Source organism: Tachysurus fulvidraco, chromosome 4 (assembly GCF_022655615.1).
Source record: "Tachysurus fulvidraco isolate hzauxx_2018 chromosome 4, HZAU_PFXX_2.0, whole genome shotgun sequence".
NCBI lineage: Eukaryota > Metazoa > Chordata > Actinopteri > Siluriformes > Bagridae > Tachysurus > Tachysurus fulvidraco.
Genome location: NC_062521.1, coordinates 24,621,563 through 24,763,773, shown reverse-complemented (window position 1 = coordinate 24,763,773; position 142,211 = coordinate 24,621,563). Strand labels below are relative to the sequence as shown.

Here is a 142,211-nt window from a genome sequence, read left to right as displayed (position 1 = left end):
AAACCTTCATATTAAGACGGGGGCCACAAACTATCGTCATGCGGGCCGCAATTGGCCAGCGAGTTTGAGACCCCTGATATACTGTAGGTTTGTGGCCACATCACCTTCAAACCCAGAACAATATCTGGTACTTCCCCAAACTGTTTAGGATGTCTTACGGTGATGTATGCTGCTCCCTTCACTGGAACTAACAGTGGCAAAGATCAAACCCTGATGATACTACAGCATGGTTGGGAGACCAAGACAACTAAATTGGTCATGCTCTCAGGGAAGGACGGGTGGAATACAGTACTCTCTTCCCACCTATCACTAGACACCGTCCTATCGTGGCCATTAATGATCTCATGCATGCGTAAGGTGGTGGATAGCCGCTTCATGTGCCTCAAAGTAAGCCTCCCTGCTTGCTAATTGTAATTTGAACTTCCTGATCCATTCTGATGCTCTACTTCTGGTGAGAGTCTCATCTTTTAAGGACAATATCACTTAGAAACCATGAAGCTGGCTTTGGACTGCAATTGCCACCATCAGTTTTACACTCCACTCTCTTATCAGTGAACAGCTAATAACAAGGCAACCTTTAGGTTACGCAAATGCACTTTTCCACCATGTAGTACACAGTTAGAAGAGGAATAAATAAAGAACCCTTTATCATCATCATCATCATCATCACCACCACCACATATACATATCAGCCTTCTTCACATATCCCAACTTTGGAAGTCGGCTAGTCAGAATCACCTATAATACAATACAGCACCCCTGGTGCAGGGAGATTTAAGGGCCTTGCTCAAGGGCCCGACAGTGGCAGCGCTGGTGCCTTGACCTCAATCAAAAAACCCGAGCCGTAACCACTTGCGCCACCACTGCCCCGTTGCTACACCACTGCTGCCTCTGGGTTTCTCATTACGGATAAATATTCATTCGTATATTCCTGTAAAGATGCTTAGTTGCGGTGCCCATTATTAACAGCACAATACATACTGTATGAACTCAAGTTGAATTTATTGGGAGAGACAGAGAGCTGGGTGGGAATTGGCCATGCGTGACTGAATTAAAGAAAATAGACAGGAAAAGGGAAAAAAAACGAATGAATGATGTTAACCTCTTCAAGATCTTTACTAACTTAATAAATGCAAAATCTTACAGCAAAGTTGAGACAGAAGGCATCCTCTAAGTCATCCTCCTCATAGTCCAACAGCTGCTGGAGACTCCTGGAATCAAATAAATATGTAATGTAACACGTTCTCGGGATTCATGGAAACGACGACTCGTTTAAGGGGTCTGGATGTTCTTTCATGCACAATAAACTCTGCGTCCGTCTGTATTAATCTCAGACAAAATGAGCCCCACCAGCTGAGGCTTCCAGTCCCACAGCACCTGGATTAAGAGTGCTGACAGGCTGCGGCTTTCCGTGGCGCGTCTCTAGTCGCTGTTTTAACATCTTCTGCCAGTATGAAATGCGCTCTCTATTTAAAGCTTTGATGAGCAAAGAATGATGCATGTTAAGCCTTTATAATATCGCGCAACAGCTGGGACCCTTCGTCAGATAACGGCATAGAGAGACACTTGTGCTGTCGATCAGCAGCTAAAGAGCTCTCCTTGGATCTTTCTAGAAACGTCTTAACCTTGAGTTAAACGATAAGCGATTAAAAGGTATCTTGGTGGCATCTTATCTAAAGAACGCCTGCCAAACAGCACACAATAAAAGAAATACCTCTGACATGAGCCATGTGCTTAAATGCCAATAAACAGCCCAAAAAAAAATAATTAAATAAATAAAACAGCTTAATTCAACTTTATAAACAAACACCACCTTGTGTGTTTCCTGGTTTGGGCTCCTGAGTGGCAATGAAGAGATCCTTCACTACATTTTTCTGACATTTATAAATAACTTGTGGCTAACGGTCCATGTCCTCTATGTGATCCCGGGTTTCTGTTGCGCACCGATTACAACGTTCAAAACGACTGCCGGTTATGTAAGAACATGAAAAGCGTGCGGGCTAGAAAACAAGGCAAATGTGTTTAAAATCGATGCCTCTTTTCACGCAAGTGTAAGCAAAAGAAGTTAATGGTTTGTAAGCTTTTGTGTAGCCTGCATTTTGCAGATTTTTTTTTTTTTTGGTGGTCATGTTGCGGTTTTAATGAAAGAAATGTGCGAGAAAAGACCAAAAAAAAGTGTGAATTCTAGCATTGTAAGGACTGTAAATGTAAAGAGGACTCGATCGAAACCAAGAGGGCAATTTTTTTTTTCCTCTTGCAGGATATGAGTTGCGTACCTGCCCTCGGTAGGGGACAGCTCCTTCAGGTCATCCAGCACAGGAGGAACGTCTAGAAGCTTCTTGTAGAGCACAAGAGGGAAGTGCAAGTCCACCACGGTGGAGTTGTAGATAGCCAGGCCACAGACGATCCCGATCAAGTGGAACCAGTTGTGTTCAACAAAACACTGCAACACAAAACAGGTTTAGAACAAAATCAATATCCACCACGGGTTTGTTTTTTTCCCCCCTCGGGTTTCTCTGCTATTCTGACCATGTAATGAGTTTTCAATTCTTTCATTCTTCGTCAGTAAGCGCTTTTCAGGGTTCCAGTGGACCTGGAGTTTATTCCAAGAACAGATACAGCAAGGTGAAACACACAATGTGCACACATTTGTATGGTACGTGTACTGTACTCTTATTTGTACAGTATGTACTTATTCACATTCAGGGACAATTCTGCCTAGCCTCTCCTCCTACCAGTAAAAAAAAAACAAAACACAAAGATGTGGAGAAAACACAAACTCCACAAAGGCAATCATTTCAGAAGAAACCCGATATCAAGGATACTCCCTGTCGTGCCTCCATGGTGCCTGCCAGAGCAAATAACGCCTTGTTAAATCCACCAAACTTATAACTTATAAACTTATAAAAATTCTAGCAACATCATATCAATCAACTCACTGGCACAGGTTGCATTGCTGTCTCACGTCTCCAAAGTTCCAAAATTCTCCAGTTTCCTTCTACCTCCCAGAAACATGACTGGATTGTCTACACACTAAATCGCCTCTAGGTGTAAACGTGCATGGTTCATGCTTCCTTATGACCTGGTTAACTGCTATACTTCCACCTTGAGTAAAGTGCTCCTGGAACAGGCTTTGGATCTGCTGAACTCTGATAAAGAGCCTACTGAAAATGATGGAGATTAGCAGACTGTAATATCGAATCAACTCTGCTGGGAATGTGGCAGAGGTCTGAAATTTTTTTCCAGTTAAAGCTTTGATACTTTCTGAAAAGTGAAACAAAAAGAAATATCCTTCAACTTTTGCCCTGTGTGCAAGACAATCCATAAAATAGCTACAAGACTGTACATTAGTGGCTAACGGCTGGTTTCAGGTAACCCGATAATGGCTTGAGAGGCCCAACAGTCTCAGCTTGTTGGACATGGGATTTAAGCTCACAACTATCTGGTCAGTAGTCCAACACCTTAAAGGTAGGGTCTCCGATATTTGAGGAAGGCTTCTGAAACCTGCATTGGGCCACCAAACAAAACAAAAATCAAAACAAACGTGTAGCCAATGAGCAGAAAGGGCACAAAGTCTTGTCAATATGGGCGGAGAGAGTGTACAGTGCGCACGTGGGCATATTCACAGATTGAAATTTCCCTGAGTCAATAACTCCTGAGCTAAACGCAGTTACTACACAAAACACAGCTGTAGCTGCGTCTCTACATTACTACGATAGAAAAGGGGTGTTATTTGTGTAGTAACAGCGTTTAGCTCAGGAGTTATTGACTCGGAAAACTCCAACCTGTGAATATGTGGCCAACTTCCTGCTCCTTCAGTTCTCTCCAGCACTGGAAAGCTGATCCTATATTAACACGTCCTACTTCTTTGCCTTATCGTAAGCCTTTCTTCGCTTTCTGTCTTTGTTTTTTATCCTCCATGTCAATGTTAAAACCGCTTTCTGCTAATGTCACACATGCGCACTGAACACTCTCTCCGCCCATATTGACAAGCCCCGCCCCTTTCTGCTCATTGGCTACACATTTGTTTTGATTTTTGTTTAGCTTGTCGACCCGACTCAGTTTTCTGAAACATTTCTCAAATATCGGAGACCCTACCTTTAACCGCTGAGCTATCACTGCCCCACATTTTTTTTCTAACACTATACCTGGGAAACGCTACACACATTGTGTTGAGGAAAGATAAACTTCTTGCTACATTTAAAATACAGACATGTACAAAGAATTGACTTTAAATACAACTATATAAAACTTGATAAATTAACAATAAAATGACTATAACGTACATGTGTATTCTATACGACTTGGTACTTGACCATTTTCTTCAACAAATAAAGATGTTATTTTATTTTTTGGAAAAAAGAAAAAAAAAATCAATAAACATCAGAAAATTGTCATTACACTTTATACCAGCACTGTTAGTTTATCTTTAGATTTTTTTTATCTCTAACTTGATCTTTATATATAGAAGATCTATATATCTTCACTCTGAACTCTATTTTATTTCTATGGTCTACATATTTACCCTCCATGTGCACCAGCCTTTAATAAACTACTGATATAGAGTGCATTAGAGTCTATAAACATTCAGTTAATAAGTCATTAACCATAAGAGAAACGTTTGTTGAACAGGTTTGATTATTTAACTTTCAGTTTTGGCCTTGAGACACTCAAGCGATCAGAACATGAACCTCGGCCAATTTGATATGCGGTGTACAAAGAGTTCTATCGGGACCATAAAATAAAGACTCTTAAGATAAAGCGTTAATACGGCCGTATCGCGTGGTATCGGCACGAAACGACCTAGCCTGCTTGTGCAGATCAGTAGCTTTATGCTGAGTTACTCTGTAGAGAGAAATCTGCGGCGAGAGAAAGTGGACTTTCGTGTTCGTGTTCGACTCACTTTATCAGAGAACCAGAGCAGGTTGGATTCTGGGTAATGGGTGAACATGCCATAGACTGGATCCATCAGCTCTTTCAGCAGCAGCAAGAAGAACTCTTTAGTGACTCCTCCTGCATCGACTGCCTCCTCCCCGTCAAATATCACCTGTCATTAGTAGTCGTGGAGGGAAAAATAAAATAAAGAAATAAATAACAGGTAGGTTCAGCTCAGATATTCTGATGTCTTTGTTTACACATCACACACTGTGTGTAAACGTGGTTATCTAATCAGCCAATCGTGTGGCTGCACCACAACACAAAATCATGTCGTTACAGGTCAAGAGCTTCAGTTAATGTTCACATCAAAGTCAACGAATGTGGACAGATTAGGGAAGATAAAGGAAATAGTTTTGTCGTGTTCATCATTTTTCTAGAGTCTGTGCCCATGAAATCCTCAGATTCCCAATCTTGGCTAACAGAAGAGGAACCTGATATGGTCTTCTACTCTTCCTTAAGGAGCGCGTCGACCTTAAGGTTTGATGTTTTGTGTGTTACGAGATGTTTTCCTGCTCATTATGGTTGTAAAAATCCCAACAACAACAATGGCAAGTCACAGAGATCGTGCTTTTTCCATAATCTGGTGTTTGATGGTGTTGGATGTGAAGAATAACTTTAGCTCTTGACAAGTATCTGCAAGACTTTATGCCTTGTTCTGCTACCACATGATTGTCTGAAAGAATAACTGAGCAGGTCTTTTTATTACAACGGGCAATAAATTAATCCAGAATGCTGGCACACCACACGTCACTGAGCGAAAACGAAGACTCTAATAACACGAAGGTCTGTCACGGCTCATAGACAAAATGTTAGCCTTTCTGTCTATGTTGAGGCTTCTAACATGTTGCATCACCAGGCAGAACATTATGAGGTACAATTAGACAACACCATGACACGTAAAGTCAACTCATCACTCACTTTACTAACACTCAAACACACGTAATTAGGTTCTTAGCCTTTAGAGTTAAACTACATTAGTATAACATGGGACTGGGTGAACATTCTGAAGCTTTCACTTGCCCAAGCTTGGAATTTGTCCACTCCTCCTGTGCATCTGTTCCTATAATAATAAATTCCCCAAAAATCTCAATTCTACAGTAATATTTGTTCGTTTGTCAGGTACCAAGTTTAACCTGATACAGAATATGGCAAAATTTATAAAGTTCATTCTGCCACTCAAAAACTTTCCTCAACATAACCACATAACAACTTAGCTTCTCTTTAGCAGTTTATAATATAATAAGGAGGACTTGGTGAGCTCTGACCTTTAGGGGCTTCTTTAAGTCCACATCATTATAGATGGTGAGCTCACGCAGCGCGTCACTGACCAGGTGATCCCTCCGCACGTGCAGGACGAGAAACGGGTTTTGTGCCAGCAGGGGTTCCAGGGTCAACAGCATAAAAACGTTGTGCAGGTTGGCTCCGCTTACTGCCATCTTAAGGATTAAACAAAATAACAAAGATATCCGTTAACGATCAGGCTGAATGACTTCTACTTCAGATGCACCGAATGCAACATAATAATAAAAATTCTTTGCGATTTTAGCTGCACAAATGTAACGAGACAAAAAGAAGCATGCGGCGTGACGAGGTCTGTTACCTGCATCTGCAGCTCAGCGTCTGTCTGCAACATGGTTGTCTTAGCTTGAGCGTTCAATATGAACGGATAGGCACATAACGTAACTGAACTCTGAAAAGAAAACCTCTTTCAGTCGTCATTGTTTTTAACATTTACGTACGCTGCTACGTAAAGGCTGAGCGTAAGCATACCTGTACTGGAGGAGACCGCATTTTCTGTAAAATAAATGAAAAAAAAAAAACAAAACAGAATGAACACGATTTAGTCATGCCGCCTCATTACCTTTATTACCTTTCGCAGCATCCTGTCGTGCTGATTCCTGAGCGAGAACAATATATCAGTTTAATGACGCTCTGTACGAAGGTTCGGGCAACAGGAGGACACATTTTACTAGAGGACGAGGAATAAAAGAAGACTAACCCTAACCTTCAATCTGTTCTAATAACTAGTCTGGTGTAACATTACTCTGCAGCACCAGCAGGAGCTGCAGAGATAACAGAAAAATGAAGGATGTGTGGGAGGATGAAGGACGAGAAGACTCACAATCTCAGCTTTGCTTAGGAACCATTTGAGGTAGTCTTCCTGGATGTCCACTATGCTGGTGATGTCGGGGATGTAGAAGCAGTTGTACTCCACATGATGGGCTTTCTGGTTCACCTACATCAACAATGGGCATTTTACACACACAAAAGCAATTACTTATGAATTAAATAGTAAAGAAGCCTTTATTTTGTCACTTATACATTACAGCACAGTCAAATTCTTTCTTCATGTATCCCAGCTTTGGTCGTTGGGGTCAGTACACAAAATATTGAGCTCCACTGCCCCAAATCTGATCTTAAATATCTTACAGAGCAGCAAGATGGTGTTTTTTTGCTCACCTTTGCACTTTATATACATTGGGGAATCTGATATTTGTTCGATCAGTGATTAAAATGTCAAAAAATATATATATATATATATATATATATATATATATATATAGGTGTGAAAAAATATTGGCACCCTCAAGCATTCAGAACTCTGCTGGTGAACAAATGTTTCCTTCCAAGAGCGACACTTTTTGTGGAGAAACTCTTGGAACAGCTTGTGATCAGTCACCAGGTCTGAAAAGTCCCAGCTTCATGAAGTGCTAAAAATACACAACGTTCCCTGCAGGAAACCGCACCTGGGCTTCACATCCGAAAGGCTGAGTGAGGCAAAATTTCCACCTAAGTAAATGTGTCAGAATAATAAAAAGAAAGGCCAAGCTCGGGAGATTACCTTGTGTAGTTTCTCTAGCAGTTTCAGTGTAGCACTAATGTAGCTTTCTACAAACACAGGAATAAGAAGAGCCTTGCCACCAGTAAGCAGGAACACCACGATGCTCTTATACATCTCCACCAACCTGGAGAAGACCTCACCGTCCAGCAGTGACCACCAGTTATCTAGAGATAAAGTAAAAACATTCACATCTTTAGCAGCATTCGCTTAATCGGTATCCCTGTTCTGTGATTTATTACTGGGAAAGCTTCACGCCAAAACGACGACTGATTTTTAAACTCCGGGGTGGTCTGATAATTTTAGTCTTGTCCAGACAGACATCTCGGAGACATCAAATGTTTCCTCGTACGTTTTTTGCCATATTTAGCCGTCGTTGTGCCAAAGAATTTTTTAACGACTTCCTGCAATCACAAAATGATGAATGTTTCGCGAGAACTATTTATAAGATTTGGGTCGTCTGCAGCTCGTCTACACTGGGAAAGAGGATTTATTTCTTTAAAGAGAGCAAAATCGTACACGTGGGAATGTTTAGAATTCAAATGTCACACAGGTATCATGTGAATAAACATATACGGTTTGTCACACGTTTAAATAAACTATCGAGGCTGAGGATGCATTTTAGGAATCATGAATCCAAACTCGAGTGCTTCCGTGACGAATCGTTCCTTATGTGGTTCATCAAATTCTATAAATAATAAATTATAAAATATAAATATATCTTTCTAACCACATTGCCTTGATTTAAACAGAACTGCGCTGTTATAAGGTAATGTACGGAAAGCAGAAAACCCTAGTCTTCTTTTTTTTGTACATTCGTTCTTCTTAAATCTTAGCTTAGTCTTTGTACTAATTCCAACATGAAAACAGAACAAAGCCCAAATTTTATAAAACAGTGAAAAAGGAATCATGGTTGTAAGATTTTTTTTCTGCACTTAGTCATATTCAGTATTGTGCTAGTTAATAAGAAAAAGTAACTAGTTACAGTTACTAGTTACTTCATTCAAAAAGTAACTCAAAAAGTAACTTTGCTGATTCCTTACACCAAAAAGTATTACTGTTAAAAGTAAGAGTATTTTAGTTACTTTTTTAAAGAACGTTCTTTAAATGTTCCCATTAATGGACAGGACCTTCGAACCAGAAAGACACGGCTTACATTTGACTAAAAGGTTTGTCTTTATGCTCAACTAAAGAGAAATAATGAGCATATTTCCACTTTGAGAAACTCGTCTTGCTCTCGCCTCGACTCGCCGTTACTGCCGCACGTACAGTACTTGAATAAACGGAAACACGCCCACGATGCGGCGTCTTCGTGTTTACAGGTTGGCATCCACCAGTCCTACAATGCGTTGCTGCTGTAAGCAGGTTAGTCTGTAGGCTACGCTTCAGCTAAAATGAATTAATTTAAAAAAGTAATGGACAAACGCACCATATGGTAACGGTAACGGAGTTACTTTATTTAAAAAGTAATGCGTTAGAGTATTAGTTACTAGTAACTCGTTATTGCCCAACACTGGTCATATAGTTGTAGTGTGAGTTGATCTGGCCCTTGCGGGTTTTTTTTAAGATTAAGCTGTTAAATTGTTTAACTGATCTCTTTCATGATTTTCTGTAAAATTCATCTTGGAAATGAACTCAAATTCAAGCAAACCCTGTAGTTCAGAAGAACGTGTATTTTTAAAAAAATTAGGAAAGGAGTTTGATAGATTTGGGCCAAAACGCGTCATTTGACGCCATCATAATATGCAATAAGCCATTTGAAAGTACCACAGAAAGTAACCGTCTTCACAGGTGGGAGTTTAAAAAGACGAATCCTGTGCTTGCAATTTAGCAAATTTAGTAAAAATTTTCTGATACAAAATGCAAAACTCTCTGCAAGTTGTACTTTAAATAAAAAAATAAAAAAAAAGTTACTGTGGTTTGATTTTTTTCAGCAATTACGCCAAATCCCGGAGGGACTGATTTATGTCGTTACAGACAACCATCAGTGATCAGACCCCCGGCTCGAACTTGTTCGTTCTGATCTGCTGCACTCTGCTTGGCCTGTTGATCAGCTCTCTGTGCTCAGACACGACTACTTAAAGGAGTCTACGATAACAAGAGGTTGAAATATCCAGGTCAGACATTCGGTGTGTGGCTCGTGAGACTTGTGGTATCATACCGAGCACTTTGCTGGGGTTGGCGTCCAGCCGTAGGATGGCCATGGCGAGCGGGATGGTGAGAGAGATGTAGTTTTTGGAGTCGTGCAGAGCCGGACACTCGGAGAGGATCAGGTAAATGCGCATGGCCTCAACGTCAGGAGGAGAACATGGCAGCTGAGGGATCAGCAAACTCTCAAAGCTCTTCGTGGTCTATAAACACACACATCCTGCGGTCAACTGCCCACTCAGTGGACTTGTGAGGCAGTAACAAAAATATGATTAGATATAAAAATAGGTGATAATTAACATACAGGTACGACATTTCTTTTTGTCTGTTTGTTTTTTCGGATATATTAACGATATTCTCAAAATTTTAAAAACTTTTTGGCCAGCAAATCGGAGTAAACCTGGGGGACGAAACCAGTATGTAAAGGCTAAATCAGGAAACGGTGTGCTGTTACAAGGAAATAAAATCAACCACCGCACGGTGTGGTGCAGGACGATGTGAAAAGGTACAACTGATTACTTTCCCATATCTGCAAAGCCCAAAGTGCTTTATTCCTCTTATAGCACAGCAAACGACAAACAATTCCATTTTTAAATGTATTCAAGTTGTGTTTTTTTTTTTCTTGTACGGCAAACATCCATTTGACAAGCTCCTGTCATCATCTATGTTCCAGCAGCAGCCTCTTTTTTTCAGTCTCTCTCGACACTGGAGACTCCTTCCATTAAATGTTTTAAATTGAAATGATGTAACATTTTTATTTGCTAAAGGCAACGTTTGATCATTTTTTTTATCAGTCCCTTGAAGATTCAAGAAATTTCTGATCGAAGGCAAAAACTCGATATTCAAAGAAGGAGCCTGTAAGTTTTCAAAAAGTGACTTTTATAGAAAAATAAACCACACCGGTGTCTTCAGTGGTACGAGTTTAAAAGACGAATCAAGTTCCCGGAATTATTTTTAAAAAAAACAAATAAATAAATAAATAAAAACAAAGTAACTACAAATTGCATCACAAAAAGTCTTCAAAAATTCCTGATGAGAGACTGATGTATTAAATCAGGCATACGAGTCCCTTTAACCAATAAATGATTACAAAAACATTAAAATCAGCACATTGGTGTAAAATGATGCGCGATGAGAACTACAGTGTGGCTTTTAAAAATAAATAAATAAATAAATCGGCAACATGAGAGCTGAGAATTCAACAACTCTGTAGAATAAAATTGGTTAGATTACAAATGCGTAAGATTCACGATAGAAAAAAAAAACATTCATCTCGAGTGACAACAAAGTACAAGAATCTAAGCCTGATATTTTCGTGTGCACTAAAAAAAGCTTCGGAAAACTTTCCGGCATAGAAATTCTCTCATATAATCATTGTGCTCGAATTAAGTTTAACTTACAATCTCAGACAAATAGTGAATCTACAGTTCGCTTAGAGTTTACGTGGAAGGAAAAAAAAATTAAATCCGGCAAAGACCAGCAGCGCTTATGATCCGATTTATTTAGTACTGCTTTTAAAATGACAAAAATGTGCTCCATTGCCCGTTACTGTGTGAACACGCTCTCGGTCACGTTTGGTTGACAGGTACGAACTCCCGAGCGCTTTCAGCAATAATGACTCATCTGTTCAAACCGTGAAGAAAAAAAATATATAAATAAATATCCAAAAATTGTGCTTACAGTCAAATATTTTACCAAAAAAAAAAATCATCAAGCTGTATCATGTTCTGTTCATGGCAGCAGTGTGTGTAATGTAACACGGACTGCGTATGGTGATCTATGTGCTTATGTACCGTACCTGCTCCAGCAGACGTGAGTAGGCCGGCTTCATCAGGATCTCAAACAGCAGCCTGACAGAGCTGAGGTCGATTCCAGGGACTTTGGGGTTGGTTTTAAAATGTCCGTCGTCACTGCGAAGGAAGCCAAATCGAATCGAAATGCGAAACTAACACAATAACTCATTGTTCTCACTAAGGTGTGTGTGAAAGCTCTTGCGTATGTATTGTACAGGTGGAGGAATGAACTTCCCCCTAGACGTCCCGACAGCTGAGTCACTGGCTATCTTTAACTGACGGGTGAAGACCTACTTCTTCCTGAAACTAGCTCTTGTATTAAAACAAACAAACAAACAAAAAAAAAAAAACTGAACGGCGTTTGGCGTTGATGGTATCACGAGACTGTAACCTAAAGAATGAGTGTTAGACTTGGAAACACTTTTGTACATCGCTCTGGATAAGGGATTCTGCCGAATGCCGAGAACGTACGTGTACTGATTGTATATATAATGATGCTACTGAATTCTCTACTCTGATTGGTCAGAGGTTCACCAACAGTGTAAGTGTGCTGTAAATCTTAGGGCCCTAAACGTACAGGATAGAAGTGTCCAAACAGGAAACAGTAGAAATCTGTACTGTATGTGCAATCAAAGAATGAAAAGACCCAGTATCACAAACAAGCAAAACTGATTTGTCCTGAACAGCATAACGATGTACTAAATTCTACATCGGGCCGATAACCAGGCCTAGCTAGCTAGCGAACATTTCTGCCAGCTACTGAATTTCTGATCATTCTGGGTTTCTGTTTCTGAACTTTGGTTCTTTCTGCATTTCTGCTTATACATAATCTCTGATCCTGAATGTCTGGTTCTGTATTTCTAATAAGTTTGGGTTTGTAGTTCTGAATTAGCTTCTTCTGAATTTCCAATTAGTCCGAACTTCCTCCTTCTGAGATTCTGAACATTTTCCAGTTTCTTTCCAATTCATTCAGACATTTTTCAGTACCAAATTTCTGTTTGTTCTGAATTCTGAATGTCTGATTTGGAATTTCTGGCTGTTCTAAATTTCCAGTTATTCCACCAATCTGGTATCATTGTCTGTCCTTTAACAGCCAGCCAACACCAGTTGAGCAGAAGCTGAAACATGAGCCGGTGTGCATGTGTCTGTTTCTCTTCTCCTCGGTTCGACTAAGCCTGAGACTGTCACTGACAGCCAGTCACAACTAGTGTTAACCAGAACTCAAAGGAGCGGGTGGTGACGACAGCGCAGGGCACACAGGCGACAGTCAGCTTAGAGCCTGAATCTATCCATCTGTGTCCATCTGTGCTGAGGGGATGATGTAGGATCATGTTTTCAGTACAAACAAGAGTTCATCCATTACGCACATACACCACGATGGCATCGAGGTCAGACCGCTATTTACAAAGTGCACTCAGATGTGAAGAAATACATAAAAGCATAATAAATAAGGCTGATATTTTGGACTGCCTGTGACATGACGTTTCGGGTGTTTATGAAGTCTAACCCCCTGTTGTGTTATCAAATCTAGCCAATTAACCAGAACACACACACACACGTCTTTAAAATCCTGCGCTGTGCAAAGCTGTCTGCTTTAACCACATATTTAAAATAAACATGTTCAGAGGAGACTCGTTTCTCCCAGGCATAACAATATACCCGATGTGTAAATGACACCAGCTGTGTGTTATATAATCAAATAATCCCTATATCAAATGTCTACTTTTTATTTCAATAAATCAGCAGAGATTATAATGAAACACAAGCTACTAAGCAGTTCAGCTTTATACAGATAAAAAAAACTGATAATGCTAATGAGTCCAAGGATGAATTCTGCCAAATGATGTCCTGGGGTGTGTGTGTGTGTGTGTGTGTGTGTGTGTGTGTGTGTGTGTGCGCACGTGAGTGTGTGCGAGTGTGTGCGTGTGTGTGCGTGTGAGTGTGTGTGTGAGTGCACGTGCGTGCGTGCGTGTGAGTGCGTGTGTGAGTTAGAGAGAGAGAGCAAGAGAAAGAGAGCGAGAAAGAGAGTGAGAGAGAAAGAGAAAGTGAGAGAGAGAGCAAGAGAGAGAGAGTGAGAGAGAGCGAGAGAGCAAGAGAAAGACAGAGCGAGAAAGAGAGTGAGACAGAATGAGAGAGAGAGCGAGAGAGAGAGAGAGAACGAGCAAGAGAAAGAGTGTGTGAGAGAGAGAGAGAAATTGTGCACATCAGCATATTTAGGGAGTGATTCAAAATGATAGAGGGGGGGAAAAAAAACCCTTTTTTCATTTTTTACTTGATGTCCTTGGCTGCCAGTGTGAATATTTGCTAAAGATCCAACATTGCTAGCGATAAATAAAATAATGAGCGAGTTCACGATCAGGTCAGAGTAATAAAACAACAGCGTGCTAACAGGTCGTCTATCAAAATGAGCGTTTTTGAAAGAAGTATCGTTTTTAAAAAGGGGAATAAAACCATGTGGATTAACCTTCACCTCTTACCTCTGGTCCAGGAAGCTGGCGTTCCAACATGCGGTCGAGGACAACAGCAGAATGATGTCACTGAGGACATCAGAAGAGAAGCAAAATGAGTCGTTAATGTACAATAGAGAAACCCTGTGAGGAAGAAAACAACCATTTTGATCTAGTGCTGGTTATTATTATGAATAGCAGCCACGCTAATCCTGAGGCATATTATTCGTAATAACACTCTCTGGTGTTTATAACAGTTTATAAAATCACACCCTCTTAGTAAATGAAAGCTCTTACAAAAGAAAAAAATAAATGTCACATTTTCAGCTGTAGTATTTAGAAGTGAAGTCTTAAAGAAAAACCTCTCAGCTCCAGATTAACAAATGGAGAGGAGTAAAGTTGTCAAGTGTATCTTATGTATCAGCAAACAAGCCTACCACAAACACTACACACGGTTTTACAGCAACACAAAACGCTGTAATCAGATTAGATCAAATGAACACGGTGGGTTAATACTAGTGTCCGTAAAGTCATAAAAAGTTGATTTCTCTACTGCACCCTAAAAATGCCTCTGTTGTCGGGAGCATGAGAGACTGAGACACGTGTTAAAGCCGTGTCTGCCATGAAGGTCACGTCGGACCTGATAACTTAACTCACTTTGTGATGCTGGAGTCAGTGCTGTCCAGGAGCTTCAGCCTCCAACTGTTTAGACTATCCCTATTAATCAGGGAGATGCTTTTCGATGTGTTGATAATGCGGAAGTCTTCCGGGCAACTCTGTGCGTGAACACACACACACACACACACACACACACACACACACATGATAACAATAACCAAACAATTTCCTTCTGTGTACACTGCAAGGCCATCTCACATCTGAGTTTAGACTAAATGCATTTCCAAGCAAAGAATAAACAGGAAGTCCTAAATCAGGCTTAATTTTTGATGGGAAAATCTTTCACCTGATTAAGAGCACCCCCTAGTGGACAATAGTAACTATTCAGCGTCATTTAAACAGAAAGGAGATGCTCATCACCCAGGAAGGAAGGAAGGAAGGAAGGAAGGAAGGAAGGAAGGAAGGAAGGAAAGAAAGAAAGAAAGAAAGAAAGAAAGAAAGAAAGAAAGAAAGAAAAGTCCTAAATCCATGTTGATTACAGGTTTCTTTAATATCCAAGAAGGCAAGGAACTGAAGTGTGTTTGACGTAAGTTGTCCAAATTTACGTTCAAATGTCGTAAGTGTGGATTAATACAAATGCCGAAAGGTTTGATGGATCTTGGTTTGCTCTCATACAACTGATCAAACTGAGGGTTAAAAACTGCAGAGTATGCTGGGTTATTTTCATTCGCTTTCAGTTTAATAGCATATTGAAGTGACATTTTTAACCGTCTGTTTTGGAGCGAAGGTTCATTGGCTTCAATATATAAGCTCTGCACTGGAGAGGTTCTAAACGCACCTAAAGCTAGTCGTAACCCTTGATGATGCACTGTATCAATTATTTGTTTATATGACTTCCTGGCAGAGTCATAAATTATACTGCCATAGTCCAAACGAGATCGAATGAGAACTCTATACAGTCTCAGAAGAACGAAGTAATCTGCACCCCATTTTGTTTTCCCATTATCGTAGACAACCACCCTGACGATAGTGGTGAACAGGGTGAAGTAGATAACGTTATACACACGTGGCCGTATTTCCAAGAAATGTTTCTGTACATTGGAATAAAAGATTTTTCCTACCGGATGAAGCGCCTCTTATGCCTACCCGAAAATCACTGAAATTTTACTTTTTACTTTTACTTCAAATACTTAAGTACATTAAATATCAGAAAATGACTCTTGATACTTAAGTACAGTAAATATCAGATTCTTTAAGACTTTTACTTGAGTAATAATCTAAAAGGTGACTTTCACTTCTACCAAAGTCTTTTTCTAGTACGATACTTGTACTTTTACTAAAGTATTGCTTTCTGCCACTTTATACAACACTGCTTCTGACATACTACCACGTTGCTGAACGGTGTGTCGTGATGTCGGACGCCTCACCTTGCCGTGTGACAGCAGCAGAAAGCTGTGGTCGCCTCCGCAGTGAATCCTACCGATGCTGCACTGATCTGGAGTCAGGAAGAAAATAAGCACAGTGAGTTTTCTTAACGTCATATAGATTTTTTTTAGCTCGATGTCACAAAGATGAAAGAGCCGGTGTTGGATTTTAGAAAGCAGAAGACTTTCACAAACCCGGTCAGCATCAAGGGCACTGAGGTGGACATTGTGGACAATAAGTACTGGGATGTCCACATAGACAACAAGCTGAAATGGACCAAAAACACTGATGTGGGAAAGTGGGCTTTGTCATGGAAGTGGAGATGATGAAAGAATCTCAGGCTGAAATGCTGAGGAGACTTCTCAGTATCCTTAACAGCTCGTCACACCCCCTGCATGCGTCGCTGGAGTCTTACCGGTGACTGAGACCACTTACATTCAGAGATCACCCCAGACAAGCCCAGAAGGTCTTTTCTACCGGTGACAATCAAACTTTGTAAATCCTCATATTTTATTTCTATTTATTTCTCATGTGTATTCTTAATCGATCGCTAGCATAAAGAATTTCCATCAGGATCAATAAACTTGTCTTGTCTTATCTAAGGGCCTTTTTACACCCGGTCACTTCATGAGTTTTCTCTGATCCGATAGCTATCTAATTTGTTAAAACTGTTACATTTACATTAAGCCACATAAATGCGTCTCGGCGAATAGGATATCGATACGATCTTTCTGCTCCCGCCGAAAATGCAAATATATTTTATCGCATTTCTGGGGTAATTGAAATGGAACATGCTTTGGTGTATGCGGTTTTCAGAATGTGATCAAGAAGAAGACGAAAAAACTTGTTACGACGTTATGCTACAAAAAACAGCAGTGCATTTTAAGACGAGACGCCTGGGTGAAAGATCACCTGCGAGTGACGTACTTCCGTTTGGGAGGAGTATGGCGCTGATGTACGTGGCTTGAACAACCACATTCATTTACACCTGTCCAGTTACATCTGAAATGCGTCCCAGACCACCTCCTGAACTATCAGATTTATATCCGTCTCGAAAACCTTTCTGAGGACATTTAGACCTGGTCTTTTTACCATCGGATAGCTATCTGATCACAGAAAACGCGTCAAGTGACCGGGTGTAAAAAACCCCTAAGACCTGTTTTTCCATGTACAACTCATGTGACCGATGTAAAAGTGAAAGCACCTGCATATCTGCAGACTTGGTAAATAAAATGTTCCCACTGTGGTTTAAATGGCGTCTGAAGTCTGCTGATTGGTCAGATTTTGTGGTGAGTCACATGTACCAGCATTGTAACCAGCAAAACAGGAAAATGCCTCATGAAAAATAATAAAGCATCTCATGTTCTGCTTCTGCAGTGTTGTGTTTAACCACCTGATTGTGTGTTGTTGAGAAAAGGCAGCTGGATGTTTCGGACCGGCAGAGGGGTGGCAGCGTTTCCTTTAATCCCTAAACCGAGTTGGCCCTGAGCGTTACAGCCAAAGGCGTACACCAACCCGGTGGAGGGAACAAACGCCAGCGTGTGGTGTCTGAAAGAGAAATAAAGGATTCGTGTTCATGTTTTTTTCTTATTATTCAAGCATTTTTGTGTTCTCCCGCATTGACCATAGCAATGCACTTCTGGCTATGGTTCCTAAATCCACACTTAATAAACTGCAATGTGTGCAAAATTCAGCTGCTACAGTAGGATCCTGACTGGAGTCAGGCAAAATGAGCACATTACACCAATGCACTGGCTTCCGGTCAGGTTCCGAGTAGATTTTAAAGTCCTCATGCTTACATACAAGGCACTGCATGGTTTTGCACCCTAGTATATGTTTGCACTTTTAACTTTCTACACACCCGAGCGTTACTTACGCTCCTCACAAGCAGGACTATTGGTAGTCCCACAGACACGGCTGCGTTCTGAAGCGGATAGGGCTTTTTGGTCGTAGGCGCCTAGACTTTGGAATGCGCCCCCTCCTCACATCAGAAACACACAGAACTTTACTACTTTAAAAAAAAACGTATTTTTGGGGTAGCTTTTTCTTGACTATTTTTGTGTGTGTGGGTATTTATATGCATGTCTTACTTGTTTTACTTTGTGCGTGTTGTATTCTAATTTGCTTTTTTGTAAAGTCCCTTGAGCAGCTACTTTAAAGGTGCTACATAAAAATAAAATTATTATTATTAATTATTAGTAAAATGTCAAAAATCTAACAAACAGGTTTTTAATGAATGCATTACAAATGTCATTGTAGATGTTTTTTCTTCTAAAAATGTCTTTGATTTGCTCTATAAAATATCATGAATCTTGGTTGTACCAAGGACACGATCTCCTACGCTGAAACGCTCTCCCCTATTTACCGAACACACACGTGATAACTCCATAGCTACCACATGTTCCCGGATGTCTGCTGTTGGGAATGTTTCACCGACACCGTTACTCTGAATGCAGCAATTTCAACTAAAATCAACAACCCAACGCCATCATTAATCGTAGTCGTTAGCTCCTGAGTACCTTCCACATGCGATTTGAGACACCTCAGTGCCCATGAGCTCCAACACCCTGCGTGGCAGAGTCTCGTTGCTGGTGGAGTCGTGTCCTAGCTGTCCTCGCGACCCGTTTCCAAAAGTAAACAGTCCTCCATCCTGTACAAACAGAATGAAATAATAAACCACTATTTGTGATTTGTCTATTACAGATGGTACATGTGTGCATGTGTATTTTCCATGCTCTAGCCCACCTAACAACATATCTTATTACACTTATCAAGCTATGTTTTGTTTTTTTTTTTACTGTACTGATCCAGACATTATTTATTTCTGAACAGATCAAAATCCTACACAGCGCCAGTATAAGCGAATCTGGATGCTTTGTTTGGATTTCATTCAAATCCAATAAATTGACCCTAAGGACACCGAGGGGAGCTGTACCTTGGTCAGAGCGGCCGTGTGTTCCTCCCCGCAACTGATGTACACCACTTTCTGTGAGCGCAAGAATTTTATATGACACGGAACCTCTCGATCTGTTTGAATGAGAGAAATCACAGAAACGTTTTTCCCCCCATCCATGCACATTGCTAAAGGAAGCTTACAGCCAAATCTCTAAAGGAGACCGTATTAAAAAAAACAAAAACAAATGTGCAAGTCAAACAAAATGATCATCCAAGTCAAAGATAATTATGCCTTAACATCCTTATGAGTCTTTTGCGTGAGGTGGGAAGTATTTCTGACTTTCTGGCTGCTATGGATTTTTAGATCAATGCAACGTTTGTTGTTTATCTGAATTAGGGACAAAATTCAGACTTAAGCACAATACAAATAAAGCTGTTCCGATGTGTGACTCTACCACTCATAAAAAAAAGTGACCCCTGCGACAAAATAAAGCCTGCGATAAGATGTATTAGTGCACTGAAGCATATATGTGGTGTTAGTGGAAGCCTTATGAGAAAGACTAGCTACGTATGGTTTGTCAAGGGAAGAAGGGAGGCTCAAAAGTATCTTTAGCTGCGTAATAAATGATGTACAGTACTATACACTATGCACTCCATTGTCAAGTGTAGGAATTTTAGCAGAGTCGTATAATCTCAAACGGGAACGATGAGATTATATATAACGGGTATACAGTATAAGCTGTGTTCTAATTGATGGGAAAAGATGTCAAATGCATGTAATACCAGGCTTTTGGCTTAAGAAGAATTTTTATTTTTTTTTTGAAAAATTATAATTATAACATTATCATTTAAAAGACATTTGTTAGATGTCTTGTACACCAGTGTGTCATCAATTTGTTTTTTCTCAGCCAGTGTTAGCACCTGGTAGCCACACGACTCCACTACATCCACAACACCATGTGTAAAGCTACACACATATGTATGTATATATATGAACCTTGTTCTCTGCATGTTGCTACTGGATGCTTAGACACAGGGAGAGAGAGAGAGAGAGAGAGAGAGAGAGAGAGAGAGAGAGAGAGAGAGAGAGAGACAGATACAGAGCGAGAGAGAGACAGATGCAGAGCGAGAGAGAGAGACGGATACAGAGAGAGAGAGGGAAAGAGACAGACAGACAGACAGAGAGAGACACACACAAAGAGAGAGAGAGAGAGATACAGAGAGAGAGTAAGACACAGACAGAGAGAGGCAGACAGAGTGAGTAAGAGAGACAGATAGATACAGAGATAGATACAGAGAGAGAGAGAGAGAGAGAGAGAGAGAGAGAGAGTGAGCCTGTCTGTCTGTCTGTTTGTCCACATTTCCATTTGCCATCGTTCACCTTTCCCCTTGAAATGGCGGCATGATTTGGCATCTGGAACATGTTACAGTCTGCATTTTTCTGTTCTGTATTTGTGAGATCAAACCAAAAGCGAAAGGACTTAAACTGGCAGACTGGCACAGATTGGCAGTCATGCGGTAACTGAAAGGAGGAGAAAGTGCAACTGTGAATTTTACTTCCTACAAATAACTTCTAGAATACCACAGAATTATTTATGTATGCATTATGTAACTAACGTTGCAGCGAATCATTTGTACAGGTCACTAGAACACTGTAGAACAGCTGACCTCTGTGCAGCAGTGTGTACAACGATCACACCGAGATCAATCACCTGCACAAGCTGTACATGCAGTACGTCATTCAAATATTATCCACTATCGTGTTCGCACACCGGGTTATTGTGACTTTTTCCTTTATTTTATTATTATTTATGCCTCTGAATGTTTTAAGTAACTTTGTTTAATGCAGTGTTTTTTTTTTGTACCTGTATTTGTGTTTCATTTTTGCGCTTTGCTGCTGTAACATAATTTCACACACAGTATCAACAAAGTTTGTCTATCCATCCATTTATCCATCTACCTACCCATTCATCTATTTCACACATCTACATCTCTTTCCATCTTCCCGTCCATGCATCATCCATCCACCTAGCGTAACAGTACTCCTGCTGACCACTGCATCTCTCACCTTGCTCATCATTGAGCCCAAGCTGCCCAGCGCTGTTCCTTCCCCAGCCAAACACAGCTCCAGAGAGAGACAGGGCGAAGCTGTGGTCTCCCCCAGCGCTGATCTGAGCCAGTGGGATCCCACACAGAGACTTGAGGGGCTGAGGAAACAGAGAACTCGGCTCACCTTTCCCCAGTCCCAGCTGACCGCTCGAGTTCTGACCCCACGTGAACAGCTGACCGTCTGAGAGGATTAGAAAGAAGCAGATCACAAATGTCTGTCATATCTGTCAGTATATACAGTACATCAGTGGGTTGTTTCTAGCCCAGTTCATGACACAAAGGATTGTGTGGAAATGTGTGATAAGCGTCCGAGTTCTCACCTTTAGAAAGTGCGATACAGTGCTGGTTGCCACACATGACCTGTGAGATCCGGTACTCGCACAACTTCTTAATCAATCTGTATTAGGGCCACCGGAGAAATACAGAAATTACTTTTCAGACTTTCAGTTAGGGTCTCTCCGTCGTTTGAAAGTAAATGCTGACGTTTGAAATCACCAAAACGCACAATGAACATTCTCTCCACAGATATTGACAAGACACGCCCCTTTCTGCTCATTGGCTACACGTTAGTCTTGTATTTGTTTTGTTTGTCGGCCCAACTCAGTTTTCTGAAGCATTCCTCAAACAACGGAGACCCCACCTTTAAGATTAATTTAATAAAAAAAATACCCTTTTAATTGTTGTGAACTCTATTATGTAAATAATAAGGCGAAGGAAAAAAAATCATATACCATCAATGAGATTTATGGTATTAAAATAAAACATAACAGGACACGGAGACACACATTCTCCCACAGCTTCGGTCTACACTGAGTGGATGGAAAGTGAGAATTTGCACCATTTGAGGTTTAACTCGTTTATCCAGAGGCTAAAAAATTTAATCTGCACCTTATTTTTATTGTGTCCTTTTTCATCATTGAACGTCTTTGATACATTAATCACTACGATCCATTAAACACACCTCTGGAGTGTTACATGACAAAGTCGTATTTAAGGAGCTGTAGGTTATTGTGAGTATTTGTTTTTATCTGGCTTACTAGGGTCAATATTTTACAGAAAATCTCCAAGAAATAAATGTTTCCATCTTCATATATTGTTCTCAGACCCATTTCTGCTCTCTGAGATGCCCCAAGTGCTTGTTCATAACCACCTAACATTTGAAGGTGTTATCTTCAACCAGTAAAATTCTGTCTATGGTTATCATACAGAGGGAAAAAGTCAACTGAGTCTTGACTCGTTTTATCTCAGACTTAAACAATTAATTTGTATATACTGATTAAAAGTGGAAGCCAATGTACTGGAACACTGGTAAAAAGGGTTAAGAAGAGTAAAGGCCGATGTAAAATGATTAGCAACTGTGTAGAACTACAATACAAATAATGTAATGCTTTTCTACCACACATGAAATGCCCACTACATCCCATGACACAAGCTTAGTATGGGATACGTCTCAGGTCTACAACCTCTTACCGTGGAACTCGGACAGCTTCCTCTGCAGTGCCGAGCCCGAGCTGCCCGCGCTCGCCTGCGCCCCACGCAAACACCTGCCCTTGCTCATTCAGGGCCAGAGAGTGGGCCTGCCCACACGCCACGCCTGCAATCTTCTGGGCATCCAGCGCACCGACCAGCTCTGTGGACACGGACACACATTATGAACACGTAAGGTAATATAATAAATGCTGGTTGTATCTCACTGGTTAAGACACTGGACGACCGATCAGATAGTTATGAGTTCAAATCCCAGGATCACCGAGCTGCTATTGCTGGGCTCTGGAGTAAGACCTATAAACCCTCAGCTGCTCAGTTGAGATAAATGTAAGTCTGACTGGATCAGGGCATTTGATTTAAATCGATGGTGATATCAGTTAGTAAATATGTATCTGCAGTGTGACCAGCAGGACTCGAACCTGATACACCTCTTTGTAGTTGCATTGTAACTTTCATTTACTGATATATATGCAACAACCTCTGTGGAGCCGGAGTGTATCCAATGATTTGGTTATAATTCGGGAATACATCCTGTTCCATGCACACACTTTCACACACTCCTTCATACCTAGTTAAGCAAAGCCGGTCCACCGACTGGCCCTTTTTGGCAGGACGCAGAAACTTTTTAACTCACTTCCGCTTAGCCAGCCACAGCTGGGCAGTTACAAAACACTGAGTAAATTCCAGCTTCCACTTTTACAGTTTTGATGTTTGACAGAAAGTAAAACCTAGTTGTAATTCCACTGAGCAGCACTATGCTTTGCTTAATAATCTTCACACGTCTGTGTCTCAGTTACAAATAGTGACTCACCGAGGTGAAATATTCTAGCACATTCACTAAATAAACTTCAGAGTGAATATGAGCAGGTGGTGCTGGGAGCCGTGGTGTGTAGGATGTTCTATACTTATTCTGTAAATAACATCTCTGTCAAATCTCTGTGGGATATGAGAAATAAAACATGCTGCCATTGGAAAATTATCAACTTCACAGTAGTAGCAGTAACTCCTTGAATCAGGACACATCATTAACTTTTATCCAATACCTTTAGATCACCATGATTTTTTTATGAAGGGGAAACATAGGGATGTTAATAGGTTATTAAAGTACACAGAGGCACACCCACAAACACACAGTGTATCTCTGGGTACCTCTATGCATAGACAGAGATACCCAGATAGAGAGAGAGCGAGAGCGACAAGAGGCGCGCGCAGACAGAGCGACAAGAGGCGCGCGCAGACAGAGCGACAAGAGGCGCGCGCAGACAGAGCGACAAGAGGCGCGCGCAGACAGAGCGACAAGAGGCGCGCGCAGACAGAGCGACAAGAGGCGCGCGCAGACAGAGCGACAAGAGGCGCGCGCAGACAGAGCGACAAGAGGCGCGCGCAGACAGAGCGAGAGAGTTTCTGTGCTCTAGAAATCTTACAAAACACCTTTTTGCATTTCTCTTTCTTTGTCTATTAGCAGATTTTAAACAGACCATATTTAACTGTCAATACATATGGTTTCATTAAATATCTAAATTACTTTTTTTACTAATTAATTAACAAGTCTGAACTGTACAAGCTACAGTTGCTCAAGCTCCTTACCAGGCTTTACACCAGGCTTCTCATGGCCCAGCTGTCCGTGACTGTTGGACCCGCACGTGTAAACACTCCCATCGTGCATTAGGAACAGCGAGTGCTGCCCGCCGCATGCAACCTCTTTCAGCCCTCTGCCATCGAACATGCAGCAGCTCCGTGGTTCAAACACAGCAGCCTCGGACACTGTGAGACCCAGCTGACCGCAAGCCGCACTGCCCCAGCACAGCATCACCGCTCACACACTGAGAGATGGGTATACAGTAGAAAACGGAGACACACAGGGTGTTGGAGCCTTAGGCTTTGTGGCCCAGCCTTCTCCCCTTTAAGTGGATGACGAGCCTGGAAGGAGAAGTTTTGAATAAAACGTTTGCCATATAAACAGTCAGAGTTCTCACATTCAGGGTTCTTCTGCATGCTGACAGGTTTGAGTCATTCGTTAAAAAATGTAATAATAATAATAATAATAATAATAATAATAATAATAATAATTAATTAATTAGTAATAATAATAATACTAATAATACATCATTATTATTATTATTATTATTATCATTATTAATAATAGTAATACTGATAATAATAATAATAATAATAATAATAATAATAATAATAATAATAATAAATTGTGTACTGTACATATGCACATGTGCAGTATCTATAGAAGGGAAATTAAATGTTAGAATATATTTTTGCTTACTCAGTTTTTGTCTCATTTTGAAAGAAATCTCTTTTTTATGGTTTGTAATCGTATAGATTTAGGAGCAATTCAATAATACTGTAAAGATTGTTAATTATTAATATAATAAATATGATCATAAAAGGAGCAATCAAACTTGCTCCCAGTGAACCAGTCACCATAATACACACTGGTATTACTGCTTCACTGCAATAATAAACAATAATAAACAATAACAAAGCATTTTAAACATGTGCAATAACAGAATTTTTAAAAAATGTGCAATATTACCCATGTGCTCTTTTTATATATTTTTGTTTTTGTATATACTGTATATTATATTATGTCTTTATTCTTTATATATATTTTTGCTGTTGTAATAGAGAAATTTCCCCATTGTGGGACGAATAAAGGAATATCTTATCTTAAAAATATAGAAGAAAAAACCAGGGTCCAGGGTTCAAGCCTGAGACTGTCTTACAGTCTCAATGGAGTCTCATTGTGTTCTCATGGGTTTCCTCCACGTCCTCTGGTTTTCTTTCAACTCTCAAAAAACATGCCAGTTTGCAGCTGAACCAGATTAAACCACCCTTAGGTGTGAAGGAGTGTCTGAATGTGTCTATCATGTGGATTTCTGCACTAATCTGGTATCAGATTGTGGGTGTAAACCTGTTTACCTTCCTGGGATTGGCTGAAGAAGACGAATGATGATTGTTGTTGTTATAAATTGTAACTATATCATTGCTTTGACATGTAATCAGGATAAAGCGATTGCTAGATGATGATGATGATGAAGAAGATGATGATAGTTAACGAGCTAAGCTGCTAAACTGATGAAACTAGCTAACTAACCCTCATTATCTCTGCCTGGACGGAGAGCAGCAGCTAGTTAGATGTTTTCAACCCACATTTAACAAATAAATAAACAAAATAAAACAAAACAAGACTCGATATCACTCATTAAGTCAATAACAGCTAGGCTAAGCACCTAGCATAACTAGCAAACACTAGCCGCTAGCCAAATCGCGAGCTAGTTACCATAACAACCTAAAAACCAACTATTACGAATACGATTTTTTTTTTAAAAACGACTTACCTTGAAAGGTACATCGCCGTTTCACTTACGGCAGGTTGTTTTCTGCTTCTCCGTATGTTATGGTAATAACAAGGAAGTTAAAGCTAAGGTTTAATCGCAAATACAGCTATACGCACTACTTATGTGCACTATAACAATCCCTTTATAACGCCTTCTTGCTCTCTATGTAGTGCACTACATATAGACCGGACGCGTATCCTTAGTGTTATAACGGTGCGTCACAGGTCACGTGATCGTGCTCACCGTGACAGAGGAGATAAAAGGGCCAAATGCATAATGTATGCACGCTTTATTCCACTTTATTAATATATCAGTATATAAATAAACTATGTCTGAAAGCCTATGGGGACTATTAAAGTTGCATTAGTCTGTTTATTTTTAAAACTAGGTTTGTATTTATGTTTAAATAAAAGTTTCATAAAAGTTTAAGGAAATTTAGGTATATTGGGGCATCGGGCAAATTAGACCAGATACAGTATGTTCTGAGATTATATTTGTAGACCTTTTATTGGATCGGTTTGTAGAAATAACATGGAGTGGGGCAATGGAGTGGTTAGAGAGTCTGACTCGTAATCCGAAGGTTGTGTGGTCGAGTCTCGGGCCGGCCACAACTGAGGTGCCCTTGAGCAAGGCACCGAACCCCCCAACTGCTCCCCGGGCGCCGCAGCATAAATGGCTGCCCACTGCTCCGGGTGTGTGTTCACGGTGTGTGTGTGTGTGTTCACTGCTGTGTGTGTGCACTTTGGATGGGTCAAAAATGCATAGAACGAATTCTGAGTATGGGTCACCGTACTTAGCCGTATGTCACTTCACTTATATGGAGTGTGGACAACGTTACGCATGAAGTTTGGGGTTAATAAAAAAAGGGCACAGGTTTATAAACCTGCCATGACTAATATTTTTACACATGAGATCTATACAGGGGTGTCCAAACCTATCCAAACAGTTCTGGTGTTGATGCACGTGCACATTCCTAAGTCCATTCGAGCCAAGAACACCTGATTAAACGAGTTATTTGTGGATAAGTTCTGTGCAGTACACTCTAGTTCAGCGGTGTCCAATCTTATCCAGAAAGGGCCGGTGTGGGTGCAAGTTTTCATTCCAACCAAACAGAAGCCACACCAGAGTTTACTAAAAGCCAAGAACAACTGATTAAACAGGTGGAATCAGGTGTGGCTTCTGCTTGGTTGGAATGAAAACCTGCACCCGCACCGGCCCTTTGGGGAACAGATTGGACACCGCTGCTCTAGTTCTTCTAGTCCAACCTTGAACATGTCTTCATGGACCTCAGTTTGAGCACAGGAACATTGTCATGCTGGATCCGGTTCGAATCACTTAGTTCTAGTGAAAGGAAATTTCATACATACAATTGTATGCTTCCGGCTTTGTGGTAACAGTTCAGGGAAGCGTTACATATGGGTGTGATGCTCAGATGCTCATATACTGATTTACATATATCTTCATATAATATTAAAATCAATATTGATTTATTTATACTCCTGTTATGCAGCTACAATTTTTTTAAAATGTTATGATTCTTTACTGTAATTTTTACAGACGAGATAATCTGAGGCTGTTTGGCTCCCTGGTTAGATGTATAGGTCACTATTCTGGGGAATTAAGACTTTTTTTCATTTGTATCTTATCACTAAACACTTAATCCACTATATTGGCAAAGGTTTTCGGTGTTCCAATCATTTTCGTGGCCACAATTGAATACTGTAAAACCAAGCACCTAAGCATGCAGACAGCTTCTGTAAACATTTGTGAAAGAATAGGTCGCTCTCAGGAGCTCACCAAATTCCAGAAAAAGTTCCGAATTTGTGAAAAGTCCATTCGTGAAATTTCATCATTATTAAATATTCCACGGTAAACTGTTAGTTCTCTAACAAAGAGAAGCATTTGTGAACAATAGCACCTCAGTCACGAAGTGTAAGGCCACGTAAAATCACAGAGTAGGGTCAGCGCATCCTGAGGCACACAGTACGCAGAAGTCACCAACTTTCTTGGAGTCAATAGCTACAGACCTACAAACTTCATGTAGCCTTCAGATTAGCTCAAGAACAGTGCATAGACAGCTTCACGGAATGGGTTTCCATGGCCAAGCAGCTGCATACAAGCCTTACTTCACTAATGTAAGCAATTCAAAGAGTAAGATGCAGTGGTTTACGAGCTACCACTGGACTCTAGACGTGTTCTCTGGAGTGACGAATCACGCTTCTCTGTCTGGCGATCTGATGGACGAGTATGGGTTTGGTTATTTCCAGGAGAACGGTACTTGCCTGACTGCATTGTTTAAAGTGTAGAGTTTAGTAAAGGGGGATTATGGTGAGGGGTTGATTTTAAGGGGTTGGGCTTGGCCACTTAGTTACAGTAAAAGAAACTCTTAATGCTTCAATATACCAATAATGTTTTTTAAATTTAATGCTCATAACTTTGTGGGAAGGGGAGCACGATGGCTTAGTGATTAGCACGTTTGCCTCACACCTCCAGGGTTGGGGGTTCGATTACCAACTCTGCCTTGTGTGTGGAGTTTGCATGTTCTCCCCGTGCCTCGGGGGTTTCCTCCGGGTACTCCGGTTTCCTCCCCCGGTCCAAAGACATGCATGGTAGGTTGATTGGCATCTCAGGAAAATTGTCCGTAGTGTGTGATTGCGTGAGTGAATGAGAGTGTGTGTGTGCCCTGTGATGGGTTGGCACTCCGTCCAGGGTGTATCCTGCCTTGATGCCAGATGACGCCTGAGATGGACACAGGCTCCCCATGACCCGAGAAGTTTGGATAAAGCGGTAGAAAATGAATAAATGAACTTTGTGGGCATGGTTTTGGGAAGGCCGCTTCCTGTTCCAACATGACTGTACATCAGTGCACGAAGCAAGGACATAGATGAGAGAGTTTGGTGTGGAGGATCTTGAATGGCCTGCAAAGAGTCTTTCGCTTCTAGTAGAAGGGTCAAAAATACCCATAAAACACACTCCTAAAGCTTGTGGAAAGCCTTCGCAGAATAGTTCAAGCTGTTATAGCTGCAAAGGGTTGGCCAATTCCATATTAAATCATACAGATCAACAATGGGATGTCATCAAATTTCATGTGCATGGAGAGGCAGACGTTCCAAAACTTTGGCATCAAAGTGTATGTACAATAAGAGGTAAAATGTAGTAAATTCTTCATAACACTCCAAGAATATACTGTAGAAGGTTTATGTCTGGTGGATGCCAGCCAGGATCCTGACAATTTCACCCTGTAGCAAGGACTCCATGATGGTGTATCTTTCCTCTTGGATTCAACAGCAGTGTAAGCAGTGTAGGAAAGAGTAGGAACTTTATTTTTCCCCCTTCATGTTTTAGAATGTAATTATAGCTACAGCTCTTTATGATCAAATTTCCCTCACTGACTCCCGTTCTTCTCTCTTTTATCCCTGCAACAGCGAACAGTCATTATATAATACAGGTGTAATATCCTTACCACTCGCTCCCTTTGGCTCCGCCCTCCATTAACAAACTGTCGCTCAACCACACCTCCTCTTCCACATATACAAGGTCAGCATCATATATACACACAACATTTTATACCAGTTTTGTATCCTTCTGTAAAAATTTGTCATTGTAAAAATGATTGACTCAATGAACACATGAAGCAAGTCATCTTTTTTATTTAAGCTTTTCCTGAGATTCCTGGATCTATAACCCAAGTCATTAAAGGCAAATCTATAAAATCTTGTATAAAGGATTTAAATAAATAAACTTCTAAATAAATCACTTAAATACAGTTACAAAAATCTTTAGAGCTTTTAAATATCACAAAACATCTGTAATTTTCAATCACTTTCCAAAAACAAGACATTATTCAAATAAAATAGTAAAGCTCTAATAATATTCCAAAAAGCAAAAAACCTACAGAAAAAAACAAAATTCTAAACCAAATGTTTTTTATTACAAGAAATTTAACATTTTAGAGACCAGAAAATAACAGAAATACTATTTATATTTTATTTACACTTTCACATACATACATTTTGAAGAACTACAAAACTTGGGCCCATAAGCAAAAGCCAAACAAAAGCATGTCACAAAATGGAGGCCAAGGCCACAAGTGTAGATTTTTTTTGTTAAAGGTAGGGTCTCCGTTGTTTGAGAAATGCTTCAGAAAACTGAGTCTGGACGACAAACAAAACAAAAACAAAACTAACGTGTAGCCAATGAGCAGAAAGGGGCGTGTCTTGTCAATATGCGGCGGAGAGAGTGTTCAGTGCGCATGTGTGACATTAGCAGAAAGCGGTTTTAACACTGACATGGAGGAAAAAACAAAGAAAGAAAGCGAAGAAAGGCTTACGATAAGGCAAGAAGTAGGACTTGTTAATATAGGATCAGCATATTCACAGATTCGAGTTTCCCGAGTCAATAACTCCTGAGCTAAACACTGAATATGCGGCCGACTTTACTTAAGACACCGAGGTTGCTTTTTTCCTTCTCGGTAGGTGAGTAACGTTGGTTTTGCTTTGTTTCACAGAACTTATGCTTGTGTGTCATTTTTGCTTGTTTGTTTATCTGCAATCGTATTGTTCTTTCCTTCAGCTATGATAAAGACACATTTCTTTCCATTAGTTACCTGGGTTACGTATCGTCGCTGTCGGGCGGAAACCTCCTATGTCCAAATTTTGTCAATTTCATATTTTTCACTCCGCGGGAGAGCTTCACGGCATATTTCTCCTCAAGATTAAGAGTGTAAAACACTGTTTTTTGGACACTAACAAGTGAAAATAGTTAGGTTAGATACATTTGAGTAGGACTGTTTTGTTAAAAATCGATAGCTGTAATGCTTCTGTGCAGAAAGAAACCCATGAACCACGAAGGTTAGGTTAGGGGCGTTTTTTTAATTTACTGAAAAATAATGGTTTTGGAGACACGAGGATTCCGCCCGACAGCGACGGTATGTATGTGTGGGTAGAGCTATAAAACCAAGGGAGGGACACATTTGGGTTAGGGGCATGTTTGTTTTGATGATTTCAAATGTCAACATTGGCTTTCAAACAACAGAGACCCCACCTTTAAACAAGTACCTGGATGCAACTATGGATATACATAGCACACATATGACAAACATAACATGGCAGGAGAAGCAACACAAAAACAATAAAATGCAACAAAAATACAACAACAGAAAGATGCACAGAAACCAGAGCTTAAATAGTGGAGCTTATTAGTAACACAGAGTAAGTGTGAGTGAATAAAACATTAGTAGTAACATTAGTAGCACAGTAAATGTGAGTGACATGGATATGTGATATGCTTGGGCTGATGGGTTCATGTAGCCATGAAAAAAAATATGAAAAACTTCCTTACAAACGCATATATATCACAACAAACAACACAGTGGGGCTTAAAACAAGAAGTAAACTTGAACTGTGAAGGAAGTAAACACAGGTTTACTGAAGACACAGTTCTCATTGCACACAAGCAGTCACCTAAGCTTAAAGGCTGTGACTTGGGTTAGGGTTAGCGTTAACTTTGACTTTTTATATCTGACCTACACATCCCACTTTTATGCTTGTCCAAAAACTTCACAATAAGTGATGGCGTGAATGAGTTTTTCTTGAAGTATTTGGATGTTGCTGTAGTTTGGAAGATACAAAATTCTGTAACAGGTCTGAGCCCGAGGGAAACGGTCGTCTGCATCATCATAGTTCTGTCTCACTATTTTCAACTGCAGTTTAGAGAGTCCTTCTAAAGGCAAGCGATCTGTCCCATAGATGAAAGCTGAAAAAATGGTTAAAGGGCTTGAAAAAGCATCACAGAAACCAAAACACGGGCACATTCTCAATACAGACTATAAGTGTATAATGCTTCATGTAAACACCTTAATCGATCTGATGAAGCACAAGTACTGTATAAACAAATCTGAGTGAATTCATTTGACTTAAATGTGCACATAGATAAGAGATACTTCATTTTTGTCACTGAATTGTCATTGAACAATGAATTTTTAGTTGTATGCTTCATTACCAATTATTTTCTTCTTCTTATACTTTGTTTTTCCCGTTATGGGTCGCCACAGGGAATCATCTGATTCCATATACCTCTATCCTCGGCATCCTCTACTCTCACACCAATTACCTTCATGTCCTCTTTCAACACATCCATATATCTCCTCTTTGTCCTTCCTCTTGACCTTTTATCTGTCAGCTCCATCTCCAACATCCTTCTACTAATATAACCATCTCCCTCTTCTACACATGTCCAAACCATCTCAATCTAGCCTCTCTGACCTTGTCCCCAAAACAGCCAACCTGAGCTGTCCCTCTGATGTGCTCGTCCCTCATCCTGTCCATTCTCGTCACTCCTAAATAGAACCTCAACATCCTCATCTCTGCTACCTCCATCTCTGCCTCATGTCTTTTCCTCACTGCTACTGTCTCTACCCCTTACAGCTTAGCTGCTCTCACTACTGTCTTGTACACCTTTCCTTTAATTCTTGCTGATACAGTACTCCTTTGTCACACAACACTCCTGACAATTTTCTCCACTCACTCCAACCTGCCCGCACTCGACTCTTCACCTCTTTTCCACACTCCCTGTCGTACTGCACGGATGATCCAAAGTACTTAAACTCCTGCACCTTCTTGACCTCAGCCCCCTTTAACCTCACTGTTCTACTTCCCTCCCTATCGTTCAAACACATGTATTCTGTCTTACTTATCAACATTTCCAGGTGTTCCTCCACCTGCTCCACTCTCACTACAGATCACAATGTCACCAGCAAACATCATTGTCCATGGAGATTCCTGTCTGACTTCATCTGTCACCCTGTCCATCACCATAGCAAACGAGAAGGGACTCAAAGCCGATCCTTGATGTAGCCCCACCTCCACCTTGAACTCCTCTGTCTGACCTGCAGCACATCTCACTGCTGTCATTCTCCTCAAATTCATATCCCGGTCTACTCTGATGTTCCGTACAGTACCATAGCTCCTCTCTTGGCACCCTGTCATACGCTTTCTCTAAATCCACAAAGATACATTGCAGCTCCTTCCCACCATCTCTGTACACGTTCATTAACTTTCTTGTAGCAAAAATTGCATCAGTAGCAAAAATTGCTTGATGCTTTTATCATAATAAAAAAGTTCTAGAGAGTAATGAGATTGAATGACAGCACTATTATGTGTTAAACTTACTCAGAAACATCTTCTTGTGTTTTTCTACCAGCTCGAAGAAGACTGACCAGAAGTTCTGGATGAGTTCATCTGAATCTTCACAAAGTTCATATGTGACACCCTTATATTAAGAAAATAAAGAACATATATAAATCATTTCTGCTGTGAATTGCAAAACAATATAAACTGTGTGAAGTATTTAAATGCTTTGTACTTTTTGGAGCTCTTTCCACTCGTATTTGGCCGTGCCGTAGAGTAAGTCTCTGAGCTCTACAGGCTTGAAAATCTTCCAAAACTGAAAGGGGTTTCCATGGGAAAAACCCCTTTTAAATGCTCTAAACTGATTCTTCACAGACTTGTTGAAAACAAAGTCAACGTACAAGTCTACGTATTTATGCCTGTAGAAGAAGAGAGTATGTTAATATGTGATGTAAACAAGCACAGAAACAGCTATATTCAATGGATTCTATATTTAGCTACTGTGGTGTGAAAAAGTGTTGACCCCCTTACTGATTTTTTTAGTTTTTTGCATGTTTGTCACACTTTAAGACACAAGTAAGCAAAACATGCCATTTTTAAATAAAAGTTTTTATTATTAAGTGAAAACAAAACCCAAACCCACATGGCCCTGTGTTTGCCCCCCTCCTGTTAAAACATAACATAACTGTGGTTTATCACACCTGAGTTCAATTTCTCTAGCCACACCCAGGCCTGATTACTACCACACCTGTTCGCAATCAAGAAATCACTTAAATAAGACCTGACTGACAAAATGAAGTAGACCAAATGATCCTCAAAATCTACACATCATGCTAAGATCCAAAGAAATTCAGTTACAAATGAGAAAGAAATTAATCGAAAAAATCCATTTCTGAAGCTTTGGGACTCTAGAGAACCACAGTGAGAGCCATTATCCACAAATGGCAGATACATGGAACAGTGATGAACCTTCCCAGGAGTGGCTGGCTGACCAAAATTACCCCAAGAGCGCAGCGACGTCCCATCAAAGATGTCACAAATGACCACACAACAACATCCAAAGAACTGCAAGCCTCACTTGCTGCAGTAAAATATGGTGGTAGTGCGATGGTCTGGGGCTGTTTTGCTGCTTCTGGACTTGGAAGAATTGCTGTGATATATGGAACTATGAATTTTGCCAAAAAAATCCTGAAGGACAATGTGCAGCCATCTGTTCGTGACCTCAAGCTGAAGAGAACTTCTTCAGCCGGACAATGATCCAAAACACACTAGTTTCTGACTGGCATCTCTAAAGTATCCGTAGTGTATGAATGGGTGTGATAGACTGGTAACCTGTACAGAAATTGTACATTTACGGCATTTAGCAGGTAATCCCCTAAACCCTCCCTAATCCAGAGGGATTTACAACTGAGCCTTGCTCAGGGGCCCAGTAGTGGCAGCTTGGTGGACCTGGGGTTCGAACCCATGATCTTCCGATCAGTAGGCCAACACCTTAACCACTGAGCTACCACATCCCTAGGTTCCCTACAGCCCATATTTTAGCAGGCTTGATCCACTCTGGGCCTTCTTCACTTGGCTAATAACAACATCTATGTATCAGGAGCCCAGTAACCAAAGCTCAGGATTGAAGTAGAGACCCTAGAGTTGCAAGATAGCAATACGTATCCCTGCAGTAGGAGATTAAATAAAAGATTTAACTTTTGGCACTGTACTGAGCATTTAGTCAGCTGTTGCTGTATGTAAAAGGTAGGGAAATGGGAATATATGCTATAATAACATGGACATAGTGATTATACTGTATACCTGTTAGCTTTTGTGACTGGTATTTCTGCTCCATTTGGGATGAGCTCTTTTCCTTTCACCTGAAAGAAAATGACCACATTCACACAATACAGGAACCATTGACCTTTCAAATGTCCTGTAAAATCCGTGTAATTAATCTTACTGTGAAATCCAAATCGAGGAGCTCCACAACATCCTCGTCTTCAGCCAGCACGTTTTTTAGACTTCTGTATTGGGGTAAACAAGATACTTAGTTTTTCCCTATTCTATTATAAATTTTTGGTGAGTATTTGTTAAAAAACAACATGATTCTCAACCTGGCCTCCACTGGTGACAGCTCCTCGAGATCCTTGAAAGTTGGTCTGATGTTCAACAGCTTCTTAAACAGTGCCACCGGGAAGCCAATGTACATATAATTGTGGTTATAAAAGGCCATTCCACAGATGACACCAATGTAGAACAATTCCTTCTGACTGGAATCTGAATCCTACAATGAATTATTTAAAAATCAGATAACATTAACAGACTTTTATTGATTGTCTCACCAAAGATTACCCAAAATTCACTTCCACTTACATCAGCAGAGAACCAGAAGTATCCTGAGTCCTCGGATGCTTGAATTAGACAGGAATCTTTTGCTATTTTCTTCCCAAGCAAGGTGAAGTATTCAGCTCTCAAAGCCCCATAATCAATCCCATCCTCTAGAGCAAATTTCACCTTTCAGCAAGAGAAAAATGTTATTTAAATGAAGGAATTTTACATTTGTAAAAAAGATGAACTCATCCAGAACTAAAAATTTGTAAAAAATGTCAAAACATCTTAAACAAACCGTTAAAGGGAAAGAAAATTTATGACTGTTCTTTTTCAGGTACACAAGTGTGTCATCCAGCACTGTTTCTCTGTTCACACACAGTGTGTTTTCAAAGCAAAAATCCCACGAATGTCCCGACTGTTGTACTTGTAAAAGCTTAAAACAAACAAGACACGTGTAAGTAGTTACACACAGGACAGATGGGAAAAGGTTTTTACTTTTGTTAAACTTTATGCCAAATGATTTAGTCTACTTACCTGAAACACAGCGTATTTACTTCTGATGTTAAGGACAAAAGGGTAATTTTTAAGCCTTTCTATTCGTTTCTAAAAAAAAAAATGGAGAAAAGAAAAATCATGAATATTCTGGATATCTAAATTTATCATAATGTACAAATATCATAAAGACTATGACTACATACCCAAATAAAGGTTACCCAAATCTTTAGCAAATCATCATCACTGTCGAACCAAGACATCTGCAAAGGTAGCTGGACAGCAAATAGAGACAGAGGTAGAGATGAGGGTTGAGATTTCATATCAGCCAAAAAAACAAAAAGTTGTCTTGTATCCTAACACATGTTTCAGATTCATTCAGAATCATTGCAACTTTTATTGGGGAATGTTCCATTGATTCTGTGGCATTTTATTTTGGTCGTTTCTGGTTTATAGAAATGAGTAAAAATCTGGTTTTATATTCATTCATTCATTTTCTACCGCTTATCCGAACTTCTCAGGTCACGGGGAGCCTGTGCCTATCTCAGGCGTCATTAGGCATCAAGGCAAGATACATCCTGGATGGATTGCCAACCCATCACAGGGCACACACACACTCTCATTCACTCACACACTACGGACCATTTTCCAGAGATGCCAATCAACCTACCATGCATGTCTTTGGACCGGGGGAGGAAACCGGAGTACCCGGAGGAAACCCCCGAGGCACGTGGAGAACATGCAAACTCCACACACACACAAGGTGGAGGCGGGAATCGAGCCCCCAACCCTGGAGGTGTGAGGCGAACGTGCTAACCACTAAGCCACCGTGCCCTCTGGTTTTATATTATAAATAATAAATTATTTACAATCCTCTAGGCTTTTAGAGGCTTTAAACAAATTTTCATGCTCATCTTATCCAACTGCTTTTAAGCTGATTCATACAAAATAAGCTGAATTTCAAAATACCAATATGAAAAGTTGGACTAACTTCACCACTTACCCCGTCAAGCAAATCACAGACGTCCTTGATAGTGAAGTAACCCTCAGTCAGCTGAGCAGTTCTCTGACTGTTAATCTGCGTGACATTTAGATTCTAGTTGTGTTACTCATACTCATATTATTGCTATGACATATTAAATCACACCCCCAGATTTACTGTCTAAAAAATAATAATTATTACATTGTATAGCTTCTGCAGAACCTTCAGCACAGGCTCTAGTTTAGTCCAGTGGTTGCATTTTGTGTTCATCATCAGTGACAGGAACTGAGAGCACACTGAGTGAAACATCTTCACCAGAGTCCTGTAGTAGTTGTAGGGCAGTGTGGTCCACAGGCTGTCTGAATCAAAATAAGCACACAAACTGAACTGATGGGGAAATTATATAAATATTAGCTGAATATTTGCAAGGTACCGATTTAGAGTTTAAATAAGGAATAACACGCAATATTGTTGAACATACAGTATGTACACTGGTTAGCGCTGTTTCTGTAAATTTGCACTTCACTTTATGTATCTAGGACTAACTTAGTAAGTCCTTATAGCTCTGTCTTTGTTCAGTGTAGCACCAAAATCCTGGAGAAACGTTGTCTCATTTCACTGTGTACTGTAACAGTTATATATGGTTGAAAGGACAATAAAAGCTTCTTGACTTGACTTGACTCTTGACTTAAAACTCAGCCCCACTCCAAACCACAGCACATACAGAGTTTTCAATAACCTGATCCTCTTGTAGCACAGAAAATATATTCTTAAATATTTTTTTTTATCCATGTATAGTTTCAATTGAAATGCTAAATGATTCATTGAATTAATTGATGAATGCAAAGGAGTGCTAGGGTTTTATAAAGCGTACATACTCAAAACATCCATTGACTCAGGCTCCAGTTTTAAGATTGCAGACGCCAGCAAGATAGTGAGTTGTGTGCCACGACCATGTTTTTTCAGCACTCTGAGGAGCTCGGGTAGGACAAGGTAAACCCTAAGAGCCTCCGCACCAGCAGCAGTGGAGCCCAGAGAGGGCAGAAGATGATTCTCTACAGTTTTCTCGACCTGTGTAGAAATCACATTCATAAGATTTCAGCCAAATACATACAAAGAATATTAAAAAACATTTCTCATCGCTAACAGAACCCATGACATACCAGGGACAGAACTCTGTCATTTTTGGCCAGCTTCTCAAAAGCAAGACGAGCCAACGATAAATCCAGGCCTGACATCCGTACTGATGTTTCGTAATGTTTGTCATTGCTAATGATAAATTAAAAAAATTCACATGTTTCTGTGATTAATACACTAATGAATATAGACTATTGTGTGCATGAATGTATTTTTGCATATTTGTACCTTTTGTCAATGAAACTACCATTGATGAATGATGCTGAGGAGAATATTTTCTTGATTTCCCTACAACCCAAATGTACAATATGATCAATCACTGGTTAGCAAACATTTCAGCTGCCAAATAAACTGTACTAAGGCTCATTTATAATTTTGCATTGCAGCATGTTTGCATTTCTGTGTCCTGACACAGAGACAAGGTTTACAGTGAGGTGAGGTGCTTAGTGTGTGCTGTATTTTGTGCCAAAAAGCTTTCAGAATGCTGAAAGCTGCTATTCCTATAGAGCTGCTTTGCTGTAAGATCTGCGATTGAAGACAATTTGCCAATATGTTCTGACCAATCAGATCTACCACACAGCTATTGGGCAGAGATGGGGGACTCGAGTCATATGACTTGACTCGAGTCAGACTTAAGTCGCAAATTTGAGACTTGAGACTTGCTTGACAAATATTTAAAAAAGACTCGACTTGACTTTCACTTGACATTCATGACCTGAGGCTTGACTCGGACTTGAGTTAAATGATCCAGAGATGGGGGACTCGACTTGACTCGAGTCAGACTTAAGTCACAAATTTGAAACTTCAGACTTGCTTGACAGCTATTAAAAAAGACTCGACCTGACTTTGACTTGACATTCATGACTTGAGACTTACTTGTGAATTGCATATGTGTGACTTCCCACCTCTGCTATTGATTTAATCCAACATTTAACATTTGCCAATTTGCCATTAAATTTTCAAATCTGTTTTTCAAATCTCTCGTTTATACCTTTGGATTTTTTTCCATACTTTTGGGTTACAGTCTGAAATCCAGCGGCCGATAATTTTGTCCTCCAGCATTGCTTGTCCATTGCATGATCTCAGATTTGAACTTGCTTGAACACCATCCTTTAATAAACAAAAGATTCCAAAGATGATGAAAATCATAGCTTTCATTAAATAAGCTTTTTTTTTCTTTTTACACAGGAGTTATATGAATATTACTCACCTTTTTAGATATAAATAGGACAGAAATATTCCCTCCAGCATTAATTTTCCTAATCTGATCAGAGCTATATTCTGATAAAAAATAGAAAAATGCTCTGAATTACACATCTGGAATGACCAGTTCATTCTAACTAAAGTAAATACATTTAGATGTTTTTAAAAATATGCTAATAGTGGACTGACCTGGTGGCAGCTGAACAGGAAGTGGCACACACTGATTGGATCTCTGTCCATTTCCCAGCTGTCCTTGCTCTCCACATCCAAATGAGTAGATGGTGTTTGAGGATTCGACAAGTGCCAGAGTGTGATGCCTTGAATTCAAGAGAACAACTTTAACAGGAATTACTGCTATAAGATCTAATTAAAATAAGATGGACATACTTTTAGAGGAACATAATCGACCATCAGGTGGCGTGATTCCTGCTGGGCTGTTACCACCATATTACATATCACTTACTGTCCACAGGCAATTTGGGACACTTTGGACCCCCAGAATTCAGCAACTACACGAGGCTGATGCTCGTCTCTGAGTGAGTTATGTCCCAGCTGCCCATAACGTCCTGATCCAAATGTCAATACCAGTCCACCCTAAAAATGCAGATAAATTATTTCAACCACTTTATAATTTGAAATGCATTCACTATTTGAATTTGCATGAAGACACCAACAAAGGGCGACTGATTTTAGACTGTTCAGTTTTAATGCGAAGTTCTAAAAAAAATGTTTTACCTGAATTTCAATCTTTTTTGATTATTGCTGAGCAAATCGTCTCATGAGATATTGGTACACTTGGTGTATACATCCACAGCGTACAGTATATTGCATGTTAAAACCCGTTTAACTGCTAAAACTACTAAATCTAGTCTTCTGTTTTCAAAGTACAAGCAAAGAGTCTTGCTAGTAGCAAGATAACTAAATATCTAGTGATAAGATGGTGGAACGAGGTGGAATCTGTCACACTGTATGCAGATAATATTTAGCTTAGCTAAAAATCCAATCCTGTTGCCTTTTAATAGACAGAGAGTTAAAAACACTTTTGTACGTCGATCTGCATAAGGGAGTCTTCCAAATGCCGTAAATGTAAATGAAAATGTAAATGTTTTCCCTGAAGAGAAAGTCTTTACAACAGCAGAAGCTGCAGTTTGTAGTTAGTTGGTAAAATGTAATGCGTGTTAATGAAGTGTTAACCTTTGTTAGAACAGCAGTATGATACTCTCCACATGAGATGAACACGGTCTTCTTCAGGTTCAAGCTCTTTACACAAACAGGGACATGTCTATCTGTGAGAACATACAGTATTAAGACCAGAGTTATAGTGCTCATTTTGACAGAGCTGGGCTTATAGTGCATATACGGTAAAGTCGGTACCATCTCTGTCTCCCAGACCAAGCTGCCCAGCACAGTTCCTTCCCCAACCGAACACGGCTCCGGAGAGAGACAGGGCGAAGCTGTGGTATCCTCCAGCGCTGATCTGAGTCAGTGGTATCCCACACAGAGACTCGAGAAGCTGAGGAGGATGAAAGCTCGGACTCTTGTTCCCCAGACCCAGCTGACCTCTCGAGTTCTGACCCCATGTGAACAATTGACCATCTGACAGGACGAGATTGAGGTTCTGTGACAAATATGAATAGTCCTGCTGTCAACTTGTTAAAAGACCTTATAATTAGTTTGTTAGCGTCAGGCAGATGTGTTAGTATGTGTAAGATAGAATTTAAGAGAAAAGACAGAATTCGCTTTTAGGTTTTATTCAACTATCAAAAAAATAAATGCATTTACGGATATGATTAATTTACGGATGAAGTCTCCATTGTCATGCTTTTAAACAGTCACTAGGTTTTCCAGCTTGGGAAAAACTTCAGGAACGCAATCAGCTCTTTTTAGTTTCTTTATAAACAGATTTGTTTAACACTCATAAAATGTTGTATGCACTAATGGGTTTGATTTTCTGATTCTGTTTCTAACTCTCACGCTCATTTCATGCAGATTCAGATTCTAACTCTTTGCTCAGTGTATTTAAGCAGATTTATTATTATTATTATTATTATTATTATTATTATTATTATTATTATTATTTCTTATGATTAGATAGTTTGCATGTTTCTGTCTTTACTAGTTGACCCTTTTTCTAATTCTAGACTGTCTTGTGATTTTAATTGAAGTTTTCACAACATTCCACAATATTAAATGTAACTATACACTGATAACTAATCAAAATCCCTTTGTATAAGAGATGATGTGCTGTTGCATGGCACCGGCATATAGTTGACAGTTTTCCTGTAACAACGTGACCGGATATATATGATTATTTACATGGAAAATAAATAGCGATCCCGTTCTGGCAAATATGCACCACTTTATTTACATGACATACAGTATAATGCCATTTGGCAGACGTTCCTTTACGGCACCTAAACCCGGTCTGCATTTATTCCTTTATTTAGTTATGGGCTTTAAAGGGGGAAAACAGCAGTGTAGCTACTGTATATACATACCTTCTGTTAGAGCGATTGAGTGATAGTTTCCACATGCAACTTGCACAACATGTCTGCTAGATAAGCTGCCCAAAGTCCTGCTCATGAAAAACCAGCAAACAATAAATAAAGATTAATTTAATATAATTAGATAAGAATTTCTCTTAGATAAACCACATTGGAAATCTGACCCACCTGGGTATGTTGCTTTGATCTGAACAGTTCCATTCATTCACCATTCCTGTCTCAGTCACAGTTATAACATGTTTCTTTCCACTGCTCAATAATTTAATTTGATCCTTCTTCAAAACTATTCCTAAAAAACATAAACGTTGTTGTTATTGGTTTTGTATTTTTTCTGCATTTTTTTATAATGCCTGCCATTGTCTATTTTAATAAACCATTGATTTTCTTTTCTTTTTCTTTTTTGCCTTTCATTGTATTACTTATGTCACAACAATTTGTCCGTTATTGCAGTTAATTATTTATAAAAGAAGATCATATATTTTATGTGTATATAGTTTAGAACTTTCTGCAATTCATCTGTAAATCCAGTTAAGTCCATTTCAAACACTTTCCAGGTGGTAACACCAGAAAATGTGGAGACATTCAAACAAAATGAATATGTTTGCAGGGCACTAGACATACAGGTTTGAATTTTGTTCTACTTCAGCTGCTCCTGGTTTGGGGCAGTGGTGTTGCATGTTTTGGGGCTTCTGGGACTTATGCCCCTCATGTACCTTCAAAAGTCCCTAGTCTTCTAAAGACTGGAAATGATTAAACACCATAAATAAAGTACAAGACTTTCCAGTACAAGAAACCCGTCTGTCAACCCGTCTGTAAATTTCGGTCAGCAGGTGGCACTGTTGAGTGGTTAAGGTGTTGGATTACTGACCGGAAGGTCATGAGTTCGAGTCCCAAGTCCACCAAGCTGCCACTACTGGCCCCTGAGTAAGGCCCTTAACCCTCAATTACTCAGTTGTATAAACTGAGATAAATTGTAAGTCACTCTGGATAAGAGCGTCTGCGAAATGACTGAAATAGAAATGCTCTTCGTAGTTATGTTGTCATAGTGTCATAGTCTCAGGGGGTTAAACCCCTAATCTATTCCAACGCCCCTGGTTTGGGGTCATCATATTTGATCTAGCTTTGACACCTTATACTCTTCCTCATGCAATCATCACTTTTTATCTAGTACTGAGATTTAATACCTCAGTGGATGTGTACGTTTGCGCCCAAGGATTCCAGCCCGGGACTCGGCGATTTGTATTCAGCTATTTAAACTGGAAATGAAACGAACTTGTAGTTAAGTGTGGAATAAATATATAATGTTGAAATGAAATCATGACAAAAAGATTGTTTTAATAAAAGAATTTGGTATTCGGTAGCGCTTGACTTTTACGCACGGTGATTTTTATCAGCCTGGTTGTTGCAGTGAGATTGTAATGTTTTCATGGCAATAATAAGGATATGAACTCACGCTTTTGAGACGTCACTACGATGACTTTCCCATCCGTGTCCCTGAGGAACGCCGCGAGACCCTCACGCATGGACACGTCCGTGACTCTCGTCGCGCGTAAAATGTCACCAGACGCATTATCTATGTTCCGATGTGTCGGGTCATTTTCTGTCGAATTCAGTTTGCCCCAATAAAGCATTCCCACAGGATGTACAAATGTCCTCTTTGTAACAGTGTCCGAGTTCCAACTGATACGGAAAGCATGAGAAAGCGAATTTAAACCAGGTGATAAAATGAAACTTAAGAGGCCAGATGAATTGAAACCGAAACCCGTCTCTCGATTCTATAGGAAATAGTTATAAGTGCTAAACTAAATACACCCAGTGTCTGGCATTCAGCAGTTTGCCTTTATAAAGTAATCTCATGTGTACGCTTCATACTACTTGGACTATTACTTTATAATACCAGGGGTCGGCAACCTTAAACACTCAAAGAGCCATTTGGACCCATTTCCCACAGGAAAAAAACACAGGGAGCCACAAAACCCATTTGACATCTAAAATGAAGATAACACTGCATATATCGTTTTTTACCTTTATGGAAAGTATAGAAAAAAACTGTAGTGTGTTGCATTTATGAAATCTATGAACTGCTACAGAGTAAACGAAATTTTAATTCTGCAGGCAAACAAAAATATTTTGTGCTATTTGAACTAACCTTAATATTTTGAGTAGTTTGAACCTAACCTTAATAAAAAAGACGCTGGGCTGAAGGTTACTTTCAAATAAAATGTTCAATGTCTAATTGAGTCTTCTTCGTATTCATGGCAGGGCTCTCAAGTTTTGAAGAAAGGCAAGCGTGACATCTCCAACCCCCCCCCCGACACCCCCCCCCCCGACCCCCCGCAACCACAGATAGTGCTATTTTCTGATTGGCTATTGTGTAGCCCCTTTTTTCTTGATTGGCTGATAAGTGTCAGGCTCGACTAAGAACTGAGATGCGCATGATTCCTGCCCGGTTCCATAGAGACAGCGGTGCGGACTGATACATCTTGTGCGCTGCGGCTTATTAAATATATGATAAATAGTCAAAAAGTTTTTCTGCGTGAGAAATACGATGTGTGGCGGGAGAGCATGAGAAAAGACCAAAATGCGTGACTGTCACTGTCAATGCGTGACACTTGACAGCCCTCCATGAAACCATAATTTTAACTTGCCGGCTGCAGCAAAACAAAAATGCGTCTGCTTCTGTGTCGGATTTCGAAAGTCGGCGGTTATGACGCGTATTTTGAGCGACAAAAAACTAAACACGGTTTATTTTAATGTTACAAGATCATCATAATCTTAGAATTTAGAATTACATTTTTTTTAACTAACTAAAATAAAATACGTTTAAATTAAATATTTATTTTCCAAATCTACAAGGAGCCGCAGCAGAGGGATGAAAGAGCCACTTGCGGCTCCGGAAAGGCTCCATAAGTCTATCCCAGTGTCTCAGGGTACAAAGTGGGAGACACGATGGATGGGGTGCCAACCCATCACTGTGTACAATAACACACACACACACACACACACACACACACACACACACACACACACACACACACACACACACACACTTACACGCCTATTCAAACGGACAATTTAGAGATGCCAATCAGCCAATCATATAACTCCTGACCCCAAACCCCAAAATTTAGTAATATAAGTCTTGGTTTAGCATTTTATTTTGTCTTAAAACGTGGTCTATTAGTTTGAATTTGACCAAAAGTCAATTATGAAGTGTTTCATAATTGCCGTCTGCCCGTAGTACCAAACATAGGATTCCCATTCGTCCAATGTTTTATTACACACGACAAACATAGCAACAGATCGCAAATGACAGATCTATAACAGTGTTATCCCGATAATAACGAAATTCACGTGGATGTGAGATGGACAATGACAATGACTCACAAACAAAAAGGGAACTAATCAGACATATATATGTATTTATATACTGTATATATTAATAAGGCAACCCATTAGTACAAACAAGGAACCGGTGACATGGCGGGAACATGGTACAGGTAATGGTGTAGTCTCACCCACATAGACACGATAAAAACAAGTGATTAGAAAAGACCTGACAGCTCTGGAACTGACCAAGCTCCTGACACAATGTTTAAAATACTGAATTACTGCAGAGACTTTTAAATACATTTTTATTAGCAACATTCATTGCAATTTCATTACATTCTTTACATTAATCTTAAATATTTAAATGAGTTATATGTTTTCAACTTAACTGGTGGTAAAATGGGTAAAAGTTTCACTATATTATTTTCTATTAAAGTATTTTTTCGTTTTATCCTTAACCCTGTAAAACCCAAATATTGGAAAAAATAAGCAACATTTTTTTTTACCTTTCATATATTGTATTTATGATGATATATATTGTATATTATATGTAGGAGGCCTCTGATGTAGAAATTAAAGATTTTTTTTTTTTTTTACATTTTAGTAAGTTTTTAGGGAAATATTGCAAATATACAGAGCATTTAAGCATTCATTTGCAGGGTTGATTGCTTATTCAGCCCCATAACAGTATATATCATGAGGATTAATCACACAACAATCATATTTTTTATGAGTAAGCATTTATTAATATAAATATTGAAAAAAATATATTTGATAAACGTTTTCTTCTGTCACTTTCAGTGTGGTTTGTCGTCTCTAAGGGCCTTTTTACATTTGGTCACTTCATGTGTTTTCTCTGATCCGATAGCTATCTGATTTGTTAAAACTGTTCCATTTACATTAGGCCACATAAATGCGTTTCGGGGAATCGGATATCGATACGATCTTTCTAAATTCACCCAAAATGCAAATATATTTTACCTCATTTCCGGGGTAATTGAAATGGAACAGAGATAGTTTTCTGAAAGAAATAAAGACTTAAGAAATTAAGACTCGAGAAATTAAGACTTAATGCTGATTTTGTTGTCATGTGAAATTACATAATATCCTCAAAAGTGCACACGATATGACCCGGCTTTGAACAACCGGTGTGCTCATCAGTAAGAGTCCACATCCAGGGTCCCTGTTTCTATCCTGATCTCAGGTCTGTATAGACAATAAAGTTTCTTAGAGTTATCAGAAGGATTGTATAAAAATCCCACAAACGTCAAGTCATTAGGCTGATATGCAGTCTCAAGACACACAGCTCACATCACAGAGTCCACATTTTCATATAGCAGCATAATAACAAATTATATAAAACAACAATTTGCATAGACCATCATTTTTAATCCTCCCAGAATCCTCTCTTGTGGTGTATAGCTTCAGTGAGCTTCATTTGGAGTATTTCTTTGCTTTGGTATATAGGGAGATCCAGGATGGTATGACATGTAAGGGCCTGGGGCAGATAATCCTGTGTGGCGTAAAATAGAGGTCGCATTGTCATCTTCACCTCCGCCATACCCAGAATTGGAACTCGATCGAACCCAGTCACGAACACTGCAGAATAAAAATGACATGGAAATGTTAATACTGGATGGATGGATGGTTGGATGGATGGATGGATGGATGGATGGATGGATGTTAATACTGTTTAGAGAATTATGAGAACACATAGCACAGATAACAAGTGATGAGATATCGACTTAAGTCACCAGTCAGTTTGAGCTGTTATTCAGGTTTCCCAATGTTTAGAACCACATTATATGGAGCACGGAGTTCTGCACTAATAATGCCCTAATTCTTCTGTTTGATCAAGTGTTTTATGGTCAGTTAGTATAGAAGCCTTTATTTTGTCACATATACATTACAGCACAGTGAAAGTCTTTCTTTAAATATCTAAAGTTTGGAGGTTGGTGTCAGAGCACAGGGTCAACCATGATAGAGCAACACTGGAGCAGAAAGGGCAGCTTGTCCATGCTGGGGCTTGAACCCCGAGCCTCTGATCAATAACCCAGAGCTTCCTCCAGAATTAATTAGAGTTACTTTTATTTTATACTTTATTGTCCCCAAAGGGGCAATTCTTTTCCACAACACTGCACTTGTTTGACACACACAACATAAACATACTCATAATACACACATGTCAAGAAACAAATTCAAAATAACACTCAGCGATGTCTGTTGTTAATGACTGAAGGAATCAGGCTTCTTCCAAAGCGGGATCTGGACTCACTAAATGAGTACAGTATCTGGCCCTGTACCTGCGCCCTGAGGGCAGTGGGGCTAGATACTGTACTCATTTAGTGGATGTGTGGAATCCCGTTCTATTGAAATGGCAAAGCGCCCGATAGCTGTGTAATTGAGTTCAGTAAGGTTAGGTGTTGGAACGTTTGCAGCAATATTGGACACCTTTGTGAGTTTGACCATATTTTTAACAGAAAGAATGCCGAAAAAACACGTTGAACGATACGGTAAAATTGACTGAATAATGCTTTGATAAAGTAGCAATAGTAATCGACATTAAGTCCTTTGAGTTTGCGAATGACTGACAGTCTTTGATGACTTCTTTTCTGAATGTCCATAATTTGCTGAGCAAAGGTTAGTTTGTTATCCTGTGTCACTCCCAGATATTTGAAACTGTCTACTATTTCAACTGGTCGATTTTGAATGGCAATACTGTAGGGTGCTAAGGTGAAGAGGGACTGACTATCAGCTCTTTTGTCTTGCTAACATTCAGATTCAGGTGGTTAGGGAAGAGTAAATGAAAATGAGGAAAACCGTGTAGAAAAGGAGAGTAAGAGACAATTTTAAACATGCAAACTTTTGCAACGAGATATAAATGGACTCACAGAGGAAAGCTTTCTTGTCCTGGTCCGACAGTTCGTCAAACACTTCCCAGAACAGGACAATTGTAGGGTGGTCTTCGTCAAATCCGTGTGCATAAGTTGCATTCTGTTAAGCATAACAAAACACACACACATGAGTTAAGTTTTCAAAACAATAAGCTATCAGTTGCAATTTTAATACGATTCATCAATCATCGTGTCTTTTTATCCACCTTTTTGAGTGCGTCCCATTCGTATTCCTCCGAGCCCAGCATCACGCCTCTGAGCTCCTCTGGCTGAAATAAGTTCACCATGCTTCTCTCACACACTTTGTAGAAGCCTTTCTTAAACTCATTAAACACCCGTTCCACCGATTTGTTCAGGACGTAATCAACGTACGTGTCCACAAACACGTTTCTGTGAAAGTAATAATAAAAGTTGATATTGTTCATGTCTCACACCCCAGCAGAATTTTGGTATTTAACGTTGTGTTGGTGAAAAGCACTTTAACACTTTATACATCAACATATCTGACATTTTCAATTATTATAAACAAATCAATTATTTTATCACCACTATAACTCTGATATAAAATGAATCAAGACACTGTTGGCTTTTGGTGTTTTTAAAATATCATGTTTTTATGTTTAGCCGCTGATGAGAAGGGTGATGAGAAAAGGGCAGGGTTTGAAAAGAAAGCAATACAAAAAACACTTCTGTAAATTGCCTCATGTTGTCAGTAGCTACTGGGACAGTTACCTGGGACCACCAAAGGGGCAAATAGCCTGCTTTTTTTTTGTGATATGTACCACGCCATTCCAATTGTTCCACTTTCCCTCCTTATCAAGTGTTTCACATTTCCCCTGTAAATATCCCCTATATATTGCACCAGCCCTTTTGTACCTCTCTTTATCAGTCATTGTTTTGTATTTGTGTCGTATGGTGCGTTGATTGTATTTGTGTCGCCTTTTTGTGTATCCAGGTGTATCATGTTTTCCTTACTCATGCTTCATTTGTTTTGTATCTTTGCTCAAGTCTCGTTGTAGTGTTTGTTTAGTTTTAATTTAATAAAGCAGCGCATCAATTTTATCCTGCATATGGGTCTGATTCTCTGTAACACGACCGATCCAGATTCGGGGTCGATCCCCGTTTCAGACGACGTCTTCTGACCGTTACGCACGTGATTAGCAACTTACGCATTTGTTAAATCATAAGAATGTATACAAATAATTCTGCAGGGATGTTCCAAAAACCAATGACACCATTAAACGTTAGTATTTAGTATGCTTATCCTGATTAATTTGTGGTCTAGTGGTCAACTGTTGTAACAATTGTAGCTTCTCCATGATTATCCTGATGCTTGAGCTTGACATGCAAAATCCATTTATTTTATTTAGATTTTGTCCACTCACAACTACAGCATTATCTGATGCTTAGCGCCACCCAATTGGCACGATTACATCATGGCATATATCCATGAAGACTTGTTTTCTGATATATATATATATAGGCATATGTGTGTGTGTGTGTCAGTTTATGATGTAGGTATCATTATGGCGAATGGGTAAATTTTAATTTTTAATTTTGAAAACGCCACACAACATTAGAGACATACACACATACACACGTTTACTATACTTTCAGTTGAAATCCGATAGTGACTTTGATTCCTGTCCCCATTCTGTGTACCTGGAGTTTGCATTGTCTCCAAATGCTTTGTGGGTTTACTGTCCCAGTGCGAAAAACTGTGTGTAATGATTATTGTCTGGCATGGTGTGTGTGTGTGTGTGTGTGTGTGTGTGTGTGTGTGTGTGTGTGTGTGTGTGTGTGTGTGTTTGTGTGTGATTCTTCCCTGCAATGTGCTGAAAGTCCCTGGCCTTGTGCCTTGGATAAGCTCTAAGTTCTCTGTGACCCTGTGTAGGCTAAATAGTACAGAAAATGCTTGGAAGAATGAAATGTTCATGAAAATGTAACTAACTTGTTCGAGCTTGTCACAGCTTTTTCAGGCTCGTCTGGATCTAGCTCGACTTGCTTGCCATTCCACGTAATCTGAGCATGGTTTAAGGAAAATATTAGTACATTATAACACAAAATGTCAACTGTTTACACTAGTAAGCTTGTGTAATAATGTGCTCTTACAGTGTAGATCATGCCCATGTTCTCAGCATCATCATCACTGTAGTCTCGGATGTACTGCAAACTCCTGATTAGAGAAACATTGACAGATGGGTTTTAGCTGACAGCAAAAAAAAAAAAAAGGAATAACTTTTGGGTTTATAAAAATGTCACGTTTTATCAACACCGTCTGACCAATCAGAACCAAGCATTCTACTGAGCTCTGGTATAACAGAGAATAATATAAAAAGTACAGAGAGTGATGAAGATTATCTGAAAAACTTACCGTGCTTCGACAGGACTTATCTCAGCAAAATCGTCCAGGGTAGGTTCGATGTCAAGAAGTTTTTTAAACAAGGCTAAAGGAATGGGAATAGGCACAACGCTGTTGTTGTAAAAGGCCAGACCACACAGTAGTCCAAGAAAAAAGTATGTGTCCTCTGGTAAACTGAGCTGAAGGAAAGAGAGGTTGAAGGGTATGTTTAAAGATATCACTTTTAACAATTCACATAGCCTCAAAGCAGCTTTACATAAGTATAGAAACAGAATCGAATTTAAAAATTTTTTAAAAATCTAAGTTTAAAATTAAGTTAGGGGAAGTCGTTAGGGGAAATCGTGTCCTAATGGTTAGAGAGTCTGACTCTTAACTCTAAAGTTGTGGGTTCAAGTCTCGGGTCGGCCACGACTGAGGTGTCCTTGAGCAAGGCAATGAATCCCCCCAACTGCTCCCCGGGTGCCACAGCATAAATGCTTAATGCTTTTTAAAGCACTGCTCATGGTGTGTGTGTGTGCACTTTGGATGGGTTAAATGCAGAGAATAAATTCTAAGTATGGGTCACCGTATGTCACACTTCTCTAACATTTTCCCTAATGAGCAATAAGTAAGAAACCTGGAGAGGAACCAGACTCAGAAGAGAACCTCATCCTCATTTGGGGGACACTGGACAGTAAATAATGTCAAGATCTGTTAAAGTAAAAGGTGTCCTACTGAATCATAAAGAACTCATAGTTGCCATGTAATGCATGAACACATCCTGAGAGTTAGCATCCAACTGATTTAAAATTCATTCATCTTAATTAGTGTCATATAGTGGACAGGCTCGTAGTGGACTCGGGAATCAATGGGTAAAAAACTTATTCACAGTAATTTATCACACCTAGTATACCTGTTGGGAATGATGAATGACCCCAGAGAACCCACATGGAAGAATAAATGAAACTCCTGGACGTTTTATTGTTGGATATTAGTAGGCATTCTGGCAGTTGCGTTTTGTGCTATGTGTCTATGTTTACGATTTGTGTTCACGTGTCTGCCCCTCCATAGACTTAATTCCTTCCCAACTCTGCACACCAGTTCCTTATGTGTCTATTTGTCTTCCCGATTTATCCCTGCTGCGTTGACTTTGGCGTTTGATGATTTGTTGACTTTTGACATTTTTGTAATTGGCTTTGTAATCTTTGAGTTTCGGTTATCTTTCCTTCCCCAAGTTCTCTTCCTAGCGTTTTCCAGTTTGTGTTTATTTTTCATCATCTTATCGTGTCTTTTAGCTATCCTGGGCTTTGGGTCTGGTTTTTTAATCTATGAAAAAACCCTGTTTTTCTCATTTTTAATAAATGAAAGGAATGGTACCCTTGGTATTGTTTAAATGTGCAGCCCATTTTTAATGCAGGCCAACAAACTCGATGAGCTGTATTCTTAGTGAGACTTCAAAGAGGAAGCCAAGCAACAGTAACAGTTATAGATAATACAACAAAAATAAATGTGCAGAACACAAATACTGTCCCTTACTACCCTGCGAACTCCTCCTACTTTTACAATTAAAAATGCATGGTACATCACCATGTTGTCTCACACATTCACATATAAACCCAACCTCAATTACTCCTAATACATGAAATTCCAATTCATTCATAAGTGTCTACACTGTTTCTCATCACTGACACTAAATACCTGTAAGTTTATTTACAAGATATCATTATACAGTAATCACATTTTTTTTGGCTTACCTCAACAGGAAACCAGATGTGCGTTTTTGTGTCGTTGTACATGAACATTTTCGATTCTGGGTCCAGCAGCGTTTTGAATGCATTGTGAAAGAAGTCCCTCTTATTGACGTCGCTCTTTTCGTAGTTCTCACAGTACACCACCTGCGTGTTAAATACACACAATACAGTATTAATGTAACTGATGAATGCTCCTCAAAGGTCCTCTTATCCTTTGGATTAACAATAGCAACTGTATAAAATTAATATCATGCACTTTTGCCTTCTATTATCGTTTATATATTATAATGTTGTGGACTATTCGGAAGTAATTGTGTGAATTGCAGAGATTTGGATTTAGATTTAGATCTCTTATTAGAAATTAACCACATTACACGCCAGTTTTATTAAAGAGGCAAACAAATACAGATGCCTGATCGTACTATATAATAGACATTTAGGCTTCTAGCTGATGTGGCCTGCTATGTTCAGAGATCATTCATTTTCAGTGTTGGGACTAGATGTTGGCTTGTTCAGCAAAGTGACAAAATTGAAAATACTGTAGTTGAACTTTATGCAAATACGGAGCAACTCTGTGCTACCAATGGAAGCGAAGACAGAAGAGAGCAAATGATCCATGGCAAAGAGCATACTGATTTCTCCTTCATCTCTGCCGATATGATGCAGATACACACTGCTGAATTTTATACACTTACACTAAATCTCTCACCAGAATATTTCAAAGTAGCCACAAATAAAGTGATTTATTGTAAAGTCTAATGCTATTTGTGCCAGTTTTTTAGTCTTCACAATGAGTTCTGGAGAACTTTTTAAACCAAAAATATGCTACATAAAGTTTGTATTCGGTCGTACCTGCAGCCAGCCCTTCAGCTCTTGCTCACTTGCGTTCCTCAGGCAATCGAAACAGTCCTCCAGGAGTGTGGTGCGGCTTAACTCCATCCTAAATGGTACCTAGAGTTACAGAATCCCAAAATAGGACATCATTAATTGTGTGCTGTTCTACCAGGGGACGTAGTTTACCCATTATTTGGACAAAATGTTTCCCTGTGTCCCAAGTTATGAAACTTTATTTGACAAATATTTTGGAAAGATTATATAAATAGATTGGATAAAACACTAAATTAAACTGATGGAAAAAATATGATTTTTTTTAAAACTATATTTGCATAATTCTATTAATCAACATAAGTTCTGTTCAAAACTACTAAATATTTTACAATAATGCAGGATTTTAACTTTTTAATTGCAGATTTCATTGGTGATGTCACTGGACTTGCTGGAAAGACTGAACACACACACACACACACACACACACACACACACACACACACACACACACACACACACACACACACACACACACACACACACATAATATGCTGATATACTCCATAAAACTCCATATTAAAAAGCCTTTTTGCACAGGCCTATGTAGGGGTTAATGGCGTCATTTGTTGTTCAAGCACAAAAATCACTAATTTTACATCTTCCCAGCAGAATCCCAAGCCATGAACAATCAAGAATGCATGATTATATCATCATGGCCATGCAATTAAAAATGTCCTCATAATGGCAGTCAATGGGGCAAAAATGAAGCCACAAGCAGATAATATGTAAATACAAATTTAAATCTGATGCTGCACAAAAACTCACAATGCATCAAAGCCAACATTGCTAGTAATCCTTGACGTGTTAAAAGTAAAAGAAAAAAAAAATACATTCCAAAATCTGTTATATTAAAAATAAGTCATTTTGTGTGTTTTTCCCCCGTCAGTGACGTTACTAAAGAAATTAGAAATTAAAAAGTTAATTATAAGAATAATAATTATAAATTTTAATGTCCATTTTTTTTAAATATTTGGTTTTTGCTAAACAGATTTATGCAAAATAAAGTTTGAGTGATATATTTTTACAGCAGTTTAATTTAGTTTATGTTTTCAGCCCAAACATAATATAAGGGTAGTGTTTTGCACCAATGCATAAATATATTAGATTATATTAAGTAAAGCTTCCCAGAAATACATCAATGAATATCAGTGGATGTAAATACACACCAGAGGTTCTCTGAACTTTAGAAGTCTGTATTTAGTCTCCAAAGTAAAGACGCAAGGGCTCGAGATCAGAAGTTTTAAGGTTTGCTGCAATGAGAGAATTGTAATACAGTGGTTAATATGTAAGGAAAAAAAGCTTTGCTCTTACAGTTATGGAAAAAATACAATTATAGTTTGTCAAAGGTGACTAGAAGCAAAGTGAAGTCACAGTCAGTACATCATATGCTATTATGCATATAGACTTTCCTGTGTCCGTATCATTGAATCATTACAAAATGCTAACAATAGAGAATGGATTTGAATATTAAGTCGATTTATCTTACTCAGAAGTTTTAAAAAATCAATTTAAGATTCATGATACTTTTATTGTCACTTTACTGAGTAGAGCAATTTTAAGAATTGAGATTAAATTAAAAAAAAAAATAACACAATATCTGCAGCCAAGGTGATAGTAATGATGTATAATGTATAAATAATTATGTAAATGTTTTATATAGATAGAAATATACAGTATATACATATATCATGTAAGCACAATAATAAAACATGGTGATTTGTATATAATAAGAGGGTATTAAAGTGAAACAAAATGTAAACATACTGAGTAATAAAAATATATGAATAAACACATACTGAGGTATAAAGAGAATGTACAACTATAGGTTTTGTGTATAAAATGCCGGATCAGATTGTCACGATCTTTCAGTTTATGTGTGTGTGTGTGTGTGTGTGTGTGTGTGTGTGTGTGTGTGTGTGTGTGTGTGTGTGTGTGTGTGTGTGTGTGTGTGTGTGTGCTTGTGCACAATTATTTGAGTAGAGAATTTAAAAGCCAAGATAAAATCTCATATTTCATCATTCACGATGACTTTGAATGCATAGCTTACTCACCATATAGTGTTGTTTTTGTTCCAGAAGCACATTAATGTCTGCAGTCCAAAAAGCATTAGTGATGTCTGTCTGAACAGCATATAACTAAAGGATATAAAAAGATATATTTAGGACAAATTTAAACAAAGTACCACACCTGACATTAAAACAAAAAAGGTTCAGATCAATTCAATTTCATTTTATATGTGTAGCTCTTTAAACAATGGACATTGTCTCAAAACAGCTTTAGAGAAATATAAAAATTCAGAGTAGCAATTACAAAGTTTAAAATGAATTTTATATTTATTACTAAGCCTGAGGCAACCATGGCAAGAACCAACTAGATAATACGAGGTAGATAAAAACGAGATAATACGAGGTAGATAAAAACGAGATAATACGAAGAAGAAATCTTGAGAGGATCCAGACTTATCTGGGTGACACCTGAGAGTGTGATTAGAAATAATGTCCATTTTTATAAACTGTATACAGTCAAATGTGTTCACGTAACCAGGAACAATTGAGCAGCTTATAAATCAGTGACATTTCCTAATTTATTCTAGATTTGTATTCCTTATTTTTGCTAAAGTTGTTCAATACGAAGATTTTCCGATACCATGTCAAACAGCTCATTGATCTCATAGATGATGAAATCTCCAGGTGTGAGACTTCTTTGGTTCCTGCAGGAAGCCTATAGAACACAAAGTAAAGATAAATGTGTAACTATGTGAAAAACATTCATTCTTTCACTCAATCTGGATTCAAAATGCCGTGCATTTACCTTGTAGAGCATCTGGAGGACTTGTAATGATGAACATAAGGGTGAATACATGTTGTTTTGTTTTCCATACATCATCTCAGATATCATTTTCCCAGATGAAGTTTGAAAAAGTTTCACTATTGTTTTAAGGAAGGGTTCGGGAAGTTCAGACCAGAAGTTCTCTGAAAAAAGATGTATGAACAACACTCACTATGGAATGCAGCACAATCTGGGCCCTTGATCATGAAAGTTTTTAGTGTAAAGAGTTACTGTGGAAATTCTTAGAAATGAGGACTTTTACCCTTAAAAGTAAAGAGCAGATCCTAGTAAAGATAAAAGTTATTTATAAAGCATTTTAACCCTTAAAAGAACTCATAAGGTCAAAAAGTGTTAGTAGTAGAGAGGAGGACTTTTAAGAGGTTGAAGAGTTTCTTTAACAGAGGAGAAAATGTCCAAAACATGAAGAGGGAGAAGAAATGTATTGTATAGTGCGTTAATAAGATGCTACAGATTAACTCGTGTAGAGACGCTAACATCTCTAAAACAGAGCCGAAATGCCCTAGTGACAGAAATGATATAATTTGTCTCTATGACATTTCTGTGCTGTGTCAGAGATGTTTACATTTACATTTATTACACTTATAACATACAGATGTTAGAGCATTTCTAATATGATCGGTCACAAACGTAATCCCTACACGATATAGTCTCAAATATCTTAACATAGAGACAAAGTAAAGGTTCATAATAGACCAGAATTTATAAGAGCTCATTTTTTTATTAGACAACCAATCACAGTCTTCAAAAGAATGTGTCATACCTAGTAACAGGGTTAAGCCCCGCCTCCTCTCTAAGATAAAAGTTGTTGTATTTTCCTTGCAGAGTTGCTCTGAGATCGATCCTGAATCACTCTTAAGCTAAAATTCCTACAGTAGTTAGAAAATGTTAAGCTAAATTAGAAGCTCTTTGAAATCATTATTCTTTATGAATAAAAAATGAAAAATGTTTATATTTATCTATTTAGGGTTGTTTATTTTTTCAGTGAGAGGCATTAAAGTGTTCTGCACATCATTTGTTACACAGTACATCTACACACATCTACACATGCACTTATCACTCTCCATATGTGATCAGCTATAATCATATATCTTACCTAAAAATCCCAGCATACCCGGATTCAGATTTAAAACTGCAGAAGCATAAGATGCTGTGAGCTTTGTCTCATGTCCCAGTTCGGCCAGCACTCGCAGGAGTTCAGGCAGGATGAGAAAAACCCTCAAAGCCTCCACACCAGCATCCGTGAAACCCAGAGTGGGAAGAAGATCTTTCTCTACCACCTTCTTTACCTGAAACAGATATAACAGATTACATTGAAGTCCCAGGCATCGTTGCATCCGTTCAGGTTTAAATCTTTAAAACATCTCCAAACAAAACCATCAATCCATATTTTCACAATAAATAAAGAACTGACAAGGTGATGAAGCCATGAATAGTTCGGTAAGAATGTGTTTTTACCTCCAACAACACTCTCTCCTTCTCAGCCAAACGGTCAAAAGCACTTTTCACCGACTCCATATTCAAGCCAGAGAAGTGTGTGGATGTCTGATAATGTCTATCACAACTACACGATACACACATAACACATAAAAGAAAAAACAAATATGTTAAAACAATTGGATGGTTTTGTTTTTTCATTTAAATGTATGTATCGTTTGTAATGAATCTGTCCAAATTACCCGTTCATAATGAAGCTCCCATTTATACAAGCCAGGGATGAGAAAACTGTTTTTATTTCCCTATGTTAGTGAAAAAACAGAAAAAAAATCAGTATGGAAATCATCATCAGATACTCTATAGTGTCGCACAATGCATTCAGATATTAATTAGATATTAATATTAACTAGTGAATATTGACCAAATTGACTATTTTGGTCAATAGTTAATAAAAAAGATACTTTTTCTTTCTTTTTTTTATTTAATTTTTAATTCTTTTTAATCTTGCCTGGACCTTATGATGACTTTGTGATGCGTAAGAAACCAGTTTAACATACTGGTTGTGTTCAAACGTTCAAATGGTCTAATAAAAAAAAGAGTAACGTGAGAACAGAGGTCAGAGACTGGGACTGTATCCTGTCGGAGCACTAGGGGGCGCTGGAAGCTGTATTGTTGTTTATTGTTATATGATTCTGTCTTGTATGAGTTCACCTGTTTCCCAGTACCCCTATTGTTGGCTTGTTATTTATACCCCTCCTTGTGTGTCGTGCACCGTGTTTGCCCTTGTGTGCTGTCGTGTTTATGTTATGTTTCTATGTTCTGAAAAACTATTGTTTTTGATTAGTTCCATGTCTTGTTTAAGTTAAAGGTAGGGTCTCCGATTTTTGAGAAATGCTTCAGAACACAAAGTCGGGCCGAATAATAAACAAAAATCAAACATATAGCCAATGAGCAGAAAGGGGTGGGGCTTGTCAATATGGGCAGAGAGAGTGTTCAGTGTGCATGTGTGACATTAGCAGAAAGCGGTTTTAACATTGACATGGAGGATAAAAACAAAGAAAGAAAGCGAAGAAAGGCTTACGATAAGGCAAGAAGTAGGACATGTTAATATAGGATCAGCTTTCCAGCGCTGAAGAGAACTGAAGGAGCAGGAAGTTGGCCACATATTCACAGATTGGAGTTTCCCGTGTCAATAATTCCTGAGCTGAATGCTGGTACTACACAAATAACACCTCTTTTCTATCGTAGTAATGTAGAGACGCAGCTACAACCACGTTTTGTGTAGTAACAGCGTTTAGCTCAGGAGTTATTTACTCGGGAAACTCCAATCTGTGAATATGTGACCAACTTTACTTAAGACGCCAAGGCGCTTTTTTCCTTCTCGATAGGTGAGTAACGTTGGTTTTGCTTTGTTACACAGAACTAATATATGCCTTTGTCCTTTGCATGATTATGCTTGTGTGTCATTTTTGCTTGTTTGTTTATCTGCAATCGTATTGTTCTTCCCTTCAGCTATGATAAAGACACATTTCTTTCCATTAGTCGCCTGGGTTACGTATGTATGTGTGGGCGGAGCTATCAATACAGGGGTGGGACCTGTTTGTGATAGGGGCGTGTTTGTTTTGGTGATTTTATATGTCAACATTGGCTTTCAAAAATCGGAGACCCTGCCTTTAAGTGATACTTAATTGACATGGTTCATTTCTATCCCTGCACTCGTGTCTGCTCAATCATGCCACGCCATCGCCAACGTGACAAATCAACTAAATCAATAAATGAATCGGTCAACAGAGATCAGTGGAGTGAAGAGGTTATAAAGACGACGATTAGAATACAGCAGAATTTATCACAACACTCACTTTTTGATCGTCGTCCACTGATTTGATTCACACTCGGTTACCCATCTGTGAATCATTCTGTCCCCTAATGTCACGATCTCCCTAATTCGATTAGGCTCAGGTTCAGAGTTCTACAGAAAGAAAAACAGACCATTAGACAATTTAAAATTATTTATTTATTTATTTAGAACTGATAATGGGATCATCGTACCTGAGGAGAGCTCATGATAAAGGATCGATTCCCACCAGCGATGATTCTCTCAAGCGTATGGCTGTTACTTGCCGCTGTGCATTAATTTTAGAATTTGTTAATTATTCGCTTGCATTCAATTCAAAGTTCATATTGGAGGTTGGTTTATTACCTGGTGGCAGCTGGACAGGAAGTGGCACACTCTGATTGGTTCTTTGCCCATTTCCTAGTTGTCCTTGTTCTCCACATCCAAATGAATAGATTGTGTTTGACAATTTGACCAGCGCCAGAGTGTGATGCCTAAAATACACATCAAGAAAATAATAATATTCATAATAATAATGATAGCAAAGTGCATGCAGTACAGTAATATAAAATAAAGAGCTAGACAGAGTTATGTTTGTTCTCCTAATTTTAAGAAAACGTTTTAAATTAAAACACTAATATTCTATTCAGTTCAATTTATTTGAATAGCGCTTTAACAATAGAAACTGTCTCAAAGCAGCTTCACAGAAGTATAGAAAGAGAAATAAAAAGTATAAAAATTTTTATTAAGTTACTATATATTTCCAGGTTACAGTGGTGAGGAAAAAGTCCCTGAGATGATATGAGGAAGAAACCTTGAGAGGAACCAGACTCAGACTGGACAGGGAATCATGTCAATGTAAATAATGCCCTTTCTATAACAGTTTGTAGTCAAGTGGAATTAATCAACCAAGAGGAACTAAGAGGTCACCACAGACCCAACACTAAATTCTTCCTGCCGATGTCTTCAAATGATCGCTGATGAAGACCTGAACAATAAGCTGACTGATGCAACATTGGTCAAAGCAGGCGTGACAGTCTCAGGGCGGCCCCTTCCACAGCAATCCCATGGGTCACTGACTGTCCATACAGATCTATCTCCAGCAGAGTGCACACCAGGTGACGAGGGATGTGGTTAAGGTGTTGGGCTACCAATCGGAAGGTTGTGAGTTCGATTCCTACGTCCACTAAGCTGCCACTAATGGACCCCTGAGCAAGACCCTTAACCCTCAATTGCTCAGTTGTATAAAAAAATGAGATGAAATGTAAGTCGCTCTGGATAAGGGTGTCTGCTAAATGCTGTAAATGTAAATGAGACTTCAACCAGGGTTAGGGTGTCAGGGTTGATGAAGTAGGTCCGGGAGAAGAAGCAATCACACTACTAATACTAATACTTATAGCAAAATCATTTCAAACTGCACATATAGCATTTCAGGTTCCTTAAATTCAGTTATAACATATTAATAGACACTAAACACACCTCCCACATGCGATCTGAGACACATTTGAACCCGAGAGCCCGGACAACACACGAGGCCGAAGTTCATCTCGTAATGAATTATGACCAAGCTGTCCAAAACGGCCTGATCCGAATGTGAAGACTGTTCCTCCCTGGAATGAAAAAAGCGATAATGTTAAAAAGAAACGCTGTGGTTAAAAAATGGTTCTCACCAATCAGAATCAGAACAGTGGTGTGTGTCAGTGGTGTGTGTCAGTGGTGTGTATCAGTGGTGTATGTCAGTGGTGTGTGTCAGTGGTGTAAGTCAGTGGTGTGTGTCAGTGGTGTGTGTCAGTGGTGTGTGATGGCTTGTACAGTTAGAGGGTTTGTTTCCAGGTTTTTATCTTCTCGTGCCATGTGCTTTTGTGTGCTTTCGTTTCGTGTTGCATGTGTGTTTGCCCAGCTTGATCCTTTATCCTGTCCTCATCTCTTCATACTTGTTCCTAATGTCTCGTTTTTACCTCGAATTTATATCAATACATACTATTACTACATGCTATTTCATGCTTGTTTTTACAGACTCCTTGCCTTTGTTTCCTGTTTTTTGTCGTATTTTCAGTGTTTTTGCTATGTCTGAAAATGTAATATTTTTTTTCCTAATAAAATCCCTGTCTGGGGTCTGATTCTGTTCCAATGGACTTCACCCACGATTCCTGACAGTGTGGTAAAATGTTATGAGACTGAAGAAAGTTTGGTCCTCGATGCACCTTAAGAGGGATCAAAAGAGCAAAATATTTCTATGTGGTGGACAAATATAAATTCTTCTATATGATACCTTTGACAAAGTAGCAGTGTGTTCCTCTCCACATGAGATGGAAATTGTTTTCTTTTGGCTCAGGCTATTCACACAGGTTGGACTGTACACGTCTGAGATGAGAATAAATAAATAATAGATTATCAGATTATTTTTAAATACATTTTTGGATCCAAAAAGGTTAAAGTTTGAATCTTGATTTATTTGAAAAATGGGATTTTCTTATTTATTATTTATAAGTCAACATACCATTTGTATGCCCCAGACCAAGCTGCCCAGCATTGTTCTTTCCCCAACCGAACACGGCTCCGGAGAGAGACAGGGCGAAGCTGTGGTCTCCTCCAGCGCTGATCTGAGCCAGTGGAATCCCACACAGAGACTTAAGAAACCGAGGAGATGGAGAGCTGGACAGATCCCCCCCCAAACCTAGCTGACCGTTCGAGTTCTGACCCCACGTGAACAGCTTACCATCTTAGAGAATGAGAAAGAAGCAACATCCGATTCAACACATTACATAATACCAAATAAACTGTTCTCTATAGCAAGTTTAATATCATTTCACATTTCACAGGCTTTAGGATTCTCTGAAGGTAAATATGTATAGGATAAAAGATGGGAAGAAATTAAAAGACATAAAAATAGATACTGAAAATTTCAAATGAATATAAATGACACATCACTGTTGTTTTTATGGTCAAAATAAGCCACACATCAGTTCTGCAGTATGTTTTACACTTTTTAAGGTTCATTGGGTAATTTAACTATCCTAGAAGTTTCCAGTGTTTCCAAAAGTTTCCAAAAATGAATCAAATAGCATTTTTCCAAACAAACAAACAAATAAATAAAATAAAAAATAAAAAAAAGTAAAGGTTTGTTGACACAGGCATGTAAGATTTTGTCGTACATAGATAAGAAGAAATTGTGTCTATATAAGTGTGTATACTGGTCAACATATCTAATTTACCCCCTGCACAGGAGTGACGTTTAGCTAAACCCCTAAATGAACACTGTAAAACACAACTAATGCACTGGAAGGAAAACAAAAGTTTGTACACCATAATTGTACACCTTAGGTTTCATGTGTAGAGGGTGTGCTCTTATCATGAGTCAGAATATGGGACTTCATTCACTAGGATGTATGCTAGATGAATATAGAAACTAAATATAATACTTTTCCCTGCTTGAATGCTTAATTAACATTTCATCTGAACAGTGATGTATATATCCAGTAAATACCATTTGTCAGAGCCATGAAGTGATGATTTCCACACGCAACCCGAATTACAGTTTCATTGCTGAGCTCCTTGATAGGCCTGTGATAAAAAAAAAAAAGTAAAAAAAAATACTACTACTACTACTACTACTACTACTACTACTACTACTAATAATAATAATAATAATAATAATAATAATATTAATATTAATAATAATAATAATAATGATAATAATAATAATAATAGAAACATGCCTGCAAACATGAGCTTTCTCCAAAGAAAGTAATCTGCCTCCATATGTCAGAAGTACAGCACCAGCTTCACCACAGCTGATCAGTCTGATTTTGTCTTTCTTCTGGTCTAATGGTTCTACAAATAATAATAATAATAATAATAACAACAACAACAACAACAATAATAATAATAGGGCAAATGATGGTAAATTGGAAAAGTAAAACATTACTGAGTAAAAGTTAAAATGTTTAGGCTTTTTCTAAGCAAAATAAGCATGTACTTATGTTTAAGAGCAATTAAATAAAACACTTAATCTAAGCCTATTTTGGCCTCTAATGACCCAAACTAAAGTATGATAGAATCGTACAAATGAGATTGGCAGAGATGCAGAGAGGTAATGAGAGGGGGGGACAGAAAGACAGACAGAGAGAGAGAGAGAGAGACAGAGAGAGAGAGAGAGAGAGAGAGAGAGAGAGAGAGAGAGAGAGAGAGAGACAGAGTGAGAGAGAGAGACAGAAAGAGACAGAGAGACAGATACAGAGTGAGAGAGAGAGAGACAGTCAATCATCAGAAATACTTACTGAGTTTTCCCACATTTCCGTGATCCCCCAGTCTCATGACAGACGCGTTTCCATCAGCACGTATAAATCCCACAAGGTTCTTCCCCAAAGACACGTCCCTGATCCTGGATTTGGGACAAAAGTATCCAGTTCCAGTGTCCGTGAACTTCACACTGTTCACATTCACTAACCCAAATCCGTCTGGTTTGACAGTTTCTCCGCAGTAAAACATCATGATGAAGCTGCACTACAGTCTGTTCTGTTCCCAACACGACTGTCATTTCTTATATAGTGCCTTTGTATTGTGCCCTGCCTCCGTTTCTACCTCACTGAGACTCAGAAAGGAAACCGAAAGTGAAACTTAACAGCCGTAACAGAGCTGATTCAGTGGAAACAGAAAGCTATTACATGCTTGTGCAACTGATGCAACAACAAACAATGACTCAGTCCTACATGGTATCAAATCTTTACACAACTTGTTTGTTTTTTATTAAAGGCAAAAGGGGCATTTATTTTAATTCAATTCATCTCAGTTCAATTTATTTTTGTAGCACTTTTAATAATCCACATTGTTTCAAAGCAGCTTTACTCAAGTAGAGAAACTAAAAAAAATAACAAATAAAAGATTAATAAAAAAGGAACAAAAATAGGAATATAAATAAACAAACAAACAAATAAATAAATAAATAAAATAAATTGAAAGTCTTTATTAGAAAAATATTAATTTAAAATTTATATATATTACATATATTTATATAAAACATATACAGTATAAGAAGCCGGAAGTGACGGTGGCAAGGGAAAACTCCCTGAGATATGAGGAAGAAACATTAAGAGGAACCAGACTCAAAAAGGGAACCCATCCTTATTTGGGTGACACTGGACAGTAAATAATGTCAATGTAAATAATGTCATTTCTACAATAGTTTATAAAAGTGCAGTGGAGAGAAACCAAAGGGTCAGCACTAATTCCTTCCTGCCAAAGTCTTTAAATGATTGCTGATAATGATCAGATCATACAGCTGATTGACACAACAAGCTGACTGAATGGTAATGTATTATCACATCGGTGGAGCCAAATCTAGAGTCAAAGAACAACATCTCACATCACATAAAATATTTTCATCGTCAAGGTGATAAATATCTACACTGCATGGTCAAAAGTAAATGGAGAACAGATGATTTTGACCAATATGTTACTCCAAGCCCAAGTTATATACAGTACAATACCTTTGTGCTGTATGCTGTAGCTTTTCATTATCCCTTGATGACATGGTTAGATTGGAATGTTAGTAATCAAGTGGTCTGTGCAAACAAGAGTCCAGACTTCAAACTTTCTGAACATATTTGGGATGAACTAAAACATTTACAGAACCAGAGATCTCCTCAAGCATATATGCCTGATCTTACTAATGCTTTTGTGGACGAATAAACAAAAATCCCCACATCCATGCAAAGTACACTTGGTAATATAATGCAATGTTACTCACACTCACTTTACATAACTGAGTTATCTTTTTCAGGGTCATGGGTGATGCTAAGCCTAAACTTCCTAGGAACGAGACAGGAATACACTCTGGATAAGATGCTAGTTCATCGCAGGGCACCATGCACACAGACACACATTCACACAAGGCCATTAATGGTACATACACAAAAGAATTCAGGATCACATAAGGATCACATTATGCCAGATGCCCTTCCTGTCGCAACCCACCCATTTTATTCAAGCTTGGGACGGGCATTGAGAACGAACTCCTCAGTGGCTGGGTTAGATCCCTGTCCAGGAAGTAAACCCTGTCTGTAACAATGACAGCCCAGGATCCTTTCGCTGAACCACCTGGGTACATCAAGGCAAGATTTTCTACCATCGTCAAAGAAGCATGGTTTACACTTATTTTGACTGAATAAATACAATGTTTAATGGAAATCTAAGACATATTGAAAACGATTACATAATAAACAAAATAACATTAGACTAATTTTGTTACAGCACAAATTTGACATATTCCTGCATCATGAATGATTTTAGAAGTGAATCGTGTTGTTAGTTGACATTTATTAGAAATGCAATATGGAGCATTACATTACAGTATTTATACAGAAATATGCACCTAAAGATGACTGAAAGCACAAAGTAGTACAACAGAAGGACAAGTATTATATTTGTGGAAGCCTGGCTCTGGCAGCGGGACACACACTTATTCTGCTCTCTGGGATTTCATAATAACTAGGTTCATTAAGATTATACCTTAGAATATAAGAATATACATAGAAATACTTTACATAGAAAGATACATAGAGTTTCCTTCTTCTACTTTGTAAGTGATGGTCAACATTACAAATGCAATTTATACTAATGCACAAGAAAACTAGTGTTAGTTATCTGAGATTTTAGTTAATCAGTACTCACAAGCAACATAATATATAACATAATACCGATAATCCCAGAATTGCGATAGTTCGACTTACAAATTTTCAATCTTACGATAGACGATAGAGACATGTATGTGGTGCAGTTTGTTTTTCTTCCTATAACTAAGTTAATGTAGCCACCAACAACCTAAAGTTATATGCAAATAAACAGAATCTTGGTGAGTAAAAGACGATATGATACATTAATGTATGTGTGATACATAGCTTTAGCGGCTAATTTTAAGGTTACCACCATCAAGGTTTTATAGCGGATATATTATGTACTGATCAATGGTACATAAGATGTAGAGCCATGCATGACCTAAATATCTAAAATTCATGACCTAAATATCTATACATCTTCTATCCAGAAGCCTCGGTTGTGGTTTATCGCTTCAAGAAGTTTTGCTTCCAGACGCTGCTTGCTTTCATAAGGAGGAAGCATGAAATGAGAATGGCAGGTGAGGGACTCAGGCAGGTGGTTCTGGGTAAAGTTAGGGCGTTCCAACACAGTCATCCTAACCTGATCCATCCCAAGGACGGGCACACGATCACAGCCTGTTAGAAACACTGGAAAAAGAGGAAAGGAAAAAAAAATGTCATGTGAGAGTATTATAGAATGGTTCTAGGAGATTAAGGAACTTGTTTAGGGGTTAAATGTTTAGTTTAGTCCATATACATGGAGGAATATTACAATAAAATTTTGGGTTCTTCTTGTATGGTTTATTTTTGATTGATATAATTGAGGCATTACACACTCTAGTATGTTGCACCGACATTTTGTGGTCCACCATATTTACACTATGGAAAGCTAGTATGCAGTAGATGTTGATGTGATCTGTCATACTGGAATACATTTTAAAAAACATTATGCAAGGTCACTTCTTAGTTTACCAGATTAGCTAAGGTTGGATCCTGAACTAACACCTTTTTTTTTTTAATCTAACTCAAATACTATTCAGTTAATAACATGAAAAGCTAGCTCACTAAGGCTACTAACTACTAATCTATTGAGCTGCATGTTATATCTAGAAAAGCTGTGAAGTCATGTCAGGATAATATGCTGGTTTATTTTAATGACTGTCAGGAAATTTGACGATTACAGATTGATCTGCTTTGTTTGTGGAAACAGATTTACAGGAGTAGCTGAGCATTAGAAAGATACTGGCAGTACTTCCCATTAAAGCTTGAAGCTACATAGATAGATACTTTATAATTAGAACGCAATGACTACACCCCTGCAAACATACTGTACCAGACTTTTTTCCAAGTTTCCAAAAGATGTTAAAAATAAACTGTACTCACAGAGAAAGGCTTTCTTTTGCTCCTGTGTCAGCTCCTCGAATACCTCCCAGAATGCAATGATAGTAGGATGTCTCTCATGGTATTGTCCAAAATATGTTGTATTCTATATTAAAGAAATACAGAAGGTCTATACATAGTAATAACTGGATCATACTCAAAATAAATCAAATCCATCTGCAAAAATACTCTATAATATTGTTGTCACAAAATTCTACGACTTCATGAACAACAAAGAGAAAAATATTGTATTGTAGTTGCTGTGAAGCACACTGAGCTCAGTTGCACATGCTCAGTAGCAACGTATTTATTAAAGTTCACACTGGTAAGTTTCTTTGATTTGTAAAGGTACACGTAAATCTATTTAAAAGCCCCATGGATAGGCATGCTACAGTCCAGCCAAACTGAACAAATATGGTGTCAAGTCAACTTTCCACATCCACATAGAACTATGTTTCCCAGAACACACAACAGCCTACAAAAATGGTCATCCATTTTTACATTTACAGCATTTTTTTCCTGAGCGACTTACATTTTTATCTCATTTTATAAAACTGAGCAATTGAAGGTTAAAGCCCTTGCTTGAGCAATGGCAGTTTGGTGGAGCTTGGATTTGAACTTGTAACCCTCCAATCAGTAGTCCAACACCTTAACCACTAGGCTAACACCTCCCCGGTCACCCTGAACTACTGTACACCTCCCAAAACACAAGAACTCTGTTGCTATCACAGTCACTGAGCTGTTAATAATGCAGACTGTTGCTGTTCCAAATCACACACAGACTCTTTAAAATGGACACTTTTATTCTCAGTATGGTTGTGAAATGATGCTCTGTGTGCTTGTACCTAAGCCTTTTCATCTTGTTCTGTTTATCTGGTTATGACCTTATTCTCTCTCTGGTAGCTCTCAGACAAGGAGAAACTATGTTCTATGTTCTGATAAAAACAAAAAAAAAATCTAAGCATTACATCTGGAGGAAACCAAGCACCACTCAACCCCTGTGAACTTCTAACCACATGATGAAACACATCACTCTATGAAGCAAGAATTATGATGATGAAATATCAACATGAAAAATCACTCCTTGAAAAATCGAAAAAATCCAATGCAAGAACTCATTTCTAGACTGAAATGGCCCATCTACAATGAACTGTAGAGATCACAGTGCACAGTGATGCTTCCCACACAAGCTAACAGATATTGAGAGTTTAAACACGTGGAACAAAGAAAGGAGGAGGATCCACAGATCGAGCTCTGCCGAGTTTGAATTATTATAACTAAGACACTGTAGGTCTGAAAAAAAAAACACATCTGTATTTTTTGTCTGTTCAAAAGACATTATGTATTTACAATATTCAAAATAATGTGTTCATATTTAGTTAGATCACTATTATGATTTTTTTTTTTTGCAGCTTATTCAGTAAAAATATTTGATGAAATTATGAAACAATTCCATAAAACTTCCAAAAATATTTATCAGTATTTCACCTGTTTGAATGTGTCCCAGTCATATTCCTCTGTTCCCACCATCACTCCTCTGAGCTCCTCCGGCTGGAAGAAGTTCACCACATCTTCAATACACACTTTGTAGAATCCTCTTTTAAACTCATTAAACACTCTCTCCACCGACTTGTTCATTGCGTAATCTACATATGCTTCCACAAACTTCTTCCTGTTCGGATATTTACGTACAAACAAAAAGATGGGAATCAATATTTAATGTATAATATATTAACATATACGATTTAAGTTAAAAAGGTAAAAATTGCAAAAGCAAGTCTAATCAAGATGTTTTAATGTTCAAAAAAGTTTACTTGTTACAACTTGTCACCGATTGTCCATTTTCGTGGGACTCCAGTTCCACATAATCACCATCCCAGTGCACCTGATATTGAAAGAAAAAATACTTTTATTTACTCAAACTTGTAAATTTAATATAGCAAACTGCTAGACTGTCATTTTATACAATTTGTCTCATACACAGAAAGAGATGTCCAAGTCATCAACAACATCATCAGGGTACTCATGAAGAATGCAATGCAAACCCCTGAAGAAAAAGTAAACAGACAATAAAACCGATAAGTAATTTATTCAATAACAAGAAAAGTTTCAACTTTAAACTGAAGAAATGAATAAGTATTAACATTTGATAATCCACAAATAAATTGCTTTATATAATCCTGTGTCTTGGTTGTTAAGGTTATTAACTCGACTCCTGTGTGATTAGTTTCCCAAATTTTGTCTATGTCACAATATATAAAGTATGATGAGAACTGGATATTATATTATATTGGTCTATTGTATAAGAATATAAGAATATTGCACCATATATTGTATAAAAGCATGTTTAGCATGTTTAACACTTTACAATACGGTTACTCTTAGGTTTCTATGTAGGAACTAAGACGTAGTGAATGAGTAGCACTATATTATCACTTACTGTAGGTCTCTTTTATTACCTATTAAGAAATTCTCTGTAATAACATAGTTTACTTGGTAATGCTTGATTAGTTTATTAAGCAATACTAATCAAATCTTGAACTTCAAGCTGATATTACACACGTGTAAATATGTAAAGAACCCTCTTTGTTCAGATTCCTATATTATTGTACATTGTACTGTATAATATACAGAACACATGCTGGTTGGTGCTATTTTGTGTATTTGTCCTGTAATGTTTTGTATTGTCTGTCTTCATTGTCTTTTGTCTCACAATTTTTGCACTAGGTTGCACTTACCTTCAGTCCTAAACTCTGTGTTGTCTTATGTACAGTAGCACCACAGAAAATAAAAGCTTCTTGACTTCTTTTTGATTGTAATCACATATTATTTAGAATAAACAGTGACACAATTACTGTTGCACAAATAAAAGAATAATGGCTAAGATCAATATTTAAGTCCTATTTGCAGGCCTAATGATAGGCCAATGTTGTGGTATAGGCCAGTGGTATATACAGGGTGTGTTGAACTCTGCATCCTTGTGTGTGTCTTTTTATATTATAATATACTAAGAAAATGTAAGCAGTGTGTATCTTACTTTCCGATCACAGGGGTGAACTCAGTCATATCGTCCAGAGTAGGCTTTACATTGACCAGCTTCTTATAAAAGGCCAGAGGAAAGGGCATGTGCACTATGTTGTTGCTGCAGAGGGCTAGGCCACAGAGGATCCCAAACAGGAAGTACTGTTTTAATTCAAGTGTTGGCTAAAAAGAAATTGTCAGAAGAATATAATGTAAGCATGTGCATACAGTATAATGTATGTCTTCATGAACAAATGACTACGCATGTGGAACACCCTGTGTTTTGATTGAAATGTGTTATTTACCTTGGCAGGAAACCAGATCATTGTTTGGTTGTCATTGTATATGAACATCCCTGACTTAGGAGCCAAAAGTTCATTGAAAGCATGGAGAAAAAAATCCCGTCTGTTAACGTCTGTCAGTCTGTCTTCTTCTACAAACTTTACCTGTAAGATAAATGGAAGTTGACCAATCGTGTATTTGTCACATGTACTTGATATGACAGTATTTTTCTTACCACTAAAGTTTTTTTGAAGTTTTCATGGTCTGCATTGTTAAGTTGTCTGAATGTATCCTCAAGCAGGGCAGTGCGTCTCACTTTCAGCTGGAGGATCGGTGTCGGGACCTCACAGTGCATATTTCGAAAGACTCCACCAGCCACCACATTATTGTGGATAATCCGATGACCCAACTGGACCGTGAAAGTAATGCAATTATTGTTTGTCTGGATTTCACCAAAAATGCCATAACATAAATTCTGATATGTGTGTCATACTGAATTCGATTAGCCACAACGAACACAGAAATGCTTAATTTTGTGAAGGTTGATTTAAATTAATGACTAATTAAAATAACTTTAAACATAGGGTCTTTATAAGGGTCTTAATGAGGGTCTTTCTGTCTTTCTAAAATTCATTCATTTAAATTAATTGTATTTTATATAATAATAATAGTAGGTCATGATATGGACTCACAGTTCCAGTAATGAATGTAAATGAAATGGACTATTTACAATATTATTCTTTATTATTTACAATATGATCCTAAAGGTTTTGAGAGGAGAAGGTTGATAGATTGGGCACATGTTGCCATGGTATGAATGGCAAAAAAAGACTGAAGACTAAGGCATACGTTTGCTTGGATTGTATTTGGTTTAAATGAAAGCGTTACAACATTTCTGTTACAGTGCTTGATATTTAAAAGAGCTGCAGAATGAGCTTAGTTGAGCATTACAGGTTTGAAAAGGTAATAAACAAACAAACAAACAAACAAACAAACAAACAAACAAACAAACAAATAAATAAATAAATAAATAAATAAATAAATAGCTATTGCTGTTAGGTAAGTAAATGCTTATATTTCCAATATGTTCTAATATAATTTATATAATAATAATTAAGTTATTATTATTATTATTATTATTATTATTATTATTATTAGTAGTAGTAGTAGTAGTAGTAGTAGTAGTGGTATTATAAATAAGGCCTTGGGATATAATAACTGGTCAAAGCTAATTATTTATTTGTTATTATTTACTATTAATATATATTTAAAATTTTAGCTCTCCTATCTAACATCACCACAAGGCTCCACTGAGCTATCACTGCTGGGGCCTTCACAAGGTCCTAAACCCTCAACACCTCAGTTATAGAAATAAGATAAAATGTAAGCTGCTCTGAATAAAGCCAAAATGTCATAAACAGGTATACCTGGATAGCTGTAGCGATGTATTTAAAAACGCTGATTTTGCTTGTCAGGTCCAGGAGAAATGGGTAGAGGCAGAAAATGGCAGATGGTTCATCCTCTTCCTGTCCATCATTAAAAATAAAGTAGGAAAATGAATATGTTACATCATCTTGCTACCTGTTTCATTGGAATGATTCTATTTTTTCCCACTCTGTACATTGTAAATTTTACCTTAACTAGTCCAGACCTAATGTCCATCCATATCAAAACATCAGATTCGAGTAGCTGAGGTGTGGTGCCCATCTCTTCTATGTAGAACTCACTAAAAGGAATCCTCCTCGACTTCTTCGCCTTTTTGTTTGCCTTTGAATGGAATACCATAAAAAATCTATAGTTTATAAATCATTTCAGTTTTTATTAAATGTATTGTTCTTATATTAGTTCAGAAATCTAGTTCTTACATCTGTCACTTCTTAGATTTAGGAATAACAAAGTGCGACATTTAATCAAGAGGTTTGCGTGGATTATTTTTAATCCAATCTTCTCCAAATGATGAAAGTGTAGCTAACACCAATTCTTTTCCATAAATACAAGCCTGAATCTTTTTATACTTGCTTCAGATGTTTGTTCATCCATTTTGTAAATATAGCAATTTTGTACAATAGCTTCGTACATAAATTGACGTCCATAAATTTAGTTGTTATAGCTACTTTAATACTGTAATTATTATATGTATTATATTTGACACCCATAAAAAAGTTTCTGACTATTCTGACTATGTTTCTTAATAAAAAAGCTTCTGATTAAGTTTCTGACAATTTCTGACTATATGAAATATTCTATTATTCTAGATAAATATGCTATTATTCTAATATTCTGAAATATACAGAAATATTCTATCTGTATAATGTGTGTATGAGGACAGCAAAAACTATATACTGACCTTGTAAAGTAACTTGAGGACTTCCAGCACTGCTTTTATACCAGGTTGATAATTGATCCACACATTGGAACTCAGGAGGAAGGCGAGTGCTTGTTTCCACATGCGGATGTGTTTGGTCATAATGTTGACATCCATTGAGGACCAGCGTTCCTCTGTAGGTCACAGAATATAAACTTGTTTATGATTGCTATAAGCAATTATAAACATTATCATTAATAATGACTGTCTCTGACCTCTCAAAACTTTAGTCTTGAATTTTGTATTGTTATACAACCGTTGGCTTTCTCAGTATACCTGGGTTGAAAGCATCTTAAATCCCAAATCTCTATTCTGTTTCTATTGACAGTGTATGCTATAGAAGATTTCAAATGTCTGATAAGCTTTTTATATTGATGGATTTTATGTTTAATCCTTTCTTGTGTAATCAACATCTGATGTTAGATTGTTCCAAATGTACCATACTATTGGTATCATAAAGGTGTGAACCAAATGGCACTTCCTGCCTTTTGTAGGGTCTCCAGTAGGAGGTTCTAATGGTACCTACCTTTTGTTTAAGAATATTTTCTTCCTGCTTGCTTTGCTTTATGCATTAAAATCATTCTAATACATTGGCAAGCCAGACTGCCAGAAGTCTGCTTTACCAAATTCAGGAAAATCTAACAATATGTTTTATAAACTGTGTTATTAATCTTAAAGGTAGGGGTGTTTAAAGGTGGGGTGCACCATGTTAGAAAGCCAATGTTGACATTTGAAATCACTAAAATAAACACGCCCCTAACACAAATGGGTGCCACCCTTGTTTTGATAGCCCCGCCCTCCACACGTACATACGCAACCCAGGCAACTATTATGGCGGAACCCGCTGGGGCAGCTGTCCGTGGGGATATTTTTATCAATAAATGAACTCAATGAGTAATACTGTGGTAATACAAATGTGTTTTTGTAGTACTGTGTGTTGTACCGTGAAAGGTTTAGCTCCGTTTCACGTGGAAGACGACGTTTAACACCTAGAGCCCGAGGCAGAGATAACGGCAGGTATCCACCATGTCAATGTTTCGATCGCTTTCTGCTAATATCACACATGCACACTGAACACTCTCTCTGCTGCATATTGACAAGACACGCCCCTTTCTGCTCATTGGCTACTCGTTTTCTGAAGCATTTTGTACACCCCACCTTTAACGTCAAAACTTTTAATCTTTTCAGATAATCTAATTGAAATGGGGAGACAGGATAAAATAAGCTCTCACCATGCTCAAAACTACAAAACTGGAAAACTATTAATACAACTCTCTCTCTCTCTCTCTCTCTCTCTCTCTCTCTCTCTCTCTCTCTCTCTCTCTATTTATCTCTAACATCTATCCTTGTGACCAATGAGCAAGCCTCAGCTGATGGTGACACTGTTCCATAAAATACTGTAGAAAGAGGCTTTTGTTAACTGTTCAAGCTATCTAGAGTTCACTACAGAGGTGCCAAAACTGCGCTCTCTCTCTCTCTCTCTCTCTCTCTCTCTCTCTCTCTCTCTCTCTCTCTCTCTCTCTCTCTCTCTCTCTTTCTCTCTCTCTCTCTCTCTCTCTCACCCAAATGAGGATGAGTTCCCTTTTCAGTTCATCTCATTGTACCTTAAGGGCAATGTCCAAACGTGCTACAAAAATGAAATTGATTTGAACCTGAATTATGACTTCCTCTGGTACCTTTCCATGAATAAGCATGGCTTCTTCTCCATATTACCTGTATTTCTAACAGAGATCTATGCAGATTTGAATGTGTGTGTGTGTGAATGAAAAATGGCATTAAATTCTTACTCAAGGTGTTCATAGCATTCTCATTGAGGAATGTGATGGCTACAGCTAATGGCAGCACCAGTCCAATGACATTTTGATGTTCATGAAGAATGGAGCATGTAGGCAGAATCAGGAAGACTTCAGGACACCTCATCGATTTAGCAGCATACAAAAGGACATCCACGATTTGTGTGAAGTTCACCTGAGGTAAAAGAACAGTAATGTAGGTGACAATAAATTAATGCAAATTGCAGACTTATAGTATAAAAGAAGCCTTTTTTTGTCACATGTACATTATAGCAAAGTGAAATACTTTCTTCACATATCACATATCCCAGCTTTTGGAGGTTGGGGTCAAACATGGAGCAGAAAGAGTTAAGGACCTTTGTTTAAGGGTCCAACAGGGGCAGTTTGACAGTGCTGGGGCTTGAACCCTAATCCGCTGATCCACAGCCCAGACACTTAACCACTTGAGCCACCAATTCTCAGAAATTCAATTAAATTCATAATAGTCATAGGACTATGAAAATCTCTGTTAATCAATAGCTGCCTTTATAAAGGAATTTAAAATACAAAATAGTGGGCTTGAACCGGCCCTGACCAAATTCATTAACGGTGTTCAAGATTGGCCTTGTGGACTGAAATTGAATTGAAATAAGGAGGAAAAGACATCAGATTGAGAATCAGACGGGTTCAATCAGTTTAAACAAATGAATTAATTTATGGCCACAGGTTGATATAAAATAAGTCAGGACACTGGCTTTCAGTGAGAGACGTGTGTTTTTCCCTCTGTTGGATAACCTTATATAGAGTATTAGCAGTTGAAGATAACGGCTTTTAAATATCAAACGCTTATTAAAGGCACTTCAGGCATCTCGGTGAGCAGATGGATTTGATATCACTATGGATATAGTACCTCTAGTAGGCGCGAAAATGCGTATGTAATTACGTCCTATGTCATTTTTAAACTCAACTGAATTCTTGATCCAGGGAATCTTCAGGAGTTGGTCAAAAGTCTGGCTAGCAGCATTCACATCAACCTGAAGAGTACCTGGAGTATTCCTATTGAATACAAAAGATCAGGGACAGGAAGTCATTTTAGTATTGTGTACAGTTTTGCAAAATAGTTATTAAGAGCACAATGAACATCATTTAGAAACAAACAGAGATAATGAAATATTAATTTTTATAGCGCTAATTTGTCGGTAGCACATTTTATATGATATTGTTTTGACTGCACAGATTTACCTGTCCTTTATGAAGCAGGCAACAAGATTTGAACTTGTGGCAAACGTCAAGGAAACCTCCCTGTGGTAAAAATATATTGCATCATGAAAAATATATTCATCTATAATTCAATTCCAGATTGTTAATCAACTAGCATTTTCCAAATATAGAATTAATCCAATTTGTTCACACTTTTTCATTTCTTTGATGCTTCTTTCACAGTCCAACGTTGTAAGCCATCTCTGCACTTGGGCCTCTTCAAGTTTCCCAATTGGCTCACCAAGAATATTGGTCTGACCAACGGGAAAAGAAAAAGAAAAAATTCAAATGTAAATGTTTTTAGGTGCTTTCACTGAAACTTGACCATTATCTTTATGCCTAAGATGACTGATTTTTTTTTCTTCCATTATAAACTATTGTAACAATGCTAGCAACGCAACTGGTCATTTTATTAAGCACTAATAAACATATCAGAAATATTTAAATGTCTGGGGTGGAGCTTTCCTTTAAGGTTTGTTCGCATATGGTTTCTGCTTTCTTAACCTCTGCTTTTAGGTACAGTATTTTCAGTACCACAGAATTTTAGCTGTAATTAAGTATCTTTTGAGATTATTTCAGCTGCCTTTCATTTACATGATGACAGAAACACAGATAAAAAAATCAATGAAAGAAATAAAAGTAATATACAGAAAGTCTGTTTACCTTGGATGTTGGAAAGAAAAGAAAGTTAGAACTGTAGCCAGATGATATCTGCATTTCTATTTAAATAAAAAAAAAAGATATGTAATAGTTAATACAGATGAAAGTATGTAGCATAAATTTGGATTAAATAGATAAGTAAACCTGTCAAACTTATCATTAACAGTTTGTTTATACATTCACATGTTTTTTTTCTGGTACAAATATCACTGCCAGGTCCTTTAACAGCTTTTCTATGTTTGAAAGAAAACAGTGAATTAAAATGTCTAATTGTAGCAGCTTTAATACTAAAAAAGGTGAGGAAATTAATCTGATAAGGACCAATGACATTCATTAATTCATTCATTTTCTACCGCTTATCCGAACTTCTCGGGTCACGGGGAGCCTGTGCCTATCTCACGCGTCATCGGGCATCAAGGCAGGATACACCCTGGACGGAGTGCCAACCCATCGCAGGGCACACACACACACACTCTCATTCACTCACACACTACGGACAATTTTTCAGAGATGCCAATCAACCTACCATGCATGTCTTTGGACCGGGGAGGAAACCGGAGTACCCGGAGGAAACCCCCGAGGCACAGGGAGAACATGCAAACTCCACACACACAAGGTGGAGGAGGGAATCGAACCCCCGACCCTGGAGGTGTGAGGCGAACGTGCTAACCACTAAGCCATCGTGCCCCCTGACCAATGACATGTACATTATATTTACAGAGAAAGTGTCTACACTTTCAATTCAAATTAGCCTAGACTTTAGTATTTGGTTATGAAGAACTCCAAAGGAAAGGTTGAAATTTGACATTTGGTTGAAATTTGAGATTCTGCAAACTTCTAGCAAAATCTCTGGCTTTTAAAACCTTTAGCTATACTGACATGCAGTTTAAATAAAACACTTAATTTGCAGAGTTTACTCTTAACGATGGGTTAGGATGTCATCTGTTGGACTGGAGAGGAATAGTTCAGACTGACAGTTTTGTTTTGTTTTACATTGTTTTATGTTTTGTAATGTGATGAGTTTTGATTAAACAATGTAAACCTTACAATAATCTGAAGGCAAAAAATTGGTTTTGGGGGTAAAAAAACGTATTTAGTTAGCACTACTCAAGTTTGCATTAATGTTATGATTATGTTATGTTAACATATCCACTCAGGACAATTATATCCATCACCCCAATCCCACCTTAATAATTCTCACCAAATTTCTGCCGGTTCATTAGTGTTTCTCTGTTTCTTTGTCTAACTTCTGTTGATGTTGTGTTTTTTCATAGTGTACTGTATATGCATTTGCTTCTCACTACATTTTTCACTGATTGTGTGTTCTTTATTACACTATAGTAATAAATATCTGCACTTGCATCTGCCTTCACCTACATCTCATGTCAAACATGTTGCTTAGCTCTATAGCATATATGCATATGTTATATTAATTTTGATCTTGAATGCACTCTGGGTAAAACGATCAGACAAATAAATAGATGTACTGGATCCTTGTGTACTTGTGGGTATCCCTGCTCCTGAGCTGATCCAGTCTCCATCCAGTCTTACTGGCTGCAGGCTGTTCCCAGTGCCACCACTCGCCTGAGCTTGGGTATCACGGCCAAACGTGAAGAGCATACCAGATGGCATCAGAACCAAAGTGTGATGGCTGTCATGTTGTAAATTAACAGTAAAAAAAATTAGTAGTTTGGCAGATTGACAGCACTGACTGAATACTGAAACATGAAAATACATATTATTAATTTCTCAGGTCCATATGAAGAAAAGAAACAAAGCAACATCATAAAAAATAAAGTCTTTCTACTCCTAAGTCCTGGATTATTAAAAGTTTTATGTTTATAAAAGCACATTATACCACAGCACTGTTTTATACTAATGCATTTCTTCTATTATCTCACCCATACAATCAATGTAATCTGTAATCAAGGTGTGTAATCATTAAATATGGTGAAGCTTTTTAGCTATTTAGGGTGAAGCAATATTGATAGCTAGATTTGGTCAGGATGGGGAAGATGATGATGAAGGACACCATGTGGAATGGGGTAACAATGTTGTCTGTAGCTGGAAGTGAAGATCCAGGGCATTTTCTAGCATGCATCTGGGAAGGCAGATGTTGAATGACAAGCAGAAGAATACAGAAGAAGGAGAAGGCAAGAGGACTGGAGTTTATTTGGATGGGAGTTTGAAGTCTACAAGGACAGTAATAGGGGAATAATGTTCAATTCTTCTTCCTTTGAGACCAGGAGAGCAGTAGATACAAAAGAGGTATCTGTATTTGGAGATGTATCTGTAATTCCATGGATTTTGACATGAACCAGGAATATGTATTCCGAACTGCATTTAAAATGGCTTTCTTCATATAATGTCAGCGACGCGGGGATAAAAACAGGCACACGGACTAGGACACGAGAGGACGAGGACAACAGATGACAACCTCGCGACAACAACAGACGATGTAAGACGAGGATTCCGTGCTACAATAGGCAACGTGGCACGGTTAAATACACAACACAATTGAACACACGAGGAATAGGTGTGCAGAGGCGGGGAGGAAGAGACAAGGGGCGGAGCACAGAACATAATCAAAAGCATGTGGCCAAAGTCCGGGCTGGATCCTGACATATAAAGCTTATGAACAGAAAGCAATCAGGATACACAATTAGTTTCTGTTTTACTCTTCTGGAAATCTCTATGATGCTGCAGAACAATTCTCACATGTCAACGTATTATGTAAATACTATTTCCATTTGTATGCAATGTCATTTGCATATGTTTTTTTTTTAACACACTCAATAAATCTGCATGGAGTTTGCATAAGCAAATTCTTCTCTATTTTGTGAAAATGAAAGTGAACCTGTTCTATTTAAAGGTTGATTTTTTTATCACCTGCCACAGGTTACTTGTTTAGCAGGTGCATCAATTCCTTCAACTTTCTTGGGTAGAAGCTGGTTATTGGTGGAGTTATGCCCAAGTTGACCATGAGCTCCCTCTCCGAATGTGTACACCTCTCCAACCTGTAAATAATATTAAACTTTCAGAAGTTAGAATAGTAATTAATTCTATCTACAGCAAATATTAAAATTTTGTGTTCAAGCTGTGTAACTGTAGTTCTATAGCACACGTAACCCACATTAAAAGAAACAATAAAATTACCATTATATTAGCCTATTGCCACTGAATAATACATTGCTCGATATTATACGGTATTAGCCAATATAGACAAATATAAATTGATCCAGATTGAATTTTTCTCTGTCCGAGTCTCGTTCCTCCATAATCCGTACCTTAGTGAGGACAGCAGTGTGAGCTGCTCCACAGCTGATGGAAGAAACCCCGAAGTTCCTCAAAGCTGGAACAGCACATATTGTAAATCGACCTGTAAGATACCACATGTAATTAGAAATTCTATTATCTGTTATCCTTATTTTATCACATTGATTTAGCCATGCTCGAGAGCTAAGATCTTAGCTCTCTGTAAAACTGTACCTTTTTCGTCTTTCCTGTTAAGACCAAGTTGGCCTACACTGTTAGCGCCACAGCAGAACACTTGATCTGTGAGGGTCAACACCATAGTGTGTTCTCCACCAGCTGAGATCTGAATAACTGGAACTCCGACAAGAGATGTTATCAGAGCAGGGAGAGGCTGCAGATCCACTGATTTCCCCAGTCCCAGCTGCCCATATTTATTCAGACCCCATGAAAAGACTTCACCTCCTTCAACACAGATATGTTCTTGTTTCATCAATATGTTTCATCATAATTGTAATTATCCAGATCAATGTTCTCAGTATTCAAAATTAATTTATTTGGTTTAGTTTTAAGAAAGTTACTAGTTTTGAAAAACTTACACCACACACTCACCCTTGGTTAGGGCCAAAGAATGGAAATTTCCACAAGCCACCTGTACCACTTGGATCTGAAAAGGTATCTGATATAGCCTGAAAAAGTAGAACAATTTTTAGGTGTCAGAAATGATTAGATTATTTATAAATTGCTAGATATTTTGAACCTTGAACAACCAGAGACACTAAGTAGGCCTAAGGACAGTCTTACAGACTGACTGGGATGTGACGGGGCATGGGATATAATTTAGTCCGATTCAAACTAATTTTATTAGTATATTGCACAAAAACAGATCAGTTTGAAATTAAGGTTTAGACAATGTTAAGAAAAAAGTTCCAGAGAAGGGATACCCTTTAGAGATTGGAGCCTGTCTTCCTCAGGGTGGCATCAGATATTCCAGGATACAGTATGAAATATGTTAATATGAAGGATGTTGAATGTTGAATGCTGGAACACCTTTATCTTATACTTACATAGGTTTGAGACATTTTGCTACCGGGCTGCGGAGGCCCAGCTGACCTTCTCCACCTGCTCCCCAAGAAAACACTTGACCTGAATCACATAGAGCCAAACTGTGTTCCTGTCCACATGCTATTGCAGCTACAGAGCCCAAACCTTCAATCTTCACTGTAGAAAGATGGAGAAAAGAAAACAGAGAGCTAAACTAAGAGTGAGAGACCATTAAAGATGCCCTTGTACAGAGCAACTTACATTTTTTTTCTCATTTTATACAACTGAGTGTTGGGCCTTGCTCAGAGGCCCCATGGTGAATATGGGAATCAAACTCACAACCTTCTGATTGGTAGTCCAGCACATTAACCACTAGGCTACCACATCCAGAGTGTGCTTATGTGTGTCTTCCAGAGTGTGTGTGTGTGTGTGTGTGTGTGTTTGAAAGAGAGAGAGAGAGAGAGAGAGAGAGAGAGAGAGAGAGAGAGAGAGAGAGAGAGAGAGAGAGAGAGAGCACAGTTTTGGCACCTCTGTAGTGCCTTTAAGAGAACTCCAGATAGCCTGAACAGTTAACAAAAGCCTCTTTCTACAGTATTTTATGGAACAGTGTCACCATCAGCTGAGGCTTGCTCGTTGGTGACAAGGATAGATGTTAGAGATAAATAGTAACTTCATTTTAAACTTAAAAAATAAAATAAAAAAATTCTTCTATTTCTATACTTCTGTAAAGCTGCTTTGAGACAATGTGAATAGTTAAAAGCCATTTTACAAATAAATAGAATTGAATTGAATAGAATTGAAGTGAATTGAATTGAACAGTGTACTAGGATCAGATGGGTGTGTGCCAGGTATTCCTGAGAGCTGAACCACAGAAACGAAACTGAAACTTAAACACTTTACCAAGAACGAAAGTTATTAAAATAAATAAATAAATAAAGTAAGTAAGTAAATAAATAAATCAGACATTCCTGTTATTTTTTTTTAACTTTCCACAGTTCTTATTAAATAATATTAAATTATATTAAATTATAATTTTCTCTTGAGAAGTGTTTTAAAAAAAAATCTGGGAGCTTGATGACGTTTTTCTTTCTCTATTTATTTATATATGTATATTTCTATATTTCTAAAGCATTTGTAAAGCATCACACTATATCATCTGTCCCCACACTCTGGCTCTCTGTGTCTGTGTTTACTTTGTTTACCTGGCAGTTTGGTGTCTCTGCTCTTGGATCTCCCCAGCTGTCCTTTAGAGTTTCGGCCACATGAGAGTACTTGACCGCTTGGTGTCAGGAATAAAGTGTGATGTTCTCCACAAGAGATCTGAATGAGTTGTTCAGTCAAACGTACTGAAGTCGGTGTAACTTTTACCCCAGTAGCGGGTAAAGCGAGCTGTCCTTTGGATGAGTCTCCCCAGCAGTAGAACATGATGATGCTGCACAGACGCTAGTGTGTGATTGAACCGCTGTCTCATCATTAGTCTGGTCTCTTTAAGTCTAATGTTGCCAGACGTGCTGTAGGGGGCGCTGTGGAGACAAGTCTTTGACTTATACTCCTCCTCCTCGTATTTTACTAATGATAAATAGAAATTATTATGATAACAGTCGGGATTCTGTTTCATTGTTGACATTGTTATTGTTTTATAATTGATTCAAATTAAAAAGGTAAAAATAATATGTAATAATAATAATAATGAATATCTCATTTAAAAGTTTTGCATGTTCTACCTATATGCATGTGGGTTAAATAATGTCCTCTTGGTTACTCCCACTGCACCCAAACATGTATGTAGATATTTTGACAACACTGGATTGCCCTTAGTTTTAATAAGTGTATATATGTGTGTGAATGGTGCCCTGGAATAGACTGCTATTTCAAGGATTCCCTCTTGACACCCAGTGTTTCTAGGATAGGCTCCAGATTCACTTTGACCCTTTTCAGGACAATCTGGTTACCGAATAATCTTATACATATAACTCAATATAGCAATTAACTTATTCTTATAAATGTATATTAAAACTAAAAAGTAATATTTAGTCAAGTATTATTTTACTGTAGTATTAAACTTATGTGCATTTAGCAAAATGCAGAATTTTATTTGAAAAAAAAAACTATTAAACTAATAAACTATTTGCCTGGAGAAATCATACTGAATGTAATCCTTAAATTTGAAAAGGTCTTGCATTTTAGCAGCAAGTAACAAATCAGTAAAAATTCGAATTCTAATAAATAATAGAATTCATAAAGCATACATGAAAACGATAGATAAGTTTAATCAACATTAAAAAAAAGATAAGTTTAATCAACATAAAATTAATAACAATTATGTTTTGCAATTATGTTATGCAATAATAATGTGCAATGACTTTACATTTGTTTGTTACCACCTTCATATTATATTCCATCATCCATAGCACAACTGTACATTGTATTCAATGTTAGAGATTTAAGCACTTACTTATCTCTCTGCATAAGGGCGTCTGCCAAATGCTGTAAATGTAAATGTACATGCAATTTATTTATTTGTAATTTATTTTGTCTATTTGTATTTACATATGTGTATTTTTTTTATTCTCATATAATTTGTATTGCCTGTATTGTTGTTTTGTATTATTCTGTGTTGTCTTGTCTTCCTTGAACCACATTGTAAACAAATTTTTTTTCTGGTTTTGATTCTAATTCTAATAAGATATCATTTTAACGCTTGCACGGCTGAAGCCTCTCATTGGCTGCGTGATAGTTTTACAGTTCAGTGATTGGATGATAATCGGTTGTCCCGCCTATGTGGGTGTGGCTAATTGTTGGCGCATCCTGCAGTAAGAGCGGTTCTCGCCATTTGTGTTTGTACTTCATTAAATAACGCTGTGTCTCTGCTGAGGCTTGTAGGTGAGTTCAGTTCATTCTTTATTTTATCTTGGGTTTAATGAGAGATTATTGATTGTAGGGACGGTGTGAGTGTGAGTAGTTTAAAATGATATTTATTGTAGTATTTGTCCGTGTTTGGTGTTTAACGGTGTCAGATGAAAGAGCTTAGTTTAGCATAATTTAGCTTAGCATAGCTTAGCTTAGCATAGTTCATAGATCTCTACGAGCATAGTTTAGCTTAGCCTAGTTTAGCTTAGCCTAGTTTAGCTTAGCTTAATGTTGCGTCATTCACATTAAGCCGGTTTGTTATTGTTATTGTTTGTCCTTAAGATATAAACAACCCCATTTTTGATCTGTTTCGTGTTTTATTAGTGTTATTTATGAATGATTTGCTGTATGAATAATAATTGTGGTGTGGTTAGAGGTGAATGAAAGGTTTGTGTGTAAAGGCAGAAGGAGGTGTAGCTCCTGGCCTCCTATAGAGAGAAGGGGCGGTGTACTTCACTCATTCTCTCTCTCTCTCTCTCTCTCTCTCTCTCTCTCTCTCTCTCTCTCTCTCTCTCTCCCCCCCTCTCACACAAACACACACGCACCCCTCAGTGTAACACACACTCACACACATACACACCTCAGTGGATCTCACACATACACACCTCAGTGGATCTCACACATACACACCTCAGTGGATCACACACATACACACCTCGGTGGATCACACACATACACACCTCGGTGGATCACACACACACACACCTCGGTGGATCACACACACACACACCTCGGTGGATCACACACACACACACCTCGGTGGATCACACACACACACACCTCGGTGGATCACACACACACACACCTCGGTGGATCACACACACACACACCTCGGTGGATCACACACACACACACCTCGGTGGATCTCACACACACACACCTCGGTGGATCTCACACACACACACCTCGGTGGATCTCACACACACACACCTCGGTGGATCTCACACACACACACCTCGGTGGATCTCACACACACACACCTCGGTGGATCTCACACACACACACCTCGGTGGATCTCACACACACACACCTCGGTGGATCTCACACACACACACCTCGGTGGATCTCACACACACACACCTCGGTGGATCACACACATACACACCTCGGTGGATCACACACATACACACCTCGGTGGATCACACACATACACACCTCGGTGGATCACACACATACACACCTCGGTGGATCACACACATACACACCTCGGTGGATCACACACATACACACCTCGGTGGATCACACACATACACACCTCGGTGGATCACACACATACACACCTCGGTGGATCACACACATACACACCTCGGTGGATCACACACATACACACCTCGGTGGATCACACACATACACACCTCGGTGGATCACACACATACACACCTCGGTGGATCACACACATACACACCTCGGTGGATCACACACATACACACCTCGGTGGATCACACACATACACACCTCGGTGGATCACACACATACACACCTCGGTGGATCACACACATACACACCTCGGTGGATCACACACATACACACCTCGGTGGATCACACACATACACACCTCGGTGGAAGAAACAGCGGCATTTAGCATTGCTTTAAAGGTGGGGTCTCCGATAATTGAGAAATGTAGTAACAGCGTTTAGCTCAGGAGTTATTGACTCGGGAAACTCCAATCTGTGAATATGCGTCGGACTTCAATTCAATGCAGTTCAATTCAAGTTTATTTGTATAGCGTTTTTACAATAGACATTGTCTCAAAGCAGCTTTACAGAACATAAACATAGAGCAGAAGGTAAACATAAGGAATAATAAAAGAACTTCCTGTTCCTTCAGTTCTCTCCAGCACTGGAAAGCTGATCCTATATTAACACGTCCTACTTCTTGCCTTATCGTAAGCCTTTCTTTGCTTTCTTTCTTTGTTTTTATCCTCCATGTCAATGTTAAAACCGCTTTCTGCTAATGTCACACATGCGCACTAAACACTCTCTCCGCCCATATTGACAAGCACCGCCCCTTTCTGCTCATTGGCTACACGTTTGTTTTGATTTTTGTTTAGCTTGTCATCCCGACTCAGTTTTCTGAAGCATTTCTCAAATATTGGAGACCCTACCTTTAAGCTCCTGGTGCTTTTAGCCTCGTAAATATAGTGTGCAATTTTGTCGTTAAAGATTATATTTGTTATTATGAAAACCCAAAAGACAAAGAAACACAGCCAACAACACTGTTACTACCCGAGTCTGGGGGTGTGTCAGGTAAACATCTACAACTTTCTCAAATACAACTGAGAAAATACTGTAACATTTAATGAAAATACAATGGAGCAAAATTTGACAATACAGCAGACTCTGGCATGCAGAGGCAAATGTAAACCTTATTAAATACATGTATAATGTGAATATATCTGACTGACTGTTAACAAGTCAAGAAGCTTTTATCGTCGTTTCAACCATATATAGCTGTTGCAGTATACAGTGAAGTGAGGACCACGGTGCTAATGAATTAGTAAGTTAGTCCTAGATACATAAAGTGCATCTGTGCAACCTGGTATAAACAGTGCAGGACAACCGATAAAAAACACTACAAGACAGTACACAAAAGCAGCACTGACCAGTGTACATACTGTGTATATACACAGTAAATGTGCAAAAAATACAGGTTTAATATAATAGCAGCAGATATATGAGGTATTGTAAACGAGTTGAACAACAATTCATTGAATGTGTAATACAGAATGTAAAGAGTTTGATATGGAGGTGCTGTAGAGATGGATTTATACTGGATTAGTGTGTATTCGGTGCAGATCAGTGCAGTCCACACAGTTGAGTGTGTGTGTGTTTGTGTGTGCGCGCTTTGTACAACAATACGGGGTGGAGCTGCATATTATTATTATTATTATTATTATTATTATAGGTCTAGAAATGCAACTAAAACATCTAATCTAAATTTATCAAACCTCGTGTTTATATATTGTAAACTCTTTTTTTCTTTCTTTCTGTTTTTCAGAAAACTCTTGGACTTTCCGCTGCTGCATCTGGATCAGTTTGGTTTGAGTAGAATTTAAAAGAGCTTGTTTGTTTGAACCGTTTGGTATTTCACAGTCCGTTCTTAAGCTATGTCCATGGCGGTTCTCATGCAGCTCACCTCACATGGCGGGTCACGCATGTGCCGCAGGATACTGCTAAACAGAGTACTCCCTATTCAGGACAGACTGGTCCGTTCGCTGCACAGTCCATCAAACACCCGGGCCACCAATTCACGCTTCGACCCAGACAGCAGCGGACGCCCCACAACCTGGGACTCGTTCGGCATTTGGGACAATCGCATCGACGAGCCAATTCTGCTGCCGTCCAGCATTCGCTACGGAAAACCCATCCCCAAAATCAGCTTGTCCAAGGTGGGCTGTGCCTCACTGATCGGCCAGCGCAAAGAGAACGAGGACCGCTATCAGGTGTCACAGATGACCAGTGACATCCTTTACTTCGCTGTGTTCGACGGCCACGGCGGTGCTCAAGCCGCTGACTTTTGCCACAAATACATGGAGCAGCACATCAAGTAAGGCTTCACACCGAGAGAGCGATTTTCTTTCAATCAGGTTAAAATCTCGTGTTAACTCAGTTTCCTGCATAGAGTTAAATATCCTCTACTATCGGGTGTGCTTTTGTAGAAAAACAATCAGTGGCAACGTAATCAGTAACAATGCCGGTGTTACAGTCTGAACTGTTCTTGATTACAGATAAACTGCAAAATAAATCTATCCTTAAGACTTTTCATTCCTGTTACAAAGTTCTGAAACTGGAGACTCTTTCCTTCAATGTTAAAGGCAGGGTCTCTGATTTTTGAAAGCCAATGTTGACATATAAAATCACCAAAACAAACACTCTCCAACCCAAACGGGTCCCACCCCTGTATTTATAGCCCCGCCCACACATACATACGTAACCCAGGCTACTAATGGAAATAAATGTCTTTATCATAGCTGAAGGGAAGAACAATACGATTGCAGATAAACAAACAAGCAAAAATGACACACAAGCATAATCATGTAAAGGACAAAGGCATATATTAGCTGTGTAACAAAGCAAAACCAACGTTACTCACCTATTGAGAAGGAAAAAAGCGCCTCGACGTCTTAAGTAAAGTCGGTCACATATTCACAGTTTGGAGTTTCCCGAGTCAAAAACTCCTGAGCTAAACGCTGTTACTACACATGTCATGCTTTCGGCTAATATCACATATGCGCCCTGAACACTCTCTCCGCCGCATATTGACAAGTCCCGCCCCTTTCTGCTCATTGCCTACACGTTTGTTTTGATTTTTTAGTTTGTCGTCCCGACTCAGTTTTCTGAAGCATTTCTCAAACATCGGAGACCCTGCCTTTAAATAATAGAGAACACTTCATACTGAAAGAAAAATTTGACCATATAGGAGGTTTTTTGTAATTAGTGGTGCATTTGTAAAATATTTGAAATACCCAATATATCTTTTATTTTTCATGAATATTTAGCAATATCAAAAGTGTATATATAGAAACAGGCTTGGTCAGCAGTGTTGTCTCGACTTACACGGTACACAATCAGTAAAAATAATCACTCTGACATGTCGTGTTGATGTAGACTCATTGTTCCATGTTTGATGGATTTGTTTGCAGAGAGCTGGTCAAAAAAGAGGACAACCTAGAGGTCGTCCTGACAAACGCGTTTCTAAACGTGGACAAAGAATTGGCGAAGCACCTTCACTTGAGCGCAGACGGTAGGTAACATCACTGCTGTTTAATTTTCCGTGGTCAGATTTCAGCAAGGCTTTTTGTCAGGTTGACAGATTAGTGCGGCCACTTAAGTTATTACTTAACCAGTCACTTTATCTCTTCAGTTTAATATAGGCTTTAAAGACGCATGGGTTTTTGTGCCATCGTGGTTTATTTTCTACAGTTAAAAGCAGGTCCGAAAATATTTGGATACATACAATATTATGTGTAGGAATAACAGCACTTTTTATATGTTGGTCCCCTGCTTATTATGGATCAGCTGATAGGACAGATGGCTGTTCTATTATTCCTTATTTCGGCTACACGTAAGCAGGTAGAAGGTCTAGAGATGTGATTTTGCTGCTGTTGCTGTTAACTCTCAATGTGATGTCTAAAGAGATGTAAACACCAGTGAAGCATTAGGCTGTAAAAAAAGGGTGAGATGAGAGACCAGAAGACGACGGTAGTTTTGGACAGGTTAAGATTAGGACCGAAGAATTCCTTCTCACAACCTGTTCACACCAGGTTAAGATCAACCAAATGAAGATCGCCCTCCTGGAGGTAGCTGTATCTGTGTCAAGTCAACAAGCAAGACGAGACTTCACCTGAGTTAGTACTGAGGGTTCACCACAAGATCTAAAGAAGCCTCAAAAACAAGAATACCAGCTGCTAGTCTGTTAAAAACCCTTAACGCCTGTACTGATCCGGAACAACCTCCTTCAAACCGATGAGATAAACATGGACCTGTATGATCCAGGAATGATATGAAAAGCAGAATATGGAGAAGACTTCATAATTTTAAGCCTACTTTTGCATCTATTGCCGCTGTTTACAAAATCAGAGGGATGAATTCTGAAGCGTGCTGGTCTGTATCACACGCTCATGTTCAGTCAAATGCTTCAGAATTCATTGGTCGCCGCTTCACATCGCAGATGTACAAGGACCCAAAGAATTCTTTGACATGTCTGAGGCAAAGAAGTGAAATGTCCTGATGTGTTTAAGAGCTGAGCCCAAAACATACACTTCAGGGACAGACCGGAAAGTCCTGGAAGAATGACAACAAGAGAGAAACCCAGCATCTGTGTACAGGTTGATTTCATGCAGTCGTGAACTTGAGATAGACTCGCAAATAATGTTCTAAACGGTTGTCTAAAGTTATGGTGTTTATTTTATCCAGTTACTTTTGGTTCTGTAAGAGGGAGCGCAACATATATGAAGTGCTGTTATTCCAACACTATTCATCATATCCAATTGTAAATACCCTGAAATGAAAGAAAATATTTAAATAATAATAATAATAGACGATTCAGGTATTTATGGATTTGCTTGTAGATTCGTCCAACGTGTTGTGAGCTCAATGTCATGTGTAATGTCATAGAAAAAGGCAATGAATGGAGACAAACCATGCAACTTTGGTTCTATACGAGTGCATCGAATATGTAGTTTTTATAAAACAAGCATAAAAATATGGTTCTTACTGGGTTTAACCTGACATTTATACAAAATTGTCACACCTATACCTTTTACCTTAATCGTGTAATCCAAATTTGCATATTAAATCCTGATTGGCTCTTGGATTTCATGTAATTAATAACATCTCTCATTGAATATTTTTCCTATAACAGCATGTTTTGCTACAAAGCGTTTTATTTCTCTTATACCACAGCGAATGCCTACGACTCGTGGATATTTGGATATTTTTATCCAATTATAGTTGTGTTTATTTGCGTGCACTAAACAAGATAGTACCTTACTTTAATTTTCATCTGTTTCCTCAAGGAACAGCTTTAGGTTTAATTCTTATACCTCAGACCTCAATAAGCTATTGTACAGCAGCTTCTGTCCAGTCAGGGTCGAGAATTCAACAGCACTAACGCATTAGCAGTTTCACACAGTTGTTCTTTCTCACTAATGTTATGTTTAATGTTGAATAGCGTATTATTTTAACATGAATGCATTCTACCATAAAGAGTGAACGTGTATACTTTTTTTTATTATTATTGTTTTATCCGCTAAACCATAGACCTACACAAGCCCTGCAACTCGAAACGTTAGGTATAATTATCCCTCACCATGACTCTCTTGTACTGTGTGGCCCGATCATGGCCTTGGTGCCTGCAATGTACAACTTTGCCCTTTGTCTGTGTGTGCGTGTCATGACAGCTGCGGACCAGCTAAGAACCCATAAGAGAGGCAGCTCCGCGCTACCTTTTTGGAAGGCGAGGAGCTAGATTGGTCCAGCGGGTCCTTGCGTGGGCTTCTGGAAGGTTCCTCAACTTTCTCTCCCTTTCTTTCTGAATCTCTCTCTTTGTCTTCTTCCAAGTCTCTATAGCTACTTCTTGTTTGTCCACATATTTATGAGGGGGGACACACAAAAGTGTTGACCATTGACATGCTCAGGGTTTGTTGTCTTCTGCACAGTGAATGCTGAAAATAATATTAAGTTTATTAGAAACATCTAGGCAATACAGGAGATAGAAAAGTTTACACACCCCTCTTAGGATTTCAAGGGGCTTTTGGGATGCCAAAAGAGGATAGAGCCAAAAGAAATCATTTCAGACTTTTTGTTCAGGAATAGTGTGAATTAGGAACCAACACAGCTTAAAAATAAAACCAGAAACAGTTTAGGGTAGAAAAACGAGCTTAAGTTTGTATACCCTTCTATAGTGACTTCAAGTGACTGCTCATCATTTACTAACCAACTTTAAACTCAGAAGTACCGTTCACTCACTTCCCGAAGAATTTTTTTTATATGTTCTTGGTTTCATTCAACTGCTAAAGCAACAGTTCTAAATGAGTTTGAGCAAACGAGCAAAAGTTTGAGATCAAAAGATGTATATGAGATTATAGAGACGAATATCAGCTTTCATTGCCTGTTATTTACATCTAAGGAGCTTTTTACACCTGGTCACTTCATGTGTTTTCTGTGATCAGATAGCTATCCAATGGTTAAATGCCCTCCCGAAAGGTTTTCGAGACGGATATAAATCTGATCGTTCCAACCCCTTCAGGAGGTGGTCTGGGGCGCATTTCAGATTAAACTGGACAGGTGTAAAGGAATGTGGTTGTTCAAACCACATACGTCAGCGCTATACTCCTCCCAAACAGAAGCACATCACTCGCAGGTGACTCACGAGTCGTGCATCACTGTTAAGTAAATGCTGTTTATTGTAGCATAAGTTTTTTCGTCTTCTTTTGGATTGTATTCTGAAAACCGCATACACCAAGGCGTGTTCCATTTCAATTATTCCGGAAATGAGATAAAATATATTTGCATTTTGGGCGGGAGAAGAAAGATCGGACGATATCCGATTCGCCAAGACGCATTTTGTGGCCTAATGTAAATGGAACAGTTTTAACAAATCAGATAGCTATCGGATCAGAGAAAACACATGAAGTGTCCAGGTGTAAAAAGGCCCTAATATATGTTTAGAAAATGACACCTTTTGTTTGAACCCACACATCGATGGTAGGTTGGTGATGAAAAATACTGGAACGTGTGTCTGACAGGTTATTTTTGTCCAGGACGAATGTCTACTCTTGTTTTGAGCCCCTGGTTTTGTCTGTGAAGACTGCCTCAGTTGTTTAAAAGGATAAACCAACATGAAGATTACAGAGCTGTCTTACAGAAAAAAGCAAGAGAAAAGATTGGAAATTGATCAAAGCACAGCTGCTTGTATAACAATTTGGAATATCCTGAAAAAGAAACACTGATATACTAACAATCAGAATCAAACAGACCAAAGGAAACACATTCAGCTCAGTTCATTTGTTTTCTATAGTTTATTAACAATGGACACCGTCACAAAGCGGCTTCACGCAATTCCGGATGTAAGGGTTGATGACCGAAACGTCACCTGTGAAGAAAAACCCAAAAGTAACAATCACCGACGTCTAACAACGTCCACAGTGCATAAGTGGAGGTCTCGCTAGACACCATTTAGAGAAGACTTTGAGAGCAGAAATCTAGATTAAGCAGAATTTGTAACGGATCCCGTGCGATCGCTCAGAATGCCGTCTGGAGATGGTGGGATTGGTTAGAGTTCCTCGCTGGAGGTGTGGATTTTGAGCAGAATTTATCCGAGCCAAGAATCAGAAGGTCAGACTGGATTTTTCACAAACAAATATAGATGATCAGCAAATATTTAGGAACCAAGATGAGCCTTTACTAATGTGATGGACAGACCAGAGTGTGGAGAAGGAAAGGATCTGCTCACAACACAACCATAGTGGAGGTAGCGTCATGGCTTGGGAGAAACTTCGCCATGCAGCAAGACACACTGCTAATACAAGCCAGGACCTCATTAACAGGGTAAAGTGAAAGGTTCGAAAAGCATCGTCTCTCCCCCCCCCCCCCACCCCAACAAACAAGAACCGAAAGAATCTGTGGCAAAAGCATCACAAAAGAAGAATGTGGCTTCTTATTGATGTTATAACTGCTACCCACTCTAGGTTCGAGTTATACACGTGAAAGGGGGTTCCGAGTGCCGACGTAATTACATGCAAGCAAATAATAACCGATGTACACTTTTAGATCATCCGTTCTAACAGTTTTGCTCCATCGATTGGATGACCGTCACCAAAGGTGCCTCGTCCTGAAAGACATCTAGATGTAAATATCAAAAGCTATCGTCTCATTCATCTGTTGATCTCAAACCCAAATGTTTTCAGTGTGTAGCAGAAAAAAATTGGCCTTGATGTTCTAGTTCTATCGAGAAGGGATTGTGTGTGTGCATATAATATATATATAAAATGATTGAATTCTGGTGTTTCAGCCATACGAAGCGCTAACAGGTGCACGAAAACAAGCACGTAGCCATTTTCCCCTCTGAAAGTTTTTATTAAAACAAACCATCCTTGAAAGCACATCAGTCTGAGACTTCCAGTCAGCAAATAGCTCGAGTTATATTTACTTTGCCGTGTTACGGTGAACTTGTTTTACTGCTTAAAAACATTCAAAAACACATTTTTTTCATCATAATTACAAAGCGAGTTATGGCGGTATGTAGTGAGTAGGAGGTTAGTGAGATTTAACAGCTGCAGGTGGTTTTGAGTGAATAAGAAATTCTCATTCTTCCTCTCAGTCCCTCCTTCTTCTGCAGTCTGGCATGCTGTACTCATATTCTTTTCTTTCTTTCATATTCCTTTGCCCTGCCAAAAAAAAAAAAATACTGATTTATCCTGCATGCGTAACGTGTTTCTCCTCATCCACTCTTTTGGAAATATCCCCGAACACTTCCTCTTCCTCCTTGTATTACTTTATGGAGTTCATCAAAGCTGTGTGTGTGTGTGGGTGAGAGAGAGAGCGAGAGAGAGAAAAAACCTGTGTGAATACAGCCGTGTGTTTGCGAGTGCATGATTTTTACATCATGCCGTGTTCAGTGCATCATGACCGCGTATCCCTCCCTCTCAGGTTTAACTCTTAGGCTCTGTCTTTGGTGCTTTTACAGCCTCTGTGCTAAGCGCAGGCACCACGGCTACGGTGGCGCTGCTGAGAGACGGCATCGAACTGGTGGTGGCCAGCGTGGGCGACAGTCGTGCCATGCTCTGCAGGAAGGGCAAAGCTCTTAAACTGACCCTGGACCACACACCTGAGAGGAAGGACGAGAAAGAGAGGTAAGAGATGACCGTCGGTGCCACGTGGTGCTCTAACGACGTACTTCTTAATTCTGTTACAACTAAAGGTTTATTTTCCTCTTAACAGTAAGCTACATGCTTATAAACAATCTGCCGTTTCCCACATGGGTCTGAGAAAGTGTCCAATCTGTAAATAGCCTGACAGTAAATACAGTAGGCAGTAAAACACAACATTTTTGGAAATGCCATGAAAATCAGGATGTTCTGTAAATTTGGGCAGATCCTTTTTCTCTACGTTTTAATCCTGCTAACAGAGTCATGTTTTTTTTTTTTGTACCTGCAATATATATTCGCTAGTATTATATAGTTGGTTCTGATCCCAACACATACATGCTGTTCATGAACGTCAAAACCTCTAGCTTGCATTAATTTTATTTATTTATTTATTTATTTATTTTTGTTTTACGTCCAGCAGAATCCCTGTCCTACCCAAATCAGATGCCGCATCTGTTTACAGCACATATGTTCATAGTAAATGACACATTTGTATTTGGTTGCATCCTCAGTGTTCAGTGTGTCTGTAGATATTTATCGGCAACCTTGGAAAAATTGGGTACAGATGGTTATAGAAAAAATGTTTGGTAATTTAGCGTAATTTCACACTGTAAATATGAGAGAAATGTGAAATAAGTAATATATAAATTCTAAATTAAATATATTTATTTAATGGGGCCACGGTGGCTTAGTGGTTAGCACGTTCACCTCACATCTCCAGGGTTGGGGGTTCGATTCACGCCTCCGCCTTGTGTGTGTGGAGTTTGCATGTTCTCCCCGTGCCTCTGGGGTTTCCTCCGGGTACTCCAGTTTCCTCCCCGTTCCAAAGACATGCATGGTAGGTTGATTGGCATCTCCTGAAAATTGTCCGTAGTGTGTGAGTGAATGAGTGTGTGTGTGCCCTGTGATGGGTTGGCACTCCGTCCAGGGTGTATCCTGCCTCGATGCCCGATGATGCCCCAGATAGGCACAGGCTCCCTGTGACGCGAGAAGTTCGGATAAGCGGTAGAAAGTGAATGAATGAATGAATGAATTAAATATAGGTAATAGGTAAATTTAATCACCTTTTTTGGCATCCATAGAACTTTAGACTTTGTGTCTAAAATACTTTTTTCCCCTTAATAAATATCTTTGAATATATCTTCTTTGCATACTTGCTCATATTCTGTAGGATCCGTAAGAGCGGAGGTTTTGTGACATGGAACAGTCTGGGCCAACCTCACGTGAACGGGCGTCTGGCCATGACGCGGAGCATCGGAGACTTCGACCTGAAAAACGCAGGCGTCATCGCCGAACCAGAGACCAAGCGGACTTCAGTGAGTGCGCTTTCTGGTTGATTTATGTAACTGTACTGCAAAAAAAATTGTTTAATTAAAGATAATCTATCAAATCAGATGAAGTTTGCTCTGACTGTGTTGCTCCGTGCAGTTACACCACGTACACGACGCCTTCCTCGCACTCACCACAGACGGCATCAACTTCATCATGAACAGCCAGGAGATCTGCGATGTAATCAACCAGTGCCACGACCCCAAAGAGGCAGCGCAGCGTATCTCTGAACAGGTACGGGCCCTAGGTCAATTAGAGGAATTACTTCTCATTCAGCTGGCAGGGAAACCTCTCTCTCAATAAAAAACAAAAAGGAACCTGTAGAGAACTATCACAAGTGTCTCCTCCAATTGGCTACAAAACCGAATAAGACACCTTTACCATATTACCATATCCAAGCAGCTCAGCATGTAGGATTGGCCAGCATTCGTACTAGTGCAGGTGGGATTGGTCAAGATTGTTTCTGATTTGTGTGGGATTGGTTAGAATTCCTTCTAGATCAGGTGGGATTGGTTAGGCTTCCTTTCAGATGGGAGGGGTTAGTCAGGATTTTTTCTCGTGTGAGTGGGATTGGTCAGAACTCCTCCTCTGTTGGGTGTGAATGGTCGGAATTTCTTCATATTTGGGTGGGATTGGTCGGAATTTATTTTGGATTAGTTGGTGTTTTTCAGGGTTGGACCAAATTCCTTCTGGAGTGGTCAGAGTTGATGCAACCCATAACACCTCTTAGTTATGATTACTGTTTCCGTGAATTATTTATAAATGAAGTAAATATTATTGTGTTTATTTTCATATGTTTTCATTATTTAGTCACACAGCTTCCAAATTCTTAATGTTGTATTAACAGTTAGCATAGCTGATTTTCTCTCTCTCTCTCTCTCTCTCTCTCTCTCTCTCTCTCTCTCTCTCTCTCTCTCTCGTTCCCTTTCTCAGGCCATACAGTATGGTGCAGATGACAACAGCACGATCATCGTGGTACCGTTTGGCGCGTGGGGCAAACACAAGAGCTCGGACGTGAGCTTCTCTTTCAGCCGCAGCTTCGTGTCCAGCGGCCGTTGGGCGTGAGCGAGTGATGGACAGAGACTCGAAGACGGAAAGCGAGAAGAGGAGGAGATTGGGGGGAAGGTGGAATGGGTTTTGAACAAAAAACGGTCCAGGTGGGACGAGGATCCCAGAGTGCAATACGTTTAGGGCGTTATGGGAACAGGAAACATTTAACTCGACTCAAACCGCTTTGGGACGAGGACACGGTCCGTAACTGTAGTCCCGACGAGACACAGTGAAGCGTTTTGTGTGAACAGTACTGTGTTAGGAATGTACTAGTGTACACCCTGAAGAAAAGCAGTGCTTTAGTGTCCAGTGTGTGCACACCAATCAGTATTTCTAAAACTGAACAAGACCAGTGGTGGCACAGGGGCCCATCGGTTGCCGTAGGAACGCTTGTCTAGTTTTACCTCAGAATATTTTCAAGTGTTTGTATTTTATAACTGTGAATAGACGGTAGTTTTTTGTTTGTTTGTTTGTTAGTGACTTAATTATCTCCATCCCACGCCGTACTAAGACGTGACCGCGCATGGATTTTATAAATCCGATGTCACTAGCGTCGCTATGTATAAACTTGTAAGAGCATTCCTACAAAAAGAACAGATCAAGAGCCCAGCTATACACTGATATGGTTTTTAGTAACCAGCTGATGCATAGATGCTTCACAACCATCGGATGTTTTTTTTTTGTTTGTTTTTTTGTTTTATTCACATGGAACATTTATCTAAGGTATTGCTGGCTGATGGTGCACGTATCCAAGGGCAGCTGTTTATTTGATCCATGAGCTGGGGAACACGTAATGTCTTTCCTGGGGGTAATTTTAAAGAAATCTCATCGTTCCACAACGATTCAGACGTTTTAGCCAAGCCAGAGCATGCACGTGTTTTACGGAGCGTGGTTTCTCGGACAAAGGAATCGATCGCACAACCGTTACGTTTGACATTAACATTAAACTTTTAAGTTAATCCGGACCACTGTATTTCGTCCTGCTCATCTAGTGCCTTTTTTTTGTTGTTGTTTTTTGTTTCAGCGATGAGATCTCCTCATGCAAGCACTGTCATTTCTAGTTCTAAACACTATTCCAGTCTCCTCAAAAACACAGAACCTGTGGCTTGATCTCGCACACAAACACTTTTGTAAGAAAACGGGCCTCATAAGTACATTTGGTACAGGATTGTTTGTTTTTTTTTTTTACTGTATGTTTTGTATATAATATTTATATATTTTGATGTTCAAGAAATCTCTATATACAGATTATATATACATATATATATAACACACACTCTGTATTATAGATGGTGTCCAGCTTTATGAAGGTGTAATAGACTGTAACAGTGATGCAGTTCTGGATTGGGATCCTCTTGTCTGTAGTTATTTCACAAATGTTTTGGTACAAACGTCAGATGTTTGGTACTTTTGTTTCTCCTTCCTGAACCGTAGTCAGTGATCGATTCTTTAATGTCCAGTGCACAGTATCTGCATTTAAGACGTTCAAAAAAATATTTATTTTGTTGTACATTTTTGTTGGTTTCTTGTATACAGGTATACATTTTATGGTGTCTTGAAATAGATGATGAATGCAACTGGATTTTGATTTTTGAAAACTCCAAAACTGACAAGCTGATATTTGCTTAAAAAAAAAAAAAAGCAGTGAGCAGGACAAACTGGTAAGACCATCTTTACCAACTGGTTAGTTTTTAGCTTCATTTATTCAGCACTAAACAGTGGTGGCTCAAGCGGTTACGGCTCTGGGTTGTTGCTTAGAGGATTGGGGTTCAAGCCTCAGCACTGCCACGTTGCCACTGTTTGGCCCTTGAGCGAGACCCTTAACGCTCTCTGCTCCAGGGGGCGCTGTATCACCTGTGCTCTGACCCAAACCTCATACTGAGCCTCATACTGTGGCGATTAGACCTTTCTTTCCTTCCTCAGTAAAAGAAATTTAAAAAAAAACAACATTTTTTTGTGTTTTTCCCTCCATTTTACTGTTCCTGTTTCGTCTCTGAACACGTGATAATTAACATGTATCCATACATGTAATGCACGGTTTCTAGTTCTTTAATTCAAGAGATTCTGTTTGTTTTGTTTTGTTGTTTTTAAGAAAAGCTCCACACATCATATCATTTCATTCCTAAACCCTTTCAACTTTAATTGATTGTTTTTAAAAAGGAGGAAATGTGAAAATATTCCTCACGACGACGTATCACCCCGTCATCGACGTATCACCCCGTCATCGACGTATCGCTCCGTGCTCTTTTTAAATAAAATGTGAACCTTGTAAGAAAATTGTAAGGCAGTCTGTACTTTTTACTTCTCTATAAGTGCATGACTCATTTCTCTGCTGTTCAGTTATTATTAAATTACATTCGAATATTATATTGAAAAAACTGTATTTTTGTGCAGATTTGTTTACTTGTGAATAAAGTTTCAGCAGAAAGAAGAATCGAACTTATTGCTGACTTTTTTTGGGTTTTTTCCTCCCACATTTAGTTCAGTTACATTTTACTTGTATATGACTTTTAACAACAGACTTTGGAGCTTGTTTCTTGTTCTGTTGTGTGTAAATCTTAGGGTAGAAAGATGGGAAAATTTGAAAGATCTAAAAATGTATGAAATGTTTTGGTGGCATATCGGCATCATAAATGTCAAAACTGAAAATGAGAGAATGATGACTGTAGCTTTTGATTCTACTTTTTAATAATTAAGTGGCTTTGGCATAAAGCAATCTTGCTTTAAAAGCGATATCTTGTGATCATGAAAAGATTTTGGGAAAATCGTATTAATGACTTGAACTCACCTGAAGGTTATTAGCGTCATAATTACAATTAGGAAGTTCATATTTGCTAGTTGGGAAGTCGTAATTACGACGTCGGGTGAGTTCAAGTCTCTAAAGGTGAACCTTATTTTATTTTATTGCTCTTATTTTTTATTTTATTTATTTATTTATTTTACTTTACTACTTTTTTTACTGTATGACCATAGTGTGGACAGCAAAGTAAGAATTTCATTGTGCAGGGAAACATGCTTTCTGTCTGTCCATATGACAATAAACAAATTTCCTTTACATTTTTCAATTTTGTAGAAGTATTTTTAAAAATCCTTGCTTTATTTATTTATTTATTTGTTGCAGTAAATTAAAAGAAGGTACATCTCCTTTTTTTTTTTTTTTTTTGACCAAAGTAAATGCAGGTGACTTCGTAATTACGACTTCCCAACTCATAAATATAAACTTTTCAGTAGGACTTTTGTTTTAGGACAGTGTTTTATTTTCCCATCTTTCTCTTTCCAGTGTGAATATTTCAGTTTGGCTACATCAGGGTTCGCTGTTGCAGAGGATATCAGCTAATATTACACACTGATGCGGACCATAAAGTCCTACAGAAACACTATTATTTCTGTTGTGAGCAATTAAATGTTCATTTACACTATACTTTCTGTCAGAGAGTATTAATGAGCTCAACACTCAGATGATTTCGGTTCACACACACACAAACTTTTTTAAGGTTTTTCTTTTCTCTTTAATTTTGAGATCTCTAACATACAAATGGATTTAAATAATTTCTTTAAAATCCCCCCCCCCTGTATTTGGAATTAGATAGATAGATAGATAGATAGATAGATAGATAGATAGATAGATAGATAGGGTCAGAAATAAAGATTGTATTTGGAGTGTAACTGTGTGCTCTGTGATTGTAATAATTTGTACCATTTTCTAAAAAAAAAATGAAAGTAAAATATTATTTATAATTATTATTTAACTAAAATATTCTAATATAAATTACTATACCATTATAAAAATAATTAATATTTAATTATAAATAATAACTCAAAATGTGTGTTCCCATTTTTTCCAACAAAATGTATAACATATTCATCTCTATCAAAAGACACTAAAATATATTTATCTTAAAAATGAGATAAAAACATTGTTACAAAGTTAGTAACTATGGCTATTTTATAATTGAGATTTCAGCAAAAGAAATAATTAAACACAAATTAATAATAATAATAATAATAATAGTCATATCTATTTTCTTTCATATTAAAACAAAATCTTTGCAGAAGTAAATGAAGTTATTTTGAATGTTACAATAATGTTGGCTTGGAGTTGAAGGCTTCTTTCAGTCTGCCATATTTCACTTCACAATGTAAACCATCTACAAGCACAAGAACAAAGTCCAACATCACATCTGGTGAGAATCGATGTTATAGAAACACTATGGTTTTACATTTCCATCGTTCGGCAGACGTCCTTATCCTTATTTAATTTTAATGACTAATAAATCAGGCTGATAATTTTACATTTACAGCATTTGGAAGACTCCATTATCTAGAACAACTTACATTTTAAATGAGGGTCAAGGGCCTTGCTCAGGGGCCCATCAGTGGCAGATTGATGGCCCTGGGATTCATTCTCACAATCCTCTGTTCAGTAGTCCAACACCTTAACCACTAAACTACCATCATTCTGAACATTCACTCCTCTTCTACGTCTCTGATGTTATCTAGTCGCCCTTTTGCCGTGTTTAATGTGGAATGTTGATGGTGCTTTGCGTTACTTCCTCCCCCTTCAGGTTATCTCTATATAAGCGCTTCTCTTCACAGTCACTCGAGTTCATTCCCACAGCCTGCAGGACCAACTTGGGATTAACAAGAAACCCTGAAGCAAGGTGAGCATGATTTATTCTCCTCGCTCTCGCTCTCTCGCTCTTATTTATCAGTTATAAAGAAGTCATGAATGATTTCCTCTTTTAATAATATAAAGCCTTCGTATGTCTCTAAAGGCCTAAGAATTCTATCTAGTGTTAACTTTCTCTTTGTTTTATGTAGGATGTCATTTTAATTTTACTTTACACTACACTATGAGATGCATTTTACTTAATGTTCCTTCCTTCATTCATTCATTCATTCATTCATTCATTCATTCATTCATTCATTCATTCATTCATTCACAGAAATTAAGTCATGAATAAATATGTTCATTAATTATTGTATTAGTGTTTTAATTATTAGTTTTTTAATGTATTAATTTTTATTTTAATGTATTTACTTATTACAATCCTGTTATAGTTCATATAATGTGAGTTTATATAATATGGATGTCGTAGCCTGTGGTATTTAGATCCTTAAGCTTCAATTCTTCCGCTATATAAAATGAGAGTTATTCTGGATAAGTGCGTCTGCCAAATGCTGTAAATGTAAAGTGATTAGTCATTGAAATTGAATGAGTTTGAATAACTCAAAGAACGAATAGGACTTTAACTTAAATTAATGGAGAGAAAAGATCAAGAATAAAAAAAATCTCTCCAATATACAGTAGCTAGTTCACCATCATCGCGAGTGGTTAGCTTCCACTGTTTTCAGGGATTTAAAAAGTAAAGTATAATTCAGGGCAGAAGGTTTTCCACGGCCAGTGTTTCTGTATAAACTCAGGCCTCTAGGTTAGCAAAATGTTTTCCAAACTTGATGAGGCGGTTGAACGGGTACATTTTCCCATAAGATTGCTGTATTTATTTCTCGTGGCAATGTTAACATGTCTAACTGATTATGTACTTACTAGAAGCATTGCGTGAGTAACATCCCAATACCACTATCAACAAACCTGTATTACAGCCGATCTGCCTTTTTAAAAGCTCACAGGAATGCTGTTTCAGTACTGTTACACCCCGAGGGTTCTTTCTGACGATTATTTAAACACTGTGGGTTTTTTTTTTTAGCAGAGCAAAAATCAAGAGAATTTGAGCTGCTTACGCAAACTGAACTCAGCATGCAAGAGATCGATATAAATATACAAACGAGCACCAATATTTAATAATTTAAATAACAGATATTTCATAATTTAACTATAATATTGTTTGAGATTATGATCTCAAAATTCACAAAACCGAACACTGCATATCTTGCACTTAATAGTATTTTTACTATTTAATACTATTTTTTTTCATTCTGTCCTAAGGGTATGCAAACTTTTGCACTCGTCTCAGAAAGTCTCTGTTATCATATAAAGTCTCTCTATTTTGCAGAGAGAAATTCGTGTGAGATGGAGGGTCGAGAGAATCATATCAACATTCACATGATCGAGGACATGCACCAGAATGGGACGAGTGGACAAACTGTCATCACCAAAGATCCGGTCGCACAGCGGCACGGAGCCACCGTGAGCTTCCACAATGTTCGGTACAGTGTGACGATGAAAAGTAGTTCCTGTAAGAAGAAGAGCGTGACTAAGGACATCCTGGTCGACCTGAGGTGAGTTTAATCTAATGTTTATCTCATTTAGATCTGATAATAATAATATGCATGCTAAAGAAAATGTTAAAAGACCGAGCATTCATGACACTACACACAATAAACACAATAGCATGCTCCCATTCCATACCTTCAACAACCCGCTTCTGCCCTCGTTCTGCCCTCGTGCACCGGTTAGGTAACATGTTTACACCACAGTACAGAAGCAAAAATACAAATTTATCTCTGTGTGACTCACATTTGATTAAATCAGCTCCAGTATGATTGGCATTTCTTTAGCTACTACGATCAAGTCTTTAAAGAAGAAAGAAAAGGGAACAACTTCAGGACTTACTGTATGTACACTGCTAACTGAGTCGTTCCGTAGCGTACTAGATACTCCTTTACACTAGATTTTGAAGCATGGCTGTGAGGGATCTGTAATCGTTGTAGTGGAAATCATGGTGCCGACGGTCTGTGCTGGAAGCCGTCAAGGTCTGGGTGTACAAGGGAGTTTAAACACTGAAGAGAGGAAGATTGTGAATTAGTTTGTGTGTTTGATTTGCATGATCTGGAATGGGCCTTTCATGACTTCTATATAACTGAGAGAGAGAGAGAGAGAGAGAGAGAGAGAGACAGAGAGAGAGAGAGAGAGAGAGAGAGACAGAGAGACAGAGGTGAAAGAGAGAGAGATGAGAGAGTGAGAGAGAGAGACAGAGAGAGAGACAGAGAGAGAGAGAGAGAGAGAGAGAGAGAGAGAGAGAGGTGAAAGAGAGAGAGAGAGACAGAGAGACAGAGGTGAAAGAGAGAGAGAGATGAGAGAGTAGGAGAGAGAGAGAGAGAGACAGAGAGAGAGACAGAGAGAGAGACAGAGGTGAAAGAGAGAGAGAGAGAGAGAGAGAGGGAGTGGGGGAGAGAGAGAGAGAGAGAGAGAGGTGAAAGAGAGAGAGAGGGAGAGAGAGAGAGAGAGAGAGAGAGAGAGAGAGAGAGAGATCATGCTCTCCTTCCTTCCATTTTTCTTTGCAGCCTTTTGCTCTTGCAGCTTTTCTTTCAACTTTTCTAAATGCCTTTCTCTAAAACTACCTTTTTCTGGAAATCCACAGTCCGTCACCCCCACGCGATATGCCGGTACAGAATTAGTTATCTTAAATTGAACATTAGGATCGTTACATGCCCTTAAAAATAATCATTCCCATCTTTGCTTCCTCTACCACCCATGTCTGTAACCTCTTTTATTTATTTATTTTTTTTCTCCTCTTGACAATCAGTCTCACGCCAAATGCCTTTATTTTCTCATTTTAGTTTGCTTTTTACTGCACAGGTTCGGTTCGCTGTGCTCGGTGGCTTTCCTCAAAGTTCGCTTGAGGTAGTTTAACATGATTAAAGCATACGTGTTGCAGCACACAGTCAGTTCCCAGAACTGTTCATGTAACTTTAGTGGTTCCCAGAACACAAGCTTAAATTCTGCCTATCTTACATTTACAGCATTTAGCAGACGCCCTTATCCAGAGCCACTTACATTATCTCATTTTTATACAGCTGAGCAATTGAGGGTGAAGGGCCTTGCTCAGGGGCCTAACAGTGGCAGCTTGGTGGACCTGGGATCAAACTCACAACCTTCCGATTGGTAGCCCAACACCTTAACCACTAGGCTACCACAGGTCGTTTTCTATATATTTATATCAGGGGTGTTCAGTGGGGTTGAGGTCAGGGATCTGTGGAAAACATTTGACTTCAACTCCAACATTGGCAAACATCATGTAGCTCAGGATTAAGCTTTTTAGTGCCAGTAAAATTTAATTGTTAAGCTATAGCAATTGATGACAATTGCATGGCAAGAGTTTGTGGAAGAAACATGGTCAGGTGTCTTATAGTAGGGATGTGGTAGCTCAGTGGTTAAGGTGTTGGGCTACTGATCGGAAGGTCATGGGTTCGAACCCCAGATCCACCAAGCTGCCACTGCTGGGCCCCTGAGCAAGGCCCTTAACCCTCAGTTGTAAGTCACCCTGGATAAGGGTGTCTGCTAAATGCCGTAAATGTTATAGTAAGTAATACAGTTTTCTCATACGTAGTTAGTCACCCCATGTGGAATCAAGGACAACCTCAGCACCATTAAAGTAAAAAAGTGTTCCTGGTACTACAGCAATTTCCTTTAAAAAGAGTTAATAATGTTGATCTGTTTCTCCACAGCGGAATTATGAAACCTGGTTTAAATGCCATTTTAGGTCCAACAGGAAGTGGCAAATCTTCGTGAGTACCAATATGAATCTCTCTCTCCGATTCTACTGAGATGACTTGCTTAGGATAAAAGAAAACGAATTTCCCTAGTACTAATTTATCCTTTATTCAATCTTTGTCATTTTAGACACAGTTGAAGGCAAACATTTGCATCCCCATGCTTTTTGATTAGGTTATACGAGGAAAGGGTATATGTAACTTTATTTTATCTCTGTAAGAATGAATTGTAGTTATAAAGGCAAAACATGATCATAAGGGTTATCAGAAAATTTTTTACTTTTTCAGGTGTTGATATCGTGACCATTTGTCTTCTTAAACTTCTTAAATAAATCTCTTAAATCTATACAAACCTTTGTAGTGGACTGTATACTGTATGTGTGTATGGATTTGATACGTAGTGTATGTGGTGATCATGTCTGTTTTGTCATTGTCAGGTTTTTGGATGTGCTTGCAGCGAGGAAGGACCCCTCAGGTCTCTCTGGTGAAGTCCTGATCGATGGAGCGACACAGCCATCCAATTTCAAATGTCTCTCAGGCTACGTTGTACAGGTTCGACAAAACACGATCGCTTCACTGGGAAAACAGAGAAAATTAAGAGAAAAGTATAAATAATATAGAAAAGTAAATATATATATATATATATATTTTTCTTTCTAAAAAATAACTGCTTAAAAAAATAAGCAGCATGAAATGAATGTCTAGAAATTTAAATTGTTTCGTATTTATTTTTTTAATCACTACCAAAGCTCAGCAAATAATTTAACAGATAAGACAGATTAAAATGAACTAACATAATAAGACAAGATAAAGTCTAATAAAATATTGTAATAAAATAAGTGCATAAAATATTAATAAAGAATAAAACAATGTTATATTTAATTATAAATTAATCTCACATTAACACTGGCACAGTGTTATGAAGTAACAGCACTTCCCTCTAACGTCGTATCCCGAAGTGTTTTATTCCTCTTATAGCACAGCAATTTGTCGATGCTCACAATGTTGTATTCATTTTCTAGTTATGTTCATTGCTGTGGAAAGTTCACAAAAGAAATTCATTCATGTTATTCACTTGCATTACAGTATACAAGTTATAATCAACCCTTCTCTCCTTTGTTCTTTCTCGTCATGCTTTTTACTGATTTTTTACTGCTTTTTACTTTGAAAAACAACAAACTTGTGTCTTCATGAAGCACCATGGTTCTGATAGAACGCTGTTTCGTTTCACTTAAAGTTGATACCACAGTCAGAGTTAAAAAGAGTCTAAGAAGATTTTAAAAAGAGTTAATGATGTTGATCTGTTTCTCCACAGTGGAATTATGAAACATTATGTAGTCCGTAACTTTTGACCAATCAGATTTGAGAACTTAACAGCACCATTGTTAAATGTCTTTGAGCTACTTTTGCGCCGGTCGACTTTGTGGTCGGGTCTTCACCAGTGATCATTTGACTTCAGCAGGAAGGAATTAGTGTTGGGTCTGTTGTGAACTTGGAAATGACACCGACCTGTTATTTCCTCAGGAGCTCTTGGTTGTTTAATTCCACTCGACTTCAAACTGTTGTAGAAATGACAATATTTACATTGACATTATTTCTGTCCACTGTCTCCCAAATGATGATGAGGTTCACTTCTGAGTCTGGTTCCTCTCTACTTCCTCATATCATCTCAGGGAGTTTTTCCTCACCACTGTCACCTCAGGCTTGATCAATAGGGAGAGATCATTCATTCATTCATTTTCTACCGCTTATCCGAACTTCTCAAACTTCTGTGCCTATCTCAGGGGTCATCGGGCATCGAGGCAGGATACACCCTGGACGGAGTGCCAACCCATCGCAGGGCACACACACACACTCTCATTCACTCACACACTACGGACAATTTTCCAGAGATGCCAATCAACCTACCATGCATGTCTTTGGACCGGGGGAGGAAACCGGAGTACCCGGAGGAAACCCCCGAGGCACGGGGAGAACATGCAAACTCCACACACACAAGGCAGAGGCGGGAATCGAACCCCCAACCCTGGAGGTGTGAGGCAAACATGCTAACCACTAAGCCACCGTGCCATTAGGGATAGATGTTAAAGATAAATAGTAACTTAATTTTAAACTTTAAACTTTAAAACCATACTTATGTGAAGCTGATTTGAGACAATGTGAATTATAAAAATCGCTTTACAAATAAAATAAATAAAAAATAACAAAAAATTGAAACAACAATAAACAAATACTATGTAAATAAGGTATTTTCACTGTCTGAGGTATATTTTTGCGGTAGTTTGAGGATGAGTTTTACTCTCACTGTGGTGTTTGTGTGGACAGGATGACGTGGTGATGGGCACTCTGACCGTACGGGAGAATCTGCGCTTCTCGGCTGCGCTCCGTCTTTCATCCACTGTAAAACAGAAGGAAAAGGAAGCCAGAGTTAATCGTCTCATTTCAGAACTAGGCCTCAGTAAAGTGGCAGACAGAAGGGTACTTACACACATGCAAACACACACATGCACTGCACATGCAACAGAACTGTACATATAGAGTAGTATGTGAGTAAATGAGGATAATTGATTGATTTTTCAATGTTTGGACGTTTAATCTGTACAAAATCTCGGTCGAACCCATAAACTTGGAAATGTAAGCTTATGTATAGTCATTCTTTCTTCTTCTTTTGTGTAATATTGTGTATTATTGTGCATGTAAAATCTAGTCCTTCCCGTTAGTCTCGTGTTGTGAAGTCACAAGTAAGTCTCAAGTCATGAATGTCAAGTCAAAGTCAAGTCGAGTCTTTTTTTAATATTTGTCAAGCAACTCTCAAGTCTCAAATTTGCAACTTAAGTCTGACTCGAGTCAAGTTATATGACTCGAGTCCCCCATCTCTGGTCAATCCCGTGCCTTAGCAGTCTTTGATGTAGCAGAGATGATTGTTTTACTGCAGAATGGCAAATTATCAATCCATGTAGCTGTATAAATACGACTTACCCAGCATGCATTGTGATTTACAAGCATCATGTTTTTTCTTTCAGGTGGGCACTCAGCTGATTCGTGGCATCTCCGGAGGTGAACGAAAGAGGACCAGCATTGGCATGGAGATGATTATAGACCCCTCTGTCCTCTTCCTGGATGAACCCACCACAGGCCTAGATGCCAGCACCGCCAACTCGGTTCTACTGCTGCTCAAACGGTCAGAAGCTCTTTCACTGATTGGTTATTGATTTGTTCTCACAAGAATTCCCTATTTTGATATTCTGAGGCATGCTGTTATAGAACAATAATCACAGTAATCTGGCTACATTGCATAATTCATACTTAATTGTGTTGTTTGAATAGCTATGCAGGTAGCTGTTATGTTTTCCTGTCTTCAGAATGGCTAATAATGGACGTACCATTATAATGTCCATCCACCAGCCACGCTACTCCATCTACCAGCTCTTTGATAACCTCACACTGCTGGTTAACGGCAAACAGGTCTACCACGGACTGGCCCACAATGCACTAGACTACTTCGCCAACATCGGTATGTTTAGAAATATACACACCTACAAAACACACATGAAGTAAATAAACTAATATTGGGGGCCTTTATTTAACTTCATTATCATTATCAACGAGTGCAAGATGATAATCAAGATCATAACTATGTGGCAGAAGGAAAAAACTTTCACATATTGAAACTATGTTGAGTTCATATCAGCTTTACGGATTTGAAATAGAAAATAACTGCATTTAAAGTTGCATTAGGAACTTTATTATTATTATTTTGTTCAAGATGAGCTGTCTAATTGTTAAGTAGATTTCCAAAGATCTGCTCCCAAGATCTACTGTACAGTGGCCTGTAGAGTTTCTATAATGCAAGGCTCATCTACACACAAAGATTTCTGACCAGAAGTTAGTTTCTCAAATGGGTTTCTTAAACATTATTATATTGTCCTGAGGTAATTTTATGGTCGGGTCTTCATCAACGATCATGTGAAGACTTCAGCAGTGTGAAGGAATTAGTGTTGGGTTCGTGGTGAACTCGGAAACTGTGCTGACATGTTAGTTTCTCGGGAGTTCCTGGTTGCTTCTTTCCACTCAATTACAAACTGTTGTAGAATGGAGAGTGTTTACATTTACATTGGCCTAATGGTTAGAGAGATTGACTCCTAACCCTAAGGTTGTGGGTTGTGAGTATGGGTCCCCTTACTTAGCCGTATGTCACGTCACATCACTCAAGGTTTCTTTCTCATATCATCACATATCATCTCATATCATCTCACCACTGTTGCCTCAGGCTTGCTCATTAGGGATAGATGTTAGAGATATACGGTAACTTCATGTTAAATGTTAAACTTTAGGTTTTTTTATTTATACTTATGTAACACTAATTTGACACAATGTGAATTGTTAAAAGCGTTATGCAAATAAATTTCATTAAATTGGAGCTATAATTAAACTATTATGTTTTATCATGTTGTACAGAATTATGAGGTGATTTGTATATATAGAAAAAATCGCCTATTGTACCATTCTGACTGACAATCAGCGCTGACATTTTACAGCCAGTTTACATCCTTTTCTACTTTAAAACAAATGACCTTCTGACCATGGTGAAAGGTGTTGGGTGATACAATGATGTTTATAATTCCCTTGGACTCGAACAAGTTTCTGATATTTTTGCTTTTGATATTGTGTTCTAGGTTATGAATGTGAAGCCCATAACAACCCAGCGGATTTTTTCCTGGATGTTATCAATGGAGACTCTGTTGCTGCAACTATGGCCAAGCTGCAGATTACAGAAGGTGTCATTTTCATTTCTTTACAGATTATTTTTCCCAGTGTGAACTTGCAACTGTAAAAAAAAAAAAAACACTATTTAGTAGCTTGTTTAGGGAAAACATCATGAATCGCATACAGTATAAAGCCAATGACATCTTGATTTCCCTGTGGTCTACCAGCACTATTTTGAGTTTTACACGTTAGGTAGCCGAGCTGAAGGTGTTGAGGTTTTCTTTGGGAGTGACAAGGGGCAGCTTTGGGACAGCTCATGTTGGAAGTTTGGGGGACAAAGTTAGGGAGGCCAGATTAAGATGGTTTGGACATGTTCAGAGGAGGGAGAGTGAGTATATTGGTAAGAGAATGTTGGACATGGAGCTGCCAGGAAGGAAGCGAAGAGGAAGGCCAAAGAGGAGGTATATGGATGTAATTAATGAGGATATGAAGCTAGTGGGTGCAAGTGTTGAGGATGCAGAAGATAGGGATAGGTGGAGAGAGACAATTCGCTGTGGCGACCCCTGAAGGGAAAAGCCGGAAGAAGAAGAAGAAGAAGAAGAAGAAGAAGAAGAAGAAGAAGAAGAAGAAGAAGAAGAAGAAGAAGAAGAAGAAGAGGGAAGCACAAAATAAATTCAAAATTCTTGAATAATTAGATTAATGGTTACTGTGAAAAGCTTTTTCATGCCTTTCATAATTAAGCCTCTTGTAATTTGTGACTTTTTATAGGCGTCTGAAATATGTAGTAACTTGCTGACTTCACTTAGTGAGCTTACTGATCACCATTGCTCTCAATGACCAATGAATGACCACCACTGTTTCCAGTGTCTTGACAATGATTCCCATTTCTCCCAGTTCTAATATTCTTTGTATAAGTACAATTAGTTTGTTGTATTATGGCAAATGTGTTTCATTATTGTTTGTTATTCATTGCTAATCTGATGCCTCTATTGTATTATATGCTCTCTCCAATGTCTTCTAACTCTAATCTCCTTTCTTCATGAAACACATTTTAAGATTAATATGAGTATTCAAATTCATCATCAGGGAATGTTTAGCAGTTTTGGAGAATGCCTTGGTTATTTTGTGAGGAAAATATTTGCCATTTAAAGTTTTTTTGCATTTTGATTTCTGTCTTCCTATCTTTAATTTTTTTTTAATAAATGCGACCCTCTTAGACAGTCGGATTGCATTACTGATGCATTTAGTAGACATGCAGTCCTGTATGATCCTGTGATGCAGATATAGAGTTTGAAGAGTCTGGAGGCACAAGGCAGAGCATTGAAGAGCGTCTGGTGGAGGAATACAGGAAAAGCAAAGATGCTCAGGAAACCAAGGGTGAACTGGAGCGTATCATGAGGGGCAAAGAATACAGCACCAAACCCAAGTCCCGTACCATCACCTACAACTGCGGTTTCTTCCACCAGCTAAATTGGGTTGCGAAGAGAACTTTCCGGAACCTGATGTTGAACCCTCAGACCTCCATTGCACAGGTTTGGACATTCATAATGTGGCTAATTCCTAAAAGTATGTTAATGATGTTGCACACTATGGGCCTTATTCAGAGGTGTCCAAAAAATCAGAGAGAGAAAAGATGGCCTGAAAAATACTGATGCTTTAGGCTTTTAAGTTATACTTAAGTCACATTTGGAAAATATTCATTCATTCATTCATTCATTCATTCATTCATTCATTCATTCACTATCGCTTATCCGAACTTCTCGGGTCACAGAGAGCCTGTGCCTATCTCAGGCGTCATCGGGCATCAAGGCAGGATACACCCTGGACGGAGTGCCAACCCATCACAGGGCACACACACTCTCATTCACTCACACACTCACACACTACGGACAATTTTCCAGAGATGCCAATCAACCTACCATGCATGTCTTTGAACCGGGGGAGGAAACCGGAGTACCCGGAGGAAACCCCCGAGGCACGGGGAGAACATGCAAACTCCACACACACAAGGAGGAGGTGGGAATCGAACCCCCAACCCTGGAGGTGTGAAGCGAACGTGCTAACCACTAAGCCATCGTGCCCCCCTTTTTGGAAAATGTATTTTTAAAAATTTTGAAATTTATGTTCCATCTTTTGCTTTTTTAAGGTACTTTTTGGGCCTCCTATGTGTTTATCTATAAATCAATTCATGAACATCATGATCAGGCTTAACACTATCAATATTTCAATCTTGTTAAAATTCAAGGGACAGGTTAATTTGTTTCTGAAAATAAACAGGTGACATTTATTACATATCCTCTTTGGCATCTTAAATCCATTCTTTTCCTACCTGCTCAAATCCACATTCCCTTTTCTTCCTTACAGGGGCATAACATGCTCATTAACCACCAAATGCACCACAGAAACCTCACATTAAGAATTATTAACACTTAAACAGTCCCAGCTAATTGAGGCTAATACCCAAGGCTATAGAGCCAGCTAAGCTAAGCGGATTGCTTCTTTCTTGCCTAAAGTGATATAATATGTGCTAGAGGAAGGCATAAAAGCTGGAGCAAAGCGAGACAGAGCTGACCCGCTTATCACCTGACTGTGCCACTTCTATTTGCAGAGAAGAATGCATTTTTTGGTCCTATTTGCCCAATTAGCTCAGCTATTCACAGAGGGAATGCCTTTGTGCCACCTAGTCACCTGTCAGCATCTATACTTATTCAGGAGATTATTGCTCCAAACTCAGAAGGTCTCTCAGCCTTATTCTCACACTGTCATTTTAAATGCTAGTCCTAATGTGCAGGGGTTTCGTAGACTGACACCGAGTATAACTACATGAAGTATTTCACCCCCCTTTCACCCTAAAACTACCCCAACCAGTTTCTATTAAAATGGAAATGTCTGATTAGAGTTGAACTGTCAGGTTTTTACTTTCATCCTGTCCACACACTACAGTTGGCAGTCACCATCTTCTTGGCACTTATTGTTGGCGCCATTTTCTTCGGAGCAAAAAACGACCCGAGCGGCATTCAGAACAGGTAAGTAAGGTCACGCTGACACCTGCAATCATCCTCACTCACAAAAGTGTCCTTAGGTGAGGGGAATTCCAAGATGATGAAGATTCTAAGAGGCCAGAGTAACCTGGAAGCCCAAGGAGAACATACTGAATAAAGATTGTACAGAGAAAATTGGAAAATTTTCCATAGCATTGAAAATTTCCTACTGACACTTTAATCCTTAAGCACCCGGTTAGAACGTAAGTTGCAAAAATGGCATTAGAATATAATGTTGGATTTGAAAACCTAGCAAGACTGAAATGTCTAGGATTATATAGAGAGTACAAATGGTATATGCCTCTAATTCATACCCAGGTAACTTTTTCCATTAATGTTCACACTAATAGAAAAGATGCCCTTATCCAGAGAGACTTAGAGAAGTGCCATCAGTGAATACATCCTCCATCATCCCAATACACGGACAAACAAACACCATCAGTCTAATTATTTCGTGACTTTATCTGTTAGAAAATGTACACAGGCACTACATGAATTTTTGTTTTTTAAGTGCTGATTTAAATACTTAAGAGGTAGGATTTTAGACGTCGTCTGAAGACTGCCGGTGACTCGTGTAGATACCAGAAAGGAGAAGAGATCCGCCTTGTACCCGAGGGATTGTGGGATTACTTGTGCAGTGCTAGAGGATCTTTGTATAACAAATTGCAGCATTTCCATATGTACTCCTTAAGACTTTATAAGTGTAGTAAAAGACAACACAGTGCTACTCAGGAATCCAGCCAGTCTCTACCATGCGTGCCCTAGCCCATGAACCACAGTGAACTTACCCAGCTGTAATGGCATATTGTAATGAACGATCCAGCATTGGTATCCTTCATGCTGTGAAGCCGATACAGGTATAAAGGTCATCATGGTGCTAGCTCATGCACATTCTCATGGTGCGTCCAGTTTCAGACATCGCTTGGATCCTAAGAGTCTCTGGCGAAGGTCACGCTCCAGCATCATGGAGCAGAAGCACCTCTAGGGTCCTTCTGGAGATGCACTTGAGCACTACTGTCTGGACTGCCAGGTAATCCAGCTGGTACTCGGCTGGTTTTCTTCCATCAGGAAGTTTTGTATTAGAATCCCCAACCACAAGCTGGGTCAGTGACTTCAAACATAGCCAGGTATCATCTTGAGGTGTCATTCTGGCATGGGAGAAGGAGCTTAACAAATTACCTACAGGCAAGGTACTGTAGAAGAGACATGTCTGTGAGTCTCAATCCGCAGCCTGCTTGCTCATTATTCAGATGAATATCTTGATGACTTGATGTTACTGCTGCAACCTAATGTTGATTCTCCTGCATTTGACAAATGACTGTGTAAAAGACTGTGTCCTATTTGTGTAAAAGAACTCTGCTCCATTTTCCATCTGTTGTGGACCGAGTAGCTCCCAGTATTTAGCACCAGTGCTGCAGTGACAATGGAATAGTACTCAGGAGTTTGCGCATGTTTGTGCATGCAAAAAGAAATAAGAAAGTAACTGCTGCTTTAATCTATTGAACTTGACTCCTTTCCAGTACTCTGGAACCACCTCATCAACGAAATGGCACCAGACACACAGCTCAGAGGGGATGAAATGAGAGATAAATAGCATTATTTTGGATAAATAGCATTGCCACCTTACCGATCTTGAGCTCAGGCTTCTGTCTCTATATTAGCACCTCATTTTGGAGTGTTCCCAGTTTAGGTGCTATAAATCGAAATAACAAAATGCAGCGTAATAAACTACAGGTCTCTTTAGATTTTATACACCAGACAACCTAAAAGACAACTCAAGCACCTTATCATTTGTCGTTGATGATGATGATGATGATGGACCTTGTGAAGACTCTAGCCTTTTATATTTTACATTTGTTTTATCTCTTGTGTTCAATCTACCAACATAAATAAATGTATGACCTATTAATAAGATACATAAGATACATATCTGTGTAATTATGTCAGGTTTTGCTTTCAGGTTCGGAGCTCTGTTCTTCATTACAACCAATCAGTGTTTCAGCACACTGTCAGCTGCTGAGCTTTTCATCACAGAGAGGAAGCTCTTTATGTGAGTGTGACATTCGGCACACCTTCGCTGCACGTTTCTGGATCTATGCTTTTCATGTTTCACTTCATGATGTATTTGAGATACTACAATCCTGCCATTCTTCCATTTTTTCCTTCAGACATGAATACACCAGCGGCTACTACAGAGTGTCTGTATACTTCCTGTCAAAGATACTGTCTGACGTAATCACTCTGCGCACCATTCCTGCCATAGTCTTCACCTGTATTGTCTACTTCATGATTGGTGAGAAATAGTGCTGATGCAAGAGTGTGTTCGATTTTAATGCATTTTTAAATAATGCAGTATTACTGAATGTTTTCTCACAGCTGTGTGTGTGTGTGTGTGTGTGTGTGTGTGTGTGTGTGTGTGTGTGTGTGTGTGTGTGTGTGTGTGTGGTGTATGTGTGTGTGGTGTATGTGTTGTGTGTGCGCATGTGTGTGTGGTGTGTGTATGTGTGTGTGGTGTGTGTATGTGTGTGTGTTGTGTGTGTGTGTGTGTGTGTGTGTGTGTGTGTGTGTGTGTGTGGTGTATGTGTGTGTGTGGTGTATGTGTTGTGTGTGCGCATGTGTGTGTGGTGTGTGTATGTGTGTGTGTTGTGTTGTGTGGTGTGTGTGCGCATGTGTGTGTGGTGTGTGTGTGTATGGTGTTATGTGGTGTGTGTGCGCATTTGTGTGTGGTGTGTGTGTGTGTGGTGTTGTGTGGTGTGTGTGGTGTGTGTGGTGTGTGTGCGCATGTGTGTGTGTGTGTGTGTGTGTGTGTGTGTTGTGTTGTGTGGTGTGTGTGGTGTTGTGTGGTGTGTGTGGTGTTGTGTGTGTGTGTGTGTGTGTGCGTGCGTGTGGTGTGTGTGTGCGTGTGGTGTGTGTGTGTGTGTGCATATGTGTGTGTGTGTGTGTGTGCGCGTGTGTGTGTGTGTGTGTGTGTGTGTGTGTGTGTGTGTGTGTGGTGTGTGTGCGCATATGTGTGGTGTGTGTGTGTGTGTGTGTGTGTGTGTGTATGTGTGTGTGTGTGTGTGTGTGCATTTGGTGTGTGTGCGCATGTGTGTGTGTGCATTTGGTGTGTGTGCGTGTGGTGTGTGTGCGTGTGGTGTGTGTGCGCGTGTGTGTGTGTGTGTGTGTGTGTGTGTGTGTGTGTGTGTGTGTGTGTGTGTGTGTGTGTGTGTGTAGGTTTTAAGCCCACCCCAGCAGCATTCTTCATATTCATGTTTACAGTGATTCTAGTGGCATACACAGCCACAGCCATGACCATGGCTATCTCTGTCGGTCAGTCTGTTGTATCCGTGGCAAACATTCTCATGACCATTGCCTTTGTCTTTATGATGGTAAGTTAAAAATGTTCCCCCAACAAAAAGGCAGCAGTGTGTCAGTTATTTAGTTTCTCTACATACACATGTATTACTGAGACCAGACTAATCAAACCTACTAATCAAACTTCCTACTTTACTCACCTGCCTAATCCTTTTAGTTGCCATGTTTATTCAATCTGTTATGCATGTCTTACATGAGTAAGGGCTTTTCACACGGCATAGTGTAACTCTAAGGAGTTGTTTTTTAAAGATCTTCTCTGGTCTGCTGGTGAATCTGGAAAGTGTCATGGTCTGGCTCGCCTGGCTGAAGTACTTGAGCATCCCACATTACGGCCTTACGGTAAGAGTCATTCTCACATACACCAAGGACAAGACTTAGAGTTAATCAGTGCATCATATTTACCTTCACTGCCTCACGCTGACACAAGTCTTCTGTCTCAGATGCTCAGCCCACATGATTCAGAGTGAATTATATCTACAGTATCCTACACTTTTCTGGCCCCAAGCTTCAGAATGTTGAAGGCTGCAATATGATTGGCTGTACAAAAAAATATAATTTTGCACACAATTTATGACAATAGGCAGGCAACAAGAAAATACAAATACAAGGTCTGAGTTGTTTTGTCAGACTTTGAGAGATTAGCTAAGATATTCCACATTCACTGGAATAGTGAAATAGATTGATTTACCATCAAGTGGCTTCAGTATATTTGAAGCAGGGAAAAAGGAAAGGAAGAAGGAATTTAAAATTTTCACACAGGTTGAAGTAAGAAATTCTAAACCCTTATTTTATGTAAAGATGTACTTTACTTATACCATAGTACTTTAGGGGAGACCAGGGACAGTTGTAACACTTTTTGCAATTTTTAGCAATACATCAAAAACCATTTTTACTGGAATAACCAATTTGTTATATTATAAACTTCAATCTGTCAACTGCTGAATCAATGTCTTTAAGTGTTTTTATGAAATATGTACAGGTTGCAAAATTGATTTTAATACAGTCTCTCCACTGTTACAACCGTCCCAGTCTACAGGGACAGTCATCACGTCATCTCATGTGAGCTAGCTTGACTGCTAGTTTGACACTTGTTAGCCATTTATATTTTTAACTTACAAAATTGTGATTCTAATAATACTTGTTTGAATTCATAGACATTTGATCTTATAACAGCATCCAAAAAAGTATATCAGAAAGAAAAGTAATTTTTTTTACCTCAAAAACAATCTTTTGTAGATAACTCCGTCAGGAAGATTCAAATGTTACAACTGTCCCTGGTCTCCCCTACTTCTATTTATCTTTGATTTATTTATTATTTTGGAAACTGTTTGTGGGTGGTCACCGACCACGTCAGTCAAACTGCGTCTTCCTGTAAAAGTCAGACACGTTTTTATTTGTGAACCTTCGCGTTAAGACGATGATGCAGTGTGATGATTTGTTTTAACAGGCTTTAGAGATCACTGAGTTTGTGGGACTGAATTTCTGTGAGAATCTTTCTGATGAGCAAATATCCAACACCACTCAGGGAATCATGTATGTAAAGTTCACACACACACACACACACACACACACACACACACACACACACACACACACACACACACACACAAACACCCAGTCACACACACACTTTGACCACTAAGGCACACTTAAAGCACAATACTCAATTTCCATATGACATGGCCTTTAAAATTAAAGCCTTTGGCTGAGATATTTCAGCCCCTTCAAATCTCAACATAAACTTTCACATCCACCAGGAGCACCACCTTAGTTTATTATTTGTCAATAGTTTGTGCACCCAGAAGAATACAACTTTATGATTAGATTGTTGCTCAGCTGGTCTTGAGGTCCCTTTTGTACAACACTCCGACTTCCGCTATCCTGCATCCCAGCATAAGTTTTCATGTCATATTAACACTTTAATTATATTTTACTAAAACATGTCCCTTCTCACGCTCAGTGTGTAATTATGTCGCTTTGTAGAAGCCAACATTCTGTTTTCCTATTAAAGCTTAGAGAAAAATTTATTAATTGTAACTCCTCCTAGAGCTTTCGAGCCACATACACCAAATTCAGAAATGTTGTAGATCCTGGTCTGAAGTTTGTCACTATTACTTTTCTATGCGATCCGAGTAGCGGTACTTCCGGTACCGGGTCTCAAACTGGCCTTTTTTCCCATAGGCTCCCATTATAATCTTTGGAGGTTTATAACTCGGCAAGCTTTCGAACTATCTACAGCAAACTCTGCCAGCTCTGAACAAAGGTTTAAATTGGTGTACCGACTGCCCTTTCGGTTGTGCCACAGCCCCGCCTCCAAAATATGCAAAATCAAAAAACTTTTTACAACATGGACATGTGACATATCAAAACATTCAGAACAATGAGGGGAACTTCCTCACATGTATTCTGATAACGTCACATGACATCATGTGATGTCACATGAAAATAAATAAATTTGCACAACATGGGCATGTGATGTATCAAAACACTCAGCACAATGAGGGGAACTGCCTCGCGGGTATTCTGATGATGTCACATGACGTAACGTGATGTCACATGAAAATCAATAATTAGCACAACATGAACATGTGACATATCAAAACACTCAGCGCAGTGAGGGGAACTGCCTCAGGAGTATTCGGATGACATCACATGCTCATCTCCGCTTGCCTCCAAATGTTTTGGCACCCTATCTTTCTGTCCACTTGCCTCCAAAAGTAACACTGACCCTTATGTCCACTTGCCTCCAAAAAGCACCGGCTTGCATCGTCAAAGCCAACATCAAAGTTTGTCGCAATGAACTTTACAAATCTAGTTCTAATTACATTTCTAGAAATCATTATATAATTCTTTTTGTGACACAAATTAAAAGCAGCACTGTCTGGTATTCATGGAATCTTTTTCATCCTTAATCCCAATTCCAGTCTATTTAAAACTACTCTAGCACGTTCTTACCCCTGATGAAATAATTGGACACTTATACTACTTCTATATTATGCACATTTTTTTACATCGTCCTTCATAAAAATGTCCTTTTGTTCTCACAGCTGCACAGGAGAGCAACATCTCCAAGGCCAAGGAATCGACTACTCAACATGGGGATTATGGCAGAACCACATGGCCCTGATAATTATGACCATCATATTCCTCCTCATCGCCTACATCAAGCTCAGGTTCATGCGCAAATTCTCCTGAGCGCTAAGACGGTTGGTCCTTCGACTCGTCTTTACTGCAGAGTCGCCACCTTCTTTTCTATTCGGCTTCATTTCCAGAACATTCCCACATTGCTACCTACAGATTGGTTCTGCATTTGGTCAAACTGTGTAGATGTCATTTTTTGTGTAGATTCTAAATAAAGTTTTAGTCCAATAACATGATTGTAAATAGTGCTATAGTGGAATATTTGATCATATTCTATTTGATCAAAATGCCAAATACATTTAGATAAAGCATCGCTTAACATGCACATGAAATATTTCCTCAAACTGAACCTCAAATTTGTGTTTATTCCTGATTTTTCTGTTTTTCCAGTGTTTTGAATTTAGTGAATTTTACTTCAGGTTCCATTTTCAACACAGTCTGAGACACTTTTATTCATTCATTTTCTACCGCTTATCCGAGCTACCTCAGGTCACGGGGAGCCTGTGCCTATCTCAGGTGTCATAGGGCATCGAGGCAGGATACACCCTGGACAGAGTTCCAACCCAATACAGGGCACACACACACTCTCATTCACACACACACACACACACACACACTACGGACAATTTTCCAGAGATGCCAATCAACCTACCATGCATGTCTTTGGACCGGGGGAGGAAACCGGAGTACCCGGAGGAAACCCCCGAGACACGGGGAGAACATGCAAACCACACACACACAAGGCAGAGGTGGGAATCGAACCCCCAACCCTAAGAGGTGTGAGGCGAACGTGCTAACCACTAAGCCACCGTGCCCCCCCAGTCTGAGACACTTCTCTGTTGATAATAACAATAATAACTGCCGCAACTCTCTTTAATCGTAGACCCAGATATAAGCAAACAATTATTATTAACTATTACAGTTTTGGGATTTTTTATTATTTTTTTTTTTTCATTAAAGTGGTGATGCTGACACACAAAACTCATTGATTCAGTATTAAACTCTGCTCGAGCTTACATATGGAAATCACACAGCTTACTAATGTTATTTTACGTTTATGTTTTACACACTATATTCTCATGTTTTCTCAAATATTTCACGTGAGCATGGTCTAGACTAAACCGATTTAATCCTGCACTTCAAAGCAGACCGATCTGTTTCAGTGTGGCTCAATGCCTCACTACACATCGGTCACACAGGAGATCAGCCTCATACATACATTTCATCAGGAATAGCGGCGTAAACCTGCGTGGCACTGTGTCGTATGTGTCCCAATCCAACACTAATCCAATCAGCTGAGGTGATCGCTGACCCTTGTTGATCTCAAATCCAAGCTCATTATAGGCACTGATTATTTGACTGACTATATCGACTGCAGTAGGTACATCATGGATTAGTCACTGTTGTGAGGACATGAAAGTGAAAGTGACGTGACATACGGCTAAGTACGGTGACCCATACTCAGAATTTGTTCTCTGCATTTAACCCAATTTAACCCATCCAAAGTGCACACACACACACACACACAGCTGTGAACACGCACACATACACACACACACACACACACACACACACACACACACACAGCTGTGAACACACACACACCGTGAACGCACACCGTGAACACACACCCGGAGCAGTGGGCAGCCATTTATTCTGCGGTGCCCGGGGAGCAGTTGGGGGGTTCGGTACCTTGCTCAAGGGCACCTCAGTCGTGGCCGGCCCAAGACTCGAACCCACAACCTTAAGGTTAGGAGTCAGACTCTCTAACCATTAGGCCACGACTTGCCCCATCTATGAGGCAAAAAAGTAAAACAGTAATGCTGACGGTTAAAAAAGTGGCAAAGAAACATGTCCTGAGATGGAAGCTGTGGTGTTTTGGTGCTCTGCCTTGACAAATACGAATGCATTTTATACTCGTTAGTTCTTTTCTTTCTCTCTTTTGTTTGTCACTTGCGTAAGAATATAGACGTGAGAATGACTGGATATCCCAGTCACGGCTGTAGGCGTTACATTCTGAATCCAGTCATTAAAACATAAACAGAGCTCTGCTGATGGACATGAGCTTCCATGATGCTTGCTCTCAGTTACAGGATCAACCGTTTCAGATAAGCTACCAGCTCATTCACCATAATGGTTGGTACTAAGATGAACTAATGTCAGCCTAAATAGCACTAAAGCTGGAAATCTCATTTTTTTTAAGCTGTCAATTCTTTCCTGGTGTTGATCGTTTGTTTTTGGTTAATCTACGGAAAAGACGACTAGTAACTTCTTCTTGCTTGGTTCCCTGGTGGCCCAGCAGATCAGATCCTGTGCTCTCATGCCACTGCTGCCCAGGACTAATTTCCAAGCCCAGAAAATGAAAGAAAAAGCTTACGGTTTACATCAGGGATGGTGTTTGATGTAAAAACAGTCTAAACTTGGATTTATGATCCGCTGTGGTGACTCCTGAGTTTCTGCTCAGAAGGTCAATAGGTTCAAGCTCCAGGTCCAAAAAGCTGGGTCTTTTTGTTACAGGGACACTGTATCATGTCGGACCCTGCTCTCTAACCCCAGCTTCTGAACAAGCTGAGACCTACCTCTTCCTGAGGTACTAAAACTAAAAAGAAAATAGAAACTCGTCTGTGTTCTCTTCTTCTTTTTTAGACTGATGATATTCTTGACCTAGTAAACCAGTATCAACGCATTCACCCCTGTAAGCCGATCTGGATAAAGGTGTCTGCCAAATGCCTTAAATATAAATTGAAATGGAAAAAAAAAAGAAAATCATTTCTCTGTGCTGTAATATATGTGACAAATAAAGCCTTCTTCTTCTAACTGTGTATCTCATGTACATTTATTATGCCCTTTTCCAAAGCGAATTACATTTATCTCGTTTACACAACTGAGCAATTGAGAGATAAAGGACTTGTTCAAGGGCCCAGAAGTGGCAGCTTGGTGGACTATTGCTATTATTAGACTGGCTTCTGCCTCGCCTGCTCGTCTACCTCACCTTCCTGATTTATTATCTCACCCGGATTCTGTCGACTTCAGTCTCAATATCTCACTCTCGGGTGTCATGATTCAGTGTAACACACTCAGAAAAACACCCAGCACTGTGAAAATGTGCAAATATTTTATTCTCAAACGATCCAAATATTAAAACAGTAATACTGATTAAAACATTCAGAAATACAGAGCCAAGTCTCCAGAGCTGTTTGCTGATAGAAGTTCTGCTCTCACTGGAACGAGCTCACGTTACACCTACAGACGTCGACAAACGGAAAGATACAGCGCCATACTGAATCATACTGAATATCAGCCTTAATAATTGAATATAATATACAAAAAAAAAAAATATATATATATATCCAAAAGCAGTGTGGAGAAAAGGTGTATCAAAAAAATATGCAGTTTGCCAAAAGTATTGACACTCATACGAGATCTGGGTAACGATAAAAAAAAAAGGTTTGTATGAAAATAGAACAATAGGAGTGCAGTATTATAATAATAGTACCGATGATACAGTTCTGAGGATCTCGTCATCTCGATACTGACATCATGTCTTCTGTGGTGAGGCAAAACTAATATCAGCGAAAAGCTTTGCAATCTTCAGCTATACGAGTCAAACAAGCACACGATAAGCTTCCCATGAAAGCAGATGCACTCCGAATCGAAGTTTGTTTAAAAGTTACAACAGGTATAAAATAAAATAAAAAACATTTTTAAAAGTGACATTAATAAGGAATACATCACCTGGTATAGGTTTACGTGACAAAGCATGATGCTCGAGCAACTCTATTAGCTAAAAGCAACTACAAATGTGTGACTAAAACCTCTTTTAATAACCAAAATGCTTGTGTTTTTATTACAAAATAAAGTACTAAATACTTTATTAAATACAAAATACTGAGTCTGTATAAAAAAAAAAATTAATGATTAAAAGAGGGACTTTTTTATTGTATGATGCCTTCAAAAAATGTCTGCTTAAATGTTTGATATTGAACCTATATATGATGTTTTCTAAATTCATTCATTCATTTTCTACCACTTATCCGAACTTCTCGGATCACGGGGAGCCTGTGCATATCTCAGGCGTCATCGGGCATCGAGGCAGGATACACCCTGGACAGAGTGCCAACCCATCACAGGGCACACACACTCTCTCATTCACTCACACACACACTCACACACTACGGACAATTTTCCAGAGATGCCAATCAACCTACCATGCATGTCTTTGGACCAGGGGGTGAAACCGGAGTACCCGGAGGAAACCCCCAAGGCACGAGGAGAACATGCAAACTCCACACACACGAGGCGGGAATCGAACCCTGACCCTGGAGGTGTGAGGAGAACGTGCTAACCACTAAGCCACCGTGCCCACCTATGTTTTCTAAATGTTTTGAATAAATTAACTTTGTGTGAGAAAAGGATTTGGAAAAAAGTATTTCATTTCTGACATGGATTTTTTTGTATATTTGTATAATCAGCTGATCAAATATACATATAAAATAAATATTTCAGGCACTTACTGGCATTTTAAATGCTATAGTGCACTACAATGTCATTACTTTAATCCCTATGTAGTGAGGATATGTAGTGAATAGAAAGCCATTTAATCTGTTTCTGCGTCCGAGTTGTTTTCATTCAGAAATAATAATAATAATAATAATAATAATAATAATAATAATAATCTGAATGAAAATTCCTATTAATTTGACCTAAAAGTCAGTTTTATTTTAATGGCAGACTTTCGTTCTGTCCATGTAGAGTATATGTGATTCTTATTCTTGGTGAAAGTAGGATTTTTTTTAACTGAGCTAAATACTAGTGACGTTTTGTAAACAAAGTAATCACTGAAGATAAAGAAATAAAAGGAAATACCGAACATTACTGATTACCGACTTTCTGTTTAAGAAAGTAACACTGGAATATCAATTTACATGTAATTTACATTCTGTCTGTGGCAGGATAGAAGCGTGTTATTAAATCGTCTCACACATGATGCCTTCATTGTACAATGACCTCATTAAAATAAGAAGTAAATTACTTATTTAAATATATACAAACCAAAAATGATTTTTATGCATAAACCTAGCCCTATTTTGCTTAGTACATGGAGTAAAGCTGATTAAAGACTGTGCCAATGTACCTTGATTAATGATCAGAATACACTCCAGCTTAATAATCGATTATATAGCTAGTGTACTGTGATACGGACATAAGGTGATCATTTAGTGCTTGAGTACATAAGGCAACAGGAGCTGGTGGAGAGGTCTTAGACTTGTCCAGCTCCATTGCTTCCGGTGTCTGGACCATCGGTGGACAGTGAGGAGGAGGGGCGAGTGCTGCGTGGGCGGGGCGGCGCTCCTGCACCGACCGGAGTAGCGTGTTGATGGCTGACCTGAGAGATGGCGTCGTCTGACTCCCAGCGCTCAAGCTCGTCTCGCACCAGGCGCTCCATCTGCTCCCTGTGGACCTCTGTATCCCTTCCCATCCTTTCATCCTGAGAGAGAGAGAGAGAGAGAGAGAGAGAGAGAGAGAGAGAGAGAGAATAAATAGTAGTGAATGTAAAGAAATCTGGATATAAAAAGCAAAAATTCTAAACAAAAAATCTAATAAAAATTAATCAGGGAAATCTCATCAAAATATCTCATCCACTTCGGCCACACCCCTTTAGCTTTCTGGAGCCATCCACCTCGGCCACACCCCTTTAGCTTTCTGGAGCCATCCACCTCGGCCACACCCCTTTAGCTTTCTGGAGCCATCCACCTCGGCCACACCCCTTTAGCTTTCTGGAGCCATCCACCTCGGCCACACCCCTTTAGCTTTCTGGAGCCATCCACCTCGGCCACACCCCTTTAGCTTTCTGGAGCCATCCACCTCGGCCACACCCCTTTAGCTTTCTGGAGCCATCCACCTCGGCCACACACCTTTAGCTTTCTGAGCCCCCTTTAGCTTTCTGGAGCCATCCACCTCGGCCACACCCCTTTAGCTTTCTGGAGCCATCCACCTCGGCCACACACCTTTAGCTTTCTGGAGCCATCCACCTCGGCCACACCCCTTTAGCTTTCTGGAGCCATCCACCTCGGCCACACCCCTTTAGCTTTCTGGAGCCATCCACCTCGGCCACACCCCTTTAGCTTTCTGGAGCCATCCGCCTGGGCCACACACCTCAAACTGTTTCTTTCATAAACCCGGAGTTGTGATCATGTACTCTGGAAAGTTGTCATATATATGACATGTGGGGCAAGTCGTGGCCTAATGGTGAGAGAGTCTGACTCGTAATCCTAAGGTTGTGGGTTCGAGTTTCGGGCCGGCCACGACTGAGGTGCCCTTGAGCAAGGCACTGAACCCCCCAACTGCTCCCCGGGCGCCGCAGCATAAATGGCTGCCCACTGCTCCGGGTGTGTGTTCACGGTGTGTGTGTTCACTGCTGTGTGTGTGCACTTCAGATGGGTTAAATGCAGAGAACAAATTGGTATGTGTATGAAACGAATGAGTATGGGTATGGGTCACCGTACTTAGCCGTATATCACGTCACTATATTAACTTTCATGTCTTTGTGTCTTTAGCGTGAAGGCCTCACCTCCATGATACCATCCAGCAGTCTGCTAAGGACCTCTCTCCTCTTCAGCTTGGCTCGTTCCATGGCCTCCAGCTTCACAATGACCGCATCGATCTTGGACACGATACTACCAATGGAGTGTTCCATACGGTCCACCCTCCGCACCACGCTGAGAACAAACCACACACCTCACTACACATCCAACTCTTTTTTGATACATTACAAAATTTCATATTTGGCTTATTTCAGTCAATCTAATTGAATTTATTGATTCTTTCTCCTTGAGTCAGCACATTCTCATATTCAACATTTAATATGATTAACATATTCTGTTTGTTCTGAACATTTGTTACTAGACCCGACATGAAGGAGAAGCTTACACTTGAAACTCCTCGTAGGACACACCACCAGAGCTGCTGCCACGGCGACGAGAACTGTGTCCACTGTCCTCGTCGTCATCCTCCTCCGAGTCATCCTGGCCACGGGAAAAGCTCCGCCCGCTCAGAGGCCTGGGCAGCGAACTGCGCTCCAAATCCAAGTCCTCCTGGCGTGTGGGTGAGAGACACTGAGCATCTGTACAGATGTGTGTGTGTGTGTGTGTGTGTGTGTGTGTGTGTGTGTGTGTGTGTGTGTGTGTGTGTGTGTGACTTTTCGTAAGTCAACAGTTCAATTTAAAGCAGACCCCCCCCAAACACAGTCAATCAGCTCTTTGGAAGGTAAACTAACGCTTAGCATTAGCGTTTTTTTGTTTTACAAAATACTAATAGAATAACTAAGGATTTAACAGAACTAAATACTCTAAATTCCTACTGACATCCAATCCTTCTTGCAAAACCATGAGCCTCATCCTTCAACCTTTCACTAAAGATGTTTGTAGATGCTTTCATAGATTTGTGCTGAATTTCTTATGCATGGAAATAAATTGCTGTAATAAATTGCTGTCACGATTTACATGGTGAGTCTTATTCCAAAATATAGACCATCTCTTGATATGTTATAGGACTGAACTTAGTTAGTCTCAACAATATAACTGTTCTTATGAAAATGTCAGCTCCTATTTACAAATGAATTCATAGATCAGTCCCATTAACTTTCCATGTACTCACTCTCTCTTTCTCCAGGTCATCCCTCATCTGCTGGTGTTCGTGCTCGGTGAGCTCTTGGTCTCCATCCAGATCGTATTTGGCAAAAATGGCTTCGATCTCGGCGTCCGAGTGTCCCTTTCTGCGAACACACCAGCACATGTTCACTCAGCACAAACACACCAACCTTGTGACTTCTTCGTCCTTAAAATTATATGTCAGGCAAAGTTATGTTCACCCTCGCAAGTCCTGCCGGAGCTCGTCGAAGTTGAGTTTCCCTCCTGCCTGACGAAGGCTATCGGATATGTCATCCACCGCAGTCTTCCTCAGCCTCAGTTTCACCATGGCCTTGTGGTAGCCCTGAGGAAGCACACCGAAGTCTACACTTTTCTCCATTTGCATTTCTTTAGATTTTCAGCTACTTAGTCATTATTTTAAACAATGTATGCCAGGTATAAAAAGACATTTGATCACATGACTTACGTACCTTTTTAATGAGGTCAGTAATCTCCATTTCAGATCGTTGCTGTGCCATGTCAGCCTTCACCTCTGAGTAAGTGTCATTGATGATGGCTAAAAACATGTTCTGTAATTAACAAAAAAAATAATAATTTTTGAATTACTGTAATATTTATGCACCTTATGGCCAAAGGTACGTGTGTGTTCACCACCAATGTGATCCTTTCCCAAACTGTTAATACAAAGTTTGAAGCCCACTGTATCTGTATAGAATGCTTTATTGTGCTGAACTAGGAGGCCCAAAACGGTTCCAGCATGACAATGTTCCTGTCCATGAAGACAAAATCTGCACAGATCCCTGACCTCGACCCCAGTGGAACAGCTTTGGGATGAACTACAACACTGACTGCGCCCCAAACCTCCTCACCTGGCATCAGTGATTGATCTCACTAATGCTCTTGTAGATGAATGATCACAAATCCCCACAGCCATGCTCCAAAATCTAGTGGATCACTTTCCCCAAAAAGGTGTAGCTTACTATAAGAGCACTGGGGGTCTAAATCTGGAATGGATCTTATTTTGGTCATAATTAACCAAATTTGTTTACATCTACTTAATACCTCCAGAGATCTTCCTGGATGCAAGAATTTCATGTTGCCATTATTTTTTAAAAATGTTGCTAGATGTAGTGTTAGATTAAGGCAAGGTTGGTCTCTATTTCATTAAGGGAAATATACACTAAAATATAGACTAATGAATTTCCTGATTTGATCCCATTTTGGTTATTTTAAAACCTGGCAGATTGCAGCGTTAAAAAAACCCTCAGTAATCTAGCACTAGATTTTGATGTCCAGTAGTCATCTGATTTGTTGTTGTTGTTGTTTACTTACCAACAGAATCATGTACATGAAGAAAACAAAGGTGGTGAAGTAAATCGGCCCCAGGACTTTGTCGGACTCTTCGATCTCTGAGAAGTCGAAGTCTCCTAGAATGATCCGGAACTGTGTGAATCTGCACAGGGAAGATGGTGAGAAACAATAAGCATGATTGAGTTTGCAAACTCGTTTTCTTTTTAGTGGTGAATGACTTCAGCAGCTTTTAGCAAAGAAGACGACATTCGTTATATAACCTTTATAAACTTTCTGGATTATAATTATTAGAACAATATAAGTAAGAAGACGAAAAAAGAAGAAGAAGAAGTAGTATTATAACAGATTATAGCTTTAAGTTTTTGTTTTGTTTTGTCTTCTTTTTTGTTGTGCCTTTTGCTGCCTTCTTGGCCAGGTCACTCCTGTAAAAGAGAATTTTATCCTGATTAAATAAAGCTTACTAACTAACTACGTCTATCGGAGACACAAAGGTCTGGGAAGGTCTGACTCTGATTGATCAGATGATGTTGACTGAATGGATTTAGCTGACTAATTTGAGAGAGAAATAACTAGCAGATAAAGGAATGACTGTTTACAACTGCTATAAGAGGAAACTTTACAGAACATGGACCTTCCACAACAATAAATGCAAATATAAATGGATGAAATTTATCCTGGAGTAATCACTAGGAAATTGCTGTGGTATAAGAGGAATAAAACACTCTGGATGAGAGTAAATGCTTAAAGAATCAGACAGACATCAGAGTAAGGTTCTCCTGGACTCACATGCAGGCTTGGAAGGTACTGAAGTCGTTGAGTTGTGTCCCGAACACTAGGTATGCCAGCTGTGCGTATGCCAGAAACACGATGAAGAACATGATGGCAAATCCCAGCAGGTCTTTAGCACACCGGGACACAGTGCTGGACAGCTGGCTCATGGTCTTATTAAAATTGACAAACTTAAATAGCTGCAGAAAGAGCAAAGGGTTTTATTCTTCATCCAGCCGAAGTGTACAGCACATAAACAGTGAACAGATCCACAGATAAGAGGCTCACTTTGACCCAGGCGAGAAAGACGATGATGGCGGCCAGATTGTTGAATTGGACCTGCAGCCGAGCGAGAGGACCGAAGTTCGGATACGTGTTGTGGTTCTCCAGCAGGAACTTCAGCCTGCTGTTGACTGCTGAGGTCCTGTAGATGTTCATGATGATGGCAGGCACGCTTAGCTATGAGAGATATTCAGAAAGATTACATGACGAATTTGCAGAATTATGATGCAACGTTGGGCTTTCTCGAGCATGTGTGTAATTCTGCATGCAAGCTTACGGGAAGTGACAGATTGTGTCCCCTTTTAAAAGCTCTGGTCACATTGGAGATTATAGTTATCATTTCAGGAACATGCAGTGATGTCACGAGCTTGTTTTACCTCCTTACCGTGCAGGTTGCAAATTCAGAGGCATGTGAGAAAACCAAACATAGAGGACAAAGTTTTGGTGAATAAGAATAAGATTTTGTCTTGCTAGAAAATGAATCTTAGGAATAGCAAATATTTAACTGCCAATTTTCCAACCTTGCAAAGCAACTAATATTAACATGGCTATTTTTGGGACATTGACCGGTAAGCGATGTGACGTCCACCTTAAACTGTGATGGAATCCAGTCAAGTCCCACAACCAGAACAAATTCTACTGCTTTTCTGCCTTGAAAGATACAAAGTTATACCAAATCTATATTACAGCTGAATTATTAATGTTTAATCACATATAGAAAATAAAATAGGATAGTTACACTGCGAAAACTATCTTAGACCAGTAAAAATGTTATTCATTTTATAGTGTGTACATTTTGAAAAGCCATTTTCCCCCCACTAATCCACCCCAGCTTCACCCTTTCTCCAGGTTATATCTACTAAAACAAGAATTCTATCACTCCCTCTAGGATTTCACAAAAACAAGCAAACTCTGTGCTATTCATAGGACCTTGCATAAAATTACCACAGCAGATCTGAGCCGAGATACATCGTGTGTCATCACCACAACACGCATTCAGACAAAACCCATGTCAACGTGCAGGAAAGTATGGCTATCGTAAAAGAAATTAGATATGATTATTCACTAGTGGGAGTTGAAAAGAAGAATCTTGTGTTTGCAATTTTCACTAATTCATGTAGTTTTCCACAAAAAAAAAAAAAAAAAAAACCTGCACGGAAATCAAGCGTATTTGCCAGTACCGTTACTATGAGCACATCCAGGCAGTTCCACAAGCTTTTGAAGTAGCGCAGGCGGTGCAGGCGGATCTCCAGCACCTCCTCCACCAGGTAATACAGAACGAAGAAGCAGAAGATGACCTCGCACAGCCCCACAAAGTGGTCCCAGCTGGACACATAGCGCATTAAGCGCACAGTCTGGAACTGCCATGAAGTCACAGCGCCCCCTGTGGCTGGAAACTCCACCAGCAATCTGTATATAAAATAAATTATTCTCTAGCTGATTCTATGGGTATGCATTACATGTTGCTGTTCACTTTTAGCTGCCTTAAACAAACTGCCTAGCGTTTTTAGCGTTATTTTTCCAGGTTACTAGCATATCATGATAAAAGATAGAACAACACAGTCACAATGCACTTGACTGAGATATCACTGGATATCATGTTCACGGTGACACAAGGTTTCTCAGGTTCAGGTGTTTTACTTTGCCATGGTTGCTATGAACATCATCTTAAATCTCGGTTTAGAACACTGAACAGCAAAAATGTATGCCTGTTAGACCTGTTAGATTAGATATTTATAACAAAAATTGTAAGATAACATTTTAAACAATGTAATATGTCATTATGGTCAGCAGTTATTTTGTTGTAAATTAATTAGAAGTATTTTTTGCATTAAACTGTTTTATTTTCTCAATTACCAGTAGCTATTTTCCTTTGATCGATGATTGCTTAGATTTACCGAATCCCGAGTCAACTTTCACCTGCTCTCCTGTGGGTCTGTGTGTACCTGATGATGCAGAAGAGGTTGATGTTGCCGTTGTAAACGGAAAAGTCGAGGAACACGGCTCTGGTGCCTCGATCCAGCCACAGGTTGGCCTTCAGCTCCTGCAGCTGTCTGTCGGACTCGTCCCTGGTGCGAGACAGATCCTGATAGAAACCTCCTCCTCGATATGTGCCCACCTCACCCGAGTAGCTGCTTTCCCCGAGGCTGATTTCCTCAGAGTACACCCACCTGAGACACACACAGGAAATCAGATCATACTTATTGTTTCATAGAGGCGTGAAATAGTCTTTACACCAGCTACACTTTGAGTCATCATAGTCCCGATGTTTGAGACTGGGTTCTTACCAATAACCTTATTTGTGTACACAATATACTGATTCGACCGACCGACCGACAGACCACAGACAGACAGACAGACAGAAAGACAGACAGACAGACACTTACTTAATCCCAAAGGAAATTCAAGCATCCAGTAGCAACATTCAGAACAACAATATTATAACAACACCCCCCCCCACCCCCAACTAACCCTCAGCAGCTAAACTATAAGCAATAGACAGTGAACTCGAAATGTCGACCCACGTAAGTTAAAAACAGAGTAGGTAGTGCAGACACAAGCAAGTTCTGTGCAAAGACCGAGGTAAAAGTTAGGTAATACTTTTAAAATGTCCAGTAGCAGCGAGTAAAGACAGACACAAAACACAGACGATTCAACACACAGAGAGCTATGGAGCTAATTGAGATGTATCCTGTAAAATTTTGCCACTTTTAATTATCATTAACCCATCGATAGGGATCTATACTCCTTAAAATCTTGCTATTGGTAAATGTTTATTAAAATGACAAATGCCGATAATGTATCTGCTAAAAAGTATAACGTATTATAACCAAAATACTGTATTATACACATCACTTCATTCTAAACGCATTGTGTGTTTCAGTAAAAAGATTTTTTTTTTTTGCCTTACGCAGTGCCATTTTTCAGTCCAAACGATTTCTTGTCCTCGTAGGCGGCTGCGTAAACTCCGTAGCAGTCGTACACTTCGTCCTTCAGCTCCTCGTGAACAGGACAAGACTCGTTGAGAACTTTGACCTGACGCAGGCGCGGGACTCCCAACAGCAGGTTCTCATAATAGATGAGGCTCTGGTTCTCCGGAAGGCTCTTGTTGTTGTACCACACTTCCCAGTACATCCCGTTTAGGAACGGCCCCTCTGTGTACTGAAATGAAGCGCTTACTTTTGTTTAGTGATCACATGCTTAAAGCAGGTTTAAAAAAAAATTATTAAGAACGTGCACAAAGTTGATTCACTGAAATGCAATACAAAGGTCTTTACTTTCCAGAAGTCCTCCATGGTGGACAGGCTCCTGAAGGTGGTGGTCTCGCCGCTTGGCAGTGGCGTGTCCAGGAAGAGCTGAGACATGACTTTGGTGTAGTAGTACATGTTAGTGCTCACCATCCCGTATGTTACTGAAACACGTTCAGACAAAAGATGAAACAGGTTTAACAGATTTAAACAGAACTTCCTTGAAACTTGTCTTTTGCATCTTTTATATATATATATATATACATATATATACATATATGTATATATATATGTATATATATATATATATATATATATATATATATACATATATGTATATATATGTATATATACACACAGAGAGAGAGAGAGAGAGAGAGAGAGAGAGAGAGAGAGAGAGAGAGAGAGAGAGAGAGAGAGAGAGAGAGAGCACTGGAATGGCATAAAATGTGCAATTTCTCTTTACAGACTTGCTTTTGTTCTAAGCAGACTTTGGGAGTATTTTGTTTCTTTCCGTTTTTTGCTCCCTCAAAGCCAGCCTCGTGTGCTGAAATGGTTCTGCCAGTAAATTGCATAAAAAAAAATAAAAAGCTGAAGCCAGATTTTTGGACCCATGGGCAAAAAACAGGACCATATGGTATCCTTATTACCAACTCTGGCTGCTCAAATCCTCATATTATGTGTCTGATTGCAGGTAATTAACTGGAAAAAAATGCAACTGTAAGTCATCCAGCTGCTCTGTAATAGTTCCAGTCTTCTGCAGACAGGATAGTGCTTATGTGCGCTCATCACCATACAAACATGGCACAGTTTAAAAAACTTCCATAACGTAATACAGACAAAAATAATGCGAGGCTGATGAGGAAATGACTACTATACGGTCCAGAACTGCTATGATGTTTTGTACATGATATCAGAAACTAATGTAGAACGAAATGGAACTACAAATTGCTAAAACCTAGAATGATGTACAGTGTCATTTTTTTAATTATTAAAAAATTGTTAGTGTTAACAAATTGCTGTGGTATATATGAAGATTTAGATACTTGTTACTAGCAATGGTGCTATTGTTAAATAATCAATTTGTGGGGTTGTAACAGTTAATTCTTTGCACTGGGCAACATCTCATCGACGTGTTGTTTATTGTTTTTCTAGAACAGCACACGTTCATGTGAGTTATCCTAATTTTAACTTAACCTATAATTATTGCACCGTCTGGAAGATTTGCTTCTATTAACATTGCCTTATTAAGCCTTGGTATACTGTAAGGAATGCATTAATTTATTTAATTACTTATAACTGTAAATTCATCACTTACACTAGTTTACATCCGTTTATGTATATGATTTGTACATCTGTACACCTATGCGCATATCTATTTAAAAGTGCAAAATACTCGATAAAAGTCGTTTTTATTTTATGCTAAAAGTGACAAAAAGCATCAGTTGGATATCTAATGAGCTTTAAAACATTAATACATTTTGGAAAATACTTGTTATTGTGGCAGTAGTAAATCTTTCATATAATGGTAGAAATTGTTTATTAAATATCAGTGTGTTTCACTTACATATGCATAAGGTGATGAGAAAAAGCATGTAGGTGATCATCTCTCTAAGAACATTCTTCAGGTACATCTCTCTGCTGCTGTCCCTCTCCTCCAGGTGACGTGTGCCCCACAGAACTGAAATCATTGAGCAAACATCGAACCGCAGTATTAGTCGACTACAATATTGAGTAATGAGTATTGAGCGATGTAATGTGATCACATTACAAGGTAACATGGTGTCTAGGAGGGTGCCTTACTTCCTACAAATGATTACAGTATAAGTATTTGGGTACTCTGTGTGTATGTAGTTTGTTTATTTGTACACTAACTGCCTGCAGTGCATTTTGGGATATTATGGGTGCACCGAATCACGGTTCTCACTCTGTTTATTATAAGGATTTCAGACTATTCCAAACTTCCCAGTTGCAAGGATTGGAACTTTATTCCACATCCACATTTGGGATTAAAATTTGGCCTGGCTGCGGTGAATTGAATGTAGATACGAACGTGTGTCTGAACGGTGCCCTGTGACGGACGGCGCCCCATCCAAGGTGGGTTCCTGACCTGCACCTGAACAGTATAAAGTGCTTCAGATGATGATGATGATGATGATGATGAAGAAGAAGAAGAAGAAGAAGAGGCCACCAGAGATGCGTTTGAGTAGGAAAAATGCCGGATTTTAACTTATCCTGTCTAAGATGTCTATTTGTAATCATTTTTTAGATGTATTTCAATACCAGATGTGACAACAGAACACCTCGTATTTTTTGATTGGTCAGAATTTCCATATTTCTCAAAGTCTGGAAACTTTTAAAGTATACCCTTGTTAAATAGTGCACTGTGTAATGAAGCTGAAAAGTTAGTATGATGGTGAATAGTTCAGAAGGCAAAACATTACGTCTGATTTTCTCCAGGATCTTCACTGCCCAGCTTGGCGGCTGGTGATGAAGTCCATCAGCGGATGGAGTCGGGTAAAGTCCACGGTGGAGGCGCGCGTTGCTCCCGCTGGGGAAATTCCCCAGTCCGCTGCTGCCGCTGCTCGAAGTGTCAGATAAGGATCTCCGTCCAGGGCTCCAGTTCGCCTCCATACCCTCTTCAGGCTCGAATCCCGGGTTGTCCCTGCTCCACGCCTGTCTGGAGCTGGAGTTAGATGATGGAGAAGGCTGATCTTCGGGGACCCCGAGCCCCACTTCTCCCTGCGGCTCCATCCTCTCCATCTCGAGCCCTTCAACCGGCTGCTGTTTCTGCGCATGCGCGTTGTTCGGAGTTCTGGCTGCTTGACAACGGTTTCGACTAGAACTCATTTCTTTTCTTTTTTTAACAAAGTATGCTATATACCTTTCAACACAGCCTTGTTAAGTCACTCGATTTGTTATAAAATATTACAAAATATCCTTCTTTTACTATTTAATCAGAAATCCGCAAAAATGAAGAAAATGTCCAAAAAAGTTTTTTTCACTCAGGTTTTTGTAAGGAAAAATACCACTTACAAAGAAAAAACACATTTAACTACACGACTACGGAATAAAAGATCAATTCCACAGTATTTCCGGATGCTTGTGTCCTCCGTTATTTTGTTACAAAGAAGATAAAACTCTCTTCTGGTCCCACATCAGCCATCTTGTTCCACTAGTCTTTCCCTAGATTTCTCCACGGCTGTGTCCCAAATACAGCACCGCCTCACTAAATAGTGCGCATGCGCCTATAAAAGGTGACGTACTGTTAGCAAGACTATTTAGTAGAATACAAGGCGTTTGAGACACGACTCATTTAGGAATCAGACTCGACCGCATATGGCGTCTGTTTATGATGAACATCTGGAATCGGCTTGTACTCTCTGGATCAAAAAGTTGAAGATACTTAAAAATATAAATATTTATTTATATCATATATTTAAAAATATATAATTTATTTACATTTTTGGTTAATGTATAGACATTATACATAAGTAAACAACAACACTTTCATAACAAACAAGCCAATAAATAAACCAGAATACCAAATTGTATGTTTATATTATAATTAATATTATATTATAGTTTGGGTAAAACATTATTTAATACCATATGAAGTGCAGTTTTAGTGGAATTTTAAGATTAAGTCATTCAAAGGTTGCATAACGTTTGTGTTTGGCTGTTTTGCTAGGCAACAGACATCCGTCCACCCGCCTTCATTTCCTTGATTGGACAAGAACAATGATGGACGTCTCCAACAGCCAATAGGACTTCATTATCTCTAAAATACCTTAATTTCAATCTGGTTATATTTATATTTATTTTATACAAAAAAAAAAAAAACAGTCTTATATATGTATACACTACATGACCAGAAGTTTGTGGTTCTTCACAAGACTGTTACTACAAAGTTGGAAGCACACAATTGTGGCTAAATGCACACAAATCCCCAAAGATCTAGATAAAATTGTCTGATCAGAGAAACTAATTGCTAATTTTGGATAAAAGGGTATGAGTATTAGACTTGGTATTACTTGGTATTACTTGTGATTACAGTAGCTCTTTCTGCAAGGCAAATCACAGGTTTATATGAATGTTCTTCTTCTAATATGGTTAATCTTTCTGTATGATTTAAACAGCAAGTCTTCAATGTCAGTACTTTATAAAGGTCAGTAAATCAGAGCATGGTGTTTCCAGTATGCAGTGCTTAGTACCTACACCAAGAGTGGGGTCCAGTGAACTGGTTATGGTGCATGGATGCCTAAGGCTATCATCTACATAAGCATTGTTTCAGACCAACTTTCCCGCTTCATTGCAGCAGTATTCCCTAATGGCGGTGGTCTCTTTCAGAAGGATAATGCAACCTGTCACACTGCAAAAAATTTTCAGGAATGTTTCAAGGAACACAACATAATTCTCCAGATTGCCAATAAAACATCTGTGTGATTTCCTAGAAAAAACAAAGCCTTATTCATGGATGCCCCACTTCAGAGCTTACAAGATTTAAAGAATCTACTGCTAATGATTTGGTGCTAGGAACCACAGCACACCTTCAGAAGTTTAGTGCAGTCTATGCCTTGATGGGTCAGAGCTCTGATACAAGGGACAACTAAACAATATTAAGATGGTGGTTTTATCTGATTTGTGTATAACACCGCTTATGTTCCATGATATTAAATCAAACTATTATAAACTTATAATTATGACATGTTATTCATAAATAATAAGTACAATGACAGGGAAAGGTAGTGAAATGGTGGACATGATGGAGAGAAGGAAAGTAGATATACTGTGTGTGCAGGAGACCAGATGTGAGGAGAGCAAAGTATTCCCAGTTGGGAGAGAGTGGTGATTGGAGCTGATTTCAACAGGCATGTTGATGAGGGGAACAGAGCTAATGAGGAGGTGATGGGCAGGTTTGGTGTTAAGGAAAGGAACCTAGAAGTCAGATGGTGGTGGACTTTGCTAAGTGAATGGAAAAGGCTGTAGTTAACACTTATTTCCAGAAGAAAGAGGTAACATAGAGTTACTGTACATCAGAGTGGAGGTACCTACCTTGCTTCCTACCTATAAAGACACTCATATCAGGTAACATGGAGGAGAGTAACATCTGCCCCACGAAGACTCTCCACTGGTGTTCCACAGGGCTCAGTACTTGGTCCTCTTCTTTTTTCCATGTATACTCACTTTCATGGTGATTTCCTCACATGGGTTCTCTTACCACTGCTATGCTGATGATACACAACTTATCTTCTCTTTCCCACCCTCAGATACCACAGCTTCTGATCAGATCTCAGCATGTTTGGCTGAAATATCATCATGGATGACTGCTTATCAGTTAAAGCTCAATCCTAGCAAAACTGAACTGCTGATCATCCCAGGTGATTCCTCTCCAGTTTATGATCTTGCAATATCCCTGAATAACGATCTGCTATCCCCTTCAGCCACAGCTTGCAACCTCACAACACCCAGCGCATGTGGCAAGGCATACAGGCGATCACAAGCTACAAGACAGCTTCACCTGCCTGTGATAGTGATGCCTCCCTCCCAGATGCTTGTCATGAGGCACATCAAGACCCAGTTCCCACCCTCACTGGACCTCCTACAGTTTGCATATCGTCTAAACCGCGCCACGGATGATGCCATTGCCACGGCCCTTCATTTAGCCCTTACCCACCTGTACATATGAATGCTTTAGTTCAGCATTCAATACAATCATCCCTCAGCACCTGATTGAGAAGCTGAGCCTGCTGGGACTAAATGGGTTCCCCCTTGAGTCCGGTTCCTCTCAAGGTTTCTTCCTTTACCAATTTAAGGGAGTTTTTCCTTGCCACTGCTGCCTGAGTCACCTCAGACTTGCTCATAGGGGAATAAATACATACACATTGTGAACTATATATATCTAATAATAACCTAGAATTTTTATTCTGTTAATTCTTATTTCTTTTACTATTCGTTATTTCCTTCATCATTAATTATGTTTACCTTCTGCTCTATGTTTATATTCTGTAAAGCTGCTTTGAGACAATGTCTACTGTAAAAAGCGCTATACAAATAAACTTGAATTGAATTGAATTGAACTAAACACCTCCCTCTGCAACTGGATCCTGGACTTCCTGACTGGGAGACCTCAGTCAGTCCGTATCGAGAAGATCATCTCCAGCACCACCACACTAAGCACTGGTGTCCCTCACTCTGCTGTCTCATGAACCATATTATCAAGTTTGCAGATGGGTTTGCAAGAATGACGAGTCTGTCAGCATACAGAGAGGAGGTGCAACATCTAACTGCCTGGTGTAGAGCCAACAACCTGTCTTTGAATGTCGATAAAACCAAAGAGATGGTTGTTGTCTTTTGGAAAGCAGAGAGTGACCACTCTCCATTGAACATTGACGGATCATCTGTAGAGATCATCAAGAGCACCAAATTTCTTGGTGTTCATCTAGTGGAGAACTTCACCTGGTCACTCAACACCAGCTCTATCACAGGGAAAGCCCAGCAGCATCTCTACTTCTTACAGTACAAAGGCTGAGAAAGGCACATCTCCCTCCCCCCATCCTGACTACTTTTACAGAGGGACCATTGAGAGCATTCTGAGCAGCTGCATGACTGTCTGGTTTGGGAACTGCACCATCTCGGATCGCAAGACCCTGCAGCGGATAGTGAGGATCAGCTGGGAAGATCATTGGAATCTCTCTTCCCTCTATCATGGACATTTACACCACATGCTGCATCTGCAAAGCCAACAGCATTGTGGATGACCCCACAGACACTCTTCTCTCTCCTGCTGACTGGAAAAAGGTACCAAAGCATTCAGGCCCTCACGACCAGACTGTAACAGTTTCTTTACATAAGCCATCAGACTCCTTAATAACTGAACTGATCTATACTGAGCACAACATACACACACAGGGCTCTCAAGTTGTAAAGACAAGCAAGCGTGACATTCCAACCCCACCCCCCCACCCCAACCCAAAAAAAAAAAAAAAAAAAAAAAACAATAATGGGGAAGTTGTTGTGTTTGGTAAGGATGGGATCACTGACCACAATACAAATACAAAGTATTTGTTTGATTTCCATTTATGCATTTGTTTCTTTTTTACATTTGTAAAAAATTTTACATTTGTGTGTGTGTGTGTGTGTGTGTGTGTGTGTGAGACAGAGAGAGAGAGAGACAGAGAGAGAGAGAGAGAGAGAGAGAGAGAGAGAGAGAGAGAGAGAGAGAGAGAGAGAGAGAGAGAGAGAGAGAGAGAGAGAGAGAGATTATGACTGGTGGTGTTTATTGTAAGTGTTTGTTGCCTTTTTGGACTCCTTTATCATTTGAAACGTTGCTCCCATATAAAACAGTTCGGCTCAAGCCCAGCCATTTTTAGTCATGATTGAGGACAATGTCCCGATCAGAGACAAGCTGTTTCGTGTTGAGGTTTTGTTCAAACCGACCATCGAAAATGCCCTCTCTATTGAATATGTGTTTTTTTTTAATTGGTTGTTGCGTTAAATCTTACCCAGATAGTGCTATTTTCTGATTGACTATTGTGTAGCCTCTTTTTTTGATTGGATAAGTGTCAGGCTCGACTGAGAACTCCAGGAGAGATCCGCTTGATTGTGTGGAGCGGACTGATACATTTTGGGCACTGCGGCATATATGATAAATGGTCAAAAAAAATTTCTGCGTGAGAAATACAATGTGTGTATATATATGTATATATATATAACAGTGACAGTGTTCATGCCAGTGTTTCTGGAATATACTGGAATATACTGTTATTTTTGAATTGTTGAATATATTGTATATATGAATTGTATCATATTGTTGTATATACAGTATTTACACTGGTCAGCGCTCTTTCTGTTTATTGTCTTTTGTGTATTGTCTTGTAATTTTTTGTTTGCACTGTCTTTTGTCCTGCACAGTCTTGTCTTGTTTGTCTTGTCCTGCTTTTTTTGCACCAGGTTGCACAGATGCACTTTATGTGGCTAAGACTAACTTACTAAGTCCTTATCTCTGTCTTTGTTCTGTGTAGCACTCTGGCCCTGGAGAAATGTTGTCTCATTTCACTGTGTACTGCAACAGCTATATATGGTTGAAATGACAACAAAAACTTTTTGACTTGACTTGAGCAGTGAGATGTGCTGCAGGTCAGACAGAGGAGTTCAAGGTGGAGTTGGGGCTACATCAAGGATCGGCTTTGAGTCCCTTCTCGTTTGCTATGGTGATGGACAGGGTGACAGATGAAGTCAGACTGGAATCTCCATGGACAATGATGTTTGCTGATGACACTGTGATCTGTAGTGAGAGTAGGGAGCAGGTGGAGGAGCACCTGGAAAATTGATAAGTAAGACAGAATACATGTGTTTGAACGAGAGGGAAGTTAAAGGGGGCTGAGGTCAAGAAGGTGCAGGAGTTTAAGTATTAGGGATCATCCGTGCAGTACGACGGGGAGTGTGGAAAAGAGGTGAAGAGTCGAGTGCGAGCAGGTTGGAGTGGGTGGAGAAAATTGTCAGGAGTGTTGTGTGACAAAAGAGTATCAGCAAGAATCAAAGGAAAGGTGTACAAAACAGTAGTGAGAGCAGCTAAGCTGTAAGGGGTAGAGACAGTAGCAGTGAGGAAAAGACATGAGGCAGAGATGGAGGTAGCAGAGATGAGGATGTTGAGGTTCTCATTAGGAGTGATGAGGATGGACAGGATGTGGAACGAGCACATCAGAGGGACAGCTCAGGTTGGCTGTTTTGGGGACAAGTTCAGAGAGGCTAGATTGAGATGGTTTGGACATGTACAGAGGAGGGAGATGGTTATATCAGTAGAAGGATGTTGGATATGGAGCTGCCAGGTAAGAGGTCAAGAGGAAGGTCAAAGAGGAGATATATGGATGTGTTAAAAGAGGACATGAAGTTAATTGGTGCAAGAGTGAATAGTTAAGTGGAAACAGATGACTCATTGTGGTGACCCATAACGTGAAAAGCCTAAGGTAGAAGAAGAAGATTCATGAATAATAACTGAAAACTGTATTCACTGGCATTCTTAGAGATAATGTTGGGGGGAGCAATAAAACATGACACGTCTTAAATTAAAAATGTGACTTTTAGTTAAAATTACAGGCTTCGAAGCATAATAAATATACTTTATATTAACTTATTCCCAAAAACAAATATGTACAGAAGAATGAATGTGCAGTATTTTAATATTATTTTAACTTAACTTTTATTGTTCTAGTCAAATTTATAATACACCGTTCACATGTGCAATATGTTAAGTGCAACATCTCAGCTGTTTACTACTTCAACTAAATATATATTTTTTTATCACTTAGGATTATATTTATACTTATTATATTTATGTGTATATTTTTCCTTTTTGACCATGTAATTGTTGTACCATGTGCAATAACAATAAAGAATCTATCTATCTATCTATCTATCTATCTATCTATCTATCTATCTATCTATCTATCTATCTATCTATCTATCTATCTATCTATCTATCTATCTATATCTATCTGTCTATCTATCTATCTATCTATCTATCTATCTATCTATCTATCTATCTATCTATCTATCTATCTATCTATCTATCTATCTATCTATCTATCTATCTATCTATCTATCTATCTATCTATCTATCTAAACTAACTGCTTCAACTAAATAGTTTTTTATCACTATATAAAAATATATATATTATATTATTATTATATATATTTTTATCACTATATTGTATCACAGTATATTATATTTATACTTATTATATTTATGTGTATATTTTTCCTTTTTGACCATGTAATTGTTGTATCATGTGCAATAACAATAAAGAATCTATCTATCTATCTATCTA

General features: G+C 39.0%; 7 protein-coding genes across 21 annotated transcripts in view; 2 read left to right on the top strand and 5 right to left on the bottom strand.

Annotated features, from left to right (window-relative positions):
• Window positions 1-26,255, bottom strand: part of LOC113642390 (probable E3 ubiquitin-protein ligase HERC3) — a 35,462-nt gene extending 9,207 nt beyond the window's left edge. Inside the window, exons 1-21 of one of the 7 annotated variants that reach the window (XM_027145832.2) lie at window positions 26,054-26,244; window positions 24,288-24,620; window positions 22,683-22,842; window positions 21,533-21,609; window positions 21,172-21,393; window positions 19,144-19,235; window positions 18,728-18,858; window positions 17,602-17,756; window positions 16,211-16,278; window positions 14,823-14,941; window positions 14,196-14,309; window positions 11,724-11,835; window positions 9,939-10,128; window positions 7,781-7,944; window positions 7,061-7,174; window positions 6,709-6,732; window positions 6,539-6,628; window positions 6,204-6,374; window positions 4,904-5,047; window positions 2,277-2,443; window positions 1,145-1,211 (exon numbers count right to left, since the gene is read on the bottom strand). In XM_027145832.2, the coding sequence (XP_027001633.2) occupies window positions 1,145-1,211; window positions 2,277-2,443; window positions 4,904-5,047; window positions 6,204-6,374; window positions 6,539-6,628; window positions 6,709-6,732; window positions 7,061-7,174; window positions 7,781-7,944; window positions 9,939-10,128; window positions 11,724-11,835; window positions 14,196-14,309; window positions 14,823-14,941; window positions 16,211-16,278; window positions 17,602-17,756; window positions 18,728-18,858; window positions 19,144-19,235; window positions 21,172-21,393; window positions 21,533-21,609; window positions 22,683-22,842; window positions 24,288-24,510 (2,604 nt within the window). In that variant the 5' untranslated portion in view covers window positions 24,511-24,620; window positions 26,054-26,244. Of the gene's footprint in view, window positions 1-1,144; window positions 1,212-2,276; window positions 2,444-4,903; window positions 5,048-6,203; window positions 6,375-6,538; window positions 6,629-6,708; window positions 6,733-7,060; window positions 7,175-7,780; window positions 7,945-9,938; window positions 10,172-11,723; window positions 11,836-14,195; window positions 14,310-14,822; window positions 14,942-16,210; window positions 16,279-17,601; window positions 17,757-18,727; window positions 18,859-19,143; window positions 19,236-21,171; window positions 21,394-21,532; window positions 21,610-22,682; window positions 22,843-24,287; window positions 24,621-25,438; window positions 25,461-25,634; window positions 25,829-26,053 lie in introns of those variants that run through there. The other 6 variants (XM_027145836.2, XM_027145834.2, XM_027145837.2 and 3 more) reach the window with 6 other exon arrangements.
• A 4,410-nt stretch (window positions 26,256-30,665) lies between these two features.
• Window positions 30,666-43,770, bottom strand: LOC113642393 (probable E3 ubiquitin-protein ligase HERC3). 4 transcript variants are annotated; one of them, XM_047812152.1, is made up of 25 exons: window positions 43,268-43,410; window positions 42,999-43,070; window positions 41,983-42,103; window positions 41,809-41,885; window positions 40,685-40,906; window positions 40,505-40,596; window positions 39,774-39,904; window positions 39,500-39,627; window positions 39,318-39,388; window positions 39,099-39,217; window positions 38,336-38,395; window positions 38,134-38,239; window positions 37,849-38,041; window positions 37,172-37,329; window positions 36,992-37,066; window positions 36,195-36,263; window positions 36,031-36,099; window positions 35,792-35,929; window positions 35,539-35,679; window positions 35,280-35,449; window positions 35,126-35,189; window positions 34,984-35,042; window positions 33,416-33,599; window positions 33,223-33,322; window positions 30,666-31,807 (listed from the first exon to the last, which is right to left on the bottom strand). In XM_047812152.1, the coding sequence occupies exons 3-25, from the start codon at window positions 42,024-42,026 to the stop codon at window positions 31,593-31,595; spliced, it is 2,685 nt and encodes an 894-aa protein (XP_047668108.1). In that variant the 5' UTR covers window positions 42,027-42,103; window positions 42,999-43,070; window positions 43,268-43,410; the 3' UTR covers window positions 30,666-31,592. The 4 variants fall into 4 exon arrangements, with proteins under 4 accessions (XP_047668108.1, XP_047668105.1, XP_047668106.1 ...); XM_047812149.1 differs by lacking the exon at window positions 42,999-43,070 and having other exon boundaries at window positions 43,268-43,770; XM_047812150.1 differs by lacking the exon at window positions 42,999-43,070 and having other exon boundaries at window positions 36,210-36,263; window positions 43,268-43,770.
• A 2,371-nt stretch (window positions 43,771-46,141) lies between these two features.
• LOC113642394 (probable E3 ubiquitin-protein ligase HERC4) lies at window positions 46,142-63,732 on the bottom strand. 2 transcript variants are annotated; one of them, XM_047812147.1, is made up of 24 exons: window positions 63,417-63,732; window positions 62,856-62,970; window positions 62,624-62,700; window positions 61,637-61,858; window positions 61,409-61,500; window positions 60,616-60,746; window positions 59,503-59,630; window positions 59,352-59,425; window positions 59,162-59,271; window positions 57,545-57,604; window positions 57,324-57,429; window positions 56,962-57,154; window positions 55,830-55,990; window positions 55,665-55,739; window positions 55,070-55,153; window positions 54,185-54,268; window positions 52,983-53,081; window positions 52,134-52,274; window positions 50,413-50,579; window positions 50,151-50,214; window positions 49,990-50,060; window positions 48,245-48,428; window positions 48,036-48,138; window positions 46,142-46,743 (listed from the first exon to the last, which is right to left on the bottom strand). In XM_047812147.1, the coding sequence occupies exons 1-24, from the start codon at window positions 63,628-63,630 to the stop codon at window positions 46,532-46,534; spliced, it is 2,967 nt and encodes a 988-aa protein (XP_047668103.1). In that variant the 5' UTR covers window positions 63,631-63,732; the 3' UTR covers window positions 46,142-46,531. The 2 variants fall into 2 exon arrangements, with proteins under 2 accessions (XP_047668103.1, XP_047668104.1); XM_047812148.1 differs by lacking the exon at window positions 55,070-55,153.
• A 1,702-nt stretch (window positions 63,733-65,434) lies between these two features.
• Window positions 65,435-82,297, bottom strand: LOC113642392 (probable E3 ubiquitin-protein ligase HERC6). 2 transcript variants are annotated; one of them, XM_027145839.2, is made up of 23 exons: window positions 81,971-82,297; window positions 80,792-80,945; window positions 80,337-80,413; window positions 79,962-80,189; window positions 79,760-79,851; window positions 79,362-79,489; window positions 77,960-78,123; window positions 76,476-76,531; window positions 75,966-76,066; window positions 75,795-75,854; window positions 75,521-75,608; window positions 74,568-74,748; window positions 72,763-72,914; window positions 72,051-72,182; window positions 71,843-71,941; window positions 70,651-70,824; window positions 70,439-70,579; window positions 70,150-70,316; window positions 69,093-69,159; window positions 68,927-68,997; window positions 68,601-68,784; window positions 67,116-67,218; window positions 65,435-66,380 (listed from the first exon to the last, which is right to left on the bottom strand). In XM_027145839.2, exons 1-23 carry the CDS (start codon window positions 82,191-82,193, stop codon window positions 66,163-66,165), a joined length of 3,060 nt encoding a protein of 1,019 aa, XP_027001640.2. In that variant the 5' UTR covers window positions 82,194-82,297; the 3' UTR covers window positions 65,435-66,162. The 2 variants fall into 2 exon arrangements, with proteins under 2 accessions (XP_027001640.2, XP_027001641.2); XM_027145840.2 differs by having other exon boundaries at window positions 77,975-78,123; window positions 81,971-82,294.
• A 1,261-nt stretch (window positions 82,298-83,558) lies between these two features.
• On the top strand, window positions 83,559-98,869 carry ppm1kb (protein phosphatase, Mg2+/Mn2+ dependent 1Kb). The gene is made up of 7 exons (XM_027145976.2): window positions 83,559-83,651; window positions 86,676-87,224; window positions 88,321-88,421; window positions 93,867-94,032; window positions 95,219-95,363; window positions 95,476-95,610; window positions 96,310-98,869. The coding sequence occupies exons 2-7, from the start codon at window positions 86,785-86,787 to the stop codon at window positions 96,439-96,441; spliced, it is 1,119 nt and encodes a 372-aa protein (XP_027001777.1). The 5' UTR covers window positions 83,559-83,651; window positions 86,676-86,784; the 3' UTR covers window positions 96,442-98,869.
• A 3,537-nt stretch (window positions 98,870-102,406) lies between these two features.
• On the top strand, window positions 102,407-119,597 carry abcg2d (ATP-binding cassette, sub-family G (WHITE), member 2d). 2 transcript variants are annotated; one of them, XM_027146017.2, is made up of 15 exons: window positions 102,408-102,666; window positions 104,836-104,895; window positions 105,318-105,432; window positions 107,206-107,358; window positions 107,904-108,061; window positions 108,243-108,394; window positions 109,557-109,658; window positions 110,869-111,119; window positions 112,531-112,613; window positions 114,589-114,678; window positions 114,797-114,921; window positions 115,842-115,996; window positions 116,232-116,321; window positions 117,430-117,515; window positions 119,030-119,597. In XM_027146017.2, exons 1-15 carry the CDS (start codon window positions 102,458-102,460, stop codon window positions 119,175-119,177), a joined length of 1,977 nt encoding a protein of 658 aa, XP_027001818.1. In that variant the 5' UTR covers window positions 102,408-102,457; the 3' UTR covers window positions 119,178-119,597. The 2 variants fall into 2 exon arrangements, 1 of the variants encoding a protein (XP_027001818.1); XR_003440575.2 differs by lacking the exon at window positions 115,842-115,996 and having other exon boundaries at window positions 102,407-102,666; window positions 119,030-119,168.
• A 2,627-nt stretch (window positions 119,598-122,224) lies between these two features.
• pkd2 (polycystic kidney disease 2) lies at window positions 122,225-135,591 on the bottom strand. 3 transcript variants are annotated; one of them, XM_027146023.2, is made up of 15 exons: window positions 134,826-135,590; window positions 133,949-134,062; window positions 132,412-132,545; window positions 132,045-132,295; window positions 131,080-131,304; window positions 130,315-130,543; window positions 129,140-129,310; window positions 128,870-129,051; window positions 128,105-128,225; window positions 127,243-127,341; window positions 126,994-127,115; window positions 126,780-126,897; window positions 126,054-126,217; window positions 125,695-125,842; window positions 122,225-124,611 (listed from the first exon to the last, which is right to left on the bottom strand). In XM_027146023.2, the coding sequence occupies exons 1-15, from the start codon at window positions 135,229-135,231 to the stop codon at window positions 124,384-124,386; spliced, it is 2,712 nt and encodes a 903-aa protein (XP_027001824.1). In that variant the 5' UTR covers window positions 135,232-135,590; the 3' UTR covers window positions 122,225-124,383. The 3 variants fall into 3 exon arrangements, 2 of the variants coding, with proteins under 2 accessions (XP_027001824.1, XP_027001825.1); XM_027146024.2 differs by having other exon boundaries at window positions 126,054-126,214; XR_007140446.1 differs by lacking the exon at window positions 122,225-124,611 and having other exon boundaries at window positions 125,700-125,842; window positions 126,054-126,246; window positions 134,826-135,591.
• Window positions 135,592-142,211: the final 6,620 nt, after the last annotated feature.

Bases quoted from the DNA above. Each gene is read 5' to 3' on its own strand.
- LOC113642393 (XM_047812149.1), bottom strand. From the start codon at position 43,445: ATGCTTTATTGGGGCAAACTGAATTCGACAGAAAATGACCCGACACAT. The intron at 35,930-36,030 runs GTAAGTAGACTA...GTTTGTTTTAAG, and splicing joins GTAAATACGCTGTGTTTCAG to CTTTTACAAGTACAACAGTC. The intron at 33,600-34,983 runs GTATACAGTATA...CTTCTTCTACAG, and splicing joins CCAGTCACAAAAGCTAACAG to GCATAAATACGTAGACTTGT.
- abcg2d (XM_027146017.2), top strand. From the start codon at position 102,458: ATGGAGGGTCGAGAGAATCATATCAACATTCACATGATCGAGGACATG. The intron at 102,667-104,835 runs GTGAGTTTAATC...GTTTCTCCACAG, and splicing joins GACATCCTGGTCGACCTGAG to CGGAATTATGAAACCTGGTT. The intron at 112,614-114,588 runs GTAAGTAAGGTC...TTTTGCTTTCAG, and splicing joins CCGAGCGGCATTCAGAACAG to GTTCGGAGCTCTGTTCTTCA.
- ppm1kb (XM_027145976.2), top strand. From the start codon at position 86,785: ATGTCCATGGCGGTTCTCATGCAGCTCACCTCACATGGCGGGTCACGC. The intron at 88,422-93,866 runs GTAGGTAACATC...GTGCTTTTACAG, and splicing joins CCTTCACTTGAGCGCAGACG to CCTCTGTGCTAAGCGCAGGC. The intron at 95,611-96,309 runs GTACGGGCCCTA...TCCCTTTCTCAG, and splicing joins CGCAGCGTATCTCTGAACAG to GCCATACAGTATGGTGCAGA.
- pkd2 (XM_027146023.2), bottom strand. From the start codon at position 135,231: ATGAGTTCTAGTCGAAACCGTTGTCAAGCAGCCAGAACTCCGAACAAC. The intron at 127,116-127,242 runs GTACGTAAGTCA...GTGCTTCCTCAG, and splicing joins TTACTGACCTCATTAAAAAG to GGCTACCACAAGGCCATGGT. The intron at 126,218-126,779 runs GTGAGTACATGG...CCCACACGCCAG, and splicing joins ATGACCTGGAGAAAGAGAGA to GAGGACTTGGATTTGGAGCG.
- LOC113642392 (XM_027145839.2), bottom strand. From the start codon at position 82,193: ATGTTCTACTGCTGGGGAGACTCATCCAAAGGACAGCTCGCTTTACCC. The intron at 80,946-81,970 runs GTAAACAAAGTA...ATCTTTCTACAG, and splicing joins CAGAGACACCAAACTGCCAG to TGAAGATTGAAGGTTTGGGC. The intron at 67,219-68,600 runs GTGAAATACTGA...TCTTTAATATAG, and splicing joins ACTGGGACACATTCAAACAG to AATACAACATATTTTGGACA.
- LOC113642394 (XM_047812147.1), bottom strand. From the start codon at position 63,630: ATGATGTTTTACTGCGGAGAAACTGTCAAACCAGACGGATTTGGGTTA. The intron at 57,605-59,161 runs GTGAGTGTTGTG...TCACTAACATAG, and splicing joins CAGTGGACGACGATCAAAAA to GGAAATAAAAACAGTTTTCT. The intron at 55,991-56,961 runs GTAAGATATATG...ATCTTTTTTCAG, and splicing joins GGGTATGCTGGGATTTTTAG to AGAACTTCTGGTCTGAACTT.